The 124,265-nt window shown below is 38.6% G+C and overlaps 1 protein-coding gene across 1 annotated transcript; it reads right to left on the bottom strand.

Moving 5' to 3' along the window:
- Window positions 1-4,106: 4,106 nt before the first annotated feature.
- Window positions 4,107-123,235, bottom strand: LOC124787793 (U3 small nucleolar RNA-associated protein 6 homolog). The gene is made up of 11 exons (XM_047254714.1): window positions 123,015-123,235; window positions 91,473-91,599; window positions 85,700-85,834; window positions 81,117-81,299; window positions 75,769-75,951; window positions 73,533-73,669; window positions 57,916-58,155; window positions 42,346-42,541; window positions 24,631-24,976; window positions 22,223-22,393; window positions 4,107-10,864 (listed from the first exon to the last, which is right to left on the bottom strand). The coding sequence occupies exons 1-11, from the start codon at window positions 123,104-123,106 to the stop codon at window positions 10,680-10,682; spliced, it is 1,995 nt and encodes a 664-aa protein (XP_047110670.1). The 5' UTR covers window positions 123,107-123,235; the 3' UTR covers window positions 4,107-10,679.
- Between the last annotated feature and the right edge of the window lie 1,030 nt (window positions 123,236-124,265).

Below are 124,265 nucleotides of genomic sequence, written 5' to 3'. Positions count from 1 at the left end.
TCCCCCACCCAATGTGACAGACCTAATTCAGCCCACTGACCAGAGAATTTTTGAACCAATTAAACGTCATTATCGACATTCACTTCTTATCTCCTTGCTGAGCGAAAGTGAAAACAACTCTACCGAGACTATGCTGAAGGTGTGGAAACCAATTAAGATACATGATGATGTTTTCCAAGCAGCCGAAGCATGGGATAAAGTGGAGAGCGTGACCATAATGAAGAGCTGGAGAAAATAGTGGCCATCCATTGAGTTGTATCCACTAGTGAGTGACAGCAATGGGCCAATCAATTAGAATTATCAATTACTTTGTACACTGACATGTTCCACAATATTCCAGGAGGAGGAGAAATTGATGATGAAGATGTCACGAAATGGCTGAATGTGGAAAACTGTGATATGGACCAAACATTAACAGATGAAGAAATAATCATAATCGTGTAAGAAAGTAATGACAAAAATGACAAAGAAGAGGACACAGGAGGAGACAACATGAGGATCTCTCACACTGCTGATGCTGAATCTGTCGAGGTCTGCCTGGAGTACATTATGCAACAACCAGATACATGCAGTACCGATGTAATGCTTGTAAAGCGGTTGCTTGATAAAGCATCCACTGTTGTGTATCATCATTGTGACAGTTAAAAATTAGGGATATATGTTTCATAGTGAGTGATACGACTGTATAATTATGTACAATATACACTCAAGGACAAAGTTTTCTTTGAAAATTAATGTATTTTTGGATTTAATAAAGTACAGTACACTATATCCCCTATGTTTTCAAAATAAATAAAAAACAAAACAAATGAATAAAATAACTCAATAATCCGGCACTACCGCTAATCCGGCAACCGCATGTGTCAGGAATGGCTGGATTAACGAGGGTTAGTATATGTCAATTACTGTCTCTTAACTCTTCCTATGTTTAACAATCTAACTTTTGTTGCGTTTTATTTCATCGATTTTTATTACTGTAATATCTCTTATACCTTATAAGCCCATTACAGACTTTACCGATTGTATCCCCCCCCCCCCCCCTTTATTTTACATTGTTCAATTAATCATTGAAAACTCGTGAACTTACAACACAAACATCTTGTGGCTACTGTAAGGCAGTTTGTTTTGGATAGTAGTGCTGCTGACAGGATGATTTGTGCATATTTGATGATGCTGGTGCTGATTTTGCATTTAACACTTGACAATGTCACAGTGGCTGCAATACATTAGGACATTGTTTTTATAAAACAGGCATGCCTCTTGATACTTAAAGCAAACAAATGTATATGTATGTCAATAGTACTTTTCATTATGGTCTATTTTATTGTTCTAAGCTGTAGACAATCTGCTAGTGTATTTATGTTTTCCCATATTTGGCTGTAGATCTGAAGATGGTCATTATAGAACAAATCCGGTAATCTGTTGACAAAAAGTTTGTGACCATAGATGTAAAGTAAAGGAAATTTAAACACTAGGTCAACTGATGAAAACATTTGATTTCACTAAAAAGGGAAATAATCAGAATCAGCCAACAACTAAAAAAAATAGCATTTTCATAGTAAGTTTACAGATAGAAATTAACCAGAAGCACCAAATTTTATGATAAGGGTGGAGATAGAAATGTCTCCTTCGAATCCAAAACAAGCTCAGAGTAATGAGCAGAATTTTTAGATTTCCCTACCTTAATGAAATTTTTTGGTTTGCAACCATGGCAAGTAGTTTATTTAGTGCTCCAATTCAAGTGTCAGCAAATGATGTTGGGTAAATTCGAAAATAAAAATGCATAGGAAAGACTGTAATAGGAAAATAAAGAAATTAGTAAGAGTTGGATCATAAACTCTGATTCAATAAGGATAGGACGGATAGCAGTCTGTGTCTGTTCCAACAAAAGAAATTTTTTTTTGAGTGGTTAAGGGCAACCATGGGAATATAAATCAAGATGGTTGGATGGGGATTTGCACCTAATTCCTCCCATATGTAGATCAAGTTGTTTAATTAGTGTACCATCTCACTCAGTTTGATATTAGGACCTAAATTCATCCATTCAATCACTTATAAAACTTTACAAACTTATCAGAGGAATTTCCCATTGACAATTATACCAAAGCAAATTTTTTGAATATTACTCTCTGCAAAGCAAAACAAACTTATTAATGTAAATACTCGAAAGTCCCAGTGGAATAGAAATAACAGATTGAGTAAAAGTAATTTCTTATCATTTAGATGTGTTAAAGCAGTTAACAAAAACACAAAAACATAAACTATCACCGAAAATATTGCCGAGTTTTCAGAAAATGTCCTCCGCCATATCAAACCTAGTGGCCATCTCCCGCCCCCACCTCGCACCACGCATGCAAATGCATGTGCAAATGAACACAGCTTCTTTGTCCCAGAATTTTATTATTACAAGCAGAAATGCAAGGAACAAGGTGAAAACAGTACGTGGGTCTGTGAGTTTAATTAGACAGGCTCTCAAGTACCATAAAACACAAAATATGCTGTTCTCTAATGATCTAGTGCTGCCATGAAAGGTGCGCTATAAAAGCAGTTCAATTCTCAACTTCAATTACAAAAATTTCCATCGAGACATCTGCGTTTCAATTAAAACATAACTGGCAGACACTGGGAGACTGTATAACAGATATCTGCGTGAAATGAGTTGACTTACAGCTTGGACTACATGAGGGTCTTTATTTGTAACATACATGAACAGATAAAACTTTTACAGCTGTAGATACATTCAGTGAAGCGACGGAAACATTTCAGCACATAAACAACAAGAAATAAATACTGCCTAACAATTTTCTCTAAATACTATCTATGATTATAATTGTTATACAAATTCAGAATATATTCATTATCTATACTATGAGGGTTAGTCAAAAAACAAAGCCTCCTACAATTTTACCTCCTTATATGAAGCCTGTTAAATGAAAAATTTGACGAAATGTTGACCAGCAGGTCGGTGAGACCACACAACATTTAGCGAGTTGATGACATCATTCGTGGTGACCACTGGGTGACCGCAGGTCATTTGTGTCACATTACTCCCCCCCTGGAGAAACACAGTGTGACAGCAATCATAGAATCAAAGAGGTCAGAGAGATAAATGGAACTGTATCACAGAAACGCACTGAAGAAGAATCCATGCATTAATGGCTTCAGAAATAGGACCGTGTGTTTCAACACACTGCACAATACATGTCAAGTCTGGGCAAATGGATACAGATTATACTGAAAAGTGCATTTGGAGGGAGAAAAAGGGGGCATTACTTTTTGACTGACCCTCATACAAAGAGCATTATTATGACACATTTAAGCTCTAAACATCAATTAAATAACAGTCTTTATGGAATGACTGCATATCAACAATTACTTAGTAACACACATACATAATATTTAAAATGCACATAATTATCATGTATAAGCAAATTTTGGAGGAATAAACATTTTTACAGTAGCTTATCCTGTGTAACAGTGTGTGAAAGATACGACAGCCAGGACAGGACATGCAGGTGTGTGTGTGTGCACGTGTGCGCCCACACACACACACACACACACACACACACACGCACACGCACACGCACACGCACACACACACACACACACACACATACACACACACACACACACACACACACACAGAAGAGACACAAACAGAGAGAGAGAGAGTCTTACTGTGTAAATGCAGGAACAAAGAGCTCATGACTAAAACCACCTCTTACAGTCTGAAGAGCTACATCCCAACACCCAATGGTTCACTGAGAAACTGGTGTGCTTTGACAGGCTTTATGCATGAAAACAACCACGAGGAATAAAAGGGTCACAGTTGCCTGTAGTTCAAGGTTTAACAAAGTCTACTAGATCTGAATAATGTATACCACTAAGCTAGGCACAGAAAGACAAATAATAGGTCTGTTATCATCTAATCTGTTTGAAGAAGACGACCAGCATTCAGCAAAAATACACAGGCACAAGCGCACACAAACAAACAAAGGGACAGAGGAGAGAGAGAGAGAGAGAGAGAGAGAGAGAGAGAGAGAGAGAGAGGGGGGGGGGGGGGGGGGAGACTGATTGGCTGATTTGGGGGAGGGGACCAAACAGCAAGGTCATTGGTTCCATCAGATTAGGGAAGGATGTGGAAGGAAGTCAGCCGTGCCCTTTCAAAGGTGCATCTCTGCAGTTGCATGAACTGATTTAAGGTAATCACAGAAAACCTAAATCAGGATTGACAGGTGCATGTTTGAACCATCATACTCCCAAAGTGAGTCCAGTGTGTTAACCACTGCCCACCTCGCTCGGTCACACACAGAGAGAGAGAGAGAGAGAGAGAGAGAGAGAGGTGCAGGGGGGGGGGGGGGTTGTGTGTGACAATATCAACATGCAATCTTATTGTGGAAATGTAAAAACAAAGAGCTTGTGGACAGTCTGAAGAGCTACATCCCAACGCCCAATAGTTCAATGACGGATTGGTGGGCTTTACACATTTAGTATAACCACAGACAATATGAGGTCCATAGTTATTTGAGGTATAACACAGACAATTGTACACCAATACACCTGAACAGCTAACACCAATAATCCAAGAACAAAAACACAAATAAGTGCTCTGTTACCGTTTAAAGTCTTCTAAAAAGATAGATGGCTTAGTTGAAACTTAGGCTCCAACCTAGCACGCACCAAAACACACACACACACACACACACACACACACACACACACACACAGAGAGAGAGAGAGAGAGAGAGAGAGAGAGAGAGAGAGAGAGGAAAAGGGGGGAGGTGAATGTATGATAATAACAACATCCAATCTTATTGTGTAAATGCAAAAACAAAGGGCTCGCAGATAAAACCACCTCTTACAATCTGAAGAGCTATATCCCAAGACCCAATAGCATACTTACAGATTGTTGCACTTTGGTGGGCTTTAGACAACAAAATAACCACATCGAATAAGAGGACCACAGTTTTTGTTCAAGATTTAACACTGAGACTACTAAACATCAATACACCTTGAATAACATACACCACTAAGCTAAGCACAATAAGTTTAAGAAATGATATGGCACGTTCAGCATTTCTCTATAAATTCACCTGATTTTAACATATAGTAAGGCTTTAGAAACATTCTGAAGCAAGTGTCTGAAAACCTCTGAGGAACTTTTCTGATTTGGTTCTTCAAAAGTAGCAAGTTTAAAGCTAACTTGCTTGTTGAAAACGGTGTACACAAAGAGAAATATTATATTACTACAAGGATAGAGATTAAACACATGAAAATATGACAGAGAATATTCAGAAACTACTGGATGAATACCACTCCACCAAGAGTCAAATTTAATTTCAGGATACACAAAAACAAAAGAAAATTTGTGTGGAAAACAACAGAAACAGTGTTGGTAGCAGATCATTACACTGTTTATGTTCTTCAGTATTTTTTATCCCTCTAATGGAAAAAAGAAAAAGAAATACTCCAAAAGAATCTGCTGACCTGCATAAATATCTGCCGGGTCACAAAATAAAAGGGAAATGTAAACAAAGCAGGAATTTTAAATGAAGATTCATCAGGCATGTGAAACATGCAGTGAACGAAAGTGGCAATTGACTTTAGTAATAAAATACATATCAATCAGCTTCTAAAAATGATTATGAAAAGGATGTCAATAGATTATAATGCATGGAAGGAATTCCATTTGCTAAGGTGCTGACAAGGGAAACTTCCCATTGCAACCGCCTCAGATTTAGTGATAAGATGGTCCAGTGGATAGCCCGTCAAAAACTGAAGACATGTCAAGCACGAAAACAAGAAGAAGGGCGAATGGTCCAAGCTCAAAATGTGCAACATTGAGCAAATTTAAATAAAAATGATGACGTGTTTACGTGGTCACGTTGTTGGATTGTGAAGGCGAAGATCCTTTTCAAATCTCCCTCGTGCTGCATTCCCCTCCCCCACAAAATTATGAACTGTCCGCCCAGTCATTGACATATCTGAATTCAAATTTGTGTCTGTGTTGTGGTGTAACACCCGTCTGCAACGGCGAGGTGTAAAGAAGGGACCCTCAGACATACGTACCTCCTCTTTGTTCTACGCAAGTACCACATGTTATGACTCTTGCGCTCCGTTTTAAAGTTTTAACTCGCAAGTTCCTTTTTTGTAACATAGTTAATAACCCTGTATTTGTTGTTTTCATTTCTGTGAGAGGTCTATGCGTCATCTTGCCTGCGCTCACTTTTCATCACATTTACTTGCAACAGTAATATATTCTTACCATATGACTCATATCCTATGACCAACATACAGCTTGACAATTGCCAAGGCTACAGAAAGAGAACAGACATGTCAATGACCGGATGGACATTTCAAAATCTGTCATGGGGGAGGGGGGGGGGGGGGGCATGAGTGAGATTTGAACACTCATCTCCAACTTTGCAGTCCAACATTGTGACGACGCAACCATGATTCCATGGTGCTTGCAACTTGCTTGATGTTGCGCATCTTAAGCTTGGACCGTCCACTGTATCTTTTTTTGCAGTTCAGTATACCTTCTTCCAGTTTTAATGTTAGATCTACGTTCAATTTTTAACGGGCTATCCCCTGGGCCATTTTATCACTAAATCAGAGGGGATAGGGTGGGAAGTTTCCCTTGTAAGAAGCACTAAGAGATGGTCATCAGAGGCAGATCACTAGCTTGAGATGTGTAAATAACAACCACAGCTGTCGTAGTGAAACTACCTAGTTATTCTCATGGATATTTAAAACAAATTGAAATGAAAGTCAGAAATTGTGCACTGAAACATGCACTTAGTACTTGTCCAACACAAGGCTGCTGTTCTACACTAGATCACTTTCATATGTTGCAAACTGAAAGTTCACAGCAATAAGCACATCAAGAGGAAGTGAAGGACACCATCAAAGAACACTTATACACATAGTATAATTTACTATAAAGCTATTTAAAGTTAAACAAATCAGTTTCTCCTGAAGTTATATTTTATCAGACATTTTCATTCTGCACTACAAAGCTTCAGCAGGTTTCACATAGTTTTCACTTTTATAGGTGAATGTTGCACTGCTCTCCAAATTTAACTACACCAACGCACAGCTGAATTCCAGAATGTTTTGCCTCTTACGAGCAAATACCTCACAATCCTGCTCACTCTTAAATATAATGCATACTTAAACATAATTAACTTACCACACAATATCTGAATCAATCTTGATGCCACTGAGACTCAGATTTGTAACTTCCGTTCACAACAGTGTCAAATAATTGTTGGTATTCACCTGTGGTGACAGTGAAAGGAAGATATCAGAGCACTTTCTCTCCACAAGTCCAAAATTTCCTTTGAGGGGAGAGAGAATCAGCAGCATAGGTCCAAGGACTTTACGCATCATTACATACCTGAAGCTTCTCCATTTGACTCAATTTTCTGCGAGTCCACTCTTCAATCAGCAAAATTATCGTTAATCTACCTAATTTTTATATCTTCCCAATTCAGAGTTTCTTTGACATCTGCTTTGCAACCATGATGTTCTATGTCAGAAGTTTTATATCAGTTACCATTGATCCTTGCAACCTGCCAACAGTCCAAATTTCCTCAAACAATAGATTTATGCAGGAACAATTTTTAAATCCAACTTCACTTGGCCCAGATCTGTGTGTCACACATTGTACTGCTAACAAAGTAGCAATATTTGGGGTGAACTATGTCACCAAACAGCACATACTGAAGTAGCCAGTTTAATGTAAATATAATTTTATGTGGCACTAATTGTGTTCTGCCAGATTTATTGACTCAAAAGATGATAAATGTAGCATCAGCACTGGAGGAACAATGCTGAGTGTTCAATTTCAGAACTGTACTGTGGCGTGATGGACTGCAGCCATGCAGTTGCTATAATAAATGAAGTCGTGGCATCATTTGCACACAACCAGTTGGACTGTATGTGAACTTTGTGATGCCTAACATAAAACCCTGTTAATCAGACAAGCACAATGCTACTCGCAACTGCACACAGCGGCTTAATATTTTTGCCTTTTGAACTGTAGCATACGCATTGCACATCTGAGTGCTGCCTCAATACAATATTTGAGCAAAAAAAGTGCATTATGAACATTGCAGATGAATATGTGCATCATTCAGTTTTAATTAGAGGCACAGTGAAACAGTTTAAAAGCTTTAATTAGGTAGGCAATCAAAAATTCAATGAAATAAACACCGATGGGTACAGGTGCTCAAATATTTGGTGAAGGCCTGAAGCTATGGGAGAATCATCCAATAAACTGGGTTTACATCATAACAAGAAAGCTCTTGAAACGAATAGTAAAAAAGAGATATGAGGAGGTGAACTACAAGAATATTAGAATATAAATAGAAATGTAAAAGGAAATTGTCAGCCTTCTGAAAAAAAACAACAAATAAGTAAATTTTTTGTTTTTACTGGAGCACTCCCATATTAATTACATGAATGACTGACAGTGACAACAGAATTAGAGGTTACTTTTAGTTTTGTAGCTTTTCACAGGGAAAGCATTTCAAAGTACAAAAAGGTGAGCTGGAAACAATGACATTACCCAAACATTTGAAATGCACACAAATGTAGGATATAATAAATGACAGAAGAAATCTCTGACATTTGGTGGCATTGGAGCATTGAGCGAACTCAATAGCAGCAGATGAAAATTTGGGCCAAACCAGGAGTCAAACCTTTCCATCAGCGGCCACCTTAACTGAGCACATCCCCAGTCAGACCCACATCTCCATATGCTACACGCTATGGAGCACCTCTCCCTATCCATTAATTCACTTGCTCACAATTGGACTGTATTGTTGCAAGTGTTGGATACTACTGTGCATCCGCACTGAAACATCTTAACGCCATTTGGCGTGTATATATTATACAGAAATTGTGTCTGTTCTTTTGGAACATTTCTATATAATAATAGGATATGATGATTTCCTTGTACGTGTGTACAAAAAATTTCATCTACGTAAGATACCTGAACAGAAAGATGCCAGTCCAAGTATGTCTCTCCTTTGGCAACACACAGTGTGTGTCTATACCAGTAGCAAAACATTAGTATGGTACATACATTTAAATATGAACTAACTGAGAACGTAAAACTAGCCAATTTTCCTGCTGCTTTCTCCTGTTACTATACAGCACTTTAAACAATGAACAAAAGACAAGTGGTAATCTAAAAATATAGCAAACCTAGCAAGGACATCATCCAACATGGGGGAACATGTTTTAATAGATCAAGGCAGGGAAGGAAAATCAGCTGAGTATTTTTCAAAAGATTAATTCTAACATTTTTCTGAACTGATTTTGAGGCACTACCAAAAACATAAATCTGCACAGATGGGCTAGGATATGAACTCTGTTGGAAAGTCCAGTGCATTATTCACTGTGTCACCCCAATCAATCACAATAGAGAACTTGGGTCAACGTTACTAGTGTCTTACTTATGACATCATGGGGCACTAGCCAATGGCAGTGCATTGGCCCAAAATGGATTACATATCTTCTGACTATTCCATTAATTGTGTCTGCTGTCATGAGAATGATGCTTTCCACTATCACTGATAATAATGGTCAATTCCATTGCAGTAGGGGGTCATGTACAGTTTCAGACAGGCCATCTACTGCCACTCTTCACTACCTTCAAAAATCTGTAAAGTCGTATATATCAATCACAATAGAGAACTTGCATCAAGGTTACTAGTGTCTTACTTATGACGTCATTTGGCACTAACCAATGGCAGTGCATTAGCCCAAAATGGACTACATATCTTCTGACTCGATTACATTAATTGTGTCTGCTGTCACGAGAATGATGCTTCCCACTATCACTGATGATAATGGTCAATTCCATTGCAGTAGGAGGGCCATGTACAGTTTCAGACAGGCCATCTACTGCCACTCTTCACTACCTTCAAAAATCTGTAACGTCATATATCTCTCATTAGCGCCATTCACGATAAAGGAACATTTCACACCTTAAGACTTCATATTTTGTAATATGAATAATGAAAAATCTGAAGAGGTGAATTAGTTCAGAATTTTCCGTACATTACTATGTCATACACACACAAGATACAGCACTTATTATTCCCATATGTTTCATATTTTTCTTAACAAAAGACAGAAACAAACCAGAATTTCAAGAAGTGGATATACTGGAACACAAGCAGTAATTCTTGATCAGGACTTCACCAACGGAAGAAAATTCCTACCCTGGAAGCCCAAGATCTGTTACCTTCACCTGTTTTGCATTTATGTCAATACTACCCCATTTGTTCCAGTTTCTGCAATTGTCAGGTAGATTTATCCTATTCTAATTTAATGTAATTCACGTTATTTTGAAATAATTGTGCATGCTTTCATTGGCGCAACAAAAAATATTTTTCACATCACAGTTAGATCATACAAACTGTGTTACATATTTCTCAGAATTAATACGTATTTATCTTTAAAAATGAATATGTAGAAAAAAATGTGCATCACTGATTACTTGATAGTTAAAAAAGAAGCTAAGCAACATGGTTACAATGGTAAGGAAATTAACAATCAGCAAAAATTGCAAAACGTCTAATCATTTTGCATTTGAGAGATAAACAGGGAAATAAATCTCAATATGACTACACTACAGTGACGTACACAGATAAAAAAAAGCCCCTCTACAGAGCGACAGAAGAAGTAGCAGCATTCTGGCCCGCCATTCCAGTCTTCACGAGACTGAATTCACTGATGAATGCATCCGTGTGCTTCGGATCCAAATTCTTCAATGCTCGCCAATATATCTCACTCACATTCTTTGCTTCACCAAGTTTCTGTTCAAATTTAACGTAATCCATCCAGACATCTGAAACAACAAGAAGCAAAAAAGATGCACAACTTGTGATATAATTCCAATTCTCTGCTGTCTTTCACTCTTAATAGATGACTGCATGTCCAAATTCATAACTGACTGACTTCCACAGAATGCAATGTCTTCCGACAAATTAAATTTGTTTGAAATTTTCCGATTTGTTTGATACCAGACACACTAAATATATTAACTTGTGTGGGTATCTCTAAGGCGAATGCAATGTTCACATCCATTTATCAGTTTAATGTTAACATAAAATAATAAAAACATTTATTAGAAGACAGCAGGACAAATACATTATAGTGACATTATAGGGCTTGCAGGGCAGTGTTTAATTTCACTGATCCATCACCACTGATATGCTGTTTTTCACATAAATCGTTTGACGAGATCACATTATGAGTGTTTGTGCTATTGCAGGCAATCAAATGAATAACAGGGCTACCAACAGATAAGATCTCCTATCGGAGCCCAAAAAAAGTGAATATGCTCCTGTTTAAAAGTGTCTGGCTGAAAAGTGGAATCCAGTTACCTCATTCTACTTTCCTCAAAACCTTTAAAACTTTTCCCCAAATTTCTGGCTTGCGAATATATTCACAATCTTTTTAACACGTAATTCACCTCTCACTTCCACAAGGTCCCCTAACTAACTAGCTCACATCCACCCACTTTCACTCATTCATTCAGCCCCACTCATTGTCATCCCCCACCCCCCCTTGTATCTAACAGCTTCCTTTATTTTGCCTTACTACTGTGGCCTCTGTCTCTTCTCGCTGTCATATACCTCTCTTCCTCATCTTGTCATAGATTGTGTCTCATTATTACCAGCTCTCACTCACTCACATTGTCTCCTTCTCTTTATTTGTCTCCCACTGGTAGTGTCTCCTTCAATCTTTTCCCAGCACTTTTCCTTCACTGTCAACATGTTGTACTGCTATTGTGTCCCTCTCTTTCTCTCACACAGCTATATCCCCTTGGCTCTCTATACCACAATCACGATCTACTATCTTCCAGTATATATTACTTCTCACCTCTATCTCATTGCCACTGTCTCCTCCTCTCTAAGTACAAAAAAGTGTGAACATGTTCGCATGCTAAATTTTTGGGAAAATTTTTAAAGGTGCTGATGAAGGCAGAATAAGGCAGCTGGTACCACATTTTTCAAATGGTTCAAATGGCTCTAAACACTAGCGACTTAACGTATGAGGTCATCAGTCCCCTCTACTGAGAACTACGTAAACCTAACCAACCTAAGGAAATCGCACACATCCATGCCCAAGGCAGGATTCGAACCTGTGACCGTAACAGCCACGCTGTACCGGACCGAAGCGCCTAGAACCACTCGACCACAGCAGCCGGCCCCACATTTCAGTCAGTGTCTTTTAAACAGGAGCATATTTGCTTTTCTCATGCTTCCGACAGGAGCATATTTGCACTGGTTCCCTTCTTTTCCTTGCCACACGAAGGCATGTCACACGTATGAAAAGAACTTTATGGATGATTAAAATTTTGATAGTTTACTTTTGGAAAAGTGAAGTAACATACATCTCAGACTGGACTTTACATGTGCTTGCATATGCTCCAGTTCTACAATGTGGGGTTCCCAGAAGTCTTATGATGATAACAGAGACACTTTACGGCATATTTCTCCCTGCTACATCAGTTTATACACTGTGTTTTCCCGACACACCAGATTTTGTACGTTCAAATATAGCAACTTTGAACCTCTGTAACTTGGAAATGGATACAAACATCAAGAAAATTTTCAAGGTCGCTCGAGATTGGGGTATTAGCAATACACTAAAAATTTCAGCCTTCTGCTGTGCATAGTCTTGGAATCCACAGTTCAGTTTCAGAAAAAAAACTGTTTTCTAAGGAACCATCCATGAATTAATGCTGCCTCCATAAGCTCCTTAAGGCCCACTGTAGACCATACCAAACGCAAGAAGAACCAACACATTTGCTCCATTTAACTAAGCAGCAGAAAGTGTGTAATATTCATACTTTGACCCTGTACTGTAGTATAGAGACACTAAGATATAGAGGGTCTATACAAGGGCTATGTACTTGAGGACAATATTATGGAAATGGAAGAGGATGTAGATGAAGATGAAATGGCAGATATGATACTGCGTGAAGAGTTTGACAGAGCACTGAAAGACCTGAGTCGAAACAAAGCCCCCGGTGTAGACAACATTCGATTGGAACTACTGACAGCCTTGGGAGAGCCAGTCCTGACAAAACTCTACCATCTGGTGAGCAAGATGTATGAGACAGGCGAAATACCCTCAGGCTTCAAGAAGAATATAATAATTCCAATCCCAAAGAAAGCGGGTGTTGACAGATGTGAAAATTACCGAACGATCAGTTTAATACGTCACAGCTGCAAAATACTGGGCAAACCTACGTTTCTAGCATTTGTAGACTTAGAGAAAGCTTTTGACAATGTTGACTGGAACACTCTTTTAAATTCTGAAGGTAGCAGGGGTAAAATACAGAGAGCGAAAGGCTATTTACAATTTGTACAGAAATCAGATGGCAGTTATAAGAGTCTAGGGACACGTAAGGGAAGCAGTGGTTGGGAAGGGAGTGAGACAGGGTTGTAGCCTCTCCCCGATGTATATTGAGCAAGCAGCGAAGGAAACAAAAGAAAAATTCGGAGTAAGTATTAAAATCAATGGAGAAGAAATAAAAACTTTGAGGTTTGCCGATGACATTGTAATTCTGTCAGAGACAGCAAAGGACTTGGAAGAGCAGTTGAACGGAATGGATAGTGTCTTGAAAGGAGGATATAAGGTGAACATCAACAAAAGCAAAACGAGGATAATGGAATGTAGTTGAATTAAGTCGGGTGATGCTGAGGGAATTAGATTAGGAAATGAGACACTTAAGGTAGTAAAGGAGTTTTGCTATTTGGGGAGCAAAATAACTGATGATGGTCGAAGTAGAGAGGACACAAAATGTAGACTGGCAATGGCAAGGAAAGCGTTTCTGAAGAAGAGAAATTTGTTAACATCGAGTATAGATTTAAATGTCAGGAAGTCGTTTCTGAAGGTATTTGTATGGAGGAGGAGGAGATTATTGTTTAACGTCCCGTCGACAACGAGGTCATTAGAGACGGAGCGCAAGCTCAGGTGAGGGAAGGATGGGGAAGGAAATCGGCCGTGCCCTTTCGAAGGAACCATCCCGGCATTTGCCTGAAGCGATTTAGGGAAATCACGGAAAACCTAAATCAGGATGGCCGGAGACGGGATTGAACCGTCGTCCCCCCGAATGGGTATTTGTATGGAGTGTAGCCATGTATGGAAGTGAAACATGGACGATAAATAGTTTGGACAAGAAGAGAATAGAAGCTTTTGAAATGTGGTACTACAGAAGAATGCTGAAGATTAGATGGGTAGATGACATAACTAATGAGAAGGTATTGAATAGAATTGGGGAGAAGAGGAGCTTGTGGCACAACTTGACTAGAAGAAGGGATCGGTTGGTAGGACATGTTCTGAGACATCGAGGGATCACCAATTTAGTATTGGAGGGCAGTGTGGAGGGTAAAAATCATAGAGGGAGACCAAGAGATGAATACACTAAGCAGATTCAGAAGGATGTAGGTTGTAGTAGTTATTGGGAGATGAAGAAGCTTGCACAGGATAGAGTAGCATGGAGAGCTGCATCAAACCAGTCTCAGGACAGAAAATCACAACAAGAACAACAACAACAACAACAACAACATGATTCTTTTGTTTGGGTATACAAATGGTCCCTAGCCCAAGGGCTACACAAAACACTTGACCCTACCTTTTTGTCACCAACAGAACCTGATGTATGCGGACCAGAAGAATCCCATATTTATGTGCGGCGATTTGGAACGTATCAGGTAGACATGCATTATTATTAAATTAATTAATACAGCCACAGTAAATCATTAACCCTCTGACTGCTCTGGATTACAATGCACATTGACAGAGCTGGGTGTTATGCATATGACCATCCACTGGATATAAAAACCATTATCTTGGGAACGAAATGCGATATTGTCCTGCTCTCAATTAAAAAAAAAAAATAAAAAATAAAAAAAAAAAAAAAAATCATTATCTTATCTACAATTTGTACACAGAAATGCATGAGCTAAAATCAACCATAAGTAAAGTCTACACAATGTGTTTTAATCTCTGCAAACTTATTAAAATTTTGTGCAATGCTTTACTAAATTCGATGCAGCACAGTAACTATGACAAATAATGAAAAGAAATTCACTCCTTTATTAAACAAAGATGTCAAACTCTAAGACGTGCAAAACTCAAATTTTTTCACCAAACAGTTTTCTTAAAATTGGATGAGTAAGTATTTCATAGCAACTGGAATGCCATCCCTCAGCACAGGTTGCAGCATTAGGTAAGTGGTACAGTGACAACAAAGTTAAACCTCATGAGCATAAAACACACTAAATTTCATTAACAGAAACAAGTTATATTTACAAAATTCAAATGATATGCACCAGCAAATTATTTTTTAAGGCTTCGACATGCCATTCATATTAATACTTCCGGCAACACTAGTCCAATCAAATAATTGTCAAGCATGATTACAAACCAAAAGCATTGCCGTTCTGCAAGGGGCACATCTCAAAATTATACTGTTACGAATCTGTATCTGAATTTGATTTGACTCATGATGGATGATGTGAGAAAGCACGGGTCACACCTGTTTACCTCACACTTTTCTCATGACATACTGAAAGCTGCAGTATTTCGTGATTTCCAAAAAGCATTTGACTCAGTATCGCATCTAAGTATATTATCAAAAGTATGATCATATGGAGTATAAAGCAAAATTTGTGATTGCATTGAGGATGTTTTGGTAGGGAAGATGCAGCAAGTTATCTTAGATGGCGAGTCATTGTCAGATGTAGAAATAACTTCAGGTGTGCCCCAGAGAATAGTGCTGGGACCCTTGCTGTTCATGTTGCATATTAATGACCTTGCGCAAAATACTGATAGTAATCTCAGTTGGTTGTTTTTTTGTTGTTGTTTCCCTCCCCTCCCCCCCCCCCCCCCCCCTGCAGATGATGCAGTTACCTATACTGAAGTACAGTCTGGAAGAAGCTGCATAAATATTGAGTGAGATCTTGGCGAGATTCTGAAGTGATGAAAATTTGGCGACTTGTTTTAAATGCTCAGAAATATAAAACTGTTTGCTTCACAAAATGAAAAAACATTGTATCCTATGGCTGTAATGCCAATGAGTCACAGTTGCAATTGGTCAACTCCTAGAAAGACCTGGGTGTTAACCCTCTGTAGGGCTATGGAATGGAATGATCACATAGGCTCAGTCACGGGTAAATCAGGTGGTAGACTTTGCTTTATTGGTAGAATTCTGGGGAAATAAAGTCAAGTCTACAAAGGAGATTGCTTACAAATAACTCACTTGAACCACCCTAGAATATTGCTCAAATGTGTGGGACCTGTACCACATATATTGAACATATGCAGCATGAATGGTCACAGGTTTGTTTGACCTGTAGGTGAGGGTTGCAAGAACTGCTAGACTCTTGAAGATAGATGTAAACTATCCCAACACAGCCTTCTTACTAGGTTTAAAGAACTGGCTTTAAATTATGAGTCCAGAAAAATACCACCCCCTATGTAATGCTCCCATAGAGGAGGGGCAGGGCGAGAGAAATTAGGTCTGTCTGCGTAGTTCAGAGAAACTTGTGTTAGAAGGCAGTATTCAAATGGTTGGTGTTGTGAAGCAGCTGTTGAAGTTACTTGTGTTGTGATGTGCAGCACGTTTGGCAACTGGATGGTCAATCTGTGTTCACCACAGTTTGGTAGTGGTCATTCATGCAAGTAGACAGTTGATTATTTGTCATGTCCACATAGAATGCTGTACAGTAATTGCATCGTAGCTGATATATAACATGGCTGCTTTGACACATGGCCCTCGTTTATTGGGTAGGAAATGCGAGTGAATGGACTGTGGTAGGAAATGTAGGTGACTGTATGGGGCAGGTCTTGCACCTGGAATGACCACAGGGGTATGGCCCATGGGATGCAGGGTTGTAAGTATGATGGGAATAAGGATGGATGAGAATGTTCTTTAGGTTAGGTGGGTGGCATAACACAACTTTGTGGGATGTGGGTAAAATTTGGTTAGAATATCCCTCATCTCAGGGCACAACGAGGGGTTGTCAAAGCCCTGGTGGAGGATGTGGTTGAGCTTTCGAAGACCAGAGTGATCAGAGGAGTGCTACTTGGTGGATGGTTAAGGGGAGCCGGAACGATCCATCTCCCCCATGTTAATTTTAGCGCAAATACAAGGAATATTTTTTCTAAAACCATTAAACATATTGCTCTGAAATTTGGACTACATGTTCAGTGAACATTTCTCTAAAACTTATAATGTCATGTTAAAAAATATTTATTGGTTTTTGTTTTACAATTTTTTGTAACAGATGCTTATTTTTTTCTCTAAAATTTTGAATTTTGTGCTTTTTCTTCTATAACTCTTGAATTATACAATATTTTTTTACAATTTGTTATAAAAATGAAGGAAAAGAAGTAAACAATTGTGTATAAATTTCATTGACATACTGTTAGCAGTTTTTGAGAAAATGTTCCTCAAAGATGAAAATTTTAAAGTTATGGGAAATGGCTTCCAAAGTTTTTTAATACATTCCTGCCCCATGTGATGGATTATCAGCATCCTCTTCTTTTTCCAATGTTAGTTTCCTTTTCACTGGTCTTTTCTTCCCTTATGCTGCATGTTGTAGGCTTTTGTCTCTTCTTCCTGCACCTCTTAGTCTTTCTTCATCAATTAGGCACATTGTGGAAAGGGTGTTGTGACTTGGTTGGAAACCTAAACGTTTCAGCACATCACATTTGATAATGTTTCCTTTATTGTATGCTGCCACTGCATCATACACTCCAAAATGCAATGTTTTTATCTGTACAAACACTCTTTTGGGAATCCTAATCCAAATTAAATTATTTAGACTTTAATTTGGATTTTTGTGTTTTTCCATGTAAACACTTTTCCAATAAACTTGGCTGTGATAAATCTCTGAATATGGGCTCAATTAGATCAATTACAGCATTTGGCAAACTGTTTTTATGGGCGTATTCCTTCCCTGATTGGTACTTACACCATGCGTCATCACCTGTGGGGCACAGTGCATGTTGTGGGTGATTATTTGTTGATGCAGTATAAAAAAAAAAAATTATGCCCATACTGCTCTCCTCACATGCTCAATGCTTCTTTTATTTTGCCTAACTGCACACCCATAATACCTCTACAACCTATCAATTGCTTCATCTGTCAATCTTCCTCTTCCTCCAAGGGTCTTACCATCACTAAGCTTTTTAATGTGAATTTCATTGCCATAAGGTTTGAGTTCCTCTACGGCTTTATATCCCTTACAATCACCATCTCCTAGATAGTTAGTGTATTGTACATTATACGACTCTGGTGATCTGGAAAAAATTGCCTTCACTCCCTCTACTTCCATCGCTCCACTCGTGCCGTGAAAATTTGGCTTCACAACTTTCACCATGTTCGTCCTTGGTATTGCCCTTACATCTACAATGTTTTGAGAGAACAGCAACATTAATTACTTTGCAACTGTCTCCACTGGTAGCTGTCACAACTCCATTTAGAGATTTATGACCTCTACGTTGCCAAGATCCATCTAATACAACAGTTAAATCTCTACAGTACCTATTATCTGTCACAGCTTCTTCATTGTTGTTCGAGCAATATCTTCAGCAGAAGATCTCACCAATTCATTATAAAATCCAAACTTGGATGGTGGTTTTGGCGAGTTCGTAATTCCACATAACATTGTCCCTGCAGCACTGCCCTTGCCAATGCAACGCAAGCCATACACTAGCCTAACATTTATACCATACACCTTCTTTCCACTATTACCACTAGGAGGAATGCTGTTAGAATTAGAAAACGAATTTTCTGTAGCACATTTGTTACACTTCAATAACATTTTACATACCAAAGCAATGTGTGAAGTTATTTTCAATTCCAGTTCTCTTTCTTTGCAAACTTGGCATAATATGTTACGTTTCAAAATATTAGAGAGCAAGGAAATGTTAATTATTTCATTCGCATCATTACTGTCACTTTCATAGTTTTCAAATTTTTCTTTGCTGTTGCAAAGTTTCTTGCTGGAAGAAGTTCTATCACATTCATTTGGAATAGTCAGTGAAGCAGTCAGAGCAGAATCTCCCTTTGAAACAACAAAAGATTTCTTCTTCCATTCATTGTGCCTTTTCTTAAACACTCGACTGCCAAAATGGGGCATATTGATAACCACAAACCAAATACGTAAAACAGGTACGAGCAAAATTCATCAAATACGCAAAATTGAACAGCTAAACAACACAAAGCAAACTCCACAAGTCAACACACATGGTATAGCATTTATGTTTACCGATATGAACAGTCACTTGTCACAGAGATGAAGCCATAAAATGTTGCAAAACAAAACACTGTCTAATTCCGCAAAGATACCCCGCTTGCAGCCAGCGAGCGGCGCCGTCAGAGGTAACACACCAAGTCGCTACAACCATTTACACAGAGCGTCAACTTTGGAGCGATAAAAAAAAAACACACTTAGATTTCACTTAGAAGGGTGAAACTTTATTTGTTTTATTCAGAAAACTCCAAATAATTTTATTATGAAAAAACGTTAATTTTATCATTTTCATTGTTCCAGCTCTCCTTAACAGGGTTACTGCTGTTAGCAGAGGGGACAGCAAGGGAGATCTATTTATGAATGAGCTGGATAGGATACTGTTTGTCAATAATGGCTTTGGTAAGGTTATCACTACCTTTCATTTGCTCCTGTTTTCCACTACATTTGCAGCACCCTCAGATGGCAAGACTGTAGGGAAAAGACTTTTTGACATGGAGCAGATGACAGTTGCTACAGTGGAAATACTGCTGATGGTTGGTGTACTTGACATGGAAACATTTATGGAACCATGTAATAAGTGTAGATAGACAGGAAAATGGTGTGTTGATTCATTGAGAATGATCAGGTGAAGTGGATTTGGGTGTAGGTGGTGCAGTTGTGGAAGAGACAGCAAAGCAGAGGAGCTTGAAATTTATAAAGCAAAAAAGAAAGAACCAACAAAACTGCTTAACTGGCAGAGCGATTTTGTGGCCAATGCCTACTTTGCTTTGTTTGACAATGTTATGCTTTAATCATTGAACGCCTCTGTTATATATAGTTTGTTGATAGTTTCACCTAGCGTAGAGTGTCTCACATATTTACTTTGTTTTCGTACATTGTGCAAATAGCTCTAGTTCCTTCTCTGTTTATATAATACACTGCATTAACTAGATAATCTTGTTCACGCACTTTGGGGGCCCTCTGATGGCCACATTCCTCTAACCACTTCTCTCCTATGCATAATTCTGGCGTTAGTAAAACAGAGGGCGCTGATTATGTACGGCAGTCTGTTTTCTTTCATTGTGGCTTCTTTAGCTATTTGTTTTATAGTTTTACATTATTCTGTGCACTATGAAAGCCGTTTATTATTTATGTCATTATCTATAATATCGGAACCTGAGCATATGTCAATTACTGTTTTTAATTCTTCCTCTTTTTAACAATCTAATTTTTGTCAGGTTTTATTTCATCGCTTTTTATTACTGTAATGTCTCTCTTACCTTATAAGCCCATTACAAACTTTACCGATTGTATCCCCCCTTTATTTTATGTTGTTCAATTAATCTTTGAAGAATTTGTATGCCTACAGTAGTGACATCCGGTGAACTTGCAACACAAACATCTTGTGGCAACTGTACAGCAGTTTGTTTTGAACAGTATTGCTGCTGACAAGATGACTCTTGCATATGCTGTTATTTTTATATACATTTGACGATGCTGATTTTGCGTTTAACATTTGATGATACCACTATGGCTGCAGTACACTAGGACATGTTTTTATAAAACAGGTATGCCTCTTGATTCTTAAAGTGGATAAATGTATATGTATAACAGTAGTACTTTTCATTATGGTCTATTTTATTGTTTTAAGCTGTAGACAATTTGCTAGTGTATTTATGTTTTCCCATATTTTGCTGCAGATCTGAAGATGATCAATACAGACTGAAACTGGTAGTCTGCTGGCAAAAAATTTGTGACCATAGACATAAAGTAAAGGAAATTTATTCTATATTCGGGTCACTGATTTATTCATGTCCATTTCGCAGCTTGTAAAACCTTTTACATATTTTGCTGTGGACAGACATTTGTATGTGCACTGTGTTTGTGGTTGTAAATGGAGCAATTTCTTTGCATATTAAGTTTCATTATTGCGTTTTCTCTCTTGTATATGATTCATTGCTGCAGTATTATTTTGCAGTAGTCAGCTAAAGTAAAATTCTTTGTAAGAGTATCAGCTCTTACCAGTCAAAACTACAAAAATTCAACTATAAACTAAAACCATGAAAAACTCACTGAATTTTAAAAAAATCCCTGAGTTTTCCAGATACCCAGGTTTTTCAGAGATATCCCGGGGCATATACACCCTGACAACAGACATGTACGAAGACCAGAGATTTTCATGCCTTCCAAAAAGCTGTAAAAACCTACTTCTTTAATAAATGTTCTTATAATTTTAAGGATTACTTTAAAATACATGTAAATCATTTAGAGAAATGTTCATTTGATGTCAATTAACTGACATGTTCAAGAGCCAGTGTACAACAGAATAGTGACAAACGATTCAAATTGTAACAAATTTGATCATTTTGTGTGTGTGTGTGTGTGTGTGTGTGTGTGTGTGTGTGTGTGTGGCACGTACGCACTCTCTTGCCTATTTGAAATGTGTGCATGTTAAGTATTAGTGTATTTAAAACTACATATACTTTTGATGACAACTGTAAAATGAAGACTGTCCATGGATGGATGAATAGAAATACAAATTACCAGAAGGGAAGTTACCAAAATCCCCATTTAAGGTACACAACAGGCGAATGTGACAGTTAATGGCCAAAAGTCAAGACTGGACCTCAATTTTAAATTATCAGGGCAGATGTTACGTGGAATGGAGCTGAAAAGTCAGACACAATGAAAATGAGTGAAAGAAGTAAGTAGAAAACAAAGTTGTGAGAGATGACAACAGTGTAACAAAATCAAGAAAAAAGGAAGGCTCTGGACAAAAATCAAAAACAAAACAAATGATGTAGGGTAAGACCAAAAACTGAAGACAAATGGCACAAACACAATCTCCTGCGGCACTTCTGACATGCAGTGCTATGATCATGTGTAGTGTTGAATGACAAACACACCTGCAAGCCAGTGCCTATGGCTACAACATTGCATGTGCATACCTGTATTGTTTTTTCCAAACTGCTCGCAGGCGAGCTCATAGCAGCGGCGGACATGCTTGAAGTTGACCTCTGGGACCCTGCACTCCAATGCAGCCATCTTGCTGTGCATTTCAAGGCACAATGGAGGCTGCACACTCAACTTTTCATACATCTTGCGAGCTGCCACAATTCCTGCCAACAAGAAAAAATCATGCAATTATTCACACAGAAAGGAAATTACACTGCCCAGAGCTCAATCTGTGCCCAACATATTCTCTCTCTCTCTCTCTCTCTCTCTCTCTCTCTCTCTCTCTCTCTCTCTCTATCTCTATCTCCCCTGCTCTTCCCCCTCTTTCAACAAACAAACGGAAAGAGAAAGGGTATGTGACGTATGTGACTACTCATTTCATATGCTTTGATCACATTTCTTATAAATGGCAGGAAACAAATGTTGAGGGCACATAATTATAATATTACTACTAATACTGCCGCTGCAGCAATCGCTACCAGTACTAACTGCTACTTTTCTAGTACAAAGATGGATCCAACATACCTGAAAGTTTTGTAACAAAATTTCTGAAATTGAAAATTAATTCAAATTTATTGTTTTGGAACTTTTCTACATACTCACTCATTTTACTGATACAATTTTATGACCTGGCTACCAATTTTTTCAGAGCGAGAAAGAGAGGGAGAGAGCAAGGACATGCCTGAAGTCAACAGCACACACTATTGCACCTCTGCCTCAGTAAAGACAGGCTAGCCACCAAAAGCTTCCTCGAGCAGCCAAAATATGTGGAAACCACAGAGTTCCAAGTATGAGCTGACAGCATATATCCAACTGCTTCAGATGGTCGGATGTTTGCTTATCTTAAACTAACACACAAACAGCCTCACACAAGAGCATTGTTCAACTATTTTTTGGTGCTTTATTAACCTTTTCGCTGCTATAGACAAACTTTCTGCATACTGTGCTGAAGACAGTTTTTGTTATGGTTTTTCTGCTCGCCAAACACGGGTGCCTGTGGTAGGAGATGGCATTCTGGCCAATATGAAATACTTATATCCGATTTTTTGGAAACTATTGGGTGAAAAAAATTTGATTTCTCCAGATCTTACAGTCTGATATCTTCACTTGATAAAAAACCGAATTTCTTTCTGTTATCTGTCATACTGCACTGCATCAAATTAAGTAAAACATTGCAAACAATTTTAAAGAGTTTGCACAGACTTTGCATACAGCTGACTTTAAATTGTATTTTTCGGTGAATGAAATGTAGATAAGATTTCAAAATTTTATTTAAAACTGAGAGCAGAATGATATCTCATTTTGTTCTCGAGTTATTGGGTTTTATAACCAAAGAACGGCCGCGAGTGATGTAACCATCCACGTCCTTCCATGTCACTAGTAGTGTGGTCGTAAGAATTGTCACACCTCATAAACAATTCGAGATATCAAAATGATGTTTTTTTGCCAATGATAGCAAGCAATGAGGCACATATATTGTATGATGAAGACTCTAAACTTTTACAGAAGTAACTAGTCCGCAGCAGTGAGAGGTTGGCGGCTCAGGACACGTACAAACGTCTATAGTACTCTAGGAAAACCCAAGCAGTGCACATATTCCTATTCACAGTACCTGGAGAACAGTGTAAAAGGACGTGTATAAACATCAACAGCAGCGAGAAGGTTACACAAAATACCAATAAAAATGCAAGGAGAACAGACAAAATACTTTGCTGTGGCAAAATTTGATTCCAGCTTTGTAATCTACTAATCAAATGCAATCATTTGATACACATAGCAAACATATCATGTACTATTTTTATTTAGGCATTTTAGTGACTCTCGTGTGTGGAATGGTTTTAGCTCTTCTATTCCCACATCATACCACCTGTGAGGACACCAAAATTCTATATCGATTCACTGTATGCTGATTAAAATTGGCCTCCAGTGCCATGTGAAATTGTATAAATAATAATTAGATTTAAAAGATACTTTGTAATTCAGACATATGGCTCAGCTGATGACATAGGAATGATGTTATACATGACAATTATAAATGAAACTGCCTCATCAGAAGATAGGGAGTTTTTCGGTGAGTTATGACAGTTACTGCTGAGTGGCGGGAGTAACAAGTGGTGCTTTGGTTGACCATTTCTGACGGTACTGTGGATCTTACTATCTGAGTAATAGTACGGTCAATACAATGATGACTGACACACTGAGGTGGAGCATAAATGTTTTTATTTTGAACTGGAGGCTAGTAATAAGGTAAAGTTTTTGTTTATTATTCAATCATTTATGGTGACCCGAGACATCAAATTAAGCTACAGACTGCAACCTCAGACCAAATAACCACACTCTTAGAGAAAGTGATCACTGGTAGACCTCAATCCGACAATTTGACCGCCAGAGCAGCACTTGCCTTTGACCAGCACCAGCCACTCGAGGTACAGTGGCTTGAGGGCGACAGCGACAGGGCTGTCCTGCTGGGACACAGCATTCTGGAACACCTCCTCGACGCGCGCCATGCTCTTGGTCTGGTAGTACTGCAGCAGCACCTTCCAGAGTGGCAAGGCCGCCGCCTCGCGTGTGCCCAAGTGGCTGACCGCATCGCGGAACACTGCGATCGCCTGGTCCTCCTCGTTGCGCGCCAAGTGCAGCCGCAGGCGGAGGTGCCACAGCTCCGCACTCAGGGGCAGGCGCTCTGTTGCCACGCGCAGCACGCCACACAGCTTCTTCAACTTACCGGCTGACTGCAGCATGTCCACCTGTCAGAAATCAAAAATTATGTCACCTGCCTGGCTGTATGTACTCGAAATGCAAAGTTCTAGCAACATGAGGAGCCGCTCTAGAGGACAGTTCTTGTACTGCATGGGAGTGGACGAGGAAGTGGTGTGAAGGAAAAAAACTGTTAACTGTTCAAATAACTTACGGGAATGCAGCCAGTGACATCTTCCACAACTGCCAATATTTCGACAGGTGCACACCTGGCAGTGTTCCCATAAGTTATTCGGACATTTACACACTGGAAGAAACTAGGGTTTCGAAACGTTAACTGCTCCACATAAAATTACGTACAGGGTTTATAAAAAAAGAGTCAGGGAAAAGTTTTGGAAAAACAGATTTATTCGAGATACTGCTACAATGCCTCAAAATTCTTCAAACTATAGCCCTCGAGCATCGACACATTTCACCAGCAGCTTTCCCTCGACTCGAAGGTGTTCTGGTGTGCCAACTCCAGAAGGTCCTTAAAGGTAAGCATGCATGCCTCTTTGATGACACTTAGGCTCTCACAGTGCTGTCCTTTGAGGGAGGACTGGTGAATTGTCACGATGCCATTTGTCAGGTAGCCGGTGACTTCTTGATTAGGTGTGGGTGAATAGTGTGATGCAATTTACAGTCCGGTGATGGCTGGCCTGGTGGCTGGCTAGTGCACACTGTCATCTTATCAATGCCAATTGCATCAGCAATCATGCACACACTTAACCGACAGTCTGAATTAAACACTAACACTCACACATTCCACGTTTTAGTCAGTCTTGATGTCAGCAGCTGTCCAGCACAAGGCTCGCCAACCATACTCTCTCTGCCACCTCTGTAAAGCTTGAACCACTTAAAAACTGCTGTTTGTGACACACTTTCATCCCTGAACACTTGGTAAATCATGGATAACGTCTCCATAATCGATTTCCCAGTCCAACACTCATGCTAAATGCTGATTATCGGTAACTCCAAATGCAACACACTCACATTACACAAGAGTTTCATAGGTAGAAAGATGACAGGTCGGGTTACAAATAAATACTGCAGCAGCACCTTCATTACAGTTAACACGTATCAGCAATAGTGAACAAGGCCTCTAACATAGTGTACAAGGCATCAAATATAGGCACTTAGAATGTTAGGCTACTACAGTCTGCCATGAAAGTCCATCACAGAGCACTACTCACTGTGAGTCAGGTTTATAGCCAGAAAACAGTGTGCTGACTGTTCATCAAGCAACACAGAACTACTGCCATGGATGAATAGATCAAGTTCTCTAAATATACCCATTAGATTTGGCCTGTTAGTCGATTTGTGGGAGTGAGGTCATCAGTCCCGTGATGTAAGCCAGCAGAAATCGAGGGAGGAACAACGCAAACAGTGTAGTCCAGTCGAGGGGAAGGGGTAACATGCAAACGGGGCGTCAGTGCAGCAGGAAGAGAAAAGAACAGGAGGGGTGAGGGGTGGAAACGGAGAGCGAAGGTGCCCCAGAAACACTATGCACAGTGGGGCACCAGTACCGTCACTGACCCGTCTAGGCACCCACCCCATACCATTATCACGATACAACAAGGACAACACCGAGGGAAGAAGACACAAGAATAAAGGAAACAAACAGCACAACAGACCAGACAAAATGGAGGGAACAGACGGGGAGAACCTGACCAGAGTGGAGGCAAGCAGAGGTCTGCAAATAGGGCATTCTGCTCACTCATACTCGCTTGAATCCATCGTGCTCAGTCACGGCTCCCCGAGTACGAACACTTGAAGCAGACAGGCTGTGGTTGAATGAGGCGCCGAGGGGAGGGCAAGGTCCGCTCAGTTTGGCGCGCTTGTTACGCTGCTGTAGCGACCGTTTCAGTAGCAGCTCTGTGTGTCTCCAGGCTGGTGCCGTTTCTGACATACCCCCCACCAGCTGATGGATCTACACTCACATCACTTTAGTTATCTGTAGACGCATACTCCTGGGTGGTAACGTCTAATAGTGATACTGCTATGATCCATAAGGAAAAATAGCATGCTTTATGCAATAATGAAAATTTGGAAACAATCTGGAGTTTCACAGAAAACTATGTGGCTACCTACTTTCATCGGTCTCATAAAGAAAAGTCATACTGCTATTTTTTTTAATACCATTTGCTTTATTGATTCATTTGTACACATGTGAAATTGACCACCAAACAAATTATAAATCTTACAAGAACAAAATTATCCCCAAATTATTTCCTGTTGGCATAATTACAATGCATCAACTCGATTCGGATCAAGTTTGCTTCGCCCATCCAAGATAATTTTCCAAACTACACTGAAATTTCTTTCACTATTACATTTGAGGGAGGGACGTAAAACATTCTTCTAGCTAAATTTACAAAAGATGATGTGACTTACCAAACGAAAGCGCTGGCACGTCGATAGACACACAAACATACACACAAAATTCTTGCTTTCACAACCAACAGTTGCCTCATCAGGGAAGAGGGAAGGAGAGGGAAAGACAAAAGGATTTGGGTTTTAACGGAGAGGGTAAGGAATCATTCCAATCCCGGGAGCGGAAAGACTTACCTTAGGGGGAAAAAAGGACGGGTATACACTCGCGCACACACACACATATCCACCCACACATATACAGACACAAGCAGACATATACAGAGGCAAAGAGTTTGGGCAGAGATGTCAGTCGAGGCGGAAGTGCAGAGGCAAAGATGTTGTTGAATGACAGGTGAGGTATGAGTGGCGGCAACTTGAAATTAGCGGAGATTGAGGCCTGGTGGATAACGGGAAGGGAGGATATATTGAAGAGCAAGTTCCCATCTCCGGAGTTCGGATAGGTTGGTGTTAGTGGGAAGTATCCAGATAGCCCGGACGGTGTAACACTGTGCCAAGATGTGCTGGCCGTGCACCAAGGCATGTTTAGCCACACGGTGATCCTCATTACCAACAAACACTGTCTGCCTGTGTCCATTCATGCGAATGGACAGTTTGTTGCTGGTCATTCCCACATAGAATGCGTCACAGTGTAGGCAGGTCAGTTGGTAGATCACGTGGGTGCTTTCACACGTGGCTCTGCCTTTGATCGTGTACACCTTCCGGGTTACAGGACTGGAGTAGGTGGTGGTGGGAGGGTGCATGGGACAGGTTTTACACCGGGGGCGGTTACAAGGGTAGGAGCCAGAGGGTAGGGAAGGTGGATTGGGGATTTCATAGGGATGAACTAAGAGGTTACGAATTTTGTGTGTATGTTTGTGTGTCTGTCGACCTGCCAGCACTTTCATTTGGTAAGTCACATCATCTTTGTTTTTAGATATATTTTTCCTACGTGGAATGTTTCCCCTATTATAATCATATATATATATATATATATATATATATATATATATATATATATATATATATATATATATATATATATATATATATAGTAAGATATTATGTCAATGTTATAATTTTGTTCTAGCTTATCAGACACTAATATTTCATCACAAATTTGGCACACAGTATTTAATGCCTCATTTCTGTCAGAAACAGACACCATTTCCAATAATTGGAAGTGTGACCACAGAATTGTTACTAGTCTGTTGTTGTTGTTCTTGTTCTTGTTCTGGTCTTCAGTCCTGAGACTGGTCTGATGCAGCTCTCCATGCTACTCTATCCTGTGCAAGCTTCTTCATCTCCCTGTACTTACTGCAACCTACATCCTTCTGAATCTGCTTAGTGTACTCAACTCGGTCTCCCTCTATGATTTTTACCCTCCACGCTGCCCTCCAATGCTAAATTTGTGATCCATTGATGCCTCAGAACATGTCCTACCAACTGGTCCCTTCTTCTTGTCAAGTTGTGCCACAACTCCTCTTCTCCCCAATTCCATTCAATACCTCCTCATTAGGTATGTGATCTATCCATCTAATCTTCAGCATTCTTCTGTAGCACCACATATCGAAAGCTTCTATTCTTTCCTTGTCCAAACTATTTATCGTCCATGTTTCACTTCCATACATGGCTACACTCCACACAAATACTTTCAGAAACGACTTCCTGACACTTAAATCTATACTCGATGTTAACAAATTTTTCTTCTTCAGAAACGATTTCCTTGCCAATGCCAGTCTACATTTTATATCCTCTCTACTTCGACCATCATCAGTTATTTTACTCCCTAAATAGCAAAACTCCTTTACTACTTTAAGTGTCTCATTTCCTAATCTAATTCCCTCAGCATCACCCAACTTAATTCGACTGCATTCCATTATCCTCGTCTTGCTTTTGTTGATGTTCATCTTATATCCTCCTTTCAAGACACTATCCATTCCGTTCAACTGCTCTTCCAAGTCCCTTGCTGTCTCTGACAGAATTACAATGCCATCGGCAAACATCAAAGATTTTATTTCTTCTCCGTGGATTTTAATACTTACTCCGAATTTTTCTTTTGTTTCCTTCACTGCTTGCTCAATATACAGATTGAATAACATCGGGGAGAGGCTATAACCCTGTCTCACTCCCTTCCCAACCACTGCTTCCCTTTCACGCCCTTCGGCTCTTATAACTGCCATCTGGTTTCTGTACAAATTGTACATAGCCTTTCGCTCCCTGTATTTTACCCCTGCCACCTTTAGAATTTGACAGAGTATTCCAGTCAACATTGTCAAAGGCTTTCTCCTAGTCTACAAATGCTAGAAACATAGGTTTGCCTTTTTCTTAATCTATTTTTAAAGATAAGTCTTACGGTCAGTATTGCCTCATGAGTTCCAATATTTCTACAGAATCCAAACTGATCTTCCCCGATGTCGGCTTCTACTAGTTTTTCCATTCGTCTGTAAAGAATTCGTGTTAGTATTTTGCAGCTGATAGTTCGGTAATTTTCACATCTGTCAACACCCGCTTTCTTTGGGATTGGAATTATTATATTCTTCTTGAAGTCTAAGAGTATTTTGCCTGTCTCATACATCTTGCTCACCAGATGGTAGAGTTTTGTCAGGACTGGCTCACTCAAGGCCGTCAGTAGTTCTAATGGAATGTTGTCTACTCCTGGGGCCTTGTTTCGACTCGGGTCTTTCAGTGCTCTGTCAAACTCTTCACGCAGAATCGTATCTCCCATTTCCTCTTCATCTACATCCTCTTCCATTTCCATAATATTGTCCTCAAGTACAATGCCCTTGTATAGACCCTCTATATACTCCTTCCAACTTTCTGCGTTCCCTTCTTTGCTTAGAACTGGTTTTCCATCTGAGCTCTTGATATTCGTACATGTGGTCTCTTTTCTCCAAAGGTCTCTTCAATTTTTCTTTAGGCACTATTCTGTACAACATCAAAATTTCGTCTTTCTCATTTGCAAGCTGGAGAAGCAATGTTTCAGCACTAGTACTATCTACAGTTAATAGAGGATAATACGGCCATTCTATTTTACTGCCAAAATGCAGATGACACTGAAACTAGCGTTTTGCAATTAAGCGCAATTTTCACTTCTGGATACATGGTGTATCTACAGTAATTTAACCGTATGTACCTCTGTATTTTCAGGCCCTGTATTTACAATGACTTCCAGTTTGTGCACCCATAACAAAACAAACTGAACTGATGGAAACTTGTTACCTTCCAGCATTCTTATTGCATCTTTGAATAGCTCTAAAAATATCACCAGTTCTTTCACAGTACCGTTGTCGTAACACGTAAGTTTTTCAGAGACGTCTCTCTCCGGAAGTAGTTCCCCAATTTTGTCATACTGCCTTTACATACTGTAGAATTCTAACCAAGTTGTTCCACTTACTCTCCATTTCTTGCTTCAAACTTTCTATATCGAATTCATGTTACCAGTTTTCTTCATGAAACAAACACTAGCAGCTTAAGTTGTGGGATAAACCACTCCAAGCCCATTTATCTAATAATCGTCATCCAACACGAGTTTCAGGACCGTGTTCAAAATGTGTAATGCATGCATAGTGCTGAAAGGATTGCAATGACTTCCATGTACTATTACCTTGGTCAGTGGTAAATGAAATCCTATTAAAATGTGGGAATTTACTCCTAAGAATGTGAATGTTTCCTCAATGTAATTCTTCATAAATTTACCAATTTTTTTATTATAAGAAACGTGAATTGTCACCAGTAGCATATTTTGGAGTGCCTATTCTCGATAAGCAAAGTGCGCAGTACTAGATAGGTAACACATTTACCAATATGTATCAGTCCATATACATACACATCACACACATGATTATCTACAACTTGTACAGAAACCAAACTGCATTTCTAAGACTCCAATGACTTGAAAGAAAAGCAGTAATTGAGAAGGCAGAAGTAGAGAGGATTTAAAATGAAGACTGTCAACAGCAAGGAAAGTGTTTCTGAAAAAGAAAATTTTTTCGCATCAAATATAAATTTTAATGATTGGATAGTATTTTACAAAAGTATTTGTGTGGAATGTAGCCTTGCATGTAAGTGAAACATGGACGATGAAGAGTTCTGTCAAGAAGACAATGGATGCCTTCAAAACTTAGTGATAAAGAAGAATGCTGAAGATAAAGGAAATTACGACACAACTTGTCTAAAAAGAGGGGACAGTTGACAGGACTTATGAGGCATCAAGGAATTGTCAGTTTGGTAATGGAAGCTAAATTGTAGAGAGAGACCAAGGCTTGCCAACGGTAAGCAGATTAGAATGGGTGTAGGATGTAGTAGTTATGTGAAAATGAAGAGGCCTACACAGGATAGACTACTGTGGAACACTGCATCAACACAAAGACGAATTATATTTATTGTTAATGCAGCCCAACAGCAAATAACACTACCTTTCATTAGGTAGGTCAGTTGCATATTTATTGCCAGAATATTTCTTTAATATAGCAGCCAGCACATACACTTGTGATGTATTCGTGTATGTATGTCTATTACTCTCTGCAAACAGCCTTATGTTAAGGAAAAGTTAAAAAACTTGAAAGCAGTTTTCTTATGGCGACTGTCAGCAAATGATAAAGTTGAATTACTGTTTTGGTCACCCTTCCATTTGTAGCAATTTCCATAAGACACATATTCCTTCGTGAAACAACAACCAATGATTGGTTACATATTATCCATGACTACCGAATGCAGTGGCAGTTCTCCAACTACATAGAAATCATCGATGGCACATGTATCGTAATGCAGTTGTACATATACTGCCATACATTTTTTGTGCAGTGGAGGCTTTTCTGCTGACTTCAAATATCATGTGACCATTCTCAGGCATTTTAAAGAGTGCAGTAACATGATATGAAACTATTTTTAGTTACTGTTTGTGTCGGAGAAAGCAGGTTAATCAAAAAATAAATACATCATTTTGGCAACCAAATATGGAATCGGCAATTCCATTATAACGCCCAAAGTGGTAACTGTCAAACCAATAATGACTGGTCCTTCATAACTACTTGCAAGATGGGGATCAATGAGACTTCATGGATATTGAAGACTATTCACATAATTTTCCAGTGGAATCTTCGCGATATTTGTAGATTATGAAAGAGTTCAAGTCCTTTTTTTTACGTGAATAAGTGATTAACTTGCAGTTAATTGAGTATCTGACTGGCATCTGCGTTTCCTCTCATGTGATTGCACTATAACTTCACTTATGAGACATAAGCTGATTTTCACGTTAAAAAAAATTTTTCTTCACAATTTTCATGTTCTTTGCGTTAATTGGTGTGGAGCACAATTAATCTTGTGTCATAAGCTGCAGATATTTTACCAATAACTGATTTAAAGTCGGATTACAACTGTGTGCCCGACCAAGACTCGAACTCGGGACCTTTGCCTTTCGCGGGCAAGTGCTCTACCATCTGAGCTACCGAAGATGTCTCAAGGTAAAAGGTGAAACACGTCTTGAGCAATTAAAGTACATTGCAGCATGATAAGCGTTTGTTACTTATAAAAAGAAATAATCAATAGCTGCAGATACTTAGCGAATTACATACCAGCAAATTAGCTTCAGTTTAACTTCTGTAGATCAATATAGAATACTGTAAATATTAATATGTTCCATGTCACTGTAACTCTCATTTCAGATGCTATTAAACGCCATTTAAAAAAATCATCAATCCATTATGAGAAACTGTAGTTACTTTCACATCTCTATAGATAAATAAATTTTGCATGCTTATCATGCGACGAAATACATGACACTTTACGAGCTATCATTTTCAAAAAACCACATTTTGATTTCTTCAACCATTCATGAAATTTGGGGCTGATACAACCACATGATTTCCGACAAGCAAGGCAAAGTATTGGTCAGGCAGAATGTTGGCTAAATTTCTTATGCAGTAATGAATACCTAAAATGAACTATATGCTAAGTCCAGGCGTGCATTTTTACCTCTGCACACTCAATAAAATTCGTGTAATTGTTTACATAAAAGTGAGACAGAAAGCAACCACAACGAATAACAAAAAGAAATTCAGTTCTTCATCGAGCAAAGGTATCGGCCTGTAAGATGCAGAAGAATCAATTTTTTTCACCATATAGTTTCCTTGAAATTGGATGATAAGTACTTCATAGCTGCGGCGGGGGAGGAAGAGGGGAAAGGAAGGGGAGGATAGGAATCCACGACATAGACGCTAGGGAGGGAGCTCTTTCCCAAATGGCTCACACCACAGACAGAACATTTAGAAGAGGTGGTCAAGCCCCAAAGGGTGGGCCAAAATTGCTTTAGGATGAAAGAGAGAAGGCAAGAGGAACAATACAGCATGGAATACATGAAGCCAGGTGGCTAGCCAGGTTGACATAAGTGATAAGACAGAGAGTGGAAAGAGGGGGCAGCTGGGTAGGAGCAAGGATGGGGAGGAAGAGGCATTGGGAAAGAAAAGCAGCTAGGGAAGGACGAACTGGGCTGCAATAGTTCAGGGCCTTGTGTGCACCACGCATGAACTCACAAAAGAACCATGAGGCCCCTGGAGTGTATACTCCTTAGAGATCACTATTAGGTGCAATGCAGTTGTGGAAAAGAAACAGAAAATGCCCTGAAGGATTATTGGTGTCAGGATTGCAACAAACTACCAATTAAAAAACTGGAGAGTGGATACTGGTAGACACAATGGAACATCACTGATAGGGGTGACATGTTTACTCTCTTCTCAAGTAATTGGCGAGAGTTGAAAATACACAATAGCTATCATGCACCCTTCAGTATTGAGGCATATGCCTGTAAGTACTCAAGCTATCTGTCTATTCTAGAGATTTGCCTATGGACTTGGACACACTGGATATTGTTGCTGGACTTGACAGCACTCCTGTTCTTGCAACTCTTTATTTCACTTATATCGAACGACTCTAGCTCAAGCAGATAGATGTCTTTGTGGTATCATTCAACCCACAGATACCAAATGCCAGGTATCTATTCATAATTCATAGGGTGGCACCAGACATTCTTAGTACCACAGCCAGAGGCAGTCACACACAACACGCCATTGCCAACTGACGGCCGCCCCACAGACACTCCTTCCTCAGCTTATGCAGGCAGCGCTGCTTCCGAAGTGGATAAGATAACCACTAGCTAGCATTGTGCACCCTTCAGTATTGTGAAAAATGCCTGCAAGTACTCAAGCCTCTCTGCCTGTTCCACAGTGGATTAAAGACTTGACTATGGACTTGGACGCAATGGGTATTATTACTGGACCTGCCAGGACTCATGTACTTGCAGCCCTTGTAGTTAAGTAAATGATTTTCATGTGCCTGTTGTGTCTCTCATTCTCTGCTTTCTGCCTTTAGAACCTGTGAATCGCTACAGGATACGACAACATTGACATCAAGGCTGGTGCTCCATTTGCCTGTTATTTGGCTGATCTGTGCACTTCTCAGACAGCAACACTACGGCAAAAAAGATAGTGAGTGTTTCTTACAGATTCTTGGACAAACACTGTGCTTGACCATCAAACTGCATTTATACTAACTTTTTTTGTGTATCAGAACATTCTGACCTTTCTACGATGCAAATCCAAACAAGTCTATTAATGTCACTCGCAACACCCTAAGCAGCACCACAACATGCACCGCCTGTCTGTGTTAAACAGTTCTGGACATTCAACACGTAGCAGGAAAACTGGTTTGAATACTAAGCTAAGCTTGACATATGCTTCACTGCACATCATATTCAAGGTATGAACAGAAAACCCTACTTTTTGGCAACAGCAGGCGTCACAGTTTACAGACTGACATAGAAACCTTTACACACTGCCTGCCCCAAAAGTGTAGGCTATGAGGACTTAATCACTGCAGTAGATAGGTACTTTGATGAACAAAGTCAATGTGGTAGCTGTTTGTTAAAAGTTTTTTTGATCATGTAGACAACTTTCCCAAACTTACAGACAACACGTAGCCAATTTACAAGGTCTGATGAGGCATTTTAATACGAGGGCTATCCACAAAGTATATTACGTTTTGGAATTAAAAATAAATAAAGTATTGGAATTTTTTTTAAATATATACAGATGAAAGCCACACTTAAATACTACTTTTCTACATATTTGCCATTTAAATTAAGGCACTTATCGTAGCGATGGACGAGTTTGGAAATTCCTTCGTCGTAAAATTCGGCCGCCTGCGCCTTCAACCACATGGTTACCTCTTCTTGAAGCTGTGCGTCGTCATCAAAACGCTGCATAGCCAACCACTTCTTCATTGCTGGGAATAAGTGGAAGTCGCTCGGTGCCAGGTTGGGACTGTACGGCGGATGAGGAAACAACTCCCACTTAAAAGATTCGAGAACTTCACGAGTGGCATTTGCTGTGTGGGCCTGGGCGTTGTCGTGAATCAGCAAGATCTTTGAGCCCAACTTTCCCCTGCGCTTGTTTTGTATTGCTCTTCTGAGGTTGTGCAGAGTTTGGCAGTACCTTTGAGAGTTTATTGTAGTGCCTCTTTCCAGGAAATCCACAAAAATCACACCTTTTCTGTCCCAAAAGACAAGTCATTACGTGGCTGAAGGCGCAGGCGGCCGAATTTTACGACGAAGGAATTTCCAAGCTTGTCCATCGCTACAATAAGTGCCTTAATTTAAATGCCAACTATGTAGAAAAGTAGTATTTAAGTGTGGCTTTCATCTGTATATAATAAAAAAAATTTCCAATACTTTATTTATTTTTAATTCCAAAATGTAATGTACTTTGTGGATAGCCCTCATACTATGTGTTTAATGTGGTAGATATTACAGCGATACAATGATTCAAGAGGCTATCCCCAGAATGTCTCCAAGTCTAGAATCGGAGGAAAATATATTTAAGTATCCGGACCCAAGTTTGAAGCAAGTGTTAGAATTAATCGAGTCACAGGACTCGTATGATAGTGCTGCACTAGAGTTTGACTTTCCTCACATTTTGTGGTGCAAAGTAGGGTCAATACCAAACAGGTCATGCACCCAGTTCATGCACCGTGTAATTCCAAATCACATGCAGGGTAGCGTCGTAGACAACATCATTAGCATGCTAGGTAGATGGTGTGCGGCATTTAAATCTTGCCCTCAGTTATACACATCACACAAGTGGCAGGCGTGCCTCTGTTGTGACGCACAGTGTTTTCAGTGCGGCAAGCATGGATGTGTAAAATCAGAGTATTTGCAAAAGTAAAAGTCACACAAGCAATCTGTTCCTTACTCCAAGAATCAGTCTATGAACATCAATGTTGTACTTTAAAAGCCTTGTAGTGCTAGTCACGGTGTCAAGTCAAGTGTCAAAATCAGTTGAAATAGTCTCAGAACTGTTCTCGTATTCAGCATCAAGCAAACAAACTTTGTCACTTTGGTGATTGCTAATTGCAATGAACACATGCTGTTAGATACGGGAGCTTCAGTGACTATTTTGAACAGACTCACATACGAACTAATGGGAAAGCCTAAATGGTACACGCCACAGACACACACTCAGCTTATAACAGCCAGTTTTTGATGTTTGCAGCCTGCCTGGCACTTTTTGCACTGTTACAAAGACAGTTTCATTCACAGAGTTGTGTTCAAAAGACAGTCAAAACCTTTTTGATATTTATTCTTTGATCTTCTACAGCTCCACATTCAGTACACTGTACTTTCTGCAAATTTTTCTGTTCCTCAGCACACTATTTGAAAATTCTGTGCAGAAATCAGTAAAGCCTAGGCAAAACAAACAATTCTGAGGCTCATATTACAATGAAAGAAAATGCATGATCTTGATTTTATTCAGCAAGACACATCCCTCAGGCACCTAGAGATCAAGAGGTTTAACATTTATTAACCTGGTAGGACATAGGCATAACCGCTCCAGTAGAGGCCAGTCAGTGGAAATCTCTTGTATTCACCAGGAAACCATCTGGTCGATTTAAGATAGTATGCTGATTTCAAGTCATCAGTGAATCCTCAAAACAGTGATCGATTCATTTGCATTACCATGACCTGATGAACTGTTGGCTAAGCTAGAAGCCAGTTGCTTCTTTTCTAAAGTAAATTTATGGGACACATATCAGCAGTCTACAGTGGACGAGCAATCTCAAATTTTTTTGTGGTCAACACCCACATGAAGTTATTCAAGTTTTTATTTTTGCCCTTCAGCTGTGCTTCAGCATCTGCAATTTTTCAGCAATATCTTTAACAGCTGACTGCTACTATACCTTCATATACAAATTATTTAGGTGCTGTGGTTTCAAGTCATGCTACTGAGGAATATCTTTCTAACCTGAAAAGCTTATTTCACGTTCTCTCTGCTGCTGGTCTCTACTGCAACAAAGACAAGTGTTCATTTTCTTTTTTCAGGCAGCGACTGAGTACTTAGGCCATGTAATCAACACTCAGGGAATCCTCCCTTTGCAGTCTCTTTTAACTGCAATCCGTGACCTATCACCTTGCAACGCAAGTGAATTTCAAGCAGCACTAGGAAAACTCATTTACTACATTTGTTTCATTCCAAACACAGTGCAAATTGCAGTTCCATTGCATAGGTTACACAAGAAAAATGTTAATTTTGTATGGACTTGGGAGTGTCAAACAACTTTTCAGAAAATTGAAGGAAGATTTGTTGAGTGACAGTTGTTTAATGTATTTTGATTCCATTCAGTCAGTCATGATAGCGATCAAGGCATCCTCGTATGGGATCAGTACAGTGCTTTCGCACAGAGTTGGACCTATGAACAGATTGACTGCTTTTGCATCAAGCTCTTGGCCACGGTCCAGTGAATTTATTTCCAGGTACAAAAGGAAGTGCTAGCTATTAACTACGGTGTGACAAAATTCCAAGAATATGTATATGGGAGAAAGTTTTACTTGGTGACAGACCACAAGCCACCAATGTTGTCTTTCATTCCTTTCAGACCATTCCCACCATGAACAGCACTGAAGCTGCAACACAGGTCTTTGATTCTGTCAAATTATCTGCATGAAATCATGTACAGACCGACAGCCAAACAGTCCAATGCAAACACCCTCTCTCATTTACCATCTGGCATGATACAGTGTTTGATGAATCTGAACTCTTGTTTCCATACTGATGTGCAAGACTATAAAATTCTCAATGGCTTCCCCCTCAATCATTGTTGTATTGTTCAAGCAGATCCCAACTGCACTGGGTCAAAATGAAATTTTATTATTTGAAGTGTTGTCAGGGTAGTCAGTTTTGTCTTGACATATTGGTGTAGTGGCCCCATTATAGATAAGATGTATTAAATTTGTGTTTAATGTTAGTATTATGTTGCTCATATGTGCCTTTTCAAACCATATGTTCTAGTGTACCAATGCTGATGTGGGGCCAAAATTCATATCTGAGCGGCAAAGAAGCTACCTACAGTGCACAGACAGTGCAAGGAGTTTGAGCGGCAAAGACTACTTTGATAGCAGTCAGCCACGAGAAGTAGAGCTGAATGCCATATAAAAATTGAGTAATTGTTAAAAGTAATAACACCACTCTACATCCGTTTGTTAAATGGTTCCTAAATGGTTTAACATGGGATTAAGTCAGTCGGGTTTGAACTATTCTTGAGGAACAGTCAACATAGAAGAGCTTGGTTGATCTAAATAGTTCACGAAATTTTTATTAGTGTTCCAGTTCCATAAACTTATTTATGGTTTAGTGTTGCAATAATTATTTAGTGTAGGAATTTGCTACACTCTGACAGAATCTACAGTTCAATGTGGAGAGCTATAGAATATGCAAACACTGAGAGAATTGTTCGGTATCTTATTGGTGTAAGAAAGTAATTTATTTTCGCTTTCAGTAATAGGAATTAGAGATGATTGGTATATTGCTAGCACTAACAAATTTTGGAATGCAATAGTTGATTGGTTGTATATTACAGCATTAATTTTTCCCACTCATTGACAATACCTTCGTTCAAAGGTTCATTACTAATTAGTCAGAAGCATTTGCTCATACACGTCAAGGCTTTACTACTACTTACCAGTTCTGTGTGTGTGTGTGTGTGTGTGTGTGTGTGTGTGTGTGTGTGTGTGTGTGTGTGGTAATGGTGGCACATAGGTTTCTAAAATCAAGTGTGATATAATGTTATCAGGAAGCAATTTCTAAGCTGATACCACAAGGTATTCTAGTCAGTTCATTCATCTTAAAGACTGAAGATACACAGAGAAAAATTCTTAACGATTTATTTGGAAGAGAAGTAAATAAATGCATAGGAAAGACATTAATTTTATTACATAAAACAAAACAGAAACAATTTATAGCAGGAAAATATTATACTGCTGACTGAGCAACCAGTTACATCTCCGGATCTTAATTTATCGACCAATATAATTTATGAAAATTTAGGTTTCCTTAAAAAACTTGTAATGCAAGTAATTAGTTATCTATACAATATACCAGATAGTACCAAAGCGTCACACATAGAAAGTGATCACTAGTTCTGGAATCAGTTGTAAGAATTATTCTGATTCCAAGTCATTTTAACGCAAGCAATGATGATCCAAATGAATGAAATGTGAAGGTAGAGACACCTTCTGATTACCATTATTTAAGAAGGCATAGTTATTAAAAAGATAGTTTATATATGGAAATTTACTGAGATTCATAATATTCGTTAGACAACTGTAAATTTTGAGATTTATATTGTGCTAATACCACAGGTGCAGTGCACATAGCCTTGTTAATCCGTATCATATGTACTGCAGGTGTAGTATAGGGTATTCAAAGTCTCTCCGCAGTGCCGTATGAGTGTTAGCTGCTCGAGCCATATGATTGTTTGCCTGCCTGGGTGTTTCAACGAAATGATCAACGCACAACGATACTGCAGTGATTTTCTGTACCCATTCATAGGAGAACTTGTGTTAAGTGAAATAATGAACAGTTATTTTCAACAAGATGGCGTTTCAATGTCACTGCTTGCTGATGTTTTTGGTGATTGCATAATTTCACAGGGACTTTGGCCTCCACGACTGCCTGATCTAACACCACCTAACTTTTTCTTCTGGGGTGCAGCGAAAGCAACTGTCTATACAAACTGTCCAAAATCCATTGATGAATTGAAAACTGTGATATCCTCTTTCACTGCTTCTGTTACAGGAGAAATGTTACAGCTTGTGTTTGGAAACAAGATTAGACGAATTGAGTTGTGTATTCAACAACAGGGGGGACACTTTCAACATTTAATGTGAAAATTTGTAAGTAAAAATGAATATTCAATAAATTAATAACTTGTATTTTACTGAGTTTCATTTTGGTATATTCAGTGCAGCATATGGCAATCACAGCAAACAATCATACAGCACTGTGGAGAGACTTTTCGAACACCCCGTAGAAAGGAAGCAGGATACAGCAGTGAGGGTGAAAGTGAAGTGATTCATGTTGAAATTCGGCATGTGGCGCTCATCCCCCATGTCCTTTTTAACACTCCTAACACCCTTACCTACAAAGCTACCAACCCGCAGGAAAAAAAAAAAAAATTCAGTGCTGTTCCCAAATGTAGAACAAGCTAGGAACTTGAGCTTACATAGCCATCAACACTATATTAGTGTTATAACAATAGCAGCTACGGCATATCCTTAAGGTAAAATATGACAAACAAGTTGCATAACATCCCTCAGTCAGAAGTAAGAACAGCCTGAGAAGGGCAGCACAGGCCTGTGCCACACCCACAGGACTGCATAGCAGTGGAAATAGTCTGATAATGGAGGAAACCAGTTGTGGGTTTTATACTCTATATATATTCCACGGCCAGAAACATCCGAGACCGCAGCTGTGGCCACAACCTTATCTCTTCCTACTTTTAAATCCTTCCCTGGAAGCAAATTGAAATACTGTTGTGAAACAGAGTAACTTTCCTAATGTTTCCATTCAAAAGTAACATTACCATATACATTAGACATTACATATTTTATTAAATGAAATAGTAACAGGCTGCATAATACAGAGATAGAGCTATTATTATCCTAATTATTGCTGTAAATTCATATTACTCTGTAAATTTGATGTCATGATTGATTGTACATGACATTTTTGAAATAAAGATAGTACATTTATCTCCTATTGATTAAATGTACAACATGTTGTACTATTCGTAGTATCTAGTTGGTAGAGCATAAAGTGCTTGCAGTACGTAGAGAATAAAGTAATTGAGGCCTCAAGCTCTGCTAGTCTTTGTCCCATACCTGTCAATCCTCTTACAAGCTCCCACTTGAGTCCTATACACACCTGCTGTCATTCCAGCACAGCTGCATAATCCTTTCACCATGAGGTCATTACTGCTCCATCACCTCAACAGGACTGACTGCCAGGGGTCCAGTTGCCAATAGATGGGCCGAGAGTCGAACTGAGACCTTCTTAACCACTGAGCCACTGTGGCACCTACCAGTGGCAGACGCCTGGCTAGGGTTTGCTCCCTGGATGTCTACACCACATCACCTACCACGGCTGGGGCAGGCTGCCGCTGCCACTGCCACTGCCACTGCCACTGCCACTGCCACTGCCCCCCCCCCCCCCCTCACCCCTTGGGTGGCCATACCAGTCTGCTGCAACGGCACCTTGCCCAGCGCTGTCAGGAATGTTTACCATACGAAATCCCTCATGCTCAGACCACGTCAAGTGTCATGGCTACTGACAACTTCAAGGGAACACAAAGCTTTACTGCGAAGGTCTGGGAGATCAACACCTGAGTTTGCTACGCCACATGACCAGGGCTTGGTCAGGCATTTATCTGTTGCTCTAAACTTTTGTGACTATAAACAGTTTCCAAGGAGGTCATCTGTACCGCAGCAGCCACCCACTCCTCCAGCAGACTCCTGTAGCCTCTGTCAACCCAATGGATACACAATTGGAGATGCACAATGGGAAAATTGAAGGTGAAGCCAATGACCCAAAGAAGGCTTCTTCCACCCCCCTGTAATGGCCAATGCACCCTGTGTAGCTATAAAATGTAATATAAAGAAGGGCATGATATATTGAGTACTCACCCACATAAGATAGTATTTTGTCTGCATTCTTCCAGCACTGTGTGCACCCTGGTAAGCATTACGCAGCATTTTCCGCTTGAAAGTCGGTAAAGGAGTCGCCTCCTGAGCGAGTTCCTGCATTGTTTCTATGTACAGAGACCACATACGCTCTGTCGGCAGTTGTTTTACGGCAGCATCATACACGGCGACACAACGTCTGCAAAGCAGTGGGAAATGATATTTTATACAAACAATGATCTTGTACCAATTTAAACAATAAATGTGTGTGGGAACACACAAAAATGTGAACAGTTGACTAAAAAGTATTTTTTCCAAGAAGTTCAAAACTTCATGTTCATCGATTTTGGGAAAATATTTTCGCTAAATTGTATGAAACTGGTCAGACTGTTACTTTGTTTATTTTTATTTTCTATTTATTTCTTTTTTTTAAATGAGTCATCAGGCTTTCAACTAGTTTGATGCAGGCACCATGAATTCCTCATGCGACACAAATATTTGTTGGATATGTTCCAATCTCTGTCTTCTCCTACAATTTTTACCACCACAGCAACCTCTAGTATCATGGAAGTTACTCCCCAATGTCTTAACACATATCCTGCCCCTTACTCTTGTTAGTGTTCTTTTCTTTATTGACTATGCAGAGAACCTCCTCATTCCTTACCTTATCAGTGCCTTAATTTTCTACATTATTCTGCAGCACCACATCTCCATGCTTTCTTTCTCTTCTTTCCCTGTTTTCTCCTTCTAACTGATGTCAACACAAGAGATTTGTTAAGTTAAAGGGACTGTAACACATACTGAAGCAACTGAGACAGTCAATTCCTTTCATATCTCCTGCAATTTTTTGGAAATTTAAAAAATTCAGCATTAAGAAAACACTGTCCTGCAGAAAGAGATTAAACATGATACTATGTATTCCATTCCAACATATAGTGGAGCTCCAGTCTTCTGAAACCCATATTAGATTGCACGCACAGTAACTGAATACTGCGGGAAAAAAAAAAAAAAAAAAAACGTACACGAAAATCCATAAACTTATTCCACTGCCTAAATCAGCGGACCAGTTCTTCGCAAATGGTTGCAAAACAAGACAGTCATTGTTGAGTTTGTGCTGATTATCACCATTTACACGTGTACACTCTCGCATATCTAAGCAATTTCGCACACTGATAAAGTCAACTTAATCCTTTATGGCAAGAAGATATTTTCAAATACAGACCTCTTAAAAACCTATTTCCAAAATCTGTCTAAGGAAGAAGACATGTAGAAAATGGCAGTTATCACTCTATTAGGCCTTTATGAATTTAATTTCATGCCACTTGGATTAATGAATGCACCAAGCACTTTTCAAACATTTATTAAGAAAGTACAGCAAGGATTAGATTTCTGTTTTGCCTACATAGATAGGACCCTGATTGCATTTAGTATTTTGAAAGAAGAACACTTAAAACATCTAAACACACTTTTTGAACATCTTTATAATCAGGGTTGAAGAGAGAAACAACCATTGTAAAGACACTTTGTCCAGAAACTGCGCAACAATTGCGAGCATTTCTTAGCACACTTAACTTCTATTGGCACCATAAAGAACGTGCTGCACAAAAGCAAGCTCTTCTGAAGGAAAGTAAGAAGAATGACAAAACAAAAATCAACTGGACCTTCGAGACAACAGAACAGTTTGAGAAAAGCAAGGAAAATCTAGCCCAAGCCATACTGATAACTTGCTCAAGTTTTTTTTTTTTTTTTTGTGGACGCATCAACTTCACAGCAAGAGGAATACTACAACAGAAACATAATGGAATTTGAAAGTTCGGTGGTTTCTTTTGAGAAAAGTTTTCTTTAGTCCAGAAGTACTTCTCAATTTAAGACAGAATTTCTAGGTATTTATATATAATGTGATTGGATAGATAAAAAATCTACTCACCAAGTGTTGGCAGGAGAACACACATATAAAGTTAATAAAGTTTGCAAGCTTTCGGAGCCAGTGGCTCCTCCTCCTGGCAGAAGTATTGACAGGGAACAAAGGGTGCCAAAGGAAAAGGACTGCTAAGATTTAGGGAAAGGGGAGGGTCCAAAAGTTGCCCAGAACCCTGGGTCAAGGGAGACTTACTGGATAAGACGAGAAGGAAATCTCGTCCGACGCAGCCCCTTCTCATTCTGTCTGGTACATCTCCCCTGATTTGGGTTCTAGGTGACTTTTCCTTACTCTACCCCTTTTCCTAGATCTCTCTAGTCCTATTTCTTCACCCCTCTTCCTTCCTCTTCAACCCTTCTGCAAGAAGAAGGTGCCACTGGCTCTGAAAGATTGCCAACTTTAATGTCTTCATTGTATATAAGCTCTGCCTTTTATGCAAAAACACTGAAGAAAAAGAGAAAAGAAAGGAAGAATGAAGGAAATAAACTATGTTTTAGCATAAAAGATGGAATCTATATCCAATAATTTAACTGCAAACGCGGAAAGAAAGACTGCACACACGGAAAGAAAGACAAGAGCTGCAGATCCAAAAGAGGAATATTTAACAACTTTATATGTGTGTTCTGCCACTGCTTGGTGAGTAGATTTGTTATCTATCCAATTACATCACATTTTCAAAAATTGATCGTTTTCATTGATATATTTATTTATTTACTAATTTCAAATACCTGCTCAAAGGAAGAACATTTTCTATCTACATAGATAATGCCCAACAAATTTATGCATTCAAACAGAAGAATGAGAAAGCTTCATCACCGCAACTTCATTACCACCAGTATATTTCTCAACTCACAACTGATTTGTATCAGATGTCTGGCACAGAAAATGTAGTGGCTAATCATCTGTTTAAGCAGTTATTAGTATTTAGCATGTAATACTACACATGAAACAATCAAGGTTACATAAAAACACACAAATAAAACAATGGAAACTTCAGGTTGAAACATCAACAATATTAGGAAAAGAATAGACAGCTACTTTCTGAAGAAGGCTCTGGCCAAAAGTTTAACATGTAACAGCCTTTTGGTTGTGCCTCTCTGCAACTCAACATGTCATCTTTATGATGAGCAGCAATATATCCATTTCCTTATATTGTAAATACATAAATAACAGAATGAAACAATGACAGTATTATGAAAAGGACACACTACTACTCACCATGTAGTGCAGACACTTGTCACAGACAGGCATGACAAAAAAACTGCTGAAAAAGTAAGCTTAAAGCCTTCTTTTGAAACACACACACACACACACACACACACACACACACACACACACACACACACACACACACAGAGAGAGAGAGAGAGAGAGAGAGAGAGAGAGAGAGAGAGAGAGAGTGTCTCTGGGTGAGAAGGAGACTAAGTCGGGGAGGGGGTGGGATAGCAGGGTAGAGGTGGGGGCGGGGACAGTAAAGTGCCACCTGTGGGAGTATACAGGGACAAGGATGGGAGAGGGCAGGGCAACTCAGTGCAGGCGGGACATTAGACGGAGGGCGAGGGGACAGAGGGAGATGAGTGGAAAAGGAGAGAAGTAAGAAGACTGTGAGTGTATTGGTGGAATAGAGGGCTGTGACTACCGGAGTGGGAACAGAGAAAGGGATAGTCCACTGAAGGACAGAAACTAACAAAGGTTGAGGCCAGGGGAGTTATGGTAACGTAGGATATACTGCACATATTCGGAAAAGCTGGTGTAGATAGGAAGGATACAGATGGTGCGGGTTTTGAAACAGTCAATGAAGAAAATGTATTGGGCAGCTTGCTCAGCAATTGGGTAGTCCAGCTGTCTCTTTGCAACAGTTTATTGGTGGCCATTCATGCAGACAGACAGCTTGTTAGCTATCATGTTTACATAGAATGCAACACAGTTATTGCAGCTTAGCTTGAGGATCACATGACTGCTTTCATAGGTAGCCCTGCCTTTGATGGGATATGTGATGCTTGCAACAAGATTGGAGTAAGTGGTATTGTATGGGTCAGGTCTTGCATCTAGGTCTATTACAGGGATATGAGCCATGAAGCAAGGGGGTGGGAGTGAGGATCGAACAAGGATGGACAAGGAATTGTGAAGTTTTGGTGGGCAGTGGAATACCACTGTGGAGAGGTGGGAAGGACAGTGGGTAGGACATTCTTCATCTCAGGGCACAACGAGAGGTACCTGAAACCCTGGCGGAGAATGAGATTCAGTTGCTCCAGTCCTGGGTTGTACTGAGCCACAAGGGAAATACTCCTTTGTGGTAGGACAGTGGGACTTTTGAAGGTTGTGGATGGCTGGAAAGACCAGATACAAGATATGTTTCTGTAAAAAGTTGGAAGGGTAATTTCTGTCTATGAAGGCCTCAGTGAAGCCCTACAAATGCGACTGCCGCGAGTGGCTGGGCTGCACAGAAGGGACTTCTTGGTACGGAATGCGTAGCAGCAGTCAAAGTGGACATATTGCTGGTGGTTGGTAGGTTTGATATAGGCAGAGGTACTGATGTAGCCATCTTTGCGGTGCAGGTCAACATCGAGAAAGGTGGCTTGTTATGTTGAGGACAAGGTGAAACAAATGGAGGAGAAGGTGTTGAGGTTTGGAGGAATGTGGATAAGGTGTCCTCACCCTCAATCCAGATAACGAAGATGTCTATGAATCCAAACCATGTGAGGCGTTTGGGACTCTGTGTGGTTATGAAGGATTCCTCTAAATAGCCCATGGACAGGTTGGCATAAGATGGTGCCTTGCGAGTGCCCATTGCCGTATCATGGATTTATTAACAGGTGAGGCCTTCAAAGTATTGGTGGGTGAGGATATAGTTGGTCATTGTGACTAGGAAGGAGGTTGTAGGTTTGGAATCCATCGGGTGCGGGAAAAGGTAGTGTTGAATAGCGGCAAGGCCGTGGACATTAGGGATGTTAGTGCACACAGAGGGGCATCAATATTCACGAGCAGGGCGCTATGTGGTAAAGGAAAATGAACTGTGGAGAGTTAGTGGAGAAAATGGTTGGTGTCTTTTATACATGAGTGTAGGTTGTGGTAATATGCTGAAGATGTTGGTTTACTAGAGCACAGTCCTATCAGTGGGGCGCAGTAATCTGCCACAATGTGGCATCCTGTGTGGCTGGGTTCATGGACTTTAGGAAGCATGTAGAAGGTGGGAGTGGTATGTATGAGGAGAGGCAGAGTCTCAGAAGAGGGGTTCTGTTATGTGCCTAATGATTTGGTAAGAGATTGAGATCCTGTTGGATTTCTGGAACGGCATCACTGTGGCAAGGTTTGTAGGTGAACACCTCTGATAGCTGGCAGAGTCCTTATGTCAGTTAAGACTCGCAGTTCAAAACAATAGTGGCGGATCCTTTTTCAGAAGGGAGTATTATAAGGTCGTGATCAATTGCACACGTGGGTATTCCCCCTGCAATATATTCCATGTTCCCATAACCCTCCTGGCCTCATTGTTCTTATCCATGTAGATCCTTCCCTGTTCCCATTCCAGCACACAAAGCCCTCTATTCCAACAACACATCCAGTCTTTTTACTTCTCTCCTTTTCCACTCCCCCACCCCCTCTCCACACTCCCGTCTAACTTCCTATTTGCACCTAGCTGTCCTACCCTCTCTCCACCTTGTCCCTGCATGTTCCCACAAGCAGCACTTTACCGGCCCTCACCCCTACCCTGCTATCCTTTCCCAGCCTCCTCCTCATTCCCAGTGCCTCGACTGCTTCTCCCATCGTGCACAATTGCTCGCAGTCTGGCCTTTGTTGCCAGACAGTGTTTTTTTTTTTTGTGTGTGCGCGCGCGCTCGCATGTCATTTGTTTGTTCGTTTCAGAAGAAGGTCTTTTGGCCAAAATCTTACTTGTTAAGTAGTCTTTCTATTGTGTCTGTCTGTGACTCAACATGTCCACTATATGGTGAGTAACAACCTATCACTTTCATAATATTGTCAGATACATAATTAGGTAAGAAATAAGAATGAATGGTACATTAAAAATAGTTGTTATAAGGTAATCTCAAGTCTTCTTATCTAATTAAGGCTTGATGGTGTAGCCATGAAAAAGTCAATTCACACCCCTTGACAATATGTCAGGTGGTCTAATTCGATGCTCCAAAATCACAGCTTGGACTGGGCTGCTTGCCCCATTTATGCAGGTTGTATGCACACAAGCTGTGTCCTGTTCAGATGTGATTTATATTCTTCCATCGTGCTATGGGAGTTCAAACCATAGGGTCCCTGTGGACGGTCAATAAGGTGCCGCACTTCAGGTGGAGCATTCGAACTCCAGGTTTCATGCCATTTTCTGTCAATAGTGAAGTTGCTAGCAACAAGTTTTCTGATCAGTCACAGTTGTGGGTTTCTGGAACAATGCCAGTTTATTGTCAATCGTGGAATTTCTGCACGGATGTGAAGATGTAGATTATTCGTTACTTTGGAATATTCTTTCAACAGAGCTTCTTGTCTTCTTAACAGAGGAGGGTCTATGTGTTGCAAACTAATACGGTGGAGCAGTTCTTATGCAACATGATACTTGTGACTGCACCAAAAGGTACATACCTTACATGCAGGAGAGCTTGTCAACCACACTGGAGCACGATATTCAGCTGTAGGAAACACTAAACTGAGTGCAGAAGATTTAAGTGTATGTGCTGATGCTCCCAATTAGTACTGCAGTTTCTGGTAAGGTTGTTTGGTATGCTTGATTTCCAAGAAGTTCTTTGAGATGCTTTTTGAAAGTATGGACCTCCAGCTTAGAGTAATTTGTTGACATCACCAGTTACTGTTTTCAGCACTTTTGAACTCGTTGTGGTATACCGCAAGGGCTAGATCATTAGCATATCTGAACTTCTTTGTGCCAGTTTCTGGTATGTCAGAAACATAAAGGCTGAAAAGTATCAGCAATAATGCTAATCCCTGATGTAGTCAATTACTGAAATTTCTGATATATAAGTGGTTTGCAGCTCCCAGTGGACAGACAGTGGTGTAACTTATCAATTACAGCCTTTGCCCACATACACATATACAATTTAAGATAACAGTTTTTAAGTGTCAACACAACATGGCTCAACAGAGTACGAGATACTTAGTAACATAATCTAAATGTGTCTGCCCAAATTTTAAAGAGCTATGTGCAACAATGGACTGCTATGCACAGCTTACCAGAAAAGGAAAATTACATGGCATATTAGATCACCTACTGGAAGATGCCCCATTTGTTGTAACGGCGATCAGAACAGTCGCAGGGTTTTAGTGACGGAAACGTGGCGAGACCTGCGGAGCGGCCCGCAAACAACAACACAACGGGAGAGGACGGACACGACCAACGAAGGACCTTACAACACAACAAGAGCAGACAACAGAGTCAAGAAACCAAACAAGGCAACCATGTCGACTCGTAAAGAAAACACGAAAGTCAATACACTGTCTAATGCAAGGCGATATGTCCTAGACTGGCAGGCTGAGCGACAGGCAGGCACTTAAGTACTAGATCGGGGATGCCACTATTGGCCACTGCAACCACGTGTTCCACTGTGGCGCCCTCACTCTAAATGCGGGCCAGGAAGCGCGCGCCACCACAGCTTACGGCGCAATGGTACAGAGACCTCCATGAAGACTGGCAGGGACTCAAAATCCGCGGCGTGCGGTACCAGACCATTGTTGATGAACATTTCCAGGTGGTATATATTGCTCTAGTGCAGGCTGTTCCAATCCTGCCCCATAGTGCACGAGTGCCACCCACTGCTAATATAAACTACCTACCAAGTGGCCACACAGTACGCATTTTGTGCATGTGTCAAAACACTTGGTCATCCCTGCCTGCATTCGTTCAACTGGTGCAGGAAGGTCACACAGGCCGTTTTCCCACCCTTGCTCACCTGTGTCAGACGGTGCCCAGTCGTCCATAGGCAGGCACTTTAGCTGGAAGAGCCTGACCTAGTTTGTCCTAAACCAGCTTCTGACTGATTTAGTGAGTGTTTTAACTTGTCCAAATACATTCACGAGCTGGGCACAGGTTCCACCCCTTCACACAAAGAAAACAGGTACGGAGACTGTTTAATATTGTGAGACGCAAAGGACAATGGGCTAAATATTGTGAGGCTCTTGTCAGTTACAACCTTGCAATAAGACAAGCAAAGAAGGCATCCCGGAAGGCATTCTGTGAGGAAGTGGAAGGCACGGCTGCAAAAGTCAGACTTCACAAGATTCTCACTAGAGTACCAACTAATCCAGGAGCTACGTTGAGGAAGGAGGATGGGGAATATACAAAGACAGCACGAGACGCTGGAATTGCCCCTCAAAACTCACTTTCCTCAATATGCTCTGCCAGATAACACAGACCAGTATGTGACCCTAGAGAGACAACGGTTCTCAGACACTCGAAGGGAGGACTAGGAAGCGGCCAAGGAGTGTGTGAACTTCAACAAAATACAGTGGGCGGTGGGAACATTCCAAGTGACCTGGCCCAGATGGAATTTTTCCAGCTCTCCTGCAACAGGCAGGAGGAAAGCTTATAAGAATCCTATTTAGGGTTAGCTTAGCAGCAGGAGTCATTCCCAATGTTTGGATGGCAGTGAAGGTTGTCTTCATTCCAAATCCAGGTAGAATTGATCATACCAAGGCCAAGGATATGAGACCAATCAGTTTGTCCTCCTCCATTCTCAAAACACTGGAAAAACTGGTTGTTGTATACATTGGGGAGAGGAGGCTATGTAGGGTCTCTCTACACCTGAACCAACACGCATACCAACCAGGTAAATCATGTGAAACAGCTCTCCACCAACTCGTCGGGAAGGTGTAAAAAACACTTCACTTCCAAGAAATAGCCCTCTGCATCTTCCTGGATATCGAGGGGGCCTTTAGTAACACAACCTTCGATTCAATGGTAAGGGCAGCAGAGGTGCATGATCTGGGGACCACTATGTGTAGGTGGACCAGAGCCATGCTTAGTGGAAGGAAGGTAGAGGCTAGCATGATGAATGAAAAGATGGTAATTAAGACCACTAGAGGCTGCCCACAAGGAAGAGTTTTCTCTCTTCTATTGTGGAATCTAGTGGTGAACGAACTCATTGAGGAACTAAATTCCAGACAATGCTTCTGCCAAGGATACGCAGATGACCTTGTCATAGTAATACTTGGCAAATTCACTGACACAATCAGGAATATGGCACAAGGAGGATTGGACATTGTGCAAAAATGGTGCATTAAACAGGATCTGAGAGTTAATCCTAAGAAGACTGTTGTAGTGCGATTTACAAAGAGACATATTCAGCATGCAAGTTGGAATCTAAATCTCTTCGATGAAACTCTACCTGTGAAGGGGACAGTGAAATATCTACGGGTAACCTTGGATGAGAAGCTAACTTGGACCCCTCATATTAAGAGTACCTGCTCCAAGGCAAAAAGCACTTTAGTGAGTACTAGGAGGGCTTGTGGCAAAAACTGGGGCCTAAGCCCCAGGCGTATGCACTGAATATACACCACTGTGGTTAGACCCAGGATTTCCTATGGGGCCGTAGTGTGGTGGAAGAAGGTAGAACAGCAGGTAGCTGCTAAAAAGCTTGCTAAGGTGCAGAGATTGGCCTGCTTAGCCGTAACAGGTGGATTTAGCAGCACACCAACCGCTGGAATGGAAGCCATGCTGGACATGCCTCCACTTCACCTTTGGGTTAAGATGGAGGCTGCAGCTGGGGCATACAGACTTAAAACTGGCCAAAACTGGGTCTCATTTGTATATCCAGAATCACACACTAACATTGTGAGTGAGGTAAATATAGGTATGGCTGGGGAAATGCCCACTGACTATATAATAACTCCTAACTGCTTCAACAAGCCTTACAACATAATAATTGGAAGTAAGGAGCAGTGGAAGAAAACAGTTTGACACCATACGGAGGACATCGTGTGGTTCACCGTTGGGTCAAAAACAGATCAAGGCGTTAGGGCAGGGTTGTACGGGGTTCAGCCAAGACTGGAGAGCAGCATCTCTCTAGGGAAACTGGCCTCTGTATTCCAAGCCGAAATTACTGCAATCAGGGAATGTGTGGAGGAGAATATGAGTAGGTGCTACAATGATCGTAGCATCTACATCTATTCAGACAGCCCTGAAATAATTGGCAGCTCCTGCAACAAGATCTAAGATTGTTGCAGATTGCCACAGGGCTCTGGTGGAGCTAGGGGGAAGCAACTGGGTGTACCTAGTGTGGGTCCCTGACCACTCAGGGACCTGTGGCAATGAACAAGCCGATAGATTGGCTATGATGGGGGCAACAACTCCATTTATTGGACCGGAACCCGTCTTAACAATCACCAAGGCTATGATCAGATTAGAATTACGGAACTGGCTGAGGAAACAACATTTAGGATATTGGACCAAGGTCCATAAACAAAAACATGGTAAGGTAATGATGCCCAAGCCATGTTTTAAAAGAAGCTCTGTAATCCTGAGATTGAACAGGAAAGAGATCAAACCCATGACTGGACTGATGACCAGCCATGGGAATTTCAAAAAACACCTACACACAATGGGTATAATGGAAGAGGATCCTAAAAGTAGGATCTGTGATGAGGGTGAAGAAACTACATCACACCTCATCTTTGAATGCATGGCATTGGAGAGTAAAAGATACAGAATCTTCGGGACAACTAGACCTGAAGAAATTGTGTCTAACAAAAAACTGGTAGAGGGACTCCTTGCACTATTTAAGGGCACTGGCTGGCTTTACTAGATATACAGGGAGCGATGCCGCACAATAAATCTAGTTTCGGTACGAGCAGTGGCGGGTTAGACCTACCGTATTTACTCGAATCTAAGCCGCACTCGAATCTAAGCCGCACCTGAAAAATGAGACTCGAAATCAAGGAAAAAAATTTTTCCCGAATCCAAGCCGCACCTGAAATTTGAGACTCGAAATTCAAGGGGAGAGAAAAGTTTTAGTCCGCATCTCCAAATCGAAACAAAGTTGGTCCATTGTAATATGAGACACAATTTAGGTCGAATGAATGACGATAGAGCTACAGTAGTTTGGTTCGAGTCGTAAGCTTAGAAGTTAAGCTTTACCAGATAGCCATTGCTATGTGTCAGGCGCTCCGTCCGTATTTATACGGGTACCCTTCCTTTTTCACGTGCTTCGTCTGGTTTGAATTGATTGCTTATTTTTCTTTGATGTGATAAGTGCCGTTCTCTTTGCTATAGGTGTTTACGTCACTCTAAGCTGAAGATGCATTACTGTACTGTAACATGCATTGTTTGTCGCATTCTGATAATGAGTGTTTACGGCCTGTCACCGCTCACGGCATGGCTTCCTTTTGTGTGTGCTACTGCCGCTTACAACTAAAAAAGCGAAACAATGGCAAAAGACTGCTATTTGTTTTTACTTACACTGCTGCTTTCTTTGATAATGATCAACAAGAACCAAATAATAGACTGCGTATGATAGAACATATTCTGAACGAGAGTTTAGCGAAAATTTTTCTCCGTTTGAAAATCTTTGCAGATGCCTCTTTAGTACATTACATTCTGCACAGGAATTAGAGTCATCTTAGATTTAAATATCTAGTCAATTGCCGTGCTTCATTTCTGACTGTATCACTATTACGCATAAGAATAATACGAATATAAACATAACATGATATGTATGTTCTTCCGCGTTTGCTTTTGTCTCACTCTATTTTCGTAGTTTATTAGGCAGACAGAATTTAAATGAGATAGCAGCAAACACGAAAGAATACATGGCAAAATGTTTATATTCGTACTATTCTTATGGTGAAGAGAATACCGCATGTGATTCACAATTCATAAAAGTTCCTATTAGCAACCATCTCTTCTCACAAGTAGAAAAAATTCAGAATGTAGGTGTGTTTGTCAATATGGCCAACTCTTAACAGTCCCGCCAGTCGGATTTTCGTAGTACATTGAAACGCTACAACATTCGGAGATGAACAATACAGGATTTGTATTTACTTCGATGGATAATGTATGAAAATGCCGTGGTCGAAACTCGGGGCGGAGGAAAAAAAAGCTCGTCTTCCACCTTTTTTTTATTTACTGAAGCAGAGGTTTTGGCGCCAGTATTTATCTTTGTGCCTGCAAAGCATGCCTGTGTAGTGCTACATACACTCCTGGAAATTGAAATAAGAACACCGTGAATTCATTGTCCCAGGAAGGGGAAACTTTATTGACACATTCCTGGGGTCAGATACATCACATGATCACACTGACAGAACCACAGGCACATAGACACAGGCAACAGAGCATGCACAATGTCGGCACTAGTACAGTGTATATCCACCTTTCGCAGCAATGCAGGCTGCTATTCTCCCATGGACACGATCGTAGAGATGCTGGATGTAGTCCTGTGGAACGGCTTGCCATGCCATTTCCACCTGGCGCCTCAGTTGGACCAGCGTTCGTGGTGGACGTGCAGACCGCGTGAGACGACGCTTCATCCAGTCCCAAACATGCTCAATGGGGGACAGATCCGGAGATCTTGCTGGCCAGGGTAGTTGACTTACACCTTCTAGAGCACGTTGGGTGGCACGGGATACATGCGGACGTGCATTGTCCTGTTGGAACAGCAAGTTCCCTTGCCGGTCTAGGAATGGTAGAACGATGGGTTCGATGACGGTTTGGATGTACCGTGCACTATTCAGTGTCCCCTCGACGATCACCAGTGGTGTACAGCCAGTGTAGGAGATCGTTCCCCACACCATGATGCCGGGTGTTGGCCCCGTGTGCCTCGGTCGTATGCAGTCCTGATTGTGGCGCTCACCTGCACGGCGCCAAACACGCATACGACCATCATTGGCACCAAGGCAGAAGCGACTCTCATCGCTGAAGACGACACGTCTCCATTCGTCCCTCCATTCACGCCTGTCGCGACACCACTGGAGGCGGGCTGCACGATGTTGGGGCGTGAGCGGAATACGGCCTAACGGTGTGTGGGACCGTAGCCCAGCTTCATGGAGACGGTTGCGAATGGTCCTCGCCGATACCCCAGGAGCAACAGTGTCCCTAATTTGCTGGGAAGTGGCGGTGCGGTTCCCTACGGCACTGCGTAGGATCCTACGGTCTTGGCGTGCATCCGTGCGTCGCTGCAGTCCGGTCCCAGGTCGACGGGCACGTGCACCTTCCGCCGACCACTGGCGACAACATCGATGTACTGTGGAGACCTCACGCCCCACGTGTTGAGCAATTCGGCGGTACGTCCACCCGGCCTCCCGCATGCCCACTATACGCCCTCGCTCAAAGTCCGTCAACTGCACAAACGGTTCACGTCCACGCTGTCGCGGCATGCTACCAGTGTTAAAGACTGCGATGGAGCTCCGTATGCCACGGCAAACTGGCTGACACTGACGGCGGCGGTGCACAAATGCTGCGCAGCTAGCGCCATTCGACGGCCAACACCGCGGTTCCTGGTGTGTCCGCTGTGCCGTGCGTGTGATCATTGCTTGTACAGCCCTCTCGCAGTGTCCGGAGCAAGTATGGTGGGTCTGACACACCGATGTCAATGTGTTCTTTTTTCCATTTCCAGGAGTGTATATTCGACGGCAGAAGTTAGTTGTGGCGGCACCTACCAACATTTTTCAGAACTTCCGCTTATTTTGCACTCGATTCTAAGCCGCAGGCGGTTTTTTGAATTACAAAAACCGGAAAAAACGCGCGTCTTAGATTCGAGTAAATACAGTCAGCTGTTTTAGCTCTCCTGTTAAAATCAAATCAAATCAATCCACCCCTTTGAAATATTGAAGCAGGGACAGTAGAAACAGTGTTTTCAAAAATACATGGATTAGCAAGGTTGGAATACCACAAGTAATAGATTAGTGAACACAGTTAGCATCTAGTATGTTCTGAGCCTTGGCGTAGATCTGTGGCTGGAAACTGACTAAACTACTGCATAATACCTGCAGGATAATGGAAACATAAAAAGGTTATGTCATATGCTGAAGAATGCCACACAATCCCATGCTACAGCTACATAGAGTATTGCATTTTGCATTTCACTTGGCTTCCATTGTTCCTTTATGGAATGAAAGCCATTCTACAAGCAGAAACATTTTATTGTACTACAATGAAGTTACTCAAACACTTCTTACAAGAACCTATATCACAAAGGATGTTGACCTTTCATCACTGAACTAAGAAAATAGTGGGTCATCTGACATCTACAGAGTATTCCAACAAGACCAAAGAAACTCTTTTCATCCAAAACCACCTTAAAAATACAATTCATCTGTTTATGTGAGTATAGTACTTACCAAGTCTAACAACCATACAAGGGCCCTTATTTCCACGGAGTGTAATCATGAAAATGAGTTTCCTCCAGGCCTGAAAAATAGTTGTCAACTCCGGCAACCACTTCGTCTGAAGTGAATATGTCCAAAAAGAAAAATTTCCAGTTTTGGAAAGAGATGAAAGTCTGACAGAGCCATATCAGGTGGAAGGCGGATGTGGCAACAATTCATACCTTAGTTTGTGTAATTTTGCTATGGCGACGGCACGTGTGTGTGGGCATGCATCAAGAGTCGTGGCACCCATCTTGCAGATAATTTTTTCATTTTTAGTCCTTCAGTTAAAATGTGATATACCCTTTCAGATGATACATGGCAAGAGTGAGCAACTTCACGCACTTTCAATTGGCGATCCTCCGTGACCATTTTGTGCACTTTTGCAATGATTTCTGGAGTAGTGATACATCTTGGCCGACCACTGCGCAGATCATCATCTAAGCTCTCCTGACCAAATTGAAATTCATTTGACCTCTTGGCAACAGTTGAATATGAAGGAGGAGAGTTCCCCGTGTATTCTGAAAATCAGCATGAATGTCCTTTGTTTTTGTACCTTTCTTTACGAAGTACTTAATCACTGCTCAAATATCGATTTTTTCCCTCTTTGCTAATCACTAAACGAGAACAACAACAGAGCCAAGTCACCACCGCTGCTCTCTTCCAAGAGCACTGATGTGGCACAAGTTTACAGGCAACAGTCCAATGAATATCACGTGAACAACTTCTTGTGCTAGCATTGACCTCTCGTGCTGATTCCAAGAACTTTACAAACCACCCTCGTAGAACACTTGTTAGTAAAAAATGCTCAGCCCTGAGGCAATCCTTTGGGTAGATGAGCATAAACACCAGTCAGAAAATTTGAAGTCTGTAGACTAACCACAAATGCGACCTGCTTGTACTGCACGGTAGCAAGCAGACCTGGATGAAATCCATGAGGCATATTAATGATCACTGGTCTCGTACACTGGCTAGCCTGATGCTTTTTAGTGATTTGCCTCATTCATTTAGACTAATGCTGGGCTGGTCCCCAATATGGACCTCAGAAAAAACTTTATACAAACAGTTAAAGTGCAATTACGATTGGAACAAAGTTTACTCGATTCACAAAAAGATGATGCACACGACTTCCCTTCCTGAGGTTAACCAGTGACTGGCAACTGGAACAGCATGCAGCCCCAAAGTTAGAAATAAAATAAATTTTCAAAGTCATGAAAACAGCGGAGCCCATAAGGTGAGATAAACTCTAAGAAAGAGACACTATTAAACAACAGACGTGATTAAATTGACACATACATTACGCAACACAAGAAATAAAAAGCACACTGAAAATGAACTAGCACCTTATTCTTTCCTTCAAGCAGAGTTTCCCACTTAGACCTTTAGACTCCAGAAGCTTCTTGTTGCCGGCATGCTCATCCCGCGTTTCTGTGGCGCCATCATCAGGGGCGTCCTGCTCCGGTGCGGAGCGCTCGCGCTCAGTGCTCGAGGCATCGTCTGTCGAATACGGCAGCCCCTGCAATTCTCGGCGGGCCATGGCATCCCAAGTGAGTTCGTCATTTGGGTAACGTGTCAGCATGTCACTGCAACACAATATTGTATAAAATTTGAGCATTTTGGCAATGTAGTCAACAAATGAAGACAATCGATTTGTCTGTTTCTAAAATAAAGTTTAACAAACTAAATGGCCACTAACAAATACAACTAAGTTTACTATACTGCTAACAATATTAAGTCAACATAAACAACAAAAAGACCTACAGTAAAAATAAAAATCTTAATTACATAATCCTTTTTTTGGGAAAATTAAAATTAACCTAAATCTTTATTTGGCACCTGTAATACAATCAATGCTCTCAGAGTTCATTTATGGTTATAACTTAAGCTATATATTAGTACAGTTCTGTCAAATTCAGCTTTGTATCCATATAGAATTTAGTAATTGATACGTAATTAGACATACTTTATTTTACAGACTATAAGATTCCCCTTTTTTCCATTGAAAAATTGCCTAAAAAATTTAGGTGTGTCTTATACTTGACATTAATATAAAAATCTGCAGTGTGTGATTTAATATTCCCAAAAGTCCTAAAAATGACCATATATTCAATGCTGGGGGAAACCTTTCACTCTCTGGCAACACTGGATTCAACTGGCAGCAACAGAACACTGATACAACAAACATCAGCTGTAGGGATTCACAAGCTTGCTGAAATACGTATGTTGTGTGGCGGCGATGGCGAGGCATTGTAGAGTCTTTGACCAGAGAGCCATTTACCGTGGCTAGTCTGCGCTTGACCGCGCGAGTGTTGCGAGCAGCAGTCAGTGGGCAGTCTGTGGCCAGTGCAGTCTGTCGGCAGTAGTGGTCTAGTCCTGTCATGGTCGCGAGCGGGACGCAGTCGCAGGCGTCGACATGGGTCTCTGGTCAAGATGCTGAATGAGGTATATTGTTAATTAAACTGCATTGCGCACATCAGATAGTGTAAAGTTTATTTATTGTAATTAATTTTCAACAAGTGCCCCAATAATAATTTTGATTTCAAAGCAATATTTTTAACAAAAGAACTATTTAATTGAACGAACGATTTCCTTCCATTTCCCTTTAAAAGTTTCAGTTAAATTTCAAAAAAAAAAAAAAAGAAAAAATATTACTTGCGATGCAGTTCCTCCAAGCCGTGGCCAACAATAAGAGCAGAAATTTGACATGCAGTTTCAATGAGGTAAGAAATTAATTATGATTTTTGCACAGGGCCAAAGACTGATATGTTGGTCTAATTGAGTTATCATTATCACTGAGATTTTATCATCACTGAATTGACTTTCATTTTTTTGTGAGGAACTTATACTTGGGTCAGATTGCTAATTTTTGTTTAATTGTCATTGTCATTGAATTTATTTGCTGGGAGGTTACGTTAGGTTGTATTCTTGTTAACATTCAACTATTGTGTTTCAAAATTTCTCTGGGGAGCTTACACTTAGCTCAATGTGCATTAGTATTTAAAATAATATCATTTAAAATTTTTGTGGGGAGGTTACATTGCTAACACTGTCTCCCTCCTGCCCCACCATCACAAACCCAGAACACTCTAGCCTATGATGCATCATTGCAATCGACGGTGCCAGTGAACCTGAACTGAAAGTAATTTGAGTTACCAGTAACATCACAATATTTTTGTTAGTAACTAGTTTCATAATGGGAAAAATAAAAGGTATTCATGGATGTGAGCTATAAACTGAAAGTAATAGCATATGCAGAGAACATGGAAACAAGGCACTGAGTAGCATTTTGGCCCTCCACCAACAGAAAAAACCATTTGCACTTGCCGGAATAGTGAAGAAGTAGTGACAAAAATAAGGAAGACCCTAACTGTGCGAATAGAGCAATGAATGCAACATGGCCAAAAATAAAAGATGACACATTGAAATGGCTTCAAGGACACTGTCAAAATCGCATTGGAATTCACAAAAATGATTCAGATACAGTTTCATAAGCAAGAGCTACAGTGGAACTTAACAGCCTTTAAAGGTGAGGTTGGTTGGTACTACAGGTTCATGAAGCGCCATGGACATAGCATGCTAAGTAAAACCAAAATATCTCAGAAAATGCCACAAGAGTATGACGAGAAAGCAACATTATTCCATTGCTTTATTATTCAGTACTGAAAGAAAACCAGTATGGAACTAAACCACATAGAGAATATGGACGAAACTCCTCTGACATCTGTTATGCCGAATAACAGGACTGTCACCATAAAAGGTGCTAAAACTGTAACTATAAAAACAAATGGGCATGATAAAATGCACTGCACTGCTGTCCTTTCATGATGTGTTGACGATACTAAACTTAATCCAATAATCATTTCCAAGTGCAAAACAATGTCAAAGCTTCAACAATTGATGTTCACATAAGTGACAAGGGTTGGAGGGACAAGGCTGTTATGAAATTATGGATTAAAAAGGATGAGAGAGAGAAGGAATGGTGCTTTATTGAAGAAGAACTTTCTTGTTATGCTAGATCAGTTTAGTAGTCACTTGAAAAATTCCATGAAAGAGAAACTGAGATGGTGCAATAAAGAGCTTGCTGTTATTAGGGGAGGACTTACTTCACAACTGCAACCTCTTGATGTCTCAATAAATAAACCATTGAAGAGTAAGTAAGATAGTACTGGAAGAAATGGATGTCAACGGGAGCTTTAAAATAACCTACAATCAAACAAGGGTGTCAGGGGGATTTTAAAAGTCAGTTCGGCTTTATAAACTAAGAATTTTTTTTAGTCTGGCTTTGCAATCTAATAATAAAAATGGTAAAAATGTCAAACAATGGAAACTCCAGGTAGGTCATCTTTAGTCTTAAAGTACAGGGTGTTTATAAATGAATATCGGGGTTTTAACGCTTTATAATATTTATTATATTTAAATTTACAGTCATAAATGATATGTCAAATGAAAGTTTAATGTAATAAATATCACAAAGCATTAAAACCCCAATATTAATTTATAAACACCCTGTATTTAGATGTAGCGCATTATATGTAAAAATATGGAAAGCTCCATTATTGGCAATCAAGCCGTTACAACTGAAAATATCTAAAGGTATGCTAGCAGAACAATGCAAAGCAGAATGACTACATAAAAATTGTAAAAGCAGTCACCAGCACACATCCTAAAGCCTAGTTTACATGCCGACATTTGGTTGCGCCACTCGTTGCGTGGAATGAGTTGCACGCAAGTGGTTTCATATATGACTGTAGACACAGCAACACCAGTATACACTTCTGTTTTATTGTTTTGTGGGTCCCTGAGTCATGTCTGAAATGAAACTTTTGGCAGCTTGAAATATGGCATCCCGACTATTACACAAGTTGAAAATATGGTCACTATTTTTTATAAACTTAAATTTGCCATATTTCGTGACTGTACCTTTTCCATTAGACGTTTGCAAGCAAATATAAGTCTTGGCTTCAGTTGTCTAAGTATGATTCCACAATGCATCGTTGTCGGCTGCAGAAAATGACGTGGTTCGGCGTGTTTCTCTCATTTTGGTGTTTCAAATACAGTTTCTTCCAATGTAGTTTCTTCTTTTCAGATAATACAAAAATAATAGTTAACATAATTCAAAATTATTTATGACTGCGACCTTCACATTGTTCTTCCGTCAACACACACCAAGAGTTAGCTTCTGACTCGGACTGACTATAGTCAAAGACTACTCCAACGTCAAAGATATTTTACACAATCAGTTTCTTTGCTATTCTTCGATACATTTTCTAATAGTAATAAATATGCTTTTACTCTCAAAAACAGAAGTAAATTAACATATAATAAGACAAATTATAATAAATTCTGACAAAAATATAAGAAAACATTTTCAATTCAGTATCGACAAATACGGTAAAAAAATAACATCTCCCAGATCCATTAAAACTGCTCCCCAGGGCTTTTGTTGTTATGGACATATACAACAAAATCCCGACAACACTCAGTGATGGATCTGTATTACACAATTAGTACATTACTGATGCAGTCTGATAACCTCTTCCAAATTTGGACTCTTTGAATCTGTGGACTTGTTACTGGCTGTTGTTGCAATGATACTTCCCCATCAATCCCATACACAAAAATTTCAAGCAAAGAAATTATTTAACATGACAAATATACATGGTATAAAACATACATGAGAAATATTCTAACATACAGCATACAGATTGAAAATAATAGAAAGGTAAAACTCATTTCCTAGAATAAGATTTAATTAATTTTTTTTTATATTAATGTTAATTTCATTATGCTTACATATTGTAACAGTAAAAATGATACTGGACATATATAGTGTAATGTGTTTTCTCTATATTTGCCTTTTATATATATATATTTTTTAACTTCTGATTTTTTTATATTTTTTTATTAGTCATGGGTTTTTTTTGTTTTTTGTATATTTTTTTTGCTTATGATTTTCTTTTTAAAATTTTTTTTACTCATGTTTTTTTTCTTTTTTATGATTTTCTTCTTTTAGTACAGCTAAAGATACATCAGTATTATCTAAATTTTTTGCAATTATTTATGTACACTTTCCTCTCTACTACAATATTACTACAAGTCACATTCTTGTGAAGAGTACTTTTGCTCCCCACAACATCAGTATAAACAACAATAAACTGCTCATATATCATGAGGCTTTATCTAAAATTGGTTTTTGAAACTTATACCTTTGCATGCATGTCCTCACATGTATGCCTTCACCCACAGGGAAGACTTAGCTTCCAAAATTAGAAAAATTCAGAAATGCTCACTAGGGAGACTTTTTTTTGTAAAAAAGTAAAAATAAATCTTTCTCTCATTCTTTGTTACATCAGTGGTTTTTTTTCATCAATTTCAATTAACATGTGACTTCAAATTATTAATTTATACATGCAAATATGCATACTTCGTTGTACAGGTAGTTTTGTTCTAACAAGCATATTCCAGTGGAGGACTTTTGTTTTAGATGATAATAGATTATTTAAATGTTTGAAATTATGATTTCTGTTTATACAGTTTTAAAGAGCCAACATTCCTGAGACCAAATAATTTCTTTGACTTAGGATACACCAAACGATAAGCATTAGGGTGTGGATTTTCTATGACTTCAAAAGGCCCAATATAGATATCAAAGAATTTCTTAATTTCTGAAGTTAACATTTTTGATTTTTCATGAGATTTGACCAGAACAAGATCCCCAATTTTAAAAGTGGTTAATCTTACCCTATTGTTATGTCTTTTATTCCTCTTTTCCCCTTGTTTCCTCATAGTTTCCCTGACAATATCTTCTCTCTCTTGCATAGTTAAAGGTGTACATTTAGGAAATTCAATAAGTTCTGATATAAGATTTGGAGGTCTAATATTAAACATAATCTCATATGGTGAAAATCCTGTGGAACTATGTTTTAGGCTATTCATAATATCTTCAAAATTTCGAATGTGCTCAAATCAAGTTGGATGTTTATGGCTACAATAGGTTCTACAAAGTCTCCCAATTTCCCTCATATATCTTTCTGCAGGATTGGTCGACGGAGAATAAACAGATATAAGTATATGCTTCAATTTTGATCTTTCAATAAACTTTTTCCAAATTTTTGAGGTGAACAGTGAACCATTATCTGATAATATAGCTTTTGGTTTACCCACCTGTGCGAAATAATCTCTTTCAATTTTTATTATAATTTCATGGCTAGTAGCTTTTTTCACTGGATGTAGTTTAATTAATTTTGAAAATACATCTACCATAACAAATATGTAACAGTGACCACCTTTACTCTTTGGTAACATTCCATATAAGTCCACTGCGATAAGATCTAAAGGTTTTTCCGGAATAATGTTTTACATCTCTCCACCACATCTTTGACTGCTCACTTTAACTCTCTGACATTTGTCACAGGTTGCCAATTCTTTTCTTACCTTCTTTCCAATATTGTAAAAATAAAAATTTTCTTGTATCTTTTGAATGCACTTCTGTATCCCACAATGACCAAAACTTTCATGTATGTAAATGATCAGCTTTTCAGCATCTGCCTCTGGCCAACACAGTTTCCAATTATCAGAATCTACATCTGTTCTCCGAAATAAAATCCCCTATTGCAATTTGTAAAATTTATCAAGTTTCTCATACCCCTTCTTGCCTAAACATTCTTTGATTAATTTCCAACTCTGATCCAAATTTTGATTTTTTCTAATTTTGTTACACATAGCTCTAATTGTTTTTTCATTTTCCACCCCTTTCAAGTATCTAATTTTAAATTGCTTTTCCTCCTCTTGTTCAAAAATCTCCTTTTCTCCCCCGATTGGTAACCTTGAAAGTGAATCAGCTACTACATTCTCAGAACCTTTTATGTGTTTGATTTCAAAGTCAAACTGTTGCAGAAAAATTGCCCATCTGGTCAATCTACTGTGGTATAATTTGCACTCTTGTAAGTAACTCAAAGCTTTGTGATCCGAAAATACTATGGTTTTATGTCCAATAAGGTAAATTCTAAATTTTGTAAAAGCCCAATGAATTGCCAAAAGTTCCTTCTCTGTGACTGTATAATTTTTCTCATGTTTGAGCAACATTCTGCTTGCAAATGCTATGGTACAATGTATCTTAACTCCATTCTCTACTCTTTCTTGAAATAACTCTGCTCCAAGCCCATAATTACTGCTATCAGTGTTCAAACAAAATGGTAAATTAAAATCAGGTCTGTGTAATAAGTGTTGCTTCCTCAACTCTTGCTTAATTTTACCAAACTCTTCCTGACAACTTTTATCCCAAACCCAAACAGTGTTTTTCTTAAGTAATTGACTTAAACATGGTGCATTCAGACTCTGATCACTTATATGTTTTCGGTAATAACCGCATAACCCAAAGAACGACTTTAATTGTTTTTTAGTCTTAGGAATAGGAATTTCTGAAATTGCTTTAATTTTTTCTAGATCTGCCAAAATTCCCTTGTCTGTGACAACATGACCCAAAAATTTTAATTCAGAAACTGCAAATTTACATTTCTCTAATTTCAATGTCATCCCCCCTTTTCTAAGTTTTTCACAAACTGACTTCAAAATCAAAAAATGTTCCTCCCAATTTTTCCCTGTAACCAAAATGCCATCTACATAAATTATCAGTTTAGACGCAAGTTCTTGCCCCAGTACATGATCCAAAGCTCTTATAAATTCGGAAACAGAAGAATTTAACCCAAATGGCACAACACAATATTGGTAACTCTTACCATTGTACAAGAAAGCAGTATATTTTCTAGAATTAACCGAAAGTGGTACTTGATGAAAACCCGAAGTTAGATCCAAACTTGACATATATTTTATATCTGTAAATTTATAGAGTAACTCATCAATATTTTCAGGATGGTCTGTCTGTCTGAACCAAATTTTGTTTAAGTGTCTAGAGTCCAAAACCAATCTTACTCCACCATCTTTTTTCGAAACTACTACTAGAGGATTATTATATGCACTGATATTCCTTTCTATTATATTACATCCTTCCATCTTTTTCAGCTCTTTCTCAACAGCAGGTCTTTTTGATATTGCAATACTGTATGGTTTTATGAAAAATGGTTCATGAGGTTTTACCTGAAGCTCACACTGATAACCCTTTACCCTTCCAAGTATGTCACTGAAAACATCACTGTATTCCCACAGCAGATTTTCTAACTGTTGTTTTTGCTCCCCAGATAAATTTTGTGTTTCTGAAATTTTCAAATTTACTAAATTCCCAAATTCAACTTCATCAGTATCAAATCTATGAATTTCAATATTCTCCAATCTATTTTCTTTTAGTAAATTAATACTGTCAAAATTTCCATTACTCTGATCACCAAGTGTGTTCACAAAATTTGTCTGAATGTATTCCCTTTCACTAGTTTCTATCAAAAGTTTTCTTCCAACCCAATCAAATGCTGTATTTACTTTTACTATCCAATTCATACCCAAAAGAAAATCCTCATTAAATTCCTGAATTACAAAACATCCATGTGTGAACAACTTGCCTTCAATTAAAAATGTCACTAAAGCCTGGCTTTTTACCAATTTACTGCTCTTCCCAGTAGCACCTTTTATCTTTACCCCAACAACAGGCATTTCAACATAATCTTTCCCCACTTTCAATTTCTTGCTTAATCTTTCAGATATTCCCGAGATCTCACTTCCTGTATCGATTAAAGATTTACCAATCCATGACCCAATTTGAACTTTTATATAAGGACTGCAAAATTGATCACTTCTCTCAGAACCTGTATTCTCATGTAATAAATCACTTTCAATTTCCCCAAACCTATACTTATCAGAATCATATGGTATACCATTATATGTATTATTTGTCACAGTTATAAAATTTGCACAAGATACAAAATTGTCATTAGTACTCTCTTCTTCTTCTTCTTCTTCTTCTTCTTCTGCTTTTACGGCCTCATTGGACCACTTCAGTCAATCATTTCTGGTCCTCTTCTTTGGTATTTTCCCCTTCCGAGTGGCCCAGTATCTCTTCATTCGTTCCGATGCTTTTCGTCGTTCCTCATCTGTAAATACCCTTTTCATTGTATGTCGTTTGTCAATTTTTGGTTTAAATCTTATTTCTGTGTCCCTCAACTTCTTTAAATTTGGCGTTTTGTTCTGCAAATCATCCATAGTTATTTCCAGTTCTTCCATATCCTCTCTTATTTCCTTAAGCCATCCTCCTTGTTGTTTCAAATTCCAGAGTTTCTCAATAATTTTCCTTGATAATCTGGTTTCTGGTGTCCTCAGAATGTGACCACAAAAAGAGATCCTTTTCTTTCGTATAGTATCGGTGATGGGCTCCAGTTCTCTGTATACCACTTCATTTGGAACTATCCGCCATTGCCCAGCTTTTTGATATTTCTTATTTATGCATGTTCTAGCAATTCTTCTCTCTACTTTTAAAATTTTGTCAATTCTGTTTTTCTGGGTGACTTTAAAAAGAGTTTCACTTCCGTATGTAACCTCTGTTTGAACCACCGTCTTGTAATGTTTTAATTTTGTTTTAATTGATAGACATTTTTTATTGTACGTAGACCATGTTAGTTTTTGAGCTTTTATCATTTTATTAGTTCTTGCTCGCCATGCAGGTTTCTCGTCCAATTTATGTGTTATAATTTCACCCAGGTATTTAAATTGTTTCACTATTTTAATTTCCCTATTGTTCACTGTGATGTGATCTATTACAAATGGATCCGTTACCATTATTTCAGTCTTTTCAAATGATATCTGGAGTCCTAATTTTTGTGCTATATTTTGTAAGCTTGTTATTTGTTTCGTGGCTTCCTGAATATTATTAGCTAGTAATGCTAGGTCATCAGCAAATCCCAAGCAATTTAGGTTTATTTTATCTTTCTTAGTTCCAATTTTAATATTCATAGGATTTTCCTTCTACCATTCTCTCATTACATATTCAAGAGTACAATTGAATAGCAATGGTGATAAACAATCTCCCTGTCTCAACCCTGTACTCTCTATTATCTCTAATAGCCAAGAATTTTCATCCAAATCACACTGTATACTATTGAAGTACTTATCCTTCAGCTTTTCAAAAATAAAATATCTCATCTTTTTCCACCACTCAGGAAATACAGTTTCACATACATTAATAAGCATCTTTCTAAAGTTCTTGTCAAAAGAAATAGTTTCACTGTTCAGCCATATATTCATAAGAAATGTGTGTGTATCATTAGTATCTATAAAAGTTTCACTTAGGTAAGAAGTTATACATGTGTCATCGTTATTTGTGTAGTCAGATTCTTTACCAGCAACATCTAAATTCACACTTTTACATACACCCAGATTGCGAGTATTATTCATCCTGGTAACATCCCTGGGAATTTCTATAATATTCTCACTATTTAATCCATTTTCAACCATGTGTATACCCAACTCCCTATTTAAACTAATGAAATACCTTTCCTCAACATCATCATCAATACCATTACCATCATTGTCAACTTTATCAACAACATCATTATCATTACACACATTCAGGTCATACACATTCAAATTATCCCCCAAAATATTATTTCCCCTTTCTAAAGTTACCAGATCCCTTTCACCAACATTTTCATTCTCACAGCATGCATTCTCTCTTTCATTCACACACATCTCTGAACTACTGCAAATTACATCATCCGACAAAGTGTTTTTCTTTTCTGCCCAAGTGTAAAACTCTGTTAAATTAAATGAATCACAATTACTTTTATCTACTGTATGTTCTTGTGTATTGAAAATGTTATCTTTATCATTATTATTTTCCTCTTGAAATTTCTTCAATAAGTAACAACTAATGACCTCATGTGATAGCTTAGGTTTGGAACTGACCTGTTTGGGTTTATGATAGTCACATCCATTGGTCCTTTCATCATGCTCACCTTCTGCCTCAACCTTGCGGACCTTCAAGGGGGCGTCTACTCGTTTTTTATTTCCGGTTCCTGTTTGAACTGCTGATTGTGGTTCTGCCAATGTCTCTGATCAACATTTCTGATCCCATTCCTATGCCAAACATTACCTGATTGTTGGTAGTTTCTATTGTACTGACCTCTATCAAAATTTCTTTGATTTTGATCCCTAAAGTGTTCTCTATTTTGTTGATTATTAACGCAAAAATGTTGTTCTTGTTCTGGATAAAAATTATGGTCCTTCTTTTCAAAATTGCTATATCCCCCTGAATTTTGACTGACACCATGATAATTGTTTTGTTCCCTTTTTTGAAAGTGATCATTTCCCCAATTTTGACCATTACCTTTCTGAGTAAACCCACTGTGTGTTCTTGTTGTTACCCTATCCAACTTTTCAATAGAATTGAGAAACTGCTCTACATTACTATCAGGACAATGAACTAAACTCAACTGCATTGCTGATGGCAATCTTCTCTTTAAGGTATCAATTTTGATCAAGTCATCCAAAGGTTTTGTTAAATGAATAAGTTTTTGAAGTTCACTTTTGCAAAATTATTTCATGTTCCCATCCGATTCCCTATAGTTTCGCCCATTCAAAAATTCACTTTTGATTCTAGTTTGTTTAAAATCATCCCAAAATTTTTCCAAAAATTTTGATTCAAATTCTGAAAAGGTCATCCCCAAAGTTACAATCTGGTTTGCCCAAGTCAAAGCTTCCCCTTCCAAGAATTTTTTCACAAATTTAATTTTTATTTCATCTGGTGAGTGAGGTAAAAAACAATCCTTACAATACTGCATAAAATCAACGGGATGTAAGGGTCCATCTACCGAAAAGTGCTTCACTGGAATATTAGATACAAGATTACATGTGTTGACATTGTAATTTTTGCTTTGAAATTCAATATTAAAACTTTCAATTTTTTCGCTAAGTTCTTTGACAGATTTTTTGTTTTCCAAATCACTGCATTCTACTTTTTCTTCTAGAGTAACCAAACGATTGTCAGTGTTTTGTTCTACATTTTTTACTAAAACTTTTGTATTCTCATCCAAATTTTTAATATGCCCCTTTATCTCGTTAAAATCCATTAAATTTCTTTCCCTATCTACCAGTAACTCATTTTTTACAGTATTAATTTCACCGCTCAATTTAACATCAATTTCATTTACTTTTGCTTCCACAGATTCAATTTTTTCCTCAACACTGCCAACTCTGTTCGAAAGCTCACCCACTTGGGTATTGACTGCTTGGACTTGCAACAAAATGTTATCAATTTTTTCATCCCAGTATGTCTTATTGTCGTCAACTGATTGTTTAATTTCTTTCGTGAAATTTACAAGAAAACTTTTTAAATCAAATTGATCGGTTCTTTCTCTTTCATTTGACCTGTCCTCATGTTCGAAGTCTATTAAATTACTACTTTCTACTTTAGGCACAATACTCTCGAAAATCTCATAAGTCATTGTGAAGAACAAAAATTTATACACAACAATACACAACAAGATAAAAATATTGTTTTAACAAAATACGAGGGTTTCGTGACTTATCTAGAACACTCTTCTACTGTTGCAAAACCACGTTTTCCATCCATGTGATTGTTGACCAAAATTCTTGAAGTATTTCCTTCTGTCGAAAATTATATTTTTTGCCGAAACATTTCTTCTCCAAAACTTTTACTTCCCGATGAACACAAACACTGTAACACACATTCTGAAGAAACTGGTATTAACACACAAAAATTTTCTTCCTCGTAGAACTGTTTAAGATCTCGTGAACGCAATATCCCGGCTACAGTCCCCAGTTGAAATATGGCATCCCGACTATTACACAAGTTGAAAATATGGTCACTATTTTTTATAAACTTAAATTTGCCATATTTCGTGACTGTACCTTTTCCATTAGACGTTTGCAAGCAATTATAAGTCTTGGCTTCAGTTGTCTAAGTATGATTCCACAATGCATCGTTGTCGGCTGCAGAAAATGACGTGGTTCAGCATGTTTCTCTCATTTTGGTGTTTCAAATACAGTTTCTTCCAATGTAGTTTCTTCTTTTCAGATAATACAAAAATAATAGTTAACATAATTCAAAATTATTTATGACTGTGACCTTCACATTGTTCTTCCGTCAACACACACCAAGAGTTAGCTTCCGACTCGGACTGACTATAGTCAAAGACTACTCCAACGTCAAAGATATTTTACACAATCAGTTTCTTTGCTATTCTTCGATACATTTTCTAATAGTAATAAATATGCTTTTACTCTCAAAAACAGAAGTAAATTAACATATAATAAGACAAATTATAATAAATTCTGACAAAAATATAAGAAAACATTTTCAATTCAGTATCGACAAATACGGTAAAAAAAAATAACATCTCCCAGATCCATTACAAGCTGCACGTCTCACGAGTTGTGATGGGAGTTAAAGCTTGTTGCGTGTAATCACTGCATAGGAAAAAAATAAACATGTTTCGATTCGTGACTGGATGAAGAAAACACGTCAGCTCCATTGCTTAGCATCCTTGCTGAAATAATTTATAACGGAAGATCCAAGAATTTCTTTTAATTATCTTAGAATGTCACCAGAACTGTTCACGTTTCTTTGAAACAGAGTTAGTTGTGATATGAGGAATAAAGGCACTGGAATGCATGAAGCATTGTCACCAGAACTGAAATTACATACCATATTGTGTGCATTACAATAGAGGACACTCAGCATGCTATAAGATACAGTTTTAGTTGGTGATGACAGTTTTTCATTAACACCAATTATTATTAACATTAACAGTAATAACTGTTAACATTAGCAACAATAATTATTTGAAGCAGGCCATATTAAGAAGAGAAAGGTTTGCAAACTACTCTCTTGAAGATAGATATGTACAGTGACAATATTTCAAAATTCTAACATATGTGAATGGGGAGCACTGCAGCGACGTTTTAAATAGATGAATATTCAATAAAGAATGCAGCTTCTTGAATTTGTATAGCCTTCCCTCCTGTCAACAATATTCCCTAACAAAGAGTTGGCCAGCTCGAACGATGGGATTTTAGTCTTGTAGACAAGAGCATTGCCACAGCTAGAATTACACTTGCTTGCATTTTTCTTAATTCAGTTGTATATACGCGCCTAACTCAATAAATTTTGCCCTGCAGCTCAGATACTGTCAAACCATCTATGTTATGATCACACATGAGGGTCTCAGCGGCAGCAATATGTTGTTTATTTTTTTAATCAGCATCACTGAAATCCCACAAACACCTATGCAAAGCATAGACATCCACAAAGCGAACATTATTCTCTATTACCCACTTCATATTACAGTTTGTCTACACTCTACAAACACACATAAGCTCAAAACTCATGCAACTAGTGTCGCCAATGTTGGAACACGCCGAAAGTTTTTAGTTTCACCAACGAGTTGCGCACATGCACAGTGGCTGGTAGTGCAGTTGCCTGCAACCTATTGTCGTCGTGTAAACTAGGCTTAACGAAATTTAACACACCAGCAAAAGCGGTACCTTACAAAACCACTGCTTGACTAACATTGAATATTGCTCTGGGATTCTTAACATGTAAAATTAATACAGGAGACAGGTAAGATCCAACATTTAAAGAACATCTTCGTTTAGTGTATGCGAGAGTATCAGAGACACTCAACAAACCTCAGTAGTAGATCTTACAAGTTTGAGTACACTTTACGAAAGTTCTCAAATATTGTATTTCTAAGCTGTTTGCCTCCATGCCTTCCCCAAGTTGATTTAAAACTAAGTTCTCACTTCTACATAATCTGTGTAAAATTACTGGAGAGTTTTTTATTCCCATCCAATCCTTTCATTTAGAGGTATAGTAGCAGTTTTAACTATTGATATACCATTTCCCAACATTTTATTTTGGCAAATTCTTCCAAAAATGGCATTTTTTGGAAACTTTTAGTTTCCCGGGTACTTTGAATCATCATATTTTCATGGTATACAAGTCCTAATACAAGACTTACTACATACTGAACTTGATCATCATAAAGTCTTATTTAAATATAGAGTTTGCTTGTTGTAGTCTGTGGTATAGAAATTGTGAGTGTACAACATTTCATAAATGTATTGTGGCCAAAGTTCTTTGAAAATAAATCATTTTGTTGACTGAAGGTGAAATCTTGTACCATTTCTGAATATAAATAAACAAACTTTATTAGCAGTAGATCTGTTCATTTGCTTATCTGCAAAACCTGTACAGAAGTTGACATATAATCTGCCCGTCTTTTGTGCCGTCCCAGGAATGTTAACCGGTGATTGGTGTCATGACATGCGGAGTGATCAGAGGCGGCAAAGAACCATGACATCAAGGAAGATTAATAATGTAAATACTGATGTATGAAGACTCTTGTTTTTTGCTTTGGTAGTTTGAAGTTTGTTAAAATGAGATGTACCTGATTAACTTAGGATCACGCTTGTGATCAAAGGAATAATTGAAGCCTTCATACAAATCAGAGTTGTTGAGTTCTAGTTTTTGATATAAGTGGAATTCTTCTGAATACATAATAAATCATGGATTCACAGATTTCTCAGAGATGAAGACCAGCAATGAGATAATTTTAATTCTGGTTCACATTTTGCAACCTGGTGAGAAAATTTTACTTGTCCCATTCATCTGTTGACACTCAGAAATGTTCCACAGGATGAAATTTCAAATTAACCAATTTCTGAGTCATGAACCACAATCTGTGTACATATCGATTATTGAAGGATGATGATGATGATGATGATGATGATGGTGGTGGTGGTGGTGGTGGTGGTGTAGAAAATGCTGCATACACAACTGGGAAGTAGAAAGTCTTTTAATTCCTTCTAGTTTTACCAAATTCTTTAAAAGTGTATGTTCAGTTGGTTACTCACTCTGTGTGTGTGTGTGTGTGTGTGTGTGTGTGTGTGTGTGTGTGTGTGTGTTTATTTTCATAAGATGCTATGACCATTCTTTTCCACTTTAGCAATTGACTTCTAAGTGACACACCATTGAGAGATGACCCATCATACATACTTGATGATTTTCATCTGAAGTCTATTTGTGAAGTCAAATTCTTTTGCCACAGCTAGGAGACCAATAATGAAAGAAACTTCATTCACTTTCTTTACTGCAGATTCGTAGATGACCTCTGCAAGTCGTCCATCAAGAACCTGGAAGGAGAGAAAATGAGTTTCAATTGGCACTCAAAAGAAAGTAACTATAAAGGTTGGGAAATAAATCTGAGAAGAAGTAGTAATCTTCTGTAAAATTTTACTAATGGCTGTAATTTTCAGCAACTGTAGTATTATTTTTCAGGATAAATTTCAGTCATCAGTTGCAAGCAAATTTTAGTATGTTTTACTGGTTTCAACAAATTAATTTACCATCTTCAGAAGCTTAGTTTACCAGATATCAATATCTTCTTCATAGAAGGATAATGCCACAGTATGGGCAGAAATTTGCATATTGTATGTGATCATTTTAAACACGGTCTGACAATTGTCAGACACATACAATACGCAAATTTCTGAAAATACCATGGCATTATCCTTCTATGAAGGAGATATAGACATCTGCTAAACTCTAAAATGTACTTGCAACTGATGATTGAAATTTATCACGAGTATGGTACCACGTCATAATGTAAAAAAAACTACACTGGGGAAACCAATGTTTCCGCCACATTTACAGTGGCCTTCTTTTGGGTCTACTTGTGACCCAAGAGGAGGCCACAGTAACCATGGCCAAAACACTGGTTTCTCCAGTATACTTTCTTACACTATGATGTGATACACACTTGGAAAACTTTATGGTCCAATGAGTGACTTTTTCTAGTTTACATTTATTAACCAATTGTGTGAGAAAACCTATATCATATAATCTAAAGAATTCACAGATTATTTCTACAGGATGAGAAAACTAAAATTGGGCTGGAAAGTATTTGTAAGACTAATGAAGAACTGACCCTTATTACTGAAAAGAGAACTGCCTTCACAGAAAATGCTGGAAAACATCATTTTGATAAACCAACTGGTTGCTGTCACAAGTCTCTGAATGCATATCTCCTGCATACTCTGTCTCAAGATCGTGCCTGTGTCATTATGTTTGAGTGAGTGACAGGAGAAAATGGTTTTAGTGACCATTTAAAAAAAAAACAGGGTGCTCATGATAAAACACCACATATTCTCTTAAGTGTTATGCAAAGCAAATTCATGATAAACTTGCCTGTGAAAAAGTTAAGACACAATATGTTTTGTGAAAACCTCCAAAAAAAAAATCACAATGCAGAACTTCGTGGCTAAATGGCATAAAACTAGCTGTGTAGCAAATTAAAACCACAACTATGTGAAATGAGTTTGAACACCAGAAAACAATGCTCAAGTGAAGAAAAGCCTGTAACAAAGTCAAATAAAATCTCAATGCCATTTATCGTGCAGGTGGGAATTAAAGAGACCATCTTGTTCAAACATTATCAAGAAGGATCTGCATCTGTATGCTTATAGATTTACTGCTCTAAACGTGGTTTTTTTTTGTGCGTTACTGCATCCAAAAGAACTTTCATGTGACTTCTGAGGGAAATGGAATCAGAACTTCTGGATCATAAGTTTCTCATTTCTTCAGATAAGACTTCGCCCAGCCTGTCAGGGGCTCACAGAACATGTCCCATTATGTATCAGAAAATCCCCATCACTACTATGGAGGGCCACTGCATAATATCAATACTGATGTTTGGTAAGCAATGTCTGGTGTCCCCATCTTAAATCTATTTCTCCATCAAACTGTTAATGCTAACCAGTACGCCCAGGAACTGTTTAATACCTATGCAGATCAATTCACAGAAGATGATGAACTGTATAGATATTTTCAGCAAGATGGGAAAAGCTCACACTGCCTTGACAACCTTGTGGTGAGTGCATAAGTGTTCGGTCACAAGAGAACAATCAGCAGAGACGGGACAATCTCCTGGCCATCTCGATAGCCTGGTCTCGCTCCATCTGATGTTCACCTATTGGGAAAATTGAAGAATCAGGTGTACTCGAATAATCCTCACTTACTAGAAGAGCGACAGCAGAACAAAGTTTGATAAATCGAGCACAGCACTACATCGATATCAATGGTGGCCATTCCCAGCATCTTCTGTGATGTTCGTAGACATGGGTCACTCCTGTTTCAGTCTTATTGTAAATATTTTCTGGGCCAGTAATAATTTTGCCTATGCTGAATAAATTGTGTAGTGCTTCAAAAACATTTAGCCAAATTTTGAAATCACCTCATCAATTGCCTCATCTTGGAACTGCTGTGTTGTGGATATTTTGGAGGTGTCTGCTGCACTCTGCGCATCTCCACTCACAGTTGAAGGAGCATCTGTGGCAGCTGCCGATGCTTCCTTTTCTTTTTTCTGGTCCAGCTCAGCTCGCAATTTTTTAACATAAGCAAGTTCCAAATGAAATGCCTACAAAAGATAAAGGTAATATACACATTATAAAACAAAGTTTTGAAGTAGCCTAATCACAAATAACTGCATTATTATGGAATACAGAAAGACAAATCCCACATTTATATTATAGATAGTGTTGCCACCCGTCCAGTTTTCAGTGGGATGGTCCCAAAATTTGAAGTACTGTCCAAGATCTCGGGTAAAAGGACTCTGGAGACACTTTTATCCCACCCTGTGTTAAATTTGTTAATCATGCGAACGAAGAGAAAGAATAAAAGGTGCATTTCCTCAAATAGAAAGAATGATGTAAGAATTTCCCCCTTCAATCACTATACACGATTCAAAATACACCTTTGTCTGTTAAAATAAAGATTACCCATAAGTTAAGTTGCCGGCGCATTTCACATCAAGCATGAACATTTTAAAATTAGAAAATGCTGGTGTTTGGAAAAGATGATACGTCCTTCCTCTAATGAAAGGCTTTGTCAAGTTCGTCTGTTCTGAAGAAGAAAGTTAAAATGATATATTACTTTCAACAGAGACTGGTTAGAAGATAAAGTTGTTTTTTCACATGATGGAAGAAAAAAAAAATAGTTCAAAAGAAAGTGTGTGATTTGCCCCGCCACATTTTCAATAAAATTTGAAGGAATAAAAGATGTAGTGGCTCACCAGAAGACACAAAAATACATTCTGGCATAAAACAGCAGTGTCATAAAAAGAAAACAATTACAACTTCCTTTATGAAGCAGCACACATCTGAAGAAGATGCCACAATAAGTGCTAAAGTCACATCTGCCTGTCACAGCGTAAAACATAGCCTTAACTACAAGTCATTAGCTTGCCAAATGAAATGCATCATTCCCTGTTTCCAGACAGTAATATTGCATCTAAAATCTTGTGTGGAAGAACAGCTACCTCAGAAAATGTTATTGGCCCATACAATCAAGATGTAGTCACAGGCACGCTTCATAAAGCCTTTTATTTTTTGTGTCCTCAGATACTTCAAACCGATGAAGAAGAAGAAGAAAACTCCCTTATGCAGTTCAGTAATTTGATGTTAACCACAGGATAGTTAGAGATTGCAGATTTTTATGAAGACTCCAAAGAAACACACAAAGACATTCTGCATGTAATAAACAACATTATACAATCTAATTGCTTGCACCTGAATCAAGCAAGTGTGAACAGTGCTTACATGCTCCAGTGAACTACGGCAAAAATAATTAAGTTTCTGTCTTACTGAAAAATGAAAATCAACCCATTCTGAAAGGTAACTGAAACTGCCAATCATGAATAATACTGTAAACGTTGTCTTAAAACATTTAATTGTGACGTAGAGACTCTATGTGCCACCTCCTTCAGCGAATTTGGTTCCTTTGCATCAAATATTCGGTCACAGAGAGAATTTTCAGAGTCTGTGGAGACAGAGTTTAAGGAAATATTGCAGTACTTCTGTACAAGATGGCTCTTGCTACTTCCTGCAGTTGACGGAGTTGTGTGCTGCTGGCCTGCCATCAAGTCCCGTTTCATTTCAAAGGGTGAGGAGAACTGTTAGATTGATTTGGCAATTTGTGCACCAAACGGGGAGCACGATGCAGTGTATTTCTCTCCAGTTTGAAACTGCTGTAAGCAAACTGGGAAACAGCACAGTTACTTCTGTCGTGTTGGACAAAATAATGAGGGACCTCAAGAGTAAGCTGGAGAGTAGGAAACAAGACAAAATCTTAGGAAAGAAAAGTCATGAAATCTTGGCTGGAATACCAAAATCACATAGGCTGAGTTTTGAAAATGATGCACAATCTTTCTATTCACAATACATTAATTGTTTGTCACAAAACTATCACTTCTCTGAGAACAATGTGTTCAATTTGCTTGCAAGTTTTTGCTTAAAGAACAAGAAGATAAATGTCTGCAATGGCAGTTTGTTTTAAAGATTATCAACAAATTTAATGTCAACTTGGATTGAGATCAGTTATACGATGCATTCTCCGATTTCCAGAATGCATATGCTGGACAGGATAGAAGTAAAGCAGAAGACCAGATCTGGGTACATTTCTTTAAGCAGTAGACCACAATTAATATCCCTCATTCTGAACTGCTTAGGCTTATATCATACATATTTTCAAGTCCCACCATTAACCTAATTGCTGAAAGAATTTTCAGTATGATTAAGAACCAGTGGTCAAAAGAAAGAAATCTGATGTCCATGGCCTTAGTGAAAAGAGAACTTCAAATAAAATTGGACTTTTCTTACAGTTGTGATGAGTTTTTTTCAATTTTCTCGGTGGTGGTTGTGGGAGGGGCGGGGGGAAGGGGGGGGGCGGACAGTGGACTACTGAATGCAGCAAAGAGCAACATGAAATACGCACTCAAAAATACAAAACAATGATAATGTTACTGTTCAACATTTTCTTCAAGACTTAATTTCTCTTTTTTATGTCAACTTTGAACTGAACTTATTACACTGTCTGTAAATGTTAATTTAAAAAATCATTTCATGTTTAAATGGAGAGTCTGCACATTACAAATGTGAATTGAAAGGAAAAGACTTCCTTTTTTATTTTTGTGTTGACAATTTTCAAACTAAATTTTGATTGTTTAGAAATTATAGGTACTACATAATATTTGTAGTAAACTATTATGATTTTCTTCATTACGTATGATAGAGAAGTTGTGCACAGCTCAGGATTTTTTGAAAGATGGTATCCCTATTTATAGAATCTGTAGATTTAGGAAATGTTCTTGACACTGTTGAAATTCCAAGTTGTCAGAGATGAATTTAAGGGAGTAAAAAGTTATCTGCAACTTCTACAAAAACCAGACTCCAGGTCTAGGAGTTAAAAGAACATGAAAGGGAAGCAGCAGTTGAGAACAAGACTGTCAGAAGTTTGAGGCCTACACCCCACGTCACTCAATATTTATATTCAGAAAAAAGTAAATCAAACTAAGAAGAAATTTGGAAAGGGAATAAAAGTTCAATGAGCTGAAATAAAAGCTTAGAAGGTTTGCTAATAGCACTGCAATTCTGCCAGAGACAGCAAAGGACTAGGAGGAGGAGGATCAGTTGAATAGTATGGATAGTGTCTTGAAAAGAGTTCTGAGACAACTATCATGAAAATTAAACCAAGACTAAAGGAGCATAGTCTATTTAAATTGGGTAATACTGAGGGAAGCAGGCAAGGAAATGAGGCACAAAAAAAGAGTACATCAGTTTTCTAATTTGGGCATCAAAATGGCAACAATGCAGGAAAATATTCTGTGAAAAGGAGAAGCATGTTAATACTAAAAATCAATTTGAGTGTTAGGAAGCCTTTACTGAAAGTATTTGTACACAGTAAACAGTACAGAAAGAAAGAGACTGTAGGTTTGTGAAATGTGGTCCTACATAAGAATTCTGCAATTAGATGGGATGAGCAGACTGAATAATTAATGAAGTAATACTGAATCAAACTGGGAAGAAAAGAGCTGGCACAACAAAGGTATAGAGGTTGATAGGATAGACACCTAGATAAAAAGCAATTATTAACCTGGAATGGGGAATATGTGAGGATCGGGGATTTGAAAATTGTCAGGTTCAAAGGGATGTAGGTTGTAGCAGCTGTGGAGAGATTTTGATGAATTAGGTTTAATAGAATTTTACATTTTATAAACAATATTTTTAAGTTAACGAAATGACGCAATTTGAGAGACTTTACTGTTCCCTTACAGATATGATTTTTTGTATAGCAAAAACAACACTCAACACTCCATAACCATTGAAATTATCATAAAAATTACAACAATTAAAAAACTGAAGAAAGATGAGGAGGTGTTTCCAAAAGTGGACAATTTATGGAGTTCAAGCTTTTGGGAAGTTATCCATGTTAAAAGTAAAACCAAAACGTCATAATGAAATTGAGTGCACCCAAAAGATGCTTGTAAAAATGTACAAAGCACAACTGCTGAATGAGCCAAGACGTGTTCTTGAAATGTATCCTGTCGTCACAAAATTATTTAAATAAAATAAAATGTTTAAATAGTGTAAATAGTTCTGTGACAACAGGATACACTTTATGAACACGGCCTGGCTCATTCAGTAGTCATGCTTTGTACATTTTTACAAGTATCTTTTGGTTGTACTCAATTCTATTATGACAACCCACCATTTTAATGTGGATAACTTCCCGAAAGCTGGGACTCCGTAACTGTCTGTCTACTGTACAGAAATGTAACAATTATAAACATGATGAGTCATCTATACTGATGTGAAACCAGTAGTTGCAAATAAAGCATCTTCATACTGCTGTGTGCCTTTTGGAAGGACTTCCTCATCATTCTTGACTTTTTAATTATTGTAATTTTTATGATAATTTGCATAGTTATCAAGTGTTGAGTGTTGTTGTTGTTGTTATTCATAACGTCTCCGAGATGTGGCTGTCCTAATCAGAAAGTTGTTTGTACGATTTTATGTATATAGACTGAAGCAGTAAGTGAAAATTTGCACCGAGTACATGAATCGAACCCGGATTCTCCTTCTTACTAGGCAAGTGCATTAGCCACTACGCCACCTTGGCCCAGTGGATAGCACGACTGCATAGATTACCCTGGCATGCCTCCCTCCTCAATCAAAATTCTCACTGTCGCTCCAGTCCACTGTTCATGTGTGAGGAGGAATTTATAGTATACTGGGGCGGCAGTGAGAATTTGGATTGAGGAGGGAGACGTGCCATGGTAATCTGTGCACTTGTGCTAGCCACTGTGCCAATATGGCTTAGCGGTTAATGCGCCTTTGCTGCTTCAGCCTATTTACACAAAATTTTTAAGTTAAACTCAAAAAGAGGAAATTAGATGTGCAGAAATAAGACCGAAAATGAAGCACTCAGTGTTAAGTTGTGTGAATACCACAAAACATAGGGAAAAAACTGAAGTGGCCCTTCAGCTAGAAATGGACAAGATATGTAGGAATTTCCTGGATAAATTAAAACTGTGCACTACATCTAAGATTTTAATAATGACACCAACACAGAATGTTACAAGCAAGAACATTATGTACAGTACTTTATGCAACGGATGTCAGAAATGCATGTTTTGATAATAACTAGCAGTACAGGAGTTCACGCAGAACATGATAAATAATAATCAAACCTTAACACTAAAGGCAAAGACAAAACAGAAAGGTAACTTTGTCTTTCTGGTAGTACCTCTGTGTATAGAAGTTTTGAGTCCGGGTGAAATCTGAGGCCTCGGAGAAGAAACTGCCGGGCACTCTCCACGGAATTACTCTCTTCGAATTCCCAACGAGCAGCAAGTTTCCACATTTGAGGTTTATCACTGTGTACCTGCACCATTTTTACCAGCATGCGGCTAACTGAAGCGTAGAAATGCTGCAAAATACAATTTCTTTAATTTGAGTCAGAAACATATAATATGTGTACTGTATATTTAAATAAACCAGGTATAAAACAACATAAAGTGTACAGCTAACAAATGCACTAAAACAAGTTTATAAATCACAGAAAGCTAGACAATAGCCATGTTTCAGCCATAATGCACAAATTTACATTTCCCACTATTAGGTTGCTAACTGGGCACATAAGGTGTAGTAGTCATCGTAGCAGATCCATTGAAGTTTGGATTTCACCATCATCGTACTCATACAGCTATCAACTGCAAGAAACCTCCATTTTATTCAGCTATCTTTGGTACTCGGCACTCCCAATCTGATTTACACTGGTCCAAACATAAAGCAACAAACGTAAATTTTGCAAGATTGCATTTATCTTGCCACGAAACAGTATAAACAGGTGACAGTAAAGTAGAAACAATGTCAAGAATACAGAATGTAAACAACTGCACCATGCATAATGGAAAACAAAAATGTTCTTCATTTTTTTCCAACTTAATGGATGTGCACACACATTCCAACAGCTGGTTAACATGCTTGGTGTGGGGTCTGACACCTCTGGCAGTAGTAGAGGCCTGACAATAATAGGGCATGCTGTGAATGATGTCATCACTCTCATGTCGAGGCAATAATGCCCATTCTTCCCACAGAGCTGCTCACGAATCTTGGAGAGTGGTTCGTGGATGGTGACGTGGTGCAATCCATCTCCCAAGTCCATCCCAAACATGCTCTATGGGATTCAAATTGGGAGAGCAAGCAGGTCACACTATGTCTGCACTATCTTTCGTTTCCAAGAAAATGTCAACCAACTTTGTTCAATGAGGTGCCGATTCACCCTTACAATTTCACAACGATGCGTCCAAATGATCAACATAATCCCTGCTCACATCATTAGCAATCTGCCTTGAAACCAGTCTCTTTATACAGTTTTTGGGTCCCGAAATGGTGTTCCATGTTCCCTCCAGCTGCGAATCCGCCGAGAATCGCTCTCCAGACCAAATCAGGACTCATCCGTGAAAACAACAATGGCTCACAGTTCGACTGTCCAGGTGGTATGTGAAGGACTCAACTCTAGACATTCCCTTCCGTGAAGATGCATCAGAGGTATGCATACTGCAGGCCTCCAACAGTAAAAGCCATTCTGCCATAGCCTTCTGTACACTATTTACCTTTATACATTATGTCCAGTGGATGCTGCGAGCCTAAGATACCAGCTGCCAAGCAGTACTAAGATGGTACCGTCGTGCCCTTAAAGCCAAGTAACATACGTGTGACCTGCCCTGATCTTCAGAAGACAGTTTTGGTCTCTATAAACTGTCGCCACATCTGAGAAACAACAAAATGATTCACATTAAGCCATCGGGCCCATCAGTTTGCGTATGTCCCGCGTTCATTCTTCCTATGGCAAACCACCACAGAGAGCCTAGTGGACATCTTCTCTGTGCCATCCTGCACTGTCTGAGACTGCGTACGCAGCAGCTGTTGATATGAGACTGCACAGCAAACACTACTCCATTTGATAGGTGCCTGACATCATCATTGGTGTGGTTGACCATCAACTGGAATGCCATCTTCCATGCAGAACGCAAACGTATGGACATCTATTGACATTTTGTATGATTATATCATTAATTAGACACAGGATGGAGAAATAGTGGTTTGTTGCTTTAATTTTGGACAATAGCGTAGTTGGTAGACCTCAATGACACGTATCCCTCCTCCACATAGCCTGGTAATTTTTCCTAGAGCCAGGATCCACCTTTGGAGGAGAGGAAGGAGGGGCGCATCCAAGAGTGCAGTGTATTTTTGATCGCTTGCTGTTTCATGTGATGGTTATTTACCGCTGAGCAAATGGTCTGAGTTGTAGCATGCTTTTGCATATTCCTCATCTGCTGCAGCCTCTTTGCAAATACCTGACAGTTGTGTTCCAGGCAATATGAATAAGTGGTCTATTGGAGTGGGTCATCGGGTAGCAAGTGCAACTGAATGCTGTATATACTTCTGCAATATGTGCAGAGCATGTCCAGGCTAGGCTTGTGTATTCTGCCACTTAATAGCATAAGCAGGGAGGGAGAGAGAGACTGTGCATAGTTTAGGAACAATATTGATACCTTAATGGATTTATATAATACATTTAATGAGATGAATCTATAGGCGGAAGGACACTCTTTGAATCTGATTAAAGCTAAAACAGTTTTTTGGCATTTGTGTCAAAACTTGCCTTGTCCAAATAAAATTTATGCTAGAGAAAGTTCTATCAATTTCCAAACCTCTTCTCTGTGAAAACAAATGCCACTGATAATCTGAAATTTTGTCTGCATTTAGAAGCACTTAAACAAGATAATTCTGATTGGGTATTAGAACCCTTCTCACACCCAGAAACGTAAGTTTAACTGTAGGTGAAGTTAAGACAAATGTTAACAAAATTAAAGTTAAAACTGAAATTTAAACTGACTGATTTTGATAGGAAAGGCAAGTTCAAGTATATATACAGCTTTATGAGGTGTCAAAGAAGTTTTTCATTGCAATTTCTGCATAATTAGCCAAAAGAGGATTTGGCATGATCACCAATTTAGTAACAAAGAAAAAGAGACTGTCAGCAGTCAAACATTGCGGTTTAAGATTGGCGAGGACAAATATGGCATGAAACATCAAAAAATTGATGTCACCTCTCAGCCCTCTCATTAATAATAATACATTAAGTTTTACATGGTATGCTTTTGTTAATCAAACTTTAAGCAATACACCAATATTGTTAATATCTTTTAATTTTGAAACACTGTGCCCTTTTTCAAACATTTAACATAATATGGGCACCATCAAATCACCAACCAAAAAAATGGGCTAAGAGCAAAAACGTTTTCAGAACAAGGGGAAAAATTATTGATTTCAGAAATAAACATCAGAGTGGTTTTCTTCCCACCTAAATGGGCAATGAGTAACCTCTCCCTCCCTCCCCCTCTCCAGCCCCCCCTCTCTTTCTTTCTTTTTTTATATATACAAAAAAAGGATATGGGACAACTATGATTATTCTCTGACAAGCATTTAAAATATTATGATTTTATAAAGAATTATGCAAGTCCTCCACCAGCCCTTCCTTGGACGCGCATTTTTAATTATTTTTTACTTTTTGTTGCCATGGCTGATTTCAACTTAGGCAGCTCTCCATCAACTTCCTTTGGAATATTTAGTAACATTAGTGTGCATCACAGACCATTGGGTGATAGAATTTTAGTGTTCTGTTGTCACTGTAACTGTGCCAGTTTACATAAAATTCCACATAAACTTGTCATAATTTTGTATTAGAAATTAATCCAGAACCAATTATTACAGAACTTTCTCATAAACAATACAATCACATTAACATTTAATTTCAAATATGCAACAAATCTCTCAGGCAAACAAACAGCATCCTACGCTACAATTTTAATGGATCTCAGTCAGTCAACCTATACAAATACCTGGGTGTAGCAATTTGTAAGGATATGAAATGGAATTATCACATAGGCACAATTACAGGTAAAGCAGACAGACCGAAAGAAAGACTTCAGTTCATCCGTAGGATACTGGGAAAATGTAGTCAGTCTACAAACAAGGCAGTTTACAAAATACTCATGGGGCCCATGCTACAATTCTGTTTAAACATGTGGAACTCCTATCAAAAAGATTCAGCAGGGGATATTAGATGTAAACAAAGAAGGGCGTAGATGGTGGCAGGTTGGTTTCACCTACGGGAGAGTGTCACAGAAATGCTGACAAATCTGAACAATCGGACACTAGAAAATGGAAGCCAGCTATTCTGTGAAAGTCTCTGTGAAGGGCGTAGATGGTGGCAGGTTGGTTTCACCTACGGGAGAGTGTCACAGAAATGCTGACAAATCTGAACAATCGGACACTAGAAAATGGAAGCCAGCTATTCTGTGAAAGTCTACTTACAACATATCAAGGGAGGTGATAGGAATAAACTATTGCCTCCTATGCTACAGTTCCACAGGGATTGCAAGGGTGGGATTAGCTGAAATGTCCTTTTACAGAAGCATTTAAAGCAGTTTTCCTTTGCACCATAGGAACTGAAATATGCGGTAGAATGGAAGAGCCCTCTGTCGTTCAGTTAACAGTATTTTACTAAGTATCGATGTAATAAAGCTGTATGAATATACATCATATACACAAATCTGAGAAAATGAGCATTCAACCACTGTATCAAAATTCAAAAGGATTTCAGTGGTTCAGCTTACAAGTCTCTGGGCGTTGTAATCAGTGGACTGATGAATGTTAGCTATAAAAATATCTCTTCACAATATTACCATGCACTATTCAGTTTTAAACTCTGGGGAAGGAAAAAGAAACTATCTATGATAAACTGCCAGTTATACTTACCACTCTTTTGCAAAATTTAATGTATGAAAGCCATAGTCTAATATCATCACCAAATCTGTGGAGTGCTCCCTTAAATACATTATCTATGCGACGAGCCACTAAGTAGTCAATGTTGTTCTGGTTGATACCCAGGGTCTGGAAAAGAATTAATAGTAGCAAATTTAGCACTAATTACTTTAGCCTATACCCAGTTGATTGTATTGATATCTCAATACAAAGCTCTCAAACCAATTCAATTTAATACTAAGGCCACACTGGACATACTGAAGATTATTTCATAAAATGGATTTAGAAAACATTTCTCCTGTTTCTGATAACTTCTCATGAGCGTCAAACCACTTAAGTGACATGCTGTTGCTCTCATCATTCAGCAGACTGGTTTGACGCAGCTCTCCACACTAGTCTATACTACATCAGCCTTTCCACACCTGTGTTATCTTTGCACATTGTGCCCATTTGAATCAAACTGTGTTCAAGCCTTGGTCTACAATTTTTGCTCCCCCCACACTCCTCTCCATAACCAAAATAACTAGTCCTCGATTCCTCATGATGCACCCCACAATCTACTACTACTTTCAGTGAAGTTGCGCCATAAACAGCTTTTATTCCTAATTAAACCCTTCATCATTAGTTACTCAATTTACCCAACTCATCAACTTTCTTCTGCAGCACCATGTTCCACATTTAAAAACCAGATAAATTTAATTTTTGTAAAAAGTAACGTTGTCTTTGCATTTTTTTTTTTACTTGATTCAGTTATGGTTTTGAACATTACAGTCGTCACCAGACTCATCTAATAAAACAATGTGCATATCGCGAGCAAGAGTATTATGATAAACTAAAACAGTGAAATTATTAGAGTTGATTTGCATGACCTGGGAAGCAACAGACAAATAACATACCTGTCTGAAAATTTTAGCCATGACTGGCACGTCCACAGGATATAAAAACAAGATAATACCATGACGAATACTTGTAACCCGTGATGTCAGCAAATTGCCCTTCCAACGGCGATTCCAAGTGTATGTTACAAAGCCAGAGATAGGATGTAAGATTCTACATATTCAAAAATAGGATGAGTTAAAAGTAATTAAAATAAAATTGGGTCCAGAGTAAGATATTAGTGAGAACTGCAAATACCTCCTGCTCTCAAGTAGGTGTCTATTATGACGTACAATATACATTATGAAAGCCATTGAACAAACTACACCAAGACACAAAAGAAGCCACTAGCACAAAAACAGAGCCAAAAAGACACAAAAGACCTAAAAGAGAAAGGGCAGCCATACCCACGAGTAAGATGTGGGTGGAATGGGACCAGTGACAGAAACCAAACAGATACGGTCAGCAAACCACGATATGAAAGAACAGCAGCCCATCATACCGTTAAAAATAGGCATTCAGTGAGACTTCGCTTTGTTCATTCAGAATTTTAGTGGGGTGGTGTTTCTTGTACCCGTGGATCTCCAATTCCTCCAGAAGGTTCAACAGGCAGTCTTTCAGTACAATATGCACAACTCTAATGTTGCTATCGATTTTGGTTACAGTGTGCTTGGTTCAGTAAGGTGTTGCACAAATACTGTCTGTTCTGCAGTCGTGTCTATTCCCTGAATGTAATGTGTATTTCAATTTCTACATGTGTGTCCAAAATTTATCCCAACTATCACAATGTATTTTGAAGATGAAAATTGCAGTAGTTTAAAATATACAGCTGCTGCAAAAATGGCCACCACAAGAAACTTGTCATTTTGTAGATGTGTGAATTTGAACATTTATTATGTTTGTTACTTACATTGTGTCTCAGCTGAGTTTCAGAGTACTATTTATTTGAAAACAATATCACACAGTTGTGTTCTTAAATTGTTTCACTAGCTCTTAAGAAACTTTTCCTTAATATGTTACAAAGGCATAATTTTACTTGTTTTTTGTTGCCTTGCGTGCCAGAGTGTTTCTGTTGTTTTATGTTATTGTAAGGTCACATGACAAAGCTCTGTGTCCATTTACTACAGGTATTTGTTTTAATATGTCTAACTCTCCATGAATTTCTTGGCTGTCTGATGGCAAGCCAATAAACTGGTGTTTCATGGAAGTACAAGTGACTAAATGTTATTCTATGTGTGGTGGCAAAAACGTCTGGCAGAATGAACATTTCAACAAGGTTATAACTTCCTTAAATCTTGCCCTAAAATGGGGTCCACTCTGCCCGACATTTTGCCCATTACAGCTAGAACAGTATTTCATCCCCCCCCCCCCCCCCCCCCGCCTCATTTTGGCGACCCCCAAATCTCCGCAATATCCTAGTCAGACCCTATGCTGCAGCTGAAATTATTTCTCTATCCTATAGTCCCTACCACTGTGACCGTCCCCATTGTAAGACTTACCCTATGCACCCTCCTACCGCCACCTATATCAGCCCTGTAACTAGCAAAACACACACTATCAAAGTGAGAGCCACCTGTGAAACAACACACATCATGTACCAACTTTTACAGAAACACTATCTGGCCTTTTATGTTGGTATGACTACCACTATGTTATAAGTCAAGATTAATGGACACAGACAAAGGGTGTACACTGCCAATACACAAAATTCGAGCATGATCTACTTCTCCACTAACCTGTGGTTCCAGGGAACTTTTCCAAGATCTCCCCATTTCCTAAACCATGCCAGTCCTTTTTCTTCATGCTGGTCCTTCCCCTTCAACACTTCTGTGAGAAGGAACAATGGGCTCCAAAAACTTGCAAATTTCCTTAACCTTTAACACAGAACCCTGATTACAGTCAGGGGCACCTAGCAGCCAGGCTCCCACAGTTATTAATATTGCAGCTGGAAGTGCATCAGCGTGCTTATGGTGACTTTACATCAGCAGTCATAAGTGTTCATCACAGTATTATGTTTTTATATCCTGTGAAGGTGCCAATCATGGCTAAAAATTTTATTTACTTTCTTTATTAACTTCAAGGAGACAGGTACGTAATTTGTCAGATGCTTCTCAGGTCATGTGAGTCAATGCTTATACTGTTGTAACTTACCAGAATGCTCTTACTGATAAGTATGCATGTCCTTTTTTAGATCACTCTGATGTCAGTCATAATTATCAAAAATTGTTAATTGAATTAAATAAATTTGCTACCAAATATTGATTTAGTTTCTACAAATTCTTAAATGTTGGATCACTGCAGTCTTTCAGGTGATAACATCACCTCTCATCAAATTTCATTTTGTTGCTGAAATTTATGATCAAGAAATTACACTGTAACACTTCCAATACAATTACTGTTGTGACAATGTATGTAGTTTGAAATTACAAGCAGCTCAGTTCATGAGCAGTTACAGGGCTTGAAATCCGCAATTTCTTTGCAATTATTTCATAAGCATATAACATCACATGTTCATGTATTAAGTACAGGCTTCTACAATAAAATGGTTCAAATGGCTCTGAGCACTATGGGACTTAACTTCTGAGGTCATCAGTCCCCTAGAACTTAGAACTACTTAAACGTAACTAACCTAAGGACATCACAATGTCACTGAGTAAGGTTTCCTCTTAAGTTACAACTTTATATATGTAGAATCAATTGAGAAAAGCAACACCATCACCTACAAAGGGACCGTGCATACTAAAATACTGCAGTATTCAAATGGACTTTTGGATTGAGGGCAGCTTGTTCTGAAGATGGTACCTATTTTTTAATTTTATAATATAAGGAACAATTTCCCAAACTGTGTTCTGCGAAAAATGAATAAGTGCTCCGCAAGAAACTACTAATAGCACAGTTTTTATCACTTAGATTTTTGATACTACTGATTATTTTTCAAAAATTTTATTACGGTTTCTGTGTTATTAGTTATGATTTAAAATTGGAGTAATCACTGAAAAAGGAAGTTTTTCCTCATTCTTTAAAATTTTATTAACCTTTAAAAGAAAAAAAGGGTTCTGTCAAAGTACAGGTATTCTCAAAGCCTTCCTTCCGTCAGAAGAAAAGTATGGGAACTCCTGATGTGTGGATATGGTCACAAAGGCACATTCTGAGTAGAAGGTTTGTAACATATTATGAGACTTGTATACATTCCGTATTAATTTGCGTTTTGAAGTTTATGATCATCAGGTCTACAATTAGTGCAAATAAGTTGACCAATATCGGATTCTACACTGAGGTGACAAAAGTCACAGGGTATCTATGTGTCAGACCTCCTTTTGCGCAGTGTAGTGCAGCAGCTCAAGTCATTTGAAGGACCCTGCAGAAATACTAAGATATGCTGCCTCTATAGCCGTCCATAACTGTGGAAGTGTTGCTGGTGCAGGATTTTGTGCACTAACTGACCTCTTGATCGTGTCCCATAAATGTTTGATGGGATTCATATTAGGGATCTGGGTGACCAAATCATTTGCACAAATTCTACAAAAGGTTCTTCAAATGAATCACAAACAATTATGGCCCAGTGACATGGCGCATCGTCATCCATAAAAATTATATCATTGTTTGGGAATATGAAGTCCATTAATGGATGCAAATGCTCTCAGATTAGTTCTTACCAACAGAAATTGGGACTCATCAGAATAGGCCACAGTTTTCCAGTCATCTAGGGCACAAGCTATATGGTGACGTGACCAGGAGAGGCACTGCAGGTGGTGTCGTGCTGTTAGCAAAGGCACTCTCATCACATGTATGGTCCCATAGCCCATTAATATCAAATTTCACCACACTGTCGTAACTAATATGTTTGTCACATGTCCCACATTGATTTCTGTGGCTATTTCATGTAGTGGTGCTTGTCTGTTAGTACTGACAACTAACTGGTATTCTCGCCACACACTTTACACTGTGGATCTCAGACTATTTAATTCTCTAACAATTTTTATAATGGTATGTCCCCTGTGTCTAGTTCCAACTACCATTCCGTTTTCAAAGTCTTAATTCCCATTGTGTGGCCACAATCACGTCTGATACCTTTCCACATGAATCGCCTGAGTACAAAAGAAAGCAGTGTCTTTTTATATCTGTATTCACGGATATTGCTATCCCATGATTTTTGTCACTTCAGTGGAACAGTTCTGTATAATGGGTTTTGTGTTCAAAGTCTTTTATGCTAAGTGAAAGTTTTATCTAACATATTTCCTAATGTGTGTTTCTCAGTCTGTGTACATTTACAGTGCTTGTCTACCTTTCCTTGATGTTCATACCTCACTTCTGGCAAAATCTGTACTATATTCTCTATTGATTAGGTGATGTGGACACACACAAGTCTCACAGATAAGCATCAAAATATAGTAGTCTGTAACCATTAAGTGCTTCTAATATGATAGTGTCAGCAACCAAGTTTGGCTAAATGAAGGGCATTTATTATATAATACTACAGACTGAAGCTCTGTCTTGCTGAACTAGTGTTAAGCATTATTCAGCTCCTTGATAACAAGAGCAGCCAGACAGATGAGGTCAATTCAATGTATTAGCCTCTGAATCCAATGAATTCAGCCTAACAATATTTCAAAACATAGGGATAAAGAATGGAACATTAAAAACAAATCCATTACGTTTACCTCAACTGGCTCTGCACACTCCACCAGCAAACATCATTAGCTCCCTGAAAAGGAATAACTATTCCGATTGTTATCACTAACATCCTGTGCTGAATCGCAATCGCTCTACGAGTCATTTTGTTTACAACTGTTAGAAGTTAGTGCAAATAAATGAGATATGTACAGATCATCCTCCTAAAACATCAAGTGAGTGTTTTAATGATTCAATACAATGCAGAAACAAGCATTACCTCTTTCCGAATTTTGACCAGTTTCATTACATCCATTTCATATTGTATGTATCGAAGAAAATCTTCTTTGCATTTGGTTCTCCTCATCAGCTTGTACTCAAAATCTTTCCTTTTCTTTATAATTTGCCTGAAACAGGAACAAAAGTAAAACAAAAGTTGACTACAATGAACAATTAATGACCCTATTCACTGCCTCATCACAAAATATAGCTCGTTCTACTAATACTCCTAACAGTAAAAATTTATATTCAAGATCATTTTACAGAATCGCTGTCTAATTTCTGCTGTTATTTCTACTGATACTGCTTGCTTCAACTTCCACTGCACTCCTTGGTCATTCAAATTTAAACTGGTCTTGTATATGTGGTTCATCCGTAATTGTATGGAGTTATGTGACGTAGTTGAATTATCTTACAGTGGCATTTTGCTAGGATCATTATCACGAACAAAACATACCTTACTACTTGTTTTCTAAACAATAAACATGTCAAATCATTGTTGTCTTCAAGCTCTGGATGTAGTTTGCAGATATTAAATCTTCTAAGGGCCAACTGTTTTAATTAATTTAAAAAAATGTTGCACAGTTTGTTATTCTACTGTAAACATTGTCACAGAAGAATGTCATTAATGGCAATGTTGCTGCAGTTTGCAAGTTTGTGGGTGTGAACCATGTTTAACTATCCACACGTTATAATCAGGGACTGCTGGAATGCTCACACAGAACACATTGAATATCTGAAAATAGAGTATCAAAGCTCTTCAGTGTAAGAGATACAAATGTCTGGTAATATCCCTCTTGGTGGCTTTCTCTTTGAGAAAGAATGAAAGGCAGTTTTTAGAGAAATTTTGACAATACATACATCTCAAAAGTAACAAAAAATACTACCAAGTGTTACGTGATATCACTCTCCCACAAAAATTTTGCACTTTATCATTAGTGACTTTTGAATTATTACTTATTTGTGGCTGAAAGTAACATAAGTAACACACAGAAACAAATCATCAATATAACTGAAACCAAACAGATGTGACAGTTGCCCGTACATTACGATCTTAATTTCATTCATCACATCAGTAAATGATGTTTTTGGAAAGCCTGTAACTGTGTCATTCATGCTTTAAATAATGAAAAGCTGCACCAGGTACATACTTTTTCACGTTCAGCACAACGCATTTTGAAAATTTATTCTCATTTTCGAGTGCACTTTTTTACAAAAATATTTTTTGCAACTTTTGCAGGTGTGAGTTTCTGCCTCTCTTGCACTGTAGTTCTCTTTTTTTAGGTTACACTACAATCATAAAAGAAGTCTGTATACATGGAAGAATCCTGGAGATACTAGAAGGTATCAGATAGATTATATAATGGCAAGACAGAGATTTAGGAACCAGGTTTTAAATTGTAAGACATTTCCAGGGGCAGATGTGGACTCTGACCACAATCTATTGGTTATGAACTGTAGATTAAAACTGAAGAAACTGCAAAAAGGTGGAATTTAAGAAGATGGGACCTGGATAAACTGAAAGAACCAGAGGTTGTACAGAGTTTCAGGGAGAGCATAAGGGAACAATTGACAGGAATGGGGGAAAGAAATAAAGTAGAAGAAGAATGGGTAGCTCTGAGGGATGAAGTAGTGAAGGCAGCAGAGGATCAAGTAGGTAAAAAGACGAGGGCTAGTAGAAATCCTTGGGTAACAGAACAAATATTGAATTTGGTTGTTGAAAGAAGAAAATATAAAAACGCAGTAAATGAAGCAGGCAAAAGGGAATACAAACGTCTCAAAAATGAGATCAACAGGAAGTGCAAAATGGCTAAGCAGGGATGGCTAGAGGACAAATGTAAGGATGTAGAGGCTTATCTCACTAGGGGTAAGATAGATACTGCCTACAGGAAAATTAAAGAGATCTTTGGAGAAAAGAGAGCCACTTGTAAGAATATCAAGAGCTCAGATGGAAACCCAGTTCTAAGCAAAGAAGGGAAAGCAGAGAGGTGGAAGGAGTATATAGAGGGTCTATACAAGAGCAATGTATTTGAGGACAGTATTATGGAAATGAAAGAGGATGTAGATGAAGATGAAATGGGAGATACAATACTGCGTGAAGAGTTTGACAGAGCACGAAAAGACCCGAGTCGAAACAAGGCCCCAGGAGTAGACAACATTCCATTCGAATTACTGACGGCCTTGGGAGAGCCAGTCCTGACAAAACTCTACCATCTGGTGAGCAATATGTATGAGACAGGCGAAATACCCTCATACTTCAAGAAGAATATAATAATTCCAATCCCAAAGAAAGCAGGTGTTGACAGATGTGAAAATTACCGAACTATCACTTTAATAAGTCACAGCTGCAAAATACTAACGCAAATTCTTTACAGACGAATGGAAAAACTGGTAGAAGCCGACCTTGGCAAAGATCAGTTTGGATTCCGCAGAAATGTTGGAACACGTGAGGCAATACTGACCCTACGACTTATCTTAGAAAATAGATTAAGGAAAGGCAAACCTACGTTTCTAGCATTTGTAGACTTAGAGAAAGCTTTTGACAATGTTGACTGGAATACTCTCTTTCAAATTCTACAGGTGGCAGGGGTAAAATACAGGGAGCGAAAGGCTATTTACAATTTGTACAGAAACCAGATGGCAGCTATAAGAATCGAGGGGCATGAAAGGGAAGCAGCAGTTGGGAAGGTAGTGAGACATGGTTGTAGCCTGTCCCCGACATTATTCAATCTGTATATTGAGCATGCAGTAAAGGAAACAAAAGAGAAATTCGGAGTAGGTATTAAAGTCCATGGAGAAGAAATAAAAACGTTGAGGTTCGCCGATGACATTGTAATTCTGTCAGAGACAGCAAAGGACTTGGAAGAGCAGTTGAACGGAATGGACAGTGTGTTGAAAGGAGGATATAAGATGAACATCAACAAAAGCAAAACGAGGATAATGGAATGTGGTCAAATTAAGGTGGGTGATGCTGCCAGAATTAGATTAGGAAATGAGACACTTAAAGTAGTAGCAAAATAACTGATGATGGTCGAAGCAGAGAGGATATAAAATGTAGACTGGCAATGGCAAGGAAAGTGTTTCTGAAGAAGAGAAATTTGTTAACATCGAGTATAGATTTAAGTGGCAGGAAGTCGTTTCTGAAAGTATTTATATGGAGTGTAGCCATGTATGGAAGTGAAACATGGACAATAATTAATTTGGACAAGAAGAGAATAGAAGCTTTTGAAATGTGGTGCTACAGAAGAATGCTGAAGATTGGATGGGTAGATCACGTAACTAATGAGGAGGTATTGAATAGAATTGAGGAGAAGAGAAATTTGTGGCACAACTTGACAAGAAGAAGGGACCAGTTGGTAGGACATGTTCCAAGGCATCAAGGGATCACAAATTTAGCATTGGAGGGCAGCGTGGAGGGTAAAAATCGTAGAGGGAGACCAAGAGATGAATATACTAAGCAGATTCAGAAGGATGTAGGTTGCAGTAAGTACTGGGAGATGAAGAAGCTTGCACAGGATAGAGTAGCATGAAGAGCTGCATCAAACCAGTCTCAGGACTGAAGACAACAGCAACAACAACAACAACAACACAATCGAAAAATGGGTCAAAGTAACTCTTGGGGCGATTTTTATATGACAATGTTAGAAATAGTTTTTTTCTGTTTGCTTACAAGTATTGTGCCTCCTCCATTACACAGAATATATATATATATCTCACACACACACACACACACACAAAATCATCACTTACACTGCCTGTTTTCATAATGAAAATAAGATTCAAAGATACAATGACAGTAGAGTTCCACAAAGAGCTTGTATACAGAGGTTTTACATTTTTTGTGGATTACGTTATTTATACTGTCAATTATAAAATTTATTTTACCGTTACTGACCACTAAATTAACTAAATTATTGACCAACAAGGTAGAAAAAGACAGACAGCTACTTACTGCAAAGAAGACACGACACATCAAGTTGCAGACAGGCACAATTAAAAGACACTTACACAAAGCTTTTGACCACAGCCTTCATCAGTTAAAGAGAGACCCACACCAGGAAGCACACTTCATGCACACACAAATGCCCATTCCAGCAATCTGGAGGGAGCAGGAAGGGGAAGGGATAGTAGTGGGGAAAGAGACGAACGCTGTCTGGTAGTGTGTGCTGGGACTAGACTGCCAACAGGTGCAACGTCAAGAGGCTGAGGAGGAAGGAGGTAGGGAAAAAAAGGACCAAAATAGGAGAGGAGCGGAGAAGGACGGGCAGATGAGTTGGCAGAGGGCTACAAATAAACAGGGTGGGAGATGAGAATGGGGAGGAGATGATAGGACAGAGGGGGTGGACACTGTAGGGTGGAGGGTGTGGGGGCAGTATGTTACTGCAGGTGGAAGCCAACATACTTAAGAGAGTGGAAAATGTGTTTTAAGGATAACCCCCACCTGTGCAGTTCGGAAAAGCTTGTGGTGGAGGGAAGGATCCAGATGGCTCAGATAGTGAAGAAGCCAATGGAATCAACTGTGGCATGTTCAGCTGCATGTTGTGTCACAGGGTAGTCTATTTTGCTCTTGGCCACAGTTTGGCGATGGTCGTTGGTAGTCATACCCGTTTAAACAGCTGTGCAATTATTGCAGCAGAGCTGGTAAATGACATGGCTGCTTTCACAGGTGGCCTGGCCCCTGATGGTGTAGGATAAACCTGTGATAGGACTGGAATGGGAAGTGCTGGGTGGGTGGATTGGGCAGGTTTTACACCTGGGTCTTCCACAGGGATATGATCCTTGTGGCAAGGGGTTGGGGCTGGGAGTGCCATAGGGATGGACTAGGATGTTGTGGAGGTTAGGTGGGCGATGGAACTTTACCTCAGGAGGGCTGGGAAGTATCTCGGGTAGGAGGGCCCTCATTTCAGGGCATGCCAATAGGTAATTAAGGCTGATTAATAAGACAGTGAATATATTCTGTTATAAGTGCTTTATGAAGATGTCTGCTATTGTACCAGATATGGGAAGTCATCTGGCTGTTTATAATCGTCACTGTGCAAAGAAATTGTAGTTGGTAATTGGTTCTAATACCTCTAGAAGTTCAATAACTTCAGGTTGTGAACACTTTTTGCTTTAGTAAACTGCTATTTATTGCTCCAATGACTTCTTTAGCAGGGATATTGGAATATATGTTTTTGGTGTCAAGAGATATAACTGTCTTATTGGACATCCATCCTTGTGTACTTAAGGTTGGTATCTTAATATGGGGTCTTTAGGGTTCCTGCAGTAGTTGCACACTGCAAAAATTACCGAAAATTACTTAGAAAGGTTATTAAGAAATCAAGAAAAATGCACATGTCAGAAATCAGTAATTCTGACACACATATAAGGCTATCTGGGACGTAGTGAAACAGGAGACATGACAACCAGCCACAGAACAGGATAACGTCACTTCTGAACTGAATGAAAAGATGAGTGACAGGTAGCAAATGTGTTTAATAATCATTTGTTAAACATATTAGAAAGCGAAGGGACAAAAAGCTGATGAGAAAAATCACAGCAGTAGTTAAAAAAGTACTCTCGTAAAATTCAATCACATGAATGTAACACCAACTTCTCCTCCTGTCTTTAAGAAAATTATAAATTCTCTCAAAAATAAAAGCTGATTGTGTTTCCAATACAGTACTCAAGATTTATCCCTGTAGAGGGGTGGTCCATTGATAGTGACTGGGCCAAATATCTCACGAAATAAGCATCAAACGAAAAAACTACAAATAATGAAACTCTTCTAGCTTGAAGGGGAAAACAAGATGGCATTATGGTTGGCCCCCTAGATGGCACTGCCATAGGTCAACCAGATATCAACTGCGTTTTTTTTTAAATAGGAACCCTCATTTTTTATTACATATTCGTGTAGTACATAAAGATATATGAATGTTTTAGTTGGACCACTTTTTTCGCTTTGCGAAAGATGGCGCTGTAATAGTAAGATGGCGCTGTAATAGTAAGATGGCGCTGCAATAGTCACAAACGTATAAGTACGTGGTATCACGTAACATTCCACCAGTGCGGACGGTATTTGCTTCGTGATACATTACCCGTGTTAAAATGGACCGTTTACCAATTGCAGAAAAGGTCGATATCGTGTTGATGTATAGCTATTGTGATCAAAATGCTCAACAAGCGTGTGCTATGTATGCTGCTCGGTTTCCTGGACAATGCCAACTAAGTGTCCGGACCGTTCGCCGGATAGTTATGTTATTGAAGGAAACAGGAAGTGTTCAGCCACATGTGAAACGTCAACCACGACCTGCAACGAATGATGATGCCCAAGTAGGTGTTTCAGCTGCCGTCGCGGCTAATCCGAACATCAATAGCAGACAAATTGCGCGAGAATCAGGTATCTCAAAAACGTTGGTGTTGAGAATGCTACATCAACATCGATTGCACCCGTACCATATTTCTATGCACCAGGAATTGCATGGCGACGACTTTTAACATCGTGTACAGTTCTGCCACTGGGCACAGGAGAAATTAGGGGACGATGACAGATTTTTTTTTTTTTGCACGCATTCTATTTAGCGATGAAGCATCATTCACCAACAGCGGTAACATAAACCGGCATAATATGCACTATTGGGCAATGGAAAATCCACGATGGATGCGACAAGTGGAACGTCAGCGGCCTTGGTGGGTTAATGCATAGTGCAGCATTATGGGAGGAAGGATATTTGGCCCCCATTTTGTCGATGGCAATCTAAATGGTGCAATGTATGCTGATTTCCCTTCGTAATGTTCTACCGATGTTACTACAAGATGTTTCACTGCATGACAGAATGGCAATGTACTTCCAACATGATGGATGTCCGGCACATAGCTCGCATGCGGTTGAAGCGGTATTGAATAGCATATTTTATGATAGATGGATTGGTCGTTGAAGCACCATACCATGGCCTGCACATTCACGGGATCTGACGTCCCTGGATTTCTTTCTGTGGGGAAAGTTGAAGTATATTTGCTATCATGATCCACCGAAAACGCCTGACAACATGTGTCAGCGCATTGTCAATGCATATGCGAACATTACGGAATGCGAACTACTGCTGTTGTTGTTGAGAGGAATGTCATTACACGTACTGCCAAATGCATTGAGGATTACGGACATCATTTTGAGCATTTATTGCGTTAATGTGGTATTTACAGGTAATCACGCTGTAACAGCATGCGTTCTCAGAAAAGATAAGTTTACAAAGGTACATGTATCACACTGGAACAACCGAAATAAAATGATAAAACGTATCTACGTTCTGTATTTTAATTTTAAAAACCTACCTGTTATCAAGTAACAATTGTTAGTCTAAAATTGTGAGCCACATGTTTGTGAATATTACAGCGCCATCTATCACAAAGCAAAAAAAGTGGTCCAACTAAAACATTAATATTTCTTTACACACTACACAAATATGTTATAAAAAATGGGGGTTCCTATTTTTTAAAAAACGCAGTCGATATCCGTTTGACCTGTGGCAGCGCCATCTAGTGGGCCAACCATAGCACCATGTGGTTTCCCCCACCAAGCTGGACAAGTTTCGTTCTTTGTAGTTTTTTAGTTTGATGCTTATTTTGTGAGATATTTGGCCCGATCACGATCAATGGACCACCCTGTATAATAAGCCCAGTCTTATCTGAAATATGTAATGCATCACTAACTCAAGGCTTTTTCCAGACAGACTGAAATGTGCCATTGTTAAATCTCTCTCTAAGAAAGGTGATAAGAGAGATGTCAATAACTACTTACCTGTTTAACTGTTGACAATTTCCAAAATTTTTGAGGTGATGTTAAACTTAGCAACAGTAATATCAGCAAATCACAGTTTGGGTTTCAAAAGGGTTGATCTACTGAGAATGGCATTTACATGTTCACTCACCAGATTTTACAAGCACTGAATAATATAATAGCGCGCCAGTTGGTATTTTCTGCAATCTATCTAAGGTATTTGACTGTGTGAATCATAGTTTTTGCCTAGATTAATTTGATGTTTTATGGATTTGGTGATACAGTGGATGTCCTATCTAACCAAAAGAAGTAGTATTTCAGCAAATACAGTCTGGTGATAGAATTATGACTGGGGAAAAAAATCAAGCATGGGGTTCCCCAAGGCCCAATCTTAAATTCATTATTGTTCCTCACATACATAAACAATCTTCCATCTAATATACAACAAGCAGAATTAGTTCTTTTTGCAGATGACACTAGTAATTAATCCAAACATACATACAGCAACAGAAGAAATAGTAAACAATGTTTTTAAAAGTATCATTGACTGATTTTTTTGCGAATGATCTCACCCTCAATTTTTAAAAAAAGACAACACTCAGTTCTGCGCATCTAGGAGTTTTACACCAGAGATAAGCGTAACACACGACAACGAAATAATAAATAGAGTGGATACTTGAAACTTTTTATACGTCCATATTGATACGGATTTAAATTGGAAACTGCATTTCTTGGAACTCCTGAAACAACTTAGTTCAGCTGCATTAGCACTTAGAATCATTGCAAATTTTGGGGAGAGACAAATCAGTAAATTGGCGTATTCTGTGTATTTTCATTGAATAATGTCATATGGAATAATGTTCTGGAGTAATTCATCTTTAAGAAAGAAAATCTTCCTTCTGCAAAAGTGTGCTGTAAGAATAATATGTAGTGCTCACCCACAATCATCTTGTAGATGAGGAGTTGGGCATTTGACTAGTTTCACAGTATATTTATTCCCTCATAAGTTTGTTGTAAAATAATCTGCAGCCCTTCAAAAGGATTGACGATATATATAACAACAACACAAGGAAAAAAATGGCCTTCATTCCACCACATTGAAACTGTCCTTAGCACAAAAAGGGATACACAATGCTGCAACTTAACTTTTGATATTTTATCCAGTGTTATAAAATTTCTGACAGAAAACAAAGTAAAATTTGAAAACACACCGAAAAAGTTTCTCCTTGACAACTCCTCCTTTTCCACAGAAGAATTTCTATTAAAGGATAATGGGTACATCTTTCTAACTCACAACATTTGAAGACACATATAAATGTTCAAAATGCAACCACATGTGCAAATTTTTTTGTGATGCGAATGTAAATGATTCATTCAACATCATCAAGATCTAACGAGCAAAAGGGTAAATGGAACATAAAACTAAGTAACTAACAAACTCCCGGTGATATATTTCTTTTCTATTCTGTCAGTCTGAAATGCGTTGACCTTAACTGTTCTTTGCTTCTGTTGTGGAACTGTTTCGTTGGATCTTTGTTCAGATGTACTAGATTGCTTTCTGTAAAAATTTAAAAGGTTTTTCAATGTGTTCACTTTCTTTCATAATGACTTGTGTGGCTTATTTGCTTTTATGGTTGTTGCCTGATTTTCTCTAAGTTTTTTGTTTATATTGCCTATCGTTTTGAATCATTTTGTGGTGTCTATCGTTATCTTCATACCCAACTAATTCCTTCTCTATGAGTTTATTTAGTTTTGTGAATATAATAGAGGGAAACATTCCACGCGGGAAAAATATATCTAAGAATATGATGAGATTTACCAAACAAAAGCGCTGGCAGGTCGATAGACACACAAACAAACACAAACACACACACAAAATTCTAGCTTTCGCAACCAACGGTTGCTTCGTCAGGAAAGAGGGAAGGAGAGAGAAAGACGAAAGGATGTGGGTTTTATGGGAGAGGGTAAGGAGTCATTCCAATCCCGCGAGCAGAAAGACTTACCTTAGGGGGAAAAAAGGATGGGTATACACTCGCGCGCGCACACACACACACACACACACACACACACACACATCCATCCGCACATACACAGACATAAGCAGACATTTGTAAAGGCAAAAACTCTGTACAACCTCTGGTTTAGTCAGTTTATCCAGGTCACATCTCCTTAAATACCCACCTTTTTGCAGTCAGATCAGTTAATCATCCAGACTCTTGCCCCTGCAACTATGAAAAGGCTGCTGCCCCTCTTCAGGAACCACAAGTTTGTCTGGCCTCTCAACAGATACCCTTCCATTGTGGTTACACCTACGGTACGGCTATTTGTATCACTAAGGCACGCAAGCCTCCCCACCAGCGGCAAAGTCCATGGTTCATGGGGGGGACCCCGAGAGGTTAAAATTTGGCGTTGTTACTGTTTTTTATCCATCAGAGGTATATGAAGAAAAAACAGTAACAAAGCCAAATTTTAACCACCATTTGTAACCTGTTTTACTGAAAACCTGTGATGACTGACGCCCATTAGTTAGAAACCATTTGATCGCCTATATGCCTCACAGGGGTATAGTTGGCATGAAGTGGAGGCCTGTTAGTGCAGAGGATGGATCTTGCACTGCACTGACAGCCAGGTTGGTTGGTTTAAACGAGGGGGAAATGGACCAAAGTATGAGGTCATCGGTCCCTTGTTCCCAATAAAACAATGCCACAAGTGTGATGAGAATAACATAGATGAAACATAACACAAAACGCAAAGAAAGGAAAGGCCACAATAATGAAGGAGAGGCAATGAACACTACAAGGTACAAAAGAGGACAAGAGAACAAAAGAGAGATGCAAGAAACAATTAGAAGAGAGTAAAACAATGAAGCAGATTACAGTGGCTGGCTGACCACAACAATAAAAAGGAAAAGCCAGCCACCCTGCAACACGTTAAAACTTCCACCCTAAAAGTATTAGGGTGGAGGACACAGAGGGACAAAGGACATGCGCTAAAACTCAGATTGAATGATAAAACCCACCCTCATGCCGCACCAACACTGAGGTGAGTCTTCTCGGCGCAGGAGGTAGCCATGGGTCGCCAACGCATTGCGTGCAACTTGTGAATCAATCACTTTCTTAATCTAGCCACAGAAATAGAATTAAATGGGCCAGCTGAAGAAGCATAACACTCATTTAACCAATACTTGACTGATGTACATCAGTCTGGGATCTGTTCCAGATAGGATTGAAACAGGGAATAGATGTGATTCCAAGAATAGCAGCATGTTTCATTCCAGGTTCATTTAGCAAGCGCAGAAGTATCACGGAGGTGCTCAGTCAACTTCTGCAGCAGATGCTGCAAGAGAGGCATCTGCATCATGGTTTGGTTTACTGTTCTGAGAGCATATATTCCTTGAAGAATCTGCCAATATACTGCTTCTTCCTCTGTCTGTCTCACAAAAAGACCACGAAGACAAAATTAGAGAGATCCGAGCACACACAGAGGCTTACTAGCAATCGTTCTTTCCATAAATCATTCACAGCTGGAACAGGATAGGGGGAAAGTGACACAGTAGATACACCAAGTACCCTCTGCACCAAAACATAAGGTGGTTTGCAGATTATAAATGTAGTTGTACATAAATTAAAAATGTTATTCCACAACACTTTAAGCAACTAGAAGTACCAGCAACACCCTTCACTGAAATTAACTCTATATGGTGTTGGAATGCCTAACAGAATTCTGAAAAGCTGTTCTAATTTAATATTAACAAGTAATGCCTTTAATGAGACATGTAATGCATCAAAGGCACAAGGAATTTTTTCAGAAGATAAAAATACACAGCTGTTAGACCTGCTTAGAAGGAAGGTGATAACACAGAATTAAATAATTATCATTCAATTTCCTTACCGACATTATTTTCCAAAGTCTTTGAAAAGTAATTTACTGCCTCATATTTAGGTAGAAACAATTTACTTAGCATAGCACAATTTGTATTCCAGAAGGGTTGCTGGACCGAGAATGCTATTTACATTCCCTCACCAAATATTACTAGGCTTAAATATTAAAATATCATCATTTGGAATCTTTTGTGATCTTGTCAAGGTGTTAGATAATGTAGATCATGTTACACACTTAGATAACCACAAGTTTTATGGAACTTATCGCTTTACTCGCAACTGGTTCCTATCAGTTAAACATAATCCAAAAAGTTGTACTAAATAATTCAAATAATGTTGGAAGTGTAGAAAATTTTAGTGACTTGAAAGAAATCACAAAGGGTTCAATTGTGGGTCTACACCTACTCCTTACATATGTGAATGACCTTCCGTTTACATTCAACAAGTAGAAACTGTGCATTTTGCAGACAATACTAGGGTTATAGTAAATCTCACTACAGAGAAAGCAACAGATGAGTTTTTTAATCATGTTATTGAAAGACTTATTAAGTGTATTTTTTAAATGATGTAATCTTGCTTTAGCTGTTGGCATTTCTCAAGCATCTACAAAACATAATACAACACAGGGCGTAACACTGAAACTGCAATTGTAAAATAAACCGCTAACAGCTTAAACATGATGACATTATTTAAACACTTCATAGATGTTGTGGACCCAAATTACAAGAAGGTAATTATTAAGTGGTTCTCTTTAAACAGGCTATCCCTAAACTGCGAGAAAAAACAATATATTCAATTCTGTATGACTGAGCCATACAAACAATTGATGTAGCACATGAACAGAAGTCAGTAAATAGGGCAGAATGCTCCAATTTTTTGGGCGTACATACTGATAAAAACTTGAACCAGATGTATATTACTGATCTGCTCAAACAATAAAGTTCGACTATCTTTTCTCTTTGTGTAACAGCTAGTCTTGGAAACAAATGAATCAAGTTCCAGACATATTTTGCATATTTCCAGTCAACAATGTCTTATAGAATAATATACTGGCGTGACACACCATATAGAAAGGAAGTACTGATTGCACTAAAACTAACAGTGAGAATAATACAAGGTATTCATCCGCAATCATCATGTACGTATTTCCTTGAAGAGCTACACATTTAAACTACACCGTCACAATACGTATATTCTCAAATGAAATTTGTGATAAATAATCTACCACATTTTGAGAAGAACAGTGAGGTAGATACCTACAACACTAGAGGGAAAAATGACCTTTATTAACCATTATTAAAACTGTCAGTGGCAGTTTACTGGCAATGCCATGTTTCGCCCTTGTGAGGCATAGGTACAATAAAAATGTGGGATGGGTATGAGCCAAAGTTCCAGGCTGTGTAGCCGTCTCAACAACTAAACTTATATAGGGAATAACACAGTAAGCCAACATCTGTTCTTTAATGGCAGCATATTGTACTAACTGTATTGTACTGAGATCCTCCCAAGGGACACTGCATTATCGAAGGTACCTTCAGTACTGGGCGGGAGGGTTTGCGTGCTGCAGCTAAGTTGAAGGCTATGCCGGCGGTAGCGAAGCTACTGGCAGGACCACTCAAGCTGGCCAGGCCTCAATGGAGGAGTCAGACTAAATATATCTCACTTAGGAAAGGGGGAGTCTCTATAGGTGTGGTGAATCCAACCCTCCTAGGGGAGTAAACCCTGATATCATATCCTGGTCCTCCAAGTTAGGGGGTTGGGTCAATGGGCCAGCACCCCATTATCCACAAAAAACTTCTACAAGCTCAAGACTCTAGAGTGGAGTCTTGGAAATTGGATAGAAACTCTTTACGACAATTATTGGCAAGGAAAAGGACTTTGAGAGTTGGTACATGGAACGTTCAAAGCCTGACAAACACACTGAAATAGAGAATGAAATTAGTCGACTGAAGGTGGACATAATTATTCTGTCAGAAACAAAAAAGAAGGGACAAGGGAATGAGACATTTGGAAATTTCATCCATTTTTGGTCTGGAGTTGATAAACAAATGAGTAAAAGCAGGTGTTTCAATCCTAATTAGCAAAGCTCTTACATCAAGGGCTATGCATTTTTATGTGAAACAATTGTCACTACTACCATCAAGGTATATGGCATTGAAACAGTTATAACAGGGGTGTAACCAAATGATGATGCGGCACAGTAAACCAAAGACCATTTCTACCAGAAATTAGACCATCTACTCAACCAAGTCAAAATGCACCAAGAAGTAATAATGGCAGGAGATTTTAATGTGAGTGTTGGCTCAAAAGTAAATGATGCAGTAGTAGGAAGATGTGGAGAAAATGTCATTAATAGTTCTGGAGAAAATCTTGTAGAATTCTGTAACCAATATGACTTTAAAATTCTGAACACACACTATTAATATAAAGATATCCACAGATATACATGGGAGAGGTCATCATTATAGCAGAAATCAATAATTGATTACATCATTACCATGCAATGGCCAAAAATGGTAGTTCAAGACTGTAGAGGCATGTGGGAAGCCAACTGTCGGTCTGGTCACTACTCAGTTTTAGCAAAGTTGATATACCCATTTAGGAGAAAACCATCAACAACTGGACAAGTGGCTGACCACAGAAATCATGAGAAATTAGAGCAGGCAAAGTAGAAGCTCTTTCTCCTGAAGCAGTTCAGCATAAAATATTTATTTCAACGTAGATTAGAAAAAGCGATTCCAGAAAATGAAATTGTTGAAGTAGAATATGAAAATATTAAAAAAGCACTTACAAAAATTTCTCCAGAGGTATTATGGACTGAGAGTAAGAGTCTAGCTAAACGGGATCCTCCGTGGATGTCTGATGACCTGAAGATGTTGATTAAGGAAAAGAAAGATCTCTACAAAAAATGGTTATCAACTAAATCACCACATGACACACAAAACTACCAGACAACAAATTATGAATTAAGGGGACACAGTCGCGAGGGAACTCCCATAAGGAATCAATGCTAAAATGAGCAAACGTCAGGTACACTTTCTGAAGTAACTAATGGAGATAAAGACCTGAAACTTTTACAGTGTACAGCTGAAACATCATTCCCAAATCGCATAAAAAATGGTTAATGTATTTTATATATTTCATGAGTAATCATTTTTTTGTTCTATAAGACAAAAAATTAAAACTTTTCTAAACACCTTGGAGCTTGTAAATGTGTTCTTTTTATCACTACTGGTCTATTTTTTTATCTAATTAATCATTGTTGTATTAACAAGAGATACTGTAAGTCTGATGTCTGTAGTAGTCATAGTTTTTGAGAAAAGTGTACCAGAAGGTCAAAAAATGTAGTTTTGAGAAAAATAGTATTAAAGTTTTACATGCAAGAAAGTAATGTACAATGTCATGCAGACACACTTTTAAAACATTCCAGGGCTATACTGTGGCTCAGCTTCTTGATCTTTATCTTCTTTTCTTTGATCTTCTGGCTATCCTGGCCTCCGTGGTAGCATTTCCTGCAGAAATATCAGCATAACGGATATGGTCCATGTCAATCTTTTTCAGTCCCCTTCAGTATTGATACCATCCTTTGTTCCCAAGAGTCTTAATACATCAGTCTTCTTTGACACACCAGCACTGAAGCACATCATTGCATCATGAACACCAAATTTTAGTGTTTCTTTTCTAATGAAAACAGTTTATGGTAGCCTTGTCCAAATGACAGAATTCAAACTTTCATTTGGGTTTTGAGTTTTTCCATGGAGACACTTTTTCAAGAGCTCTTATTGGCTAAGGTCTCTGAAAATAGGTTTCACAGCTAGCAGGATTTTTTCTGGAATTGAATGTTTGTGCTTATAGCTGGAAGATGTAGCTGGGTTGTTGAATTTGCACATCTGTCAGGTCTCTGTGGGCAAAGGTTATGTTGTGGTTCCTCGAATCTATTGAAATTTTATGAAAGAATATAGCCCAGATGGCTCTCCTCATTGCTTCTACATTGTTGCAGTTATTTCTAATGGCCATACCATCATAAGTCTGGATCCTGTCTATTTCAGCCTTTGTCAGGCCCCCTTTACCACCTAACTTTTTTTCCTTACATATCTTTAGAAGTCTTGATCCCATTCTTTTCTGTACATGTCCTATACATTCCAGTTTATTAATTTTGACTCTAGGCCCATAAGGTTTATCTTCTACCACTTTCTGATAAGCCTTACTGTCCCCGTCCCCAAGATAGTCTGTATAGAGGATACCTCTTGACTGCACAGACCTTTTGAAAATGTTAGCAACACCAGCCAATTCCATGCCTCCACTAGAACCATCATAGTCCTTTTTGCACACATGTTGTATAGTGGGATTTTTGCTACAGATGTCACAGAACTTAGTAATAATTTCAATATCCATAACCTTCCCAGTAACAAAAGAAGTTGCTGACACAATGCCATTTAGGGATGTATGCCCACGTTTCTGCCAACTGCCATCAAAACCAGCAGAAATTAGCCTTGGGTCAGATTTCGTATCATTCAACTGAACTGCTTCTTTGGCTGCTTTCAACATTGTAGATTCACTTACCTCAGCTACAACTGCACCAATAGTCTTCTTGTAAACATCAAACTTTCTTGGAGGTGGAGGAATGTTCATCACTGCACAAAGAACAGCACCTGCACTTCAACCTTTTCCAATAGATCTAAGTGCATACACTAATCTTATATAGTTTTCATACAATCTGCTTCTTGTTACGTGGGATGACATTGTATTGGCAGTACAGCTACATTCCAAACAGGTCAAAACTAAATTACAAACAATTCCCTTGGTTTTCACCACATCTTCGTGCAAAGTAATGTTTCCACCACAGTTTTTACAATTTGTGTGTTTTTTGATAAGTTCACGTAATAGCCTCATGGAGATCAGAATGTTTGTGTCGGTAACAACAGAAACACTGTTCACACCACATATTGCATTGTCACGCATTTGAGAGGCACTTGGAAAACCAGCAGCACCTAGAAGCTTCTTGCTTGAAGCACTGACACTCGCACTGACTTCACTTTCAATATTATTTTCTGCCCTCTGTTCAAAACTAGCAGTTTCGCGGTTTATTTTTACATATTTATTTCCACGAAACTTAGGCTTATATCCAAATTTCCTTATTCTACCCATTGTGTTATAATGTTTCACAAAATCATTACATTTGTATCACAAAAAGGTAAACAACTAGGATGAAGAAACTGACAAACGACAGTCGACAATGCAGACAGGCTGGCAAACATCAGAATAACAATTCTCTCTTGCAGCCCAAATAAAGAGTATTTATATCTGTGGAACATAAATGACTGTTGTACTATAGTCAATGCCGACTACTGCACAAGACACAGCAAAAATGGACGTGGCGCTAGTTACCATGCTTCACGAACAAATTAATAACTCCGAATCTAATAATCAGATTTGTATGAAACAAACGGCATTTTGTAACCAAATAATTGGAGCATAGATTAAGACAAAAAAAAAAAATCGATTTTTTTAGCCTGTTCACGACTGTGTCCCCTTAAGAAACAGAAAAGAACAAGATGTGGGAACAGAAATGTATTGTAATTTAGAGTCTAATAGGTGGATCAGAAACAACAAAAGTGTGGAGGACAATTAATTACTAGTATGAAGAAGACACAAGTAAACAAAGCAGTAGACAACCTAATTCCCTTAAAGAAATGGAAAAAGCATTACGCAGACCTTTCAAATGAAGATAGGCCATATTACACGCAAGGGAATGAAGAGAAGACGGAAGTGACAGATCGAAATATAAATATTACAATAGAGGAAGTTGAATTTTGCTTAATTAAAATGAAGAAGGGACAATCACCTGGTCCAGGAAACATTCCTGTTGAATTATTGAAGGCTGGAGGAAGATATTTGAAGAACGAATAACCTGCCTAAGGAACAACTGTTGTAAAAGGACTGAAATCCCCTCAGAATGGAAAAAGTCATATATGGTTTCTATTTTCAAGAAAGGGAATAGAAAAGACACAAACTGCTATAGAGGCATTAGTGTCAACTGTACAATGAGCCACTTATTTGGCAAGATAATGTTTGAAAAAATTAGACAAAATGTTAGCCAGCATATTGGGGAAGACCAGAGCGGGTTTAGGCAGAACAGATCATGTACAGATAACCTATTTATTTTACAACAACTATGGAGAAATTTATAGCAGTATGGAAGGAGCTACACATTGCTTTTGTAGGTTGAGCAAAAGCTTACAATAAAGTCCCTAGATCCAAGCTGCAGGAAGCTATGAAAGATATAGGTATGGATGATCACCTTTTACAAATTGTTTTTGGAATGTACAGAGATAATGTGGTACAGATCAAATGCGGTTCAAAATTATCAGAACCTATTAATGTCACTACAGGTTTGCAACACGTTTGCGATATGTCACCCATCTTGTTCAATTTAAGTGGCTCTCCGAAACTGGAAGAACAGTTGTTATTAAAAAATTAAGGAACATTCAAATAATGTCATAAAACACTAATGCCGGCAACACACCTAAGGCTATACGGAAAGTAGTGAAACGAGAGACAGGACAACCAACCTCAGAAAAGGAACTGAAGGAAAGAAGAATGGGTTTACCATCCCATCGACATTGAGATCGTTAAAGATGGAGCACAAGGTCAGATTGTGTCAAGGATATGGAAGGAAATCAATCATGCCCTTTCGGAAGAACCATATCGGCTTGCCTAGAGCCATATAGGGAAATCACAGAAAACCTAAATCTGGACAACCGAATGAGGATTTGAACTGTCATCCTCCCGAATGCGAGTCCAAGTGCTAATCACTGTGCCAACTCACTCGGTTCACTATTGAACTGAATGAGGAGTCACAGGTAGCAAATTAACTAGTGAACTTGGCAAAGTTTTGCAACTGCTAAATATGTATCTGCTTAGAATATATGTTGCAATTTCCTTCTGCCCATTTTGTCTGGCCCCTACTTCCCTCTCTTTATGTTCATTTCCTCCCCACCCCCTCTCTGTCCATCTGTCCATCGCTTCCACCCTCCCTCCAACTTTGAGCCCTGTTTACTGTTGTTACAAACGGAACTTTGATTGGAAGTTGAAGTCGCTTAAAAAGAATGGGAAAATTGTTGGTCTCATTGGTATTCAAGATATGAGACAGACCTCCCCAGCTGCTGGATCCCTACGGATAACGGTTTCAATGCGAGAGTTTTGCAAACATGTAGGATTACATTTTGGATGATTCAGATTCTGTATATTCTAATCATAAGTCAACAAGCCATAAAAACTACTTTCACATCCTTTCAAGACTCTGTCCATTCCGTTCAACTGCTCTTCCAGGTCCTTTGCTGTCTCTGACAAAATTACAATGTCTTCTGAAAACCTCAAAGTTTTTATTTCTACTCCATGGATTTTACTTCCTACTCCAAATTTTTCTTTTGTTTCCTTAACTGTCTGCTCAATATACAGATTAAATAACACTGGGGATAAGCTACAACCCTGTCTCCCTCCCTTCTCAACCACTGCTTCCCTTTCATGCCCCTCGACTCTGTTTTCTATACCAATCATAAATCTCCTTTCGCTCCCTGTATTTTGCACCTGCCACCTTCAGAATTTGAAAGAGTATTTCAGTCAACATTGTCAGAAGATTTTTCTAAGTATACAAATGCTAGAAATGTAGGTTTGCCTTTCCTTAACCCATCTTCCAAAATAAGTTGTAGGATCAGTATTGCCTTGCACGTTCCAACATATCTGCGGAATCCAAACCGATCTTCCCCAAGATCAGCTTCTACCAGTTTGTCTTCTCTCGGGGCCTTGTTTCGTCTTGCGTCTTTCAGTGCTCTGTTAAATTCTTCTCGCAGTATCATATCCCCATTCCATCTTTACCTACATCCTCTTCCATTTTCATAATATTGCCCTCAAGTACATTGCCCTTGTATAAAGCTTCTACAGACTCCTTCCACCTTTCTACTTTCCCTTCTTTGTGCAAAATTGGTTTCCCATCTGAGCTCTTGATATTCATAAAAGTAGTCTCTTTTCTCCAAAGGTCTCTCTAATCTTCCATTAGGCAGTATCTAGCTTACGCCCTAGTGATATATGCCTCTACATCCTTACATTTGTCCTCTAGCCATCCCTGCTTAGCCCTTTTACACTTCCTGACGATCTCATTTTTGAGACGTTCGTATTCCCTTTCACTTCCTTCATTTACTGCATTTTTGTATATTCTCCTTTCATCAATTAAATTCAATATCTCTTCTGTTACCCAAGGATTTCTACTAGCCCTCTTCTTTTTACCTACTTGATCCTTTGCTGCCTTCACTATTTCATCTCTCAAAGCTACCCATTCTTCTTTTTCTGCACTTCTTTCCCCTATTCTTGTCAACCGTTCCCTAATGTTCTCTCTCAAACTCTTTATGACCTCTGGTTCTTTCAGTTTAATCAAGTGCTATCACCTTCAATTCCTACCTAAACATATTAAAAAATATATACCCTAGCTCTGTTCAAATATTTATTCGAGTAATGTGTAGATATCTGGAGCAAACTGGACAAGAATTTTTAGAGACTTTTGGTAACAAATTTAAATGACAACTTGTCTTTAAACAGTAGCACAGATAATCATTTCTTAAACATAGTAGGAAGTATAGGAGCAAACGGTTCAACAGAAAAATCACAGCAGTATGTTGAAATAAAATTCAATCACATGAATGTTTCAACACCTTCTCCTTCTGAAATTAAGAAAATTATATATTCTCTCAAAAATAAAATCTCATCTGGTTTTGATGCTGTTACCACTACAGTACTCAAGATTTATTCCCATGTAATAAGCCCTGTCTTGTGTGAAATATGTAATGCATCACCAACTTAAGGAATTTTGCCCGAGAGACTGAAATATTCTGAAAGGCAATACGAGAGATGTCAGAAAGTACCAGCCTCCTTCTGATGGCATTTTCCAAAATTTTTGAGATGGTGATATAGATTCTAGAATAGTATCTAACTTGAGCTACAATAGTACCCTCAGCAAATCACAGTTTGGATTTTATAAAAGTTTATCTACTGAGAATGCTGTTTAAATGTTCACTCACCAAATTTTACAAGGATTAAATAACAAAATAGTGCCAGTTTGTATTTTCTGCAGCGTACCAAAGCCATTTGACTGTATGAATCACAATGTTGTCCTAGACAAACTGAGGTTTCATGGGATTGATGGTATATTTAACTAATGGATAAAGTCATATCTAAACAAAAGAATGCAGAAAATGGTTCTTTGAAGTTGCTTGTCCCCACTGAAGGCCAGCTACACACTTCCATCCACATCAAACCTAATAACAAACAACAGTACTTACATTTTAAAACAAGAAACAACTTCTGAGCACACCACCTGTCACCCAGTATTATCCTGGTCTCAAATGTATCAATCAGCTATTACGATAAGGCCATGACTTCCTAAAATCATGCCCTGAAATGAGATCCATTCTGTTTGAGATTTTAAACACTACCCCTAGAATAGCTTTTTGTCACTCTCCCAATCTTCACAATATCCTTGCCAGACCCTATGCTCCTTCTGCACCCATCTCCCTACCCTATGGCTCCTACCCCTGTGACCAGTCTGCTGCAAGACTTGCCTATGCACCCTTCTACCACTACCCAATCCAGTCCTGTAACTGGCAATACATATACTATCAAAGACAGAGCCACATGTGAAGTGACACGTCATATACCAGTTGCTGTGTAAACTCTGCTGGGCCTTTTACATCGGCATGACTACCACCCAGTTATCAGTCAGGATGAATGGGCATACGCAGAGGGTGTATACAGGCAACACACAATATCCTGTTGCGGAGCATACTGTATGACATGACAGTCATGACCCCGGTGCCTGTTTCACCACACACGCCATCTGGATTCCTTCCCCACACACCAGTTTCTCAGAACTCCGCAGGTGGTAACTAGCGCTGCAACATGTCCTTGGTTCTCATCACCCACCAAGCTTTAATTTATGTTAATTCCTTCCATCTGAGTATTTCTTCATAGTAACTACCCCTTTCTTCCCTCCAATTAAGTTTTACATATCTTTCATTTTCTGACGTCTATTTTTCGTTGTCCCTCCTCCCATCTCTCTTGCAAACAATGCACTTAGCTTTTCACTCTTATTAACTCTTACACAATGTTTTAGTAGTAACCTCTGTGTTGCATACTATCCTGTCTTCCACTTTAAGCTCTCGGGTTTACAAATCTCATCCGGTGCAGTCCAACAATCAGTCTTTCCTTCTCATCTCGTCCAGTATGTCTCCTCTTAACCGGGGTTTTGGGTTACTTTTCTGAACTGTACCCCTTTCGCTAAACCTCTCCAGTCCATTTCCTTCAGCCCTCTTCCTTCCCTTCGACTCTTCAGCCAGAAGATGCCACTGGCTCCGAAAGCTTGTAAAAATTAAATCCTTTTGTGTATGTGTTTCCCTGCCACGGCTTGACGAGTAGTTCTTTCTTTTTTTTTTTTTTTTTTTTTTTTTTTTTTTTTTTTTTTTTTTTTCCTATCCATTTATATTATATTATCGAAACTTGTACTTAGTAATCCAACCAGTGCAGTCCCACAACAAGAAGCGTTAGTTCTTTTTGCCGATGACACTAGTATTGTAATCAATCCAAGCATACATACAGTAACAGAAAAAATTGTAAACAGTGTTCTTGAAAGTACCAATGACTATTTCTGAGAGTCGTCTCAACCTAAACTTGAAAAAGGCACAACATATTCCATTCTGCGCATCTAGAGCCACTACATCAATGGTAAGTGTAACACATGGTGAGGGGAGAAAACTTCAAACTTTTCATGTGTCCATGTTGATGACAATTTAGATTGGAAACAGCACATTCTGGAATTTCTGAAACTACTAAGTTCAGCAATATTTTCACTTAGAATCATTGCAAATCTCAGAAAGAGGCAAATCAGTTTAGTTGACATGTGTCGCATGTTTTCATTCAATAATGTCATATGGAATAATGTTCTGGGGCAACTCATCTTTAAGAAACAAAGTCTTTACTGCTCAAAAATGTGGTATAAGAATAATATGTACTGCTCACCCACGATTATCTTCTAGACATCAGTTTAAGGAGGTGACAGCTTGAGTTGCAGACAAGCATAACAAAAAGACTGTTACACATCTGCCTTTCAGGCAACGTCTTCTTCAGAAAAGGAAGAAAAGGACACACACACACACACACACACACACACACACACACACACACACACACACACAAACAAACAAACAAACAAACAAACAAACGCGCGACTGCCGTCTCCAGCAGCTCATTCAGGTTTGTGAGGTTCTTGTAATTTCGTACTGTGATGCAGCACCAGCACTGAAGTACACACATTTTTTAATTCTGACAAAATGTATGAGGAAAACATGCTAAACTGTGGTACTGTGCTGCACGTTTTCAGGTATACAGCACAGGCTCTTAGATCTTGCAGAATTGTTAAATTTGTAATATAGTGTACAAAGTCTGTTCAAAACAATTCCGAAACATTTGTAACTTTGCGCCAATGGTGTGTTGGAGCAAAATGGGGTTGCATCCCTGCAAACATCTGCGATTATGGTGTAACTGCCAAATATTTCATTGTTATATGTCTGTTAGTTATCGTTCTGTGCAGTATTGAGTAGAATGTTGAACCTCACAGTCTGCGAATTTTGAGATGGCAGAGTTAGAGAAACAATGCGTCTGCATTAAATTTTATTTGAAATTCAAGAAAAGCTTTACAGAGAAAAACCAAATGGTGCAGGAAGCTTACGGTGATGTCTGCTTAAGCTGTACTCGATGTTACGAATGGTTCACATGGTTTAACAATGGCCAGGAGGAAATTAAAGATGACTGACGACGTACGTGTTCTTTGACGTCTACCAATGATGCTCATGTTAGGAATGTTAACAAAATTGTGCGTGCCAATCGAAGACTGTTTATCAGAGATTGCAGAAGAATGTAACATTTCAATTGGATCATGTAATGAAATCCTGACACAGTATCTTGGAATACATGTTACCGCCACATTTGTCCCACAGCTCATTAGTCAAGACCAGTAAGACCTTCGCCCGCAATCTGTGAAATGCTTTTGGATCATGCAAATGAGAAGAAGATGTTCCTTTAGACAACCACAACTGGTGATGAGACGTGGGTCTATGGTTATGATGTTGAGGTGCTGAAAGGAAAAGATTTGCAATGATAGACAAGATAAAAGAAAATTCGTAGACAGCACTTTGCGTGATCCAACAAGAGGCATACCAAGACTGACTGCTTTCAGAAGTTGAAACAGCAATGGGAGTGGTGTATCAATTGTGGAGGAGAATATTTTAAAGGAGACTGTGCACAATAAGTATAAGGTACATGCAGAAAAATTTTGTGGACAAAGTTCTGGAATTTTTTTGAACAGATGTTGTATATGGGTGCAGGGTTGCCTGAGAATTATCCCAGAGGTATCTCTGCATCCATTAAGAAAATACGATTTTCAGCAAAGACTAAAATAACTAGATTTTCAGAACAGGCCAAATATTGCTAGCGACATGTAATGATACTGCTTCAAATCATCGACCACCTTGGTCAGATTTTCACAGAAGTCAGCCACAGGCAGCTGAAGTGTGACTATGGCAGTTCTGTTGGCATGCATCCCCTTACAAATGTTTATGATATCATCATCTTTCAGATCTGTCTTTCATGTGCAATGAATTATCGTACAGTCCTTCCCTGGAATTGGGCATGCGCGCGCGCCCACACACACACACACACACACACACACACGCACACACACACACACACACACACTCTCTCTCTCTCTCTCTCTCTCTCTCTCTCTCTCTAAAGCCTCGCCATCAACAGGTATGCACCACTTCAACCTCTACTCAGAATCTAGAAAAGGTGATATTTTGATGCTGCTTGCAAAATTGAATGTACAATTCTCCCAGATTAACTAAAATTACACTGATGATGTCATTTTCATTTACAGTACTGGAGTAAGGTTATAGTACCACATTTGTGCACCCTAGCTGACTCTTAATTCTTCACAGTGAAATGATATTTAACAGTGAAATGTAACATATACCTTAAGTGAGAGACTGATCACCGATTTCGGGTCTCACCTGTTTACAGTTCTTATCTACACACCAACCACAATTTTTCAAGGCATGCAAATGGTTTTTATTCATCTTCAATTGCTCATAGTGTTTAATGTGGATGGTATGTGTAACAGGCATTTTTATTTTATTCTTTGTCAATGAATAAATTGAGTTAGATTATTTTTACTTGCATCTAAAATTGCTACCAGATATGTAAACATTTCAGAAAAAAATTTAGTTTAGAGTCAACTGTCTCACCATAAGCCACATAAAATATTAGGATTATAAAGACACACAACGGAAAACTTTAGACATTAACTGCAGCATGTGGACTGGTCTCCTGTAAATGCTGCTGTTCATGGAAACTGTAAATTTAATATGTTTAGCAGTGAATTTACAAGTCCATTTGAATAGAAATTTCCTAAAAAGTTAGTGACGGAAACTCTGTTTAAATCAGGTCACAGACCTTGGATTAATAATGAAATCAAAATTTCTTGTAGAATGAAAAGGGAGCTTTATACAGCAGCCAAGATATCAAATGAGCCGAATAAGGTTAGGCATTACAAACAGAATAAGATTCTCAACAAAACCATGCAAACACCAAAGAAAATTGATAAATCAAGTATTATGGTAAAAACTATCAAGAATTTTGTAAATAAGGAAGCAGAGAAAACTGCAGTTTGCAGTGAAAATATCCAAATAAAAAAATCAGGGTCATCTTGTTAGTGATCCAAAAATAGTTACTGACATATTCAACAAACATTTTTCAACAGTAATGGAATAAATAGGATCACAACACTCCATATATCAAGGATTTTTCTGCATGCCAGTGTGCATAACACAGTGAACCAGACCAAAGTAACAACAGTGATTATTGGATCAGTTTATGGGCAATCAACCAATGGTCTAGTTCTTGACATATTAGATTTTGATGATTTTTGGTACATTAATAGCAGCAGTAGTTAGCACACAAAAAATCCCAAATGAAATTTGTTGTGGACCTTTCATTTCTGAGTTGTTAATTTTTAAAACTTCCAAAATTATATCATTTTTTGTTACATTTTGAAGCCTTAACATCACCGTCTCAAAAATTATTTGACTTACACAACTAAAATTTGTACCATTTTATTCAGTTTCTTATAAGCTTTAAAAGTATGAACTAACACTGAATTTTCCCAAGATGAAATTGGGTTTTAATTTTGAAAATGTTTTGGAAAAAAAAAGTGTGTGTTACCCATAAATTATTTGTTAATTTGCGTGTCAAATTTCATGATGGTGTTCCAGTGGGAATAAAACATAAATAAAATAAAAATTTGTTTTACTCACAAACTCAGCATCTTTGCACAGTCTGTGTGGGGCTTTGTACTTGCTACTAGGATATAATATGCCAAAAACCAAAGAAGGATGTCAAATCATTATTTTTATTTAGTGATAATTTATGAAATTATTAGAGTTATATGCTTTAATTTAAATTCACATTTGGCTATTCCACGTTAACTGTGAAGACATTTCAACATACACCATAACAAAGCGCACTCAAAAAATATTAAGAATAATTTACTTAATTAAATCTTCATTCTACAGACAAAAAAATAAAATGGCTCTGAGCACTATGGGACTTAACTTCTAAGGTCATCAGTCCCCTAGAACTTAGAACTACTTAAACCTAACTAACCTAAGGACATCACACACATCCATGCCCCGAGGCAGAATTTGAACCTGCTGTGTCATAGGCACAAACAACAAGTCCTGTAATCTGTTCAAAATCATGCAGGATCTGAAACCACTTGAATTTTACGAACATCAAAATCCTTAATATCAGAAACATGATACTACTGGATCCCTGTGGCTTTATAAAAACTTTTATCAAGCTTGTTTTTCATACAGCGTTCATCATTAGATCATTTGTTACTTACAAGAGAGTGATAGCAAAATGCTTTACCCCACTCAAATAATTGGAATGAAGTTAATGTTGCACTTCCACGACTAACTAATATTAATGCTAAGAAAACCACTTTGACGATTATTTTATGTACGACATTCCACTTTGTGACTGTGCTTGGTACTTGTCACATTCCCACATGTGCCTTTCAACATTTTATTGGGCGACTAAAAATTTTAAATAGTGACACTAGCACTCTACTGCTACTTCATCCCCGAGCACACTTGCTTAAAATAGTTATACATGCACAAAGCAACCTGGTCCTCAACAATATGTCTCTACTGAAGTGAATTACTGTCAATAGAAGCGACTGTGTGTGTGTGTGTGTGTGTGTGTGTGTGTGTGTGTGTGTGTGTGTGTGTTTTAAGCACCTCAGTGAGAATATCATCACCAACAATAGTTATTCTGGATTTCAGATGGGGTTATCACAAGATGCAATATTAGTATTTTCTACTAACATTTTTTAGTCCATTAACAAAAAGAAGAAAATGGGTGGAATATTTTGTGATCTATCAAAACCATTTGACTGTTCTAGTCACCTACAATACTTTTACACAAACCTACATATCTAGTACAACTTGCGCAGCAGGGAAGTGGCTTGATTCTTATCTTTCAAATAGAAAACGAAAAATTGTACTGGATAGTTCAGAAGGTGTCTCAGCATCATTGGAATGGGGTGCCATCACACTTGGGAGTGCCCGAGGGCTCTATTCTGGTTCCCTTACATTGTATTATTTATATTAATGTTCGTTCTCTGTACAGACAACTGTAAATTCACAATCTATGCTGATGACACTACATCAATTATTGATAATTCAATAGATAAATTTGAGGCATCAGCTAATAAGATTCTTAGGGATACTATGAATTAGATCAGCATAAACAATCTTTCTGTTGATAACAGTAAAACTTAATTCAGTTTCACACAATCTCTGAAGATGATGAAACAGGAGGAAAAGTAGGTGACATACAAACAGCTATGGTGGACAGTTCAAAATACATGGGCTTACATACTGACAGCAGACCACCTGCTCTCACAAAAAATATGGGAACCATTAAATCAGCTTATTGTGGTTATTTTTTTGTCATTATGGCATATGGAATCACATTCTGGAGAAATCTACCACCCAGTGGCAGAGCAAGTTGGGTGGTGGTGGGGCATCGTGTCCCAGGCGCCACTTACAGAACGATACCAAATGGTCTCCAAGACAAACAAGATTTTCCAGAAACTATATTATTATCATTAGAGTAAACTTTATGTATTATATAAGGGGTGTTCAAAAAGAAATGAGCCGAAGACATAATTACAGAAACCAGTATCTGTACATTAGAAGTATTGATGCTGGCTGTTGAGACACTTGTCCCACTGTGACACATGGCAGTGAATGGCTGTCTCATAAAATTCCTGGGGCTGCGATGTTAACCAGGTTCTTTTTGAATACCCCTCATATTACTATATGGATTTCTGGAGGAGGGGGGGGAGCTAATAAAGAGCTCTGCTGCAGGCACCAATGTGTGTGTCGGGCGGGGGTTGAGGGTGCCAATAAAGTATCGTGCCCGGGGCACCAGTTATGTTCACTATGCCACTGCAGCCACTTGCGAGAAAAGTGCCTTAAGAATTACAAGCAAACGGCCCACTACAGTCACATGCGGAAATCTTTTCAAGGAACTTTAAATCTTCACATCCACTGCATAATACATATTCTCCCTGATGTGTTTCTTAAGTTAAAACCAGCACATTTTCAAAACTAGCAGTGTGTATCACAGTCCTGAGACTAGAAGAAAAGATGATATCTATTATGAGCATGCAGACATGATTATGATACAGAAGGGCATTTCAGTGGCTGAGTGATTTTTAATGCCCTCCCATCACAAATTGTTTCACAGATGATGAGCTCTTATTTACCAGAATGAATAGTACCCATGTACCTGTAACTCTCACATACATTACTATATTTTCTGTAATTTTTATATTTCTGTAATGTTTATTTAACTTCAAAATTTACTTTTTTGTAACAGAACCTAAGCTTAAAGTATCTAACATGTAACTGATCAGCACTATTTACATTACATCATAAAAAATTTGTAAATCTGACATGTTCCATATTCTGTAATATATTCACAATGTGGATCTCTGGAACATGAAATAAATAAGTTTTTAGGCATTCAAGGTCAAAAGTCGAGGTCAGTGTGACTACTTGTGAAAATTCTTAGAAATGTGTGATGCTGTATACCAATGTAAAGCTCTATTCATTAGCTTTTCCATGATAAGTTTTATTGCTGTGGAATAGAACCAGGATTATAGTAATTTATGAGGAGACAGATGCATGTAAATTTTACACAAGTTCCAAACTTCATACTTAGCTAGCCTGCAACTTTCTTCACAGTTGTCATATACCTCTGCAAATTGGCAATTTTCCAGCTCTTATTTTGCTCACTGGATACACCAAATTTTAAAATAAATTTGAGATTTTCAGGTTGAATATCTTACCTTTCTGGTAACAATAAACCTTCGACTTAATTTCCCAACTGTTAAGAGGATACAATAATTAAACTCTTATTACTGTATGTAATAACGATGTATTGGAGCACTAAAAATTGCATCCTCGTACACAAAGCAATGTAATAAGTTGAGTAGCCACATTCTGCTCTGTATAGCTTTTGCCTATCTGATGACATGATTCAGAAGTTTCTATCTGCAGTTACATTACTCATAATTTGCCTCTGACTATCTGCAGGCTATTATATCATGATAAAGCTCCTACTTCTTTTCCAAGATATTTTAATGCTATCAGATATCCAAACAGTTTGCCAATTGGCAATGTGTTTCTATTTAAGATTTATTTAAATGGAGAAGGGCCAATTTATTATACCTATCAACAATATGTCTAAATTATACTCTTCTTGGCATACAGTGGAGATTCTGAGTCGCAGATAGGCACAACAAAAAGACTGTCACAAATTAGGTTATCACCAGTATGGCCTTCATCAAAAACAGAACACTGAAGCTTCCTCCTGGATCTTCCATTGTTTGATTATACTCTTCTTGGTGTTCTCTTCAAGACCGGTATTATACATTTCCATTGGAAGTGCATCCCCAACTCCAAATCTTTTGATTAATAGCTTGGTGTACACCTCAGCATTTACTCAGTTTAGCATTAATATTTGTGCATCATGATCCAAATGGCCCACTTAGAAATTTTTCATATAGTATGTTCATCTGATAGAGGTCAATCAATGAAGGTCATATCTATGACTCTTCTACTGTTCTCCTGCACTTCTGTACAGTTACGCATAAATGAAGTTTGAATATAGGTTTAAACTGTGCTTTGACTTAGTGTATACTGAACGTTTAGTGAGCAAATAACTCAGTAAAAAAAATAAAGATATATTTCTTGCAGTGTGTAGATAAAGCTTTATCCACCCAACAGAAAGGCTCACTGCATGGAATGGAGTGGTGAAAGTTGAACAAGTTCCACCCTCTTCACACAGTGCATAGAGAACACACAAGCTTTGAGTCTCACACCAAAAAAGAAAGACTGGACGTGTTTTACTAAATATTGTCACTGTTCTTCTCCAATGATTTTCACAGAGGGTGGACCAGAAATTACTTTATCATTCAGTTCAAAACAAGTATATGAACAAATCAATACTGTAGTACTACATTCACTATGGAAAGAATACTACAGTGCATCACATAGTTTCAATACATAACTAAAGTTGGTAGCAGCTGGACACAAAGCGCTGGTGGCTCACACTCTTCTGATTGCAACCCAATCAGAATCACAGAGGGCAGCAATCAACAAAATCTGAACAAATAGCACTATTACTGGATAAAAACAAAGGATATGATGAATTCGATGTTTTAGAGTATGCAGAATTGGCCACAGCACGGAAAGAAGAGTTAAGTTATATGAATAAATTGGCATGCATACAAACTTGCCAATGTATGTAGGTACTGGAGAAATATATTTCATGTCTGAGTATGTGATCATTGTGGATATTCATAAATAGCCCTCAAAAATCGCTTATTGTATTTTCTTATTCAAACTTGTTTTGGCTTCTGTCAAAATTAGATCAAAACTTCTAACTTTTCATACAACATTCAGTGGAAATACCAATCCCACATAGCTATAGGTATTACTGATGGTGCCTCTCACCGTCTATTTACAAGTTCTAAGGTCTGATCTGGTGACAGCAGTATCTGAAAGACTTTATTCACAAAACAAATTCATTATGTTTAACCAATTTGATATTTAACTCAAATTAACCTACAGCTTTCAAAATTTTAATACTTTATCCAAATCGAAGCTTTTGTGACAGACTGAACTGCAGCATAGCACGAGATCCACGAAATGTTCAAAGACGGCAATCTCTTAGTCAGTTACGAATCCAACAAATGCAAATGCCAAATAAAGTTTGTGGTAACAAATGGACCGATAGCGAAGCCTGAAGTTCACGTCTGCGCCATATTGAATAATGCAAGGGGTTCCAAGGCGTAAGTTTTACCCCATATTGCACTTAACTATTCGAATACCACTGTATAAAAGAGCTATAAACTAAATTTTGTCATCCAAAAACCAACATTACAGTGCAGTAGAACTACAGTAAAAATCATTTTCAGATGTAGACTGTGCATTTAGGCGACAGATCGAATCCAAATGCTCAGCACATTTAGGACTATTTGTTACTACTGTACATAAAGATACTATAACAACAATAGTCATAGCAATGCTTTGCCACAAAATAGTTGTGCCTCGGGCTCAAGTAACAAATGCCACCCGATTGTATCATGGGTGTTGCGCTCTCTCTCAAACAAAAATAAACAAACCAGCAAGCTATGTACTGTATGATAGCGATGTGGTTTTCTCACCTAATTTCCGATTTGTCGAACAACTGAAGTTTCTCCATTTGTTCAAGCTCTTTAATCATTTCCTCCGCACGAAATTCCACATATTCAGCCATTGTAAATGATTAATTTTGTATCTTTTGCCTCAAAATATAAAGAGCGCTGAATTGCGTCTACTACAACAGCTCAGCTAGATACGTCCTTCGACATATACCCAATTCACTGCACCGACACTGTCACAATGCCGATCAATCAAGCACCAGAGATGACACCGACATCGACACAGTAGCCACAGCCACCGTTTTCGAGATCCCGTATCAGGAAGGCAGTGGCGCAGCAGTTCAGTAAACAGCCGCGTCTCCCTCGGCAACGAATATTTGCGCCATATCCCTCAGATCAATGACATAGCGTCGATTTCTGCGACCTGGTAGGAACGTTTAGTCTCGCTGAACCCCCCCCCCCCCCCCCCCCTGTTTTCGTAATTAAGAAAAAATAGTGAAGACATTTAACAAACTGTTGAGCACTATTACAGAAGGGGTCGCACGAGTGGCTGATTGCATTTTCCCAGTATCTACAATAAGCCGATGTCTGCCACCTGCTTTACCCATGACAGTCTATGTGACCATTCAAGTACATACCACAACGAAATGTTACACCCAAGTATTTGTAGGAATTGGCTGATTCCAACAGTGACTCATTGACATAATCGTAGAGTACGTTTTTTCGCTTCGTGAAGGGCACAATTTTACATTTGTGAACATTTCAAGCAAGTTGCCAATCTCCGCACCACTTTGAAATCTTATCAAGCCCTGACTGAATACTTACGCAGCATCTTTCAGATAGTACTTCACTATAGGTAACTGCGCCGTCTGCATAAATTCTGAGGTTACCATTATTATTGTCCGAAACGTCATTAATATACGACATGAGCAGCTAGGGTCACACACGAAGTTTCTTCATCTGACCATGACTCTCCAGCCGAGGTAATATGTTGCGTCCTCCCTATCAAAAAATCCACAATCCGTCTCAAATTTCGCTTGATAGCACACGTGATGATACTTTTCACAATATGAATAGATGTAGTACAGACTCAAATGATTTTCGTAAATCAAAAAAAATCGCATCTTCCTAACAAAGCTTTCAGTGTATCATGTAAGAAAAGTGCGAATTGGGTTTCACATGATCGATGTGTTCAGAAGTCATGCTGGTTAGCCTTGAAGAGGTCATTCTGTTCAAGATACCTCATTAAATTTGGGCTCAAAATATGCTCTAAGA

The sequence above is a fragment of the Schistocerca piceifrons genome, chromosome 3, assembly GCF_021461385.2.
Source record: "Schistocerca piceifrons isolate TAMUIC-IGC-003096 chromosome 3, iqSchPice1.1, whole genome shotgun sequence".
NCBI classification, from domain to species: domain Eukaryota; kingdom Metazoa; phylum Arthropoda; class Insecta; order Orthoptera; family Acrididae; genus Schistocerca; species Schistocerca piceifrons.
Note: the sequence above shows the minus strand (reverse complement) of the source record. Positions and strands in the feature narration are given on the sequence as shown.

Bases quoted from the DNA above. Each gene is read 5' to 3' on its own strand.
- LOC124787793 (XM_047254714.1), bottom strand. From the start codon at position 123,106: ATGGCTGAATATGTGGAATTTCGTGCGGAGGAAATGATTAAAGAGCTT. The intron at 75,952-81,116 runs GTACTACCAGAA...TATCTTTTGTAG, and splicing joins CAAAACTTCTATACACAGAG to GCATTTCATTTGGAACTTGC. The intron at 22,394-24,630 runs GCAAGTGCTGCT...TCTTGTTGGCAG, and splicing joins GTGGCTGGTGCTGGTCAAAG to GAATTGTGGCAGCTCGCAAG.